Source organism: Neovison vison, chromosome 6, assembly GCF_020171115.1.
Source record: "Neovison vison isolate M4711 chromosome 6, ASM_NN_V1, whole genome shotgun sequence".
Lineage (NCBI taxonomy): Eukaryota > Metazoa > Chordata > Mammalia > Carnivora > Mustelidae > Neogale > Neogale vison.
The window spans coordinates 157,042,100-157,163,971 of NC_058096.1; the positions used below are offsets into that span (position 1 = coordinate 157,042,100).

The following is a 121,872-nucleotide window of genomic DNA, read 5'->3' on the forward strand; positions in this document are numbered from 1 at the left end:
ACCTAACCCTACACCTAAGAAGCTGGAAAAAGAACAGTAAATAAAACCTAAACCCAGCAGGGGAAGAGAAATTAAGATAAGAGCAGGAACCAATGAAATAGAAACCAAAAGAAAAGTAGAACAGATACAACTAGGATCTGGTTCTTTGAAAGGACTAATAAGATTGATAAAGCCCTGGTCAGACTTATCAAAAAGAAAGGAGAAAGGACCCAAATTAAAAAATCATGAATGCAAGAGAAGAGATCACAACCAACACCAATGAAGTATGAACAATTATGAGAACATATTATGAGCAACTATATGCCAACAAATTAGACAATCTGGAAGAAATGGATGCATTCCTACAGACATATTAACTACCCAAACTGAACCAGGAAGAAAAAGAAAATCTGAACAAAACCATAACCAGCCAAGGAAATTGAAGCAGTAATCAAAAACTGCCCAACAAATAAGAGTCCAGGGCCAGATGGTTTCCCTGGGGAATTCTACATAACATTTAAAGAATTAATACCTATTCTTCTGAAGTTGTCTCAAAAAATCGAAATAGAAGGAAAACTTCCAAACTCTATAAGGCCAGCATTATCTTGATCCCAAAACCAGACAAAGACCCCACCAAAAAGGAGAATTACAGACCAATATCCTGATGAACACGATAGAAAAATTCTCACCAAAATACTAGCCAACAGGATCCAACAGTACATTTAAAGGATTATTCATGGGGCATTTAGGTGGCTCAGTCATTAAGCATCTGCCTTCAGCTCAGGTCATGATCCCAGAGTCCTGGATAGAGCCCTACTCAGGCTTCCTACTCAGCGGGAAGCCTGCTTCTCCCCCTCCTACTCCCCTTGCCTGTGTTCCCTCTCTTGCAGTGTCTCTCTCTGTCAAATAAATGGATAAAATTTAAAAAATAAAAATAAAAAGGATTATTCACCATGACCAAGTGGGATTTATTCCTGGGCTGCAAGGTTGGTTCAACATGCTCAAATCAATCAATGTGATACACTACATTAATAAAAGAAACAATGAGAACCATATGATACTCTCAATAGATGCAGAAAAAGCATTTGACAAAGTACAGCATCCTTTCTTGATTAAAAATTCTTTACAGTGTAGGGACAGAGGGTACAGACTTCAAAATCATAAAAGTCATCTATGAAAACCCACAGTGAATATAATTCTCAATGGGGAGAAACTGAGAGCTTTTCCTCTAAAGTCAGGAACACGGCAGGGATGTCCACTATCACCACTGTTGTTCAACATAGTACTAGAAATCCTAGCCTCAGCAACCAGAAAACAAAAAGAAATAAAAGGCATCTGAATTGCCAAAGAAGTCAAATTCACACTCTTTGCAGATGACATGATACTCTATGTGGAAAACTCAAAAGATTCCACCCCAAAATTGCTAGAACTCATACAGGAATTCACCAAAGTGGCAGGATGTAAAATCAATGCACAGATACCAGTTGCATTTCCATACACCAACAGTGAAACAGAAGAAAGAGAAATTAAGGAGCTGATTCCATTTACAATTGCACCTTAAACCGTAAGATACCTAAGAATAAAACCAACTAAAGAGGCAAAGATCTGTACTCAGAAGACTATAGAACACTCATAAAAGAAATTAGGAAGACACAGAGAAATGGAAAAATGTTCCATACTCGTGGGTTGGAAAAATAAGTATTATTAAAATGTTGATGCTATCTAGAGCAATCTACACATTCAATGCAATCCCTATCAAAATACCATCAACTTTTTTCACAGAACTGGAACAAATAATCCTAAAATTTGTATGGAAGCAGAGAAGACCCTGAACAGCCAAAGGAATGTTGAAAAAGAAAACCAAAACTGATGGTATCACAATTCTGGACTTCAAGCTCTATCTACAAAGCTGTAATCATCAAGACGGTATGGTACTGGCACAAAAATAGACACACAGATCAATGGAACAGAATAGAGAACCCACACATGGACCCTCAACTCTATGGTCAACTAATATTTGACAAAGCAAGAAAGAATATCCAATGGAAAAAAGACAGTCTTTTTAACAAATGGTGCTGGGAAAATTGGACAGCCACATGCAAAAGAATGAAACTGGACCACTTCCTTACACCATACACAAAAATAGACTCAACATGGATGAAAGATCTCAATGTGAGACAGGAATCCATCAAAGTCCTTAAGAAGAACACAGGCAGCAACCTCTTTGACCTCAGCCACAGCTAACTTCTTGCTAGACATGTCTCCAAAGGCAGGGGAAACAAAGGCAAAAATGAACTACGGGGACTTCATCAAAATAGAAAGCTTTTGCACAGCAAAGGCAACAGTTGACAAAACAAAAAGACAGCCAACAGAATGGGAGAAGATATTTGCAATTCACATATCAGATAAAGGGCTAGTCTCCAAAATCTATAAAGAACTTATCAAACTCAACACCCAAAGAACAAATAATCCAATCAAGAAAGGGATAGAAGACATGAACAGACATTTCTGCAAAGAAGACATCCAAATGGCCAATAGACACATGAAAAAGTGCTCAACATCACTTGATTCAGGGAAATACAAACCAAAACCACAGTTAGATACCATCTCGTAACAGTCACAATGGCTAAAGTTAAAAAATCAGGAAACAAATACTGTTTTTCTGAAAATAAATAAATTGGAAAAAAAAAAAAAGAACAGAGCTTATGATACAAAGAAAAAAAAAATCAGGAAACAACAGATGTTGGGAAGGATGCAGAGAAAGGGAAAACCTTCTACACTATTGGTCGGAATGCAAGCTGGTGCAGCCACTCTGGAAAACAGTATGGAGTTTCCTCAAAAAGTTGAAAATAGAGCTACCCTATGACCCAGCAATTGCACTACAAGTTATTTACCCCAAAGATACAAATGTAGTGATCCAAAGGGGCACCTGTACTCCAATGTTTCTAACAGCAATGTCCCCAATAGCCAACTATGGAAAGAGTTTATTTGCTCTATTGGACAGATGAATGGATAAAGAAGATGTGGCACATATATATATGTGTGTGTGTACACACACACACACACACACACGGAATATTACGCAGACAAATCTAACCATTTGCAATGACCTGGATGAACTAGAGGGTATTATGCTAAGTGAAGTAAGTCAATCAGAGAGAGACAATTATCATATGATCTCACTGATATGTAGAATTTAAGAAACACATTAGAGGATCATAGGGTAAGAGAGGAAAAAAAATAAAACAAGATGAAACCCAAGAGGGAGATAATCCATGAGAGACTCTTAATCACAAGAAACAAACTGAGGGTTGCTGGAGGTGAAAGGGGTGGAGGGATGGGGTAACTGGGTGATGGACATTGGGGAGGGTATGTGTTGTAATGAGCATGGGGTATTATATAAGACTGATGAATCACAGAGCCATACCCCCCTGAACCAAATAATACATTATGTTAATTGAATTCAAATTTTAAAATGTTATATAAGGGGCACCTGGGTGGCTCAGTGGGTTAATGCCGCTGCCTTCAGCTCAGGTCATGATCCCAGGGTCCTGGGATCGAGTCCCACATGGAGCTTTCTTCTCAGCAGGGAGCCTGCTTCCCTTCCTCTCTCTCTGCCTGCCTCTCTGCCTACTTGTGATCTCTGTCTTATCAAATAAATAAATAAAATCTTTTAAAAAATGTTACATAAAAAAATCTACAAAAATCCTATAGCTAACATCGTACTTAATGAGAAAATAGCTTTTCCACTAAAATCAGGACCAAGAAAAGAATATCCTCTCTTACCACTGCTTTTTAACATGTTGTTATATATCCCAGCTAACACAATACAGGAAAAGAAAATGAGGGGCACCTGGGTGGTTCAGTCAGTTGAATCTAACTCTTGATTTTGCTTAGGTCATGATCTCAGGGTCTTGAGATTGAGCCTTCCATTGGGCTCTATGCTTGAGATCCTCACCCTCTTCCTCTAAAGAATAAACAAATCTTAACAACAACAACAACAAAAGGAAATGAAGGTATATATAGATTTGGAAGAATGAAAATGCTCTTTGTTTACAGATGACATAATAATCCACCAGATACTAGTATCTATTAGAAAACCTAAAAGAATTGAAAAAATACTCCTGGAACTAAATGTTTATAGTAAGTTTGCAGGATATAAGGTTAAGATACAAAAGCTAATCACTTCCTATATACCAACAACAAACAAGTAGAATTTGAAATAAAAAATATACCATTTAGATTAGCACCCCCAAAATGAAATAGAATCTAATAGGTAAAAGATCTACATGAGAAAAACTAGAAAATTCTGATAAAGAAAATCAATGAATTGAAAACAGAGAGATTTCAATGTGTATGGATAGTTATGTCAGTTTTTCCCAACTTTATCTGTTGACTAACAATTTCAATCAAAATTCCAAGTTTTTGTGAAAATTGAGAAACTGATTCTAGAGCTTAGATGGAGAAACAAAAGACCAAGAAGAGCCAACACAATACTGATGGAGAACAAAGTCAAAGGAAAATACTTGACTTCAAGATTTATATAAAGCTATCGTAATCAAGTGAGTATAGTATTGGCAAAAGAATAAACATATCAATGGCACAGAAAACAGAGACAAATCATAGATTCAACTGATCTTGACCAAAGAGCAAAGGCAATACAATGGAGGAAAAACAGTCTTTTCAACAAATGGTGGTGGACACCCGTAGGCAAATGAACACATATAGGCCAAAAAAATAACTCTAGATACAGATTTTATACTCTTCAAGAAAATTAATTCAAAGTGGATCATAGATTTCATACAACTCTTAGAAGACAACACAATCAAGTATCTAGATGACCTTGTGTATGGTAATGATTTTTTAAGCTATAGAGCCAAAAATATGATCCATTTAAGAAATGATAGATAAGCTGGACTTCATTAGGATTAAAACCTCCTGCTCTGCCAAAAAAAAAAAAAAAAAAAAAAAAAGACAAGCCACAGACTGGAGAAAATATTTGCAGATATAAAAAGACAGACCTTGGAGATAATGAGGGTTGGATTCAAGGTCACTGCAGTAAAGCCAACATTGCAATAAAGGAAGTCACAAGACTTTCCTGGTTTCCTACTGCATATAAGTGTTATGTTTACACTGTGTGGTAGTATAATAAGTGTGTGATAGCATAATGTCTAAAATAACAATATACATGCCTTAATTGAAAAAACTTTATTGACAAAGAGATACAAAGTGAGCAAATGCTGTTGGAAAAATGTCACCGGGAGACATGCCCAATGCAGGGTTGCCAGACACCTTCAACTTCTAAAAACCGTAGTTATCTGCAAAGCACAATAAAGCAAAATGCAGAAAAATGAGGTATACTTGCATCTGATTAAGGACTTTTATACAAAATACACAAAGAATTCTTAAAACTCAACAATAAGAAAACAATCTTACTAAAAATGAGCAAAAGACTTTAATGGGCACCTCACTTAAGAATACAGAAAGTAAATAAACATATGAAAAGATGTTCCACATCACCTCACTAAAGAATTCCAAATTAAAACAAGATATCACTACCGACCTATCAGAATTGCCAGTCTTTAACATTGACACCATCAAATGGTGGCAAGGATGTAGAGCAACAGAAGCTCTCTCATTCATTGGTGGGAATGCAAAATGGTATATAGCCATTGTGAAAGACAACTGATTGTTTCTTATGAAACTATTCCTTTACCTTACAATTCACAATTGAGCTCCTGGGTAATCACCAAAAGGAGTTAAAAAATTCATATCCACACAAAACCTCCATACAGATGTTTACAGCAGCTTTGTTCATAATTTGTCAAGGCTTGAAAGCAACCCATAGGTAAATGGATTAATAAACTGTGGTACATCCAGGCATAGAATATTATTCAACACTAAAAAGGAGCTATTAACCCCTCCCCCCACCACACACACAAAATGGACACCTATAAGTGCATATTACTAAGCAAAAGAGGCCATTCTGAAAAGGCTACATATTGTAGGATTCTAAATACATGATACTGTGGAAAAGGCGAAAAACTATGGAGACACTAAAAAGATGAGTGGTTGCCAGGGACTAGAGGGAAGGGAGAGATGGATAGGTGCAATACAAGGAATTTTAAGGTAGTGAATCTATTTTATACAATGATGGATACGTGTCACTATACAGTTGTCTAGATCTATAGTATATTCAACAGCCAAGAGTGAACATGAATGTCAACTACCATCTTTGGGTGATAAGGACGTCAATGTGGGTTCATCAGTTGTAACAAGTGTACCACTCTGGCACAGGTTGTTGACAGCGGGGCAAGCTGTGACTAGATGGGGTCAAGATATGTGACTAGGTATGAGAACTCTGTACTTTCTGTTCAATTTCACTATGAAACTAAAACTACTCTAAGAGATGAAGCCCATTTTTTTTTTTAAAAGGGCAGAAAGTGGGGTGTAGATGAACTGATATGAAGGAGAAATGCATAAACTGTTGCACTGAAAACTGATACTATGAGGAGGTAGAGCTAAGGAAGCAGGCCTCTTGAGAATGCCTGAACTTGTTAGAGAACGGCCAGCAGAAAGGCTCCATTTATTCTTGCCCTGCCACCTCTCCCCATATGCACCACCGTCACTTTTGAGTAACTAGCACCTCCTCTGTCCCAACAATAGTCAGAATCCATTTTCTAAAGAAGATTTTATTTATTTTAGAGTGAGGGAGAGTGAGTGGGGGGGTGGGGCCAAGAGGGAGAGAATCTCAAGCAGACCCTGCCCTGAGGATGGAACATGACGGGGCTCAACAAGGGGGCTCCATCTCATAACCCTGAGACCATGACCTGAGCCAGAATCAAGAGCTGGACACTTAAGCAACTGAGCCATCCAGCCAGTTCAGAGTTCACTTTCACAATCTGCTTTTTTTTTTTTTTTAAAAAGATTTTAGTCTTTCAATTAAGGGACAAAAAGCCTGTAATCCGTACAATATGGAGCTCAGTAAACTATGAGTGGCCCTTAGCATCTGGGAAATTAGAGAATATGTTCAAGTTCTAGGTTTCTGGTCATAAGACATCTTTCTTCTCGCATAATCATCTTTCATATTTAAAGGATAGATGACATTCCTGAGAAACCAAACGAAATGGAATTTCATATTGAGCATAAACTAGGAAACTACCAAGTCAATATTCCCTTTTTTTTTTTTTTAAGATTTTATTTATTTATTTGACAGGCAGAGATCACAAGCTGGCAGAGGCAATCAGAGAGAGAGAAGGGGAAGCAGACTCCCCGCTGAGCAGAGAGCCCAATGTGGGGCTTGATCCCAGGACCCTGAGACCATGACCTGAGCTGAAGGCAGAAGCTTAATCTGCTGAGCTACCCACGCGCCCCCAAGTCAGTATTTCTTTCAAGTTCTATGATGACAATCCTTTCCAGAATTAAGATTTTTTTCACTTTGAACTGCTAAGTATATTTCACACAAAAGGAACATCAGTCAAACTTTTAATTAATCAAACAATTTTATCTAAGCCAACTGAAATTCTGTGCTATTATTTACAATCTGCTCTGAGAAGAAAAAGTGAGTCATAATTTAAACTCACTTTTTTAAGGTGAATGAGATCATTAGCCATCCAGGTGCCTCAGAGTCCACTTTTACAACCTGCTTATCTTTTTTTTTTTTTTTTAAAGATTTTTTTTAACTTTATTTGACAGATCACAAGTAGGCAGAGAGGCAGGCAGAGAGAGAGAGGGGGGAAGTAGGCTTCCTGCTGAGCAGAGAGGCCGGATGCAGGGCTCGATCCCAGGACCCTGAGATCATGACCTGAGCGGAAGGCAGAGGCTTTAACCCACTGAGCCACCCAGGCGCCCCACAACCTGCTTATCTTTTTTTTTTTTTTTAAATTTAATTTATTTATTTGACAGAGAGAGATCACAAGCAGGCAGAGAGGCAGGCAGAGAAAGAGAGAGGGAGGCAGGCTCCCTACCGAGCAGAAAGCCCGATGCGGGACCCGATCCCAGGACCCTGAGATCATGACCTGAGCTGAAGGCAGCGGCCTAACCCACTGAGCCACCCAGGTGCCCCCCACAACCTGCTTGAGAGCAAAATCACTCAGATACAATCCTGTCAATGCCTGAGCTCTGAATTACAAGAATCCACAAGCAGTCCTGTCTCAGAAGGACCCTTCTGTGGAGAAGGTACTATGATCAAGATTACTTACATGGGAGGTGGAAGAATACAGAGGAGCCTAGACTCTCACATGTAATCTCACCATTTCTATAGCAAAGCCAAATAGTGACAAGTTCAGCCCTGCTCTCAGTTTTCCAAAATGGACTCACAAAGCCTTGAATGTGGCCTCTTTCCTCTATCCAACTGCATAAGCAGAATCAAACAAAACAACAGTATGAGGAGTTTTGTGCCCCATGCTATGAAATTTCCCTGGCCATATCTTATCTCTCCCTTTTGAGATTTCAGTTTCCCCATTTGTACAATGATTTTCAGCTGTCCTAGATCATTTGTAGGTCAATACACACATTTTTTTAGCTTATGTGCACTTTTTCCTCCATTTGTGTAGTGACTCCCTGACCCACTCCTTCAGTTTTTCCTCCAGTTAGTAGTGACTCTCTGACCCACTCCTCATGCTCCCCACCAGCAAGCATTGAAGTAAAGAATCCTTACACCGCCACAGACAATTTACTCTTTATTGATTAAAAATGAAGGAAACATGCAGCAAAATACAAAGTCAAAAAAAGGGAGAAGGGAAGGTCAAATATTTTACATCTTCCATAATCTAGCATACGTCATAAGGAGGAACCTCCATTTATTGATACACCATTATTCTATCCTCAGATTATTAAATAGTATCAGCTGGCTCTAGGATTTGGTTCAAAACTTAAGCAAAAAAAAACAAAAAAAAAAATCCATCAGTCATATCGAATAAGACCATACATTTCACAAACAGCATTGGCACATGTTACCTTGTGCTAAATTAGTCCCTACCCCCAGGTACCAAGGGATCCTAGAGACCTAGAGACAGAGGTGTACCCTGGACCACTGCTCCTTGAAAGGAGCAAGGTTACTCACTAGGTTACGTGCTGTCCAACCTGGGAAGTTTCTGTTCACGTATTCTCTCAGCATCGCTGCGAAAGTCAGCAAAGGGAGTCCACCATACATCATGCAGAATAAATAACACTGTCCTGGGTCTTGGTGTCTGACTCCTAATTCCCAGCAGGGCAAAAAATGAACTGAAAAGAAAGAGAAAGCCCTAGGCCACTTCTATTGGCATCCTTGTCCCACTGCAGTTTAAAAGTCATGGCTGGCTGGGGAAACTGAATACGGCAATGGGCTGCTGCTCCCCTCCTGCCTGGGCTCCAGACCACTTCCAAACAGAATGCTAGGACAGAGTGAGGCCACCACCTCCGGATCTATCAATATGTAGATGATGATGGCTTGACTGAGACAAAAATACGTACTCAAAGGTAAGCTACTAGCCTTGTGCCAAAGGGACACTATCTCCTTTTCAAATGTTATTCCCATCCCTCTTAAAAAAAATTAAAAAAAGAAAAAAGAAAAAAAAGAAAAGAAAAAGAAAAGCTAAGTATTTTTCCAGCAAACTAATCAATCTTTGCCCTCTCTAGGCTTGGCAAGCCTCCCACTTTTTACCAATCCTGCTGGGACCCTGGACTTTGGTGTCTGATCCTCTCATCTACTTTCCTCCCAACGGCCACTCCAAACCCATCCCATCCTTCTCCCCAACATCCACTCCTTTCCCAGTATGCCTCTGTACCCAGGGCAGGGAAAGGAAGCCCATGACTAAAACAACAAGCTCAGAACCAAACAAGAGCTGCAACAACTCAGTTGTGGGGAAAGCTTCCAGAGATATTCCAAGAGACAACTAGGTGAAGCAATCTCGTTATTCACAGACCAAGAATACTGGAGGGCTTGCGTGATTCTGTAAGAGGCAGCTCTCCCCTTTCCATGGTGCTAAAGCCCATCTTCATGTGTCATTTTAAGGCCAGACTGAGTGTCCCTTTCTTAGACAAAAATTGTTAGGGCTACTTGCAGTTAGACAGAGGTTGACTGTGAAACAGTAGGAAAGAAAATCGGCCCCACCGATTACTTACATATTGCATTACGAGTGCTCGTTTTTAAACCTAAAGAATAATTTATATTATTTCTATAGAAAATCAAATGAACACTGTCTACTCAAAAATCCTAAAAGTCTCGGCACATGTGGTTTCACTTTCCATCCTGGGTCAGGTTCAGCGCACAGAAGTGTGAAGCCCCTCCAAAGGGTCAGTGCAGGAGAGGGCCGGAAGGCAGGCCTCGCTGGCCTGGTGAGTCTCCTTTATTGCTGTAGAAAGCTCAGCCTTGCATTTCCTTATGACGTGGAGGCCAGGCAAATTTTCATGGGAGGATTGAGGAGCAGTTTTTCTTCAACTGAATATTCTAAGATTTGAAAATAAATACTTCCACAATGATATGAGTTATTATTCTTCCTGTTCAAAACCACTGCTGGGGAAATTCACTTTTAGAAGCCATTACTTGATGTTTTCGCTAAAAACAGTCCAAAGTTCCACTTTTTAGGATCTGATGGCTGAAGTTCGACTACAGTCAGATGTTTTGCACCAGCTGAAGTTAAGGCTAGCAACCCTTTCTGGAGGGAGTGATGAAGAGGGGTGCCTGAGAGCAGCTTCAGCAAAACGCTTAGAAACATGAACAAAACAATAACACAGTTTAGGCTGCCTCTTTCTGAGGCTGTGCTTTTTCCTAACAAAGGTTGCTCGAATTCACATCAGATTTAAAAAAAAAATTACTAAATTAAGTTCTCCGGGCTCCAGATAAACAATCAACTTTTAATTGCTACTTCAGTGGTGAAGATATATCCCAAGATGCCCACATCCTGTCAGGTGTGGGAGAACAGGCAGGATGAGGAAGCCCAATATAGCTGCTACTTTCCACCCAGCGCCATCATTGGAGTAAGGCAAGATGAGCTGCCAGATCTCCCTCCTGAGCCTTGAGGCACAGTCCCCTTCTCAGCTGGAGAAAAACAGGGGACATGCGCAGTAAGTTTACTAACGGAACTCTTTAAAGGGATGCTGGCCACTGGTGATCCAACTTTTCTTTCCCTGTGGGAAAAGGGGGGAATGATGGCAGGAAGAACATAAAGAAAGACCTCTAAAGCTCCTAGCCGGGAGGTTTGTTGCTGGGTTCTTTGGCAGTAGTGGGTTTAGGCCAACAGAAGCAACAGAGATACGCATGTGTGGAATCTCCTTAGGCCGCCTCTTTCAGGGCTGTGGTTTAGCTGATGCTGAGCTGGGCAAATCCTATTAGTTTACCATCATCAGGAATATCCGAGCCTTCGACACCAGATGCCTAAGAACCAAACAAAATGAGAAGCTGTGGTTATTTGTAAACAAAATTGCACGTAGCAATTAAAACTGATATAAGGACTATGGGGAGGAAGACAGCAGGGTACAGGTCCCTGGGATATTAAGATGCAAATGAAGATGTCTCTTCCAGAAAAGGTGGGGTCTGGGTACAAAGCTGGAGTCAGACTGGAAATACTCTCTCTTAAAAGTCAAGGGCCTGGGGTAGGAGGCTTCCTGGAGGGAGAACAGAGGGAAGCCACTCAAAAGGAGACACTGGCCTAAGGCCTTAGGGAGGCTAAATGAACACAATCCACCATATTTCAATATTCTCAGCACTCAGGGAATATACAAGCTGGTCTACAGAAGCTGCTGCTATGTAAGGACAGTTTAATAAAGAGGAAGAAATGAGTACCAGTTTGAAAGTGACAGATCGATTTGACTGAGGTTCTTCCACAATTTTCTGCAAATTCGCTGCCACTGTAATCATACAAACAGAAAGTAATAAGAAGCTAAGTAAATCCATTTCCTACCATATTATAAAAACTTAAATGATAGCTCAGAATCTATGTTCAACCAAAATGGAATTGGAACAATAACTCACTCCCCAAACAAAAATTATCTTTTAAACTCAACTCTAAGTAGCACAAATAAATCTCGAATCATGATCAAAATAACTTTCTTTAAGATGCTATGTTAACTAGGGCAAGACACACAGGTCAAAGAGGAAGGATATGTCTACTCATGGGCCGTAAAGCTCTATCCTGGGAGCTGCTGAACTCTGGCCTGCAGCCTATTTCTAGTCTGGCTATGGGCTAAGAATAGTTTAAAGACCGTGAATGGCCCACAAGCCTAAACTATTTACTAATTGGTCCTTTACAGAGAAAAACTCTGCTGACTGGCCCTAGACAATGGTCTTTTCCTTCAGTAACATGTACACATGGGCCGATTATACCTTTTCTTACTTTCTGCTTATTCTAGAAATAAGCCTCTAACAAGTTTTGCTTACTTCTTTCTTGCTCTGTTAAGGGCAGAGTTTCACCCTCCAAAATGAACGGGATATGGCTAAGTATACTTTAACTTGTGATTACATCATCAATTCTACTAGAGTCTCTCAGCTTTCACCTACTGTCACTGGAAGTCAGAAAGTGAACTCTGAAATGAGATTTTCTTTTTTGTGAGGAACTATTACCAATACCTGTATTTCAGCAATGCCAAGACCCTCCAAGACCCGTGAGATCCGCTCAATGGAATCAAAGCCTGTTTTCTAGGTCCTAAATACAAAGACAGAGACACCAGGGTGCAGGGCAGAACACAAAGTAGTTACCTATTACTAAATCCCTTCCATCGACAAGGCCAGCAGAAATGAGTTCCTGAGATACACCCTCCGCTGTATCTGCGAGGAAAAAAAAGAAGGTGCTCCATTTCTTGTGCATACACGTTACTGTGAACTCCTAGAGCAGATGTTGGCACTGGCAGGCCCAAGCTAGCTGCTAAATTCATAGAACCAAAGAGGCGGGGGTGGGGTCTTCCTTCCACACAAAGGTTTCTCCTATCACTGGGGTTACCTCAAGTGGGAGATTCTCTTAGGTCTAGCTAGAGCACAGAATCTCTAGCAACCAGATGGCCAGTATCAACTCACTGTAAAGATAACTTGCACTAACAGTGATGCTACAGAGGAAAAGTCCCATTCTGAGGGCAGCCCTGGCCCCAAACCCCACCAGCTCTGAGATGTGACGATGTGTGTGCAACATCTTCAAGGCTAGTATAATGGAATGATTTCTTTTCAAGCACATCTTGAAAGAACAAATTGTAATCTCTTCTCTTCAGAGATCACATCCCAAGTTTTTTGCTAACATCATTTTCTTTTTTATTCTGGTAGGCTTTTCTTCATATCTAGTGATTTTACATCATATAATCTGATCAATGGTTGTAACAGAAATGAAAAGACAGGGACACAGCATCCCTAACTGATCTCCTCTCCAAAGGAGTCAGTGCTGCTGCTTCCTGAGGGCTGAACACTGAGCCCGAAAGAACAGGAGGACCTCTGGGGGTGGGTGGACACACATTTGTGCTGATGACCAGCAACTTGAATTAGTTCCTTGAAATGGGACTCTTCCTGGTTTTAAACAGTGAAATGGATACACCTCTGCACACCTGGCTTCTGTCCTCTTTCATACTTGGCTGCTGATGATACCGAGACAGCATGAAGAATGAGCACTGCACACAGGATGAATGTGCTGGCTGCTGGCCACCTCCCCAGTCTGAATGCTTGAGTAACAAAGGCAAGAAAGAAAGAAGTCTCATCCCAGGGAGAAGTTCATGGCCAGAAGCTATGCCTGACAGGACTCCGCTTCAGCCTGGGAAGAGAGGAGGCTAGAAGCCTTGTTTCTTCTTTACTATCATGGAGAAGTACAACCATGTTCAGTACTGAGAGCGAGAACTCTGGACCCTGACAAGTGTGGATATGAATTCCAGAGGCACCTCTTCCAGCTGTGTGAACGACAAGTTACCTCCCCTCACTTGAAGCCTTGTTTCATCATCTACACAAGGGGGACAATAATATTCCTTAGGGGAATTCTGAGAATTTAATGATAGAAAGCTTAGCACAATGCCTGGCCTACTATGGTAGGCAGTAAATTAGAGCTACACTCATTACTGTTTGTATTATACTAGTTTTACAAGTGAGGTTAGTAGTAAATAAATTGAGTTTTTATTTTATTCATATGCTACCCACACCCTTTAAACCAGGAACATTTTCATCATCTTTTAAAAGTAAAATATATCTAAAGGACAAAAACATCACAACACATTTCATTAAATAAATTAGATGTTATTTTGTTTTCAATGTTTTTTTTTTGTTTTTTTGTTTTGTTTTGTTTTTTTATTTGAGAGAGAGAGACAGTGAGAGAGAGAATGAGCGAGGAGAAGGTCAGAGAGCAAAGCAGACTCCACATGGAGCTGGGAGCCTGATGTGGGACTCGATCCCGGGACTCCAGGATCACGCCCTGAGCCGGAGGCAGTCGTTTAACCAACTGCGCCACCCAGGCGTCCCTGTTTTCAATGTTTTTGATGGCTTACCTCTCCCAGGAGTAAACTCGAATCGAATATCATTTAGTTCTTTTTTTGAATTCCTACAAAAGAAAAGGGAATGTGTAAAATAAATTTCTGGACTTATGCATACTGACTCTGCCAACATATAACAGGAAAGCTGCGCCTCAAGAAAAACCATTCTATTTCCATAGATCCTATGACCTATCCTAATGAGCTCACACTGCAGGGCTCAGAGCAAACTACTCAGAGTGACCATCTAACTGTCCTACAACCCTTTTAATTTATGTCCTCCAGTAGTCAATATAAAAACCTCATGCTAACACTACACTTATTGTGAGGAACACTGAGTAATGCATAGAACTGCTAAAATCATTATATTATACACCCGAACTAATATAGCACTATACTTTAAATGGGAAAAAAAAACTACCTAAGCACAAAGTAAGAAAAAAACAAAAACAAAATGCCCTCAGGCTTTTGAGGAGATTCTTTTTATTTTTTTTTAAAGATTTTATTTATTTATTTGACAGAGATTACAAGTAGGCAGAGAGGCAGGCAGAGAGAGAGATGGGGACGCAGGCTCCCCGCTGAGCAGAGAGCCAATGCGGGGCTTGATCTCAGGACCCTGAGATCATGACCTGAGCCAAAGGCAGAGGCTTAACCCACTGAGCCACCCGGGCACCCCTTGAAATTCTTAGATGCCTACTTCCATCCTTAGTCCCATTAAGATATCATATAAACTAAGAGGAAAATGTATGTGCACAGGAAAGTATAATTAAAATGATACAGGATAAAAAGATTAGTATCCAAAATAATACAAAGGACTTACACAACTCAACACCAAAAAACCCCAAATAATCCAATTTAAAAATGGGCAGAAGACATAAACAGACATTTTTCCAAAGAAGACATCCAGATGGCCAACAGACACATGAAAAGATGCTAAATATCACTAATCATCAGGGAAATATAAGTCAAAACCACAATGAGATATCACCTTCCTCTTGTCAGAATGGTTAGAATCAACAACACAAGAAACAACATGTGTTGGCGAGGATGTGGAGAAATAGAACTCTTGTGCACTGTTGGTGGGAATGCAAAATGGTGTAGCCTCCCTGGAAAAACAGCATGGAAAGTCCTCAAAAAGTTAAAAATAGATTTACCATATGATCCAATAATTACACTACTGGTATTTACCCAAAGAACAGAAACACACTGATCGAAAGGAATACATGCACCCCTATGTTTCCTGTTGCATTATTTACAATAGCCAAGATATGGAAGCAACCCAAGTGTCCATCGATTGATGAATGGATAAGATATGTGTATATACAATGGAATATTATTCAGCCATAAAAAAAGAATGAACTCTTGCCATCTACAACAATATGAACAGAGTTACAGAGTATAATGCTAAGGGAACTTAGTCAGAGATGGATAAAAACCATATGATTTCACTCCTATGTGGAATTTAAGAAACAAAACAAATGAACAAAGAAGAAAAGAGACAAACCAAAAAACAGACTCTTAACTATACAAACTGATGGTTCCCTGAGGGGAGGTGGGAAGGGGGACCGAGAAATAGATGGTGATTAAGAGTACACTTATCTTGATAAGCACTGAGTACTATATACAGAATTATTGAATCCCTATATTATATACTTGAAACTAACACCAAATGTTAACCGGAATTAAATTACCTTAATACTGGAATTAAATTTTTTTTTTTAAATATGTGGCAGCATTAAAAAAAAAAAAAAAATAGAGGATACCCTTCTCCTCCTCACTCCCACTCCAGGCTCCCCCAGAAGAATGCCTTGCCCACTACATGTACTCACTCTTGGCAGCCTCACAAAATGAAAAACATGATGCTCCCCCAAATTCCACAGGAGTTCGGACAATGAGGGGGAAGGAAAAGATGAGAAAAGGAGTTGGACCCACACTGGCAGCAGAGTTAATACATGGCTCCAGAGATTTAAATGTGTGCCTGGTGAGGGACAGTTACTGTAATCACTCAGCAAACCATATACTGAGATTAACCAGGCTCCCTGGACGTTCTGGTTAAAGGTGGGCATTTAGAATACTATACGGAAAGGCAGACATGCTTGATCACTAAGGACCCAAATCCACTTTATCTAAACAATGAAGAGGGTTAGGTCTACCTGATGGATACTTGAAAATATTCCTGAAGTTGTGTTTAGAATGTAGTTACCCGTCTCTAACACAATCTATGCCCAAATGATTTTCCCCTTCGACTGCCTTCTCTTTGTACCTGTATACAGATTTATACTTTTGCATGTATACCACCTGAAGTGTCTTTAACCTGTGCTAAGTACATAATGCAAATCAGCTTCCAACCTAGATCTGACTAACAAGTGAGGCGTTTTATTCACTCTTTACTTGGTATCCTGCCACAATAACCAACAGTGTGATATAGAGTCTTCTTGATACATAATTGGTCAATCCATTCTTTCTGAAAGCTGAATAAAAAGACGGAACATTCAGCATCATTTTAGTGATTTAGCTGGCATGCTACGCACAAATCCTTCAGAGACAGCAAGACACTAAACCGGACTAAATATCTTTACCATCTCTTCTAGTGGTTTTACCTCAGAGTCTTCATCAGTGAGAGAGAAAACATAGCTTCTTCTTCCATAAATAAGTCTGGAACACAGCCCACTAAAAAACCACTCTCTCAAAAAGCTAGTTGTATCACTTACAAGTAAGTATCTTCTCTAACTTCCTGAAGCACAGGTCAAATATAATTTTTGTACTAGTAGCTGCTACATGATTTTAAAAAAACGTTTTTAAAAGAGACAAATGGTATTCTTTTTGCACAATCAGAATTGGACAAGATTATCAAGACACTTTAATGAATCCAAAACTATCTGTGATGAGACTAGGTATATTGACTAGGCTTTTGTAAAGGAAAGGTAACCCAATCTGCTTTCTTCACATTGATGGCACAGTTTCATCGCTCTGGGTGGTAGAATCAAAACATTCTCAAAAAAGGTCTCCCTGCTTCTATCTCTGATTATGGTCATATTGAGAAGAATATTAGGAATTTTATGTGGGAAGAGGAATTAGTCCATGGCAATTTAAGGAAACCCTTTTAAAAAATGTTAGTAGTAATGAAGGTCTGAGTTGTCTCAGGTGATACTTTTAATTTCACAAACAGAACAAGACCCAATGAGAACAATACCACAGCCACTGCTAGTCTAACAAGAAAGCTCTGCAATCCTAACCCAACTACCTCCAAGAGGTGAGGGTCAGAACGAACAAACTGCCACTTATGGCACTTCTGTGAGCAATCTGTCAGAGCCTGGCTATAAGCCCCACCAAGAACCACTGATTCAGAACACGTGCTGTAAAACAAAAAGACCAAATATATTCTCAGAGGGTTTTCCTTTCATCTTTTAAGAACAAGGTCTTAATATGATCTATCACAATCAGAAAGCTCTCCACTCTTGGGCAGTTGACTGCAGAGTCCAAGATATATGGTCAAAAGTACAAACCTAATCTTCAGATAAGCCAACCAGTGCTGTTCCCCTAAAAACTATTCCCCAGTTACAGACCATACTCAATTACAGAACCTAAACTAGCTGTACTGAAAAAACGACTAGTGGAAAAACAGCTAAGAGAATGTGTTAACATCCAGGTCCTTGCAATGTTGCTATTACCTTTTTTTTTTTTTTTAAAGATTTTCTTTATTTATTTATTTGGGAGGAGCAGAAGAGAGAATGTTAGGCAGTGAGTGTGGAGCCCGATATAGGGCTTGACCTCACAACCCTGAGATGAAACCAAGAATCGGACGCTCAACTGACTATGCCACCCAGGGGCCCTGTAGCTCTTACTTCTGAGGGAAACAATACCCCTGCGATGCCCAGCACTTGATACTGGGGGGGGGGGGCACACAATCTTATCCAGTTACTCTCAGGCACAGACTATTAGAAAAAAAGAGTCCCTTCCAAAGAGAAAATAGCACATTTAGAGTATGCAGAAAACAAAGAGAAGATTTTACTTACCTTAATCTGAGTACTAGGCTGATTGGGATCTTGGTTTCTTGTGAGCCTGCTCCTGAAGGCAGAGCCTAAAAAACATTGAAAGGTATAAAGTCAGAGTCTGGACTACTAAGCATGAAGGTGACTAATGGTCATCAGCAGAGGAAATGTCCACATGGCAGCAATTTCCTTCACTCTTGGTGAGGCCAGACCCAGACCAGTGGCTGGGACATTCCCTGCTGTGGCAGGACGTGCACTCTGAGGCAGCAGCAAGAACTGAATGCCAACCTGAGGCAAGCACAATTAAAAAGAGAATTCTCAAACCCACATGAAATTCCATACACAGCCACATTTATACTTTGTTTACTCAGAGCCCTCTTTCCATCCACAAGGGTGAAAGACACTAAAATTGGGGTTCTTTCCTTTAAATCTGCCAGTGTGTCAAGTAGCAATATACAAGAAAGGCTCTAAATAGCCTGCCCCTTAGGAATCCACCCAGCCTGAGATTCCAGATCTTTTAACGGGTAAATTAATCCTCTCTGCATTGTAAGCTATCCCCTGTGTGCTATTTAAGTAGTTTATAAAGTAAATCCACTCTTTCCATCAGTTTTCCTAAGACAACTGTATCTTTTCAGATATGAAGGAAAGAAATGGAAAGCTTGGGTCTGATGAAGACTACATGAAGCCAGCACCATGACTAACTGGAAGCTCTCAGAGCGGTGGCCTCCAAAGGCAGATACCACCACAATACAAAAGGAAAAAATCAGAGAACTTCATCTTTACTTCTTTCTTTCTTTTTCCTTTCCCTTCCTTTACTTTCCTTCCTTCCTTTCTCTTTCTTTTCCCCCCCAAGATTTATTGATTTATTTATTTGACAGAAGAGATAGAGAGCACAAGTAGGCAGAGAGGCAGGCAGAGGGAGAAGCAGGCTCCCCACTGGCAGGGAGCCCGATGCGGGGCTCGAGCCCAGGACCCTGGCATCATGACCTGAGCCGAAGGCAGAGGCTTTAACCCACTGAGCCACCCAGGTGCCCCCATCTTTACGTTTTTTAATCTAAAATGTTAGAACAAAAAAAATGAAGTTTCTAATATTTAATAAATAAACAGACTCTGGAAACCTCACATCATGTGTTATGCACAGTATTTGAAGTTTCCTGAGGGAAGACAAGGAGCAATTCACAGACAAGGAGGCCACTGCCCTCCTTCCCTTGACTACTTTCAGTGTATGAGCTAATGATGTCTGTGTGTGATTGATGATGGGCACTCACAGATTATAATACATAACTACAAGAAACCAGCTCCCCAAATTCCTGATATTTGGAATGTTTCCATTGTTAACTTATTTTGCTGCTTAAAAGTCTATATGATCCTTGAAAAGTTCTCTTACCTGCATACACTGAAAATTGTGAAAACAGAATTTCTAACTTGTTTTAAAAAGTACCACATCAACAACCTTGTTACATAAGGCACAGCTCCACACCAATTTCTGCTTTCTTCCTCTACCCAGAAGACCGGCCACTGACGTGCACTCCTGCTTTACCTGAGCTGTTTTTGCTGGCTCTGCTGGGGGTGGGGGAGAGACTTGAGTTGGCTGTGCAGGCATGTGCCCAGCTGGGTGAGGTAGATGAGCAGTAATCTGTTCTGGAACTTGGAGTAAAGTACCCACGGGATCAGTTGTTGGAAACAGCTGTAACAGAAACATACACACAATGCTGCTTAGTTGAGTGGAAAAGGAGGCAGGTCTACTGATGGGCAAGTAGAGCCGCCCAGGGTGACATTTTCAAAGTAGTTTTTGTGTAGTTTACGGCCACATCCCTACCTCTCTTGAATACCTCTATTTCAAATGGAAGTCAAATACTTCTACTAGGCTTTATTGTTTATAACAACTTTTTTGAGGTGTAATTCATATCCCACTAAATTCACCCACTCTAAGTATACAACTGGATGATTTCTAGATGATGTTCTAGCAAACATCACTACAATCTAGTTTTAGAACATTTGCATCAACTCAGAAAGTTCTCTTGTGTGCATTTACATTTAATTCCTGCTCCCACACCCAGCCCTAGGTGACCACTGACCTACTTTCGCTCCCCATCCGTTTGCCTTTTCCGGATCCTTCATATAAATAAAATGTATGCACTCTGTTATGTCTGCCTTATTTCACTTAGCACAATGTTCTGAGGTTTAGCCATATTATAGCCCATAGTTTGCTTTTATTCCTTCAGAATAAAATTTCATTGCATCATATTTATTTTTAACTACATCTATTCTAGTTCCTTTGCCCAATAAAATAGAACCTCTAAGACACAGATTTAAGTAGTAAATCTTCTTCTACAGGAGCTACATTTTTCTAGGTCTGAAAACCTTCCACTACTTAAAAAGAAAGACAAGTAATCAGTGATTCATTAACGAATCTGAAATGCTTTTTAAAACAGATATAAAGCTTTATGACCAACACAGACATTATATATATATATATAATTTTGCATGTTTGAAATATTTTATAAATTTTAATTATGTAATGTGGGGACAAAAAACTGATGTTGAGTTGAAAATAAAATTAAACTATTCAAAATTATAAGTTGGTGAAAAAAAATACTAAAGTTGGCTACAATTTAGAACTGAAAGAGAAAAAACTGAAAGAGGTCTAATAGCTGATATTATATAACAAAAGAGGTCTAATAGCTGATATTATATAAACAAAGTTAAGAGACAAAGTAGTATAATTTTGTGATCCTTTCGCTTCACAGAGAGGAAATTAAAAGTAACTCTGGTTCTGGATTTTGACAGAAAAACAGAACATTAAGATTACTTTTGAAAATGTTAACATTAAGTATTAGCATTATTTCAAAAGGAGCCTCCAAACTGCATACATGTGTTACTATAATAAGAACAGAAATGTTAGACAAAATCAAGAAACGAACTGGTCTGGAGAAACTGGAACCTTGTGCACTGCAGTGGGAGTCGAGAATGGTGCAGCCACTATGGAAAATGATAAGGTGATCCCTCAAAAAAAAAAAATTAAAAATAGAATGATCCCCTTCTGGATACAGACCCCCAAGAATTAAAAGCAGGAACTAAAACAAATATTTATTATGTAGCCATGTTCACAGTGGAATTATTCACAATCGTCCAGAGGTGAAAGCAAGCCAGTGTCCATCCAGTCAAACAGAGAAACAAATGTGGTAGATATATCCAATGGAATATTATTCAGCCTCAAAAAGGGAGGAAAGAAGGAAATTCTGACACATATTACATGGGTGAACCTAGAGGGCATTATGCTGGGTAAGATGAGCTGGTCACAAAGGACAAATCCTCTGTGAGTCCACTTACATGAGGTATACAGAAAGCAGCAGAATTCAGACATAGTAGAGTGGTGGCTGCCAGGGGTATGGGGTGGGAACCATGAGATGATTGTTCTTCTGGAGATGGACAGTGGATAGCTGCGCAACAGGGTGAATGTACTAAACGCTACTGAACTATACCCTTAAACATGGTGAAGATGTTAACTTTTACGTTATGTGTACTTCACCAGGGATTTCAAACCCAACGACAAAATAAGGAGTGCAGGAGTACGAGTATGAGACCTGAGAGTCCACGTGGGGGTGCTACTGAGGCAAAGGGACAAGGATAAGATCATAGACCAACTCCGGATCAACTATAAAATGCCCTCTCCATCAACAGTGGAGAAACTAAGAATTAGTCAAGATAAAGTAAGAGTAAAAAGTAATTTAAATTCTCAGAAGATTACAAGAAGAAATGTTATTTCTTGCACACACTTCATCGCTATCTCTGGCCAGCAGAGGCTAAGTTTGATACCACCCTCATTTGGGGATACAGGCTGTGGTGGCAGGAGCCAGAGAACCCAGGGAACAACAGAAGGGCTCTTCTTCCTGCTGGCATTTCCCTGCCCAAAGCCACTGCTATGAGCATGAGTGACTTCAAGGGGTAGGAAGATGCAATTCCACCATGTAGCAAGAAGAGCCAGAAATCCTAGTGAACTGCAGTTCTGCTATAAGGTGTCAGATACCAGCCTATAAATATGCTACAGTACAGTATTTTATTTTATTTTTTTAAAGATTTTATTTATCAGAGACAGAGAGCGAGCACAGGCAGACAGAATGGCAGGCAGAGGCAGAGGGAGAAGCAGGCTCCTTGCTGAGCAAGGAGCCCGATGTGGGACTCGATCCCAGGACGCTGGGATCATGACCTGAGCCGAAGGCAGCTGCTTAACCAACTGAGCCACCCAGACGTCCCTACAGTACAGTATTTTAGTCTTAATACAATGTGCACAAATCCTGTACTTAACGGTGTGCCAAAATCGTATGCCACCCACACAAATCAAGTAGAAAAATAGGTACTTTTAAGCAACGGGGCAAAATCAAACTGATTTAAGGGGGCAAGACGTGTATCATTAAACCAAATACTGAGCTTGTAATGCAGGCTGCCAGAAGGAAGAATGTATCACAAAATGTATCACCAGAAATAATTGTTATCATCAAGAAATGAGCATAAGGCAGGCCAGCCTAACAGGACTCTGTTTAGTAGGATTCCTATCACCGAAAGGAAGGAACTAAAGACAACAGAATCTACATGACAAACGACAATGGGAGGCGGGGACCCGACAAAAAACGACAAAACGAAAAAGTAGCATATGACAAATCCCTGGACAGATTAATGCAATAAGACGACTTTCCACATCAAGCTACCCAACCCAGAAAAGTAATTCATAAAATCAGGCAAGCAAGGAAGGAGCAGCTTTCTGAGCCTTTAGATTAACTTTTAAATGAGTGCAACAGCACCAACTTACTGGAGAAGTCCTTTTAAACTCAGAATCAATACCTCCGGCGAAATCTGACTGCTATAAATTCCCATTCTCACTTAGGCCCATATAAAAAGATGTGCTTAACATTAAAACCAAACCAAAACAAAATGACTGGTTTTTTAATGATTCAAAAACCACAACTACTTACCTCAGAATTTGATAATGGTTCTTTCACTCGGGGAGACTAAAAGAAATACAAAAAAGGCTTATTAACTCAAAACTTAGGTTACTTGTAGTCAGTTCCAAACTGCACAGAATGTTGAAACGCAAGTAAACTCCATTTCATTCTGATCCATAAGTTAAGTCACTCGTAACTCTAGTGAGTTTTCTGGAAAAAGAAAATACCATGATACTATTTTATTTTTTGTCCAGGTAGCCTTTAATACATCAATGTCTTATGGTATTTCAGAAGTTCACAACTTGAGGTTTATTTGTTTTGTTGTTTTTTAAAATTTATTTGACACACAGAGAGAGATCACAAGCAGGCAGAGGGCCAGGAAGAGAAAGAGAGGGAAGCAGGCTGCCTGCTGAGCAGAGAGCCCGATGTGGGGCTCCATCCCAGGACCCTCAGATCATGACCTGAGCTGAAGGCAGAGGCTTAACCCACTGAGCCACCCAGGCGCCCCACAACTTGAGGTTTATAACCAAACATAATGGGACTGAGTTCTCAGGCAATAGGAGGGCACATTCTTCAAAGTACAATGCCTTCTACTAATCATGAACATACTATTTTTAAAATTTAAATTCAATTAGAAACAAAAAATACATAATTCTTTCAGATGTAGAGTTCAATAATTCATCAGTTGTATTTAACACCCAGTGTTATCATGAACATATTATATATGTAATATCCCAGACCAAATGTAAGCCTTCAAGCTAATTATCCAACACATCTTCAAAGCAGAGTAATTCAGGTTATGGGCTTTAATGAAGAAAACTCTTGAGTCAAAACTGAAAAACCATTTGTAATCTGCTATGTGAACATCTAAGCTAAATTTATTTAGTAAATCATAACATCAGTGATTCTGGATACACGCAACTGGAGAATACAAAAACAAAACAAAACAGAACAAAACAAAACACCCTTACCCTGTATCTAAACAAATACCAATTTATGGTCAATGCTACCAAGCATCAATTTAGACTACCTAAAAGGTCAGATTATTCAGCTTAGGTTTTTGTGAATTTTCATCACCACTTTATTAAGGAGAATCAAGGTTCAGGTGATAACTAACATATCACAGCAACTATACTGGCCAAACCAAACCTTTAAAAAAAAACTTAGTATTTGGAAATAATTTCAAACTTACAGAAAAGTTGTTAGAATGAGAATCATTAACCTTTCTTCCTTATTTGCTTTCCTATTTAAGATGTTCACTTTCTCTCTTTTTAAATAGATATACAATATATATTTAACTGGTCATGTTGTTCCTATACCATTTGAGAGTAAGTTGCTTATGTCCTAGCTGCTTACCACTGAACAGTCACTGTGTATTTCATAAGACAGGGATATCCTCTTATGTAAATTCACACTACTAAAGCTATCAACTTCAGTAAATTTCACAATAATGTCAATTTTAATCACCTTTAGTCAAGGCTTTTCCAAGTTCTCCAGTATGTAGTAATTATATTCCCCTTCCAACTAATGGCAATTTTGAAGAGACACTTCAAGACCCTGTAAATATCCTGCTCATCAAAAATTTCCCCTATATTTAGCAAATGCTGATGATCCTTGTCTGACCTAATCTTTATTGACTGCTTTATCATGGCTATAAAATGACGATATTCCTCTCCAATACTCTTCCACATTTACCAGTCAGCACTGGAAATTTACTATAATGAAGAATTAGCAACCCCCCCCGGCCCCCACTTATTTATCCATCTATTCATTATTGGCATGGATTCATGGATTCCAATTTTTAAAATGATTTACAATTAATTTATTACTACACTTAATGATTTTTGATAGTTAATAGTTAAATTCTAATTTGGTGAGTGGGAGCTCATTCAACCTGGTGCACCTGTTATCAAATTATGACTTTCTTTTTTAATAAAAAAACCTTTCTTTTTCACAAAGAAGATATTCCAGATTCATCTTGTATTTTCCCCAGGTAAGCCTCAGAATCATCCATTTCTCCAAGGAGCCTTCATTCTTTTAGTAGAGAATGACATTAAAGACCAAGATCTGGGCATAAAATGAGCTCAATGTTACTGCTTTCCTGACTCTCTGCATATCTGATAATCTTTCATTAGATGCCAGATGCTGTGAATATTACTTTGTTGCAAGGTGATAATTTTGTATTGCTATAAATCTTCTCAAGCTTTGTTCTGGAATACAGTAAAGTTACTTGGAAATGGCTTAAGCCTTTTGGATCTTGCTTTTATGAGTTGTTAGCTGGATCTGCAGCAGGGCTCAGTATAGGGCCATATGTTCCCCAATACTTAGACCTAAGACCTTTCTGAGAACTCTACCCAATGCCTTGTGAATTACAGGCTTCTCCACTCTGACTGGTGGGAAAAGGCACTGTTCTTGGCTCTCTGTGAGCACTGGGCATTGTCACCCAGTCTCAGGTGGTTTTCTCACATGTATTTCTTAAAGAGTATTCTGCTGTACACTCAAAAAGGAAGCTCTGTAGATTTCTAAACTTCTCTCTCTGTATAGCTCTCTCCTCCCTGGTACTCTACCTTATCGATTTCATCTGCCTTGGTCTCCCTGGACCCTTAGCCTATCTCCTCAACTCAGGAAGCTGAGTTGAGGAAGCTATAATGAAGGGAATAATCAATCAAACAAAACTGCTGCTCCACAACTGACATAAGTGTTAGAATGAGCAGAGAAGGACACTAACATAGCTATTTTAACTATACTATAGTTATTACATCTCACATTATCTTCAAAAAGTAAGACATGAAGGTATAAAAATGAACAGACACAAAATCAAACTTAAAATATTTAATGTCTGTGATATAAATAGACTGAATGGGATTAGCAGCATTAGGCACTGCAGAAGAAAAGATGAATGAACTTGAAAGTCAGCAACAGAAACTGCAAAATGGGACTGAGTAAAAAGAGAATTTTTAAAGAATGAAAAGAAAATCAGTGAGCTGGCAATTTTAAAGCAGCTTAATATACAAGTTACTGGAGTCTCCAAAGTGCATGAAGGGCAGAAGAAAGTATCTGAAAATATAATGGCTATAATGATGATAGTGTGCATTTTCAATGTAATTCAATTCAAACAAGACTTTCCTTTTACAAAAGAATTCATGTCCTCAAAAATAGTTACAGATTATGAGAAATACAGAAAATTACTCATTTTGAGAACAAATTCTATAATTTTCTAAGCTATTTACATACCAGTGTATTAGGTTATAAAAAAGCTACTATAAGTATTTCAGAACTACAAAATTTTATTTTTGTTGATTTTTAAAGATTATTTATTTATTTATTTGAGTGACAGAGAGATGGCAAGAAAAAGCACAAATGGGGAGGAGAGGGAGAAGCAGGCTTCCTGTGAGCTGGGAGCCCAATGCAGGGCTCGATCCCAGGCCCCAGGGATTATGACCTGAGCCGAAGGCAGAAGCTTAATGGACTGAGCCATCTAGGTGCCCCCCAAACTACAAAATTTTAAATAAATTTCTCTTGCAGATGGCTAGGGGATAATAATCAGACATTATAATTTATCTTCCCAAATAAAATCTGTTGGTCAGAGGAAAAATTCCTATGAAAATCTCTTTCAAAGTAAGCTAAAACTTCAAGATTCATGTACCTCTGGCTTCCTTTGATCACTTCAATGTAACATTATAAAACAGTATCGATTTAAGGAGGAATCATATAAAAAGTAAGGAGAAAAGAAACCTGTCTCACATTTTAATAAACTCATAATCCTATATAAACAAATATATGTGTGTGTGTGTGTATATATAACTTTCCAAGGTTAGAATGTAATAAATTTTTGCCAATTCTCATTGGCAAGGACTCTACAAAGAAAAGCTTTACTTCTAGATCTGCAAAAAGACTTCATCTGACAAGATCAACAAATATTCAGTGCTGATCAGCAAAGTCATGAGTGCTATGGCAGAGGAGATCTTACAGGCAGGAAGAGATATACCATCTACCCACCACTAATACCACAGAAAGGTTTTAGGCAGTCAAGGCTGTGATGAACCTCAAACATTAGTATTTCCCATATATATTTCTATTCCTGGGAATGAGTCCTAACAATCAACATGAGGCATTAACTTTAGGAAAGAGTGATGGGAAAAAAACAAAATGAGCTTTGTCTTCACTGCTTCAAGCAAACACATACACAGACACACACAACCATCCAGGATATAGCAACTAAAGAAAGGTATACTATTCAGTGATCGCTTCTTCCGCAATGTTTAATCAATCATCAGTCCTATCCAGTGTACTCTCATCTCAGACACAGTTTACATCTCTAGACCTTGGCCATTTTTATATCCGTAAATATCATATTCAAACAGATGTGTCAGTCCACTCTTCCATGTAGGATTAAATGGGTTTCTACAATTAATAACTTCCTCAAGGAAATTCTGTTATTAACACTTGTATTTTCTATGTTTTAGATGGTTAAGCTGAACAGAACCAGAGAATATCATATCTCAGAGGCTTCAAACAAAAAGATAGAGCTCTATCTTAAGCACAGAGTTTATTTATTTATTTATTTATTTATTTATTTAAAAGATTTTATTTATTTATTTGACAGAGACAGATCACAAGTAGGCAGAGAGGCAGGCAGAGAGAGAGAGGAGGAAACAGGCTCCCTGCTGAGCAGAGAGCCCGATGCGGGACTCAATCCCAGGACCCTGAGATCATGACCTGAGCCGAAGGCAGCGGCTTAACCCACTGAGCCACCCAGGCGCCCTTAAGCACAGAGTTTAATAAGACTTACCCTGAGTTGTGAAATTGCTGCTTTCCCTTCCTCACTTTCTTCATCAAATTCGTCATCACTCCACTCCCAGCCGCCATCTTCTGTCTTATGAAGGCGGCCACTGGAACCTGGTACTCTCCGAACCTGCACATGAGGAAGAGAGATGTGGATTATGGTAGTGTTTGATATTTACTATATATACTGTGTGTGTCTTGCACCCCTCCCTTGCTCTCTGTGCTCCACTACCTACCTGTCTTTACTCCAACCACTGACTTTCCCAAGACTTTCTCTTGGGCCCAAGCACCATCCAAATCCTTCCTATGTGAAGTCACAGACCAAATCTTATTAATGGTTTCAGGTTGGGATTTGAAAAATTTTTCTTCAGCCCCAAAAATAAATAAACCCAAGACAGAGAAGATTCTGGTTTTTTCAAAATTTTAAATTAAAAATCACAATTATACCTGCAGTTCAAAGAGCACTATTATCTGTGCAAGTTTTGTTAAGAAAAACAGCAATCTTCTTTTATCCTCTTACTCACAGGGAACCACTTTCAATTCATTCTAGCATATTCTTTTTAAGTTCATATTCCTCTAAGTAATGTGTTATTATTACCCCTTGATTCTTTGGTTTTAAGAATTACCTACTGGACTTCCCACTATGAAAGATGAGAATTTAACCCTATTATCAACCCCCCATAACTCTTTTCTCAAGATACAGTGAAATTTTGGTTAAATCAAAATTCAGTGTTTCCACCACATGATTTCATTAATGAGACAGTTAAGCCTTATTGTATATTACAATTACTTTTCTCTCTCCTGTAACCTTCTTATTTCCCTTGGAATTAAAAATATTTGCTTATTTTCATGTACTTAATCATATTTAGCCCCAAACTGTCTCCCAGTTGTGTAACTCTCCTCATATACATTAGGTACTTCTCAGGATCACCTACTAGAGGAAGATGCTACCCCTGCCTCCTAATCTGCTCCAGCCTAAACTGGTTTCTCAGCTCTCCCTCTATCACCTGCCACATGACTTCCTCTTTCTCAGTTTAAGTATTTCCTCCATTATTAGCATGGCACACTAATTAAAGCCATGCATTTTTCAACTTTGATTCCATCCCCAGAACATACAGTTTACCTGGTTTAAAAAAAAAAAAGTCTGGGTTAGTAGAAATCATTTTCTTTCATAACGCTATATGTAACTGCTTCGCTATGATCTGGCTTACAGGGGAGCAACTGACATCATTATGATATCCAACACCGTCCATGATCTTTCCCCCTTCTCTGGAAACTAGAGAACCCTCTTTTTGCCTCTAGTATTCCAGCAACGTGTCTTAGTCCTGGTCTATTTCCATTCATTCTGCTACGTACTTGTGCTTTTTTAGTCTGGAAATTTGTGACTATCCATTTGGAAATTTTTCTTGAATTATTTTTTCAGTGATTCTCTTTCTTCTATTTTTCTCCATTCTGCTTTCCTGGAACTTATTTACTCAAAATTGAACCTTCTCAAATGATCCTCTAACGCTCTTGTCTTTTTTCTTCTGTTATTTATCTATCTCTTGGCATTTGGGGCTCTATTTTCTGGGAAATTTTCTTAGCTTTACCATACAACCATAGTAACTATTTTCATTTCTTCTATAATGTTTTCCACTTCTAAGAGCTTTTTGTTCATGGTGGTGTCAGTATCCAGATGCTCCTTTTTAAAGTACCAGCTCTGTTAAGATAAAATTCATATACCATATAATTGACCCATTTAAGGTTCAATTGTTTTTAGTATATTCCAAGTTGTGTAACCATCTCCATAATTAAATCTAGATCACTTTCTTCATTCCTCCACAGGGCAAAAACACCACCACAGACCCATTAGTAGTTACTGCCCATTTCCATATAATCCCAGTCCTGGGTAACCTTGAGTCTACTCTCTGTCTCTATACATCTGCTTATTCTGGACATTTCACATAAACAGAATCATATAATATGTGGTCTTTTGTAAGTATCTCCCATGATTAGCATAATGTTTTAAAGGTTTACCCATGCTATGACATGCATCAGTACTTCATTTCTTTTTATTGCTTAATAATATTCTATATTAGTATTTCATTTTTAAAAGATTTTTATTTATTTATTTGACAGAGAGAGAAAGATCACAAGTAGGCAGAGAGGCAGGCAGAGAGAGAGGAGGAAGTAGGTTCCCTGCTGAGCAGAGAGCCAGATGCGGGGCTCGATACCAGGACCCTGAGATCACGACCTGAGCCGAAGGCAGAGGCTTTAACCCACTAAGCCACACAGGTGTCCCCAGTACTTCATTTTAAATTGCTGAATAATGTTCTATATTATGGAGACATGACATTTTAGATATCCATTCATCTACAGATGGATAATCAGGCTATTTCCACTTTTTAATTATTATGAATAATGCTGCTGGGAATATTCATGTACATAGCTTTGTGTGTACATGTGCTCAATTCTCCCAAGTAGGTCTAGGATGGAATTTCTGGGTCATGTGGCAGCTTTGTTTTGTGTTTTTAGAAACTGCCAGACTACTTTCTGAAGTGGTTGCACCATTTCACATTTTCATCATTAGTGTGTGAAGGTTCCAATTTCCTTAATCTTTATCACAGTTGCTACTGTGTCTTTTTTTTTAATACAGTCATCCTAATGGGTCTTCATTGTTTTCTGTGTAATGTGAGGAAAGGGATGAACTTCACAACTCACTCTCATAGTTACAGACAGTGTTAACAGAGTCTAGAATTAATTAATCAATTGTGTAACATACCTTTTCGTTCTAGTAGACAGCACACCTAGACATACTGCAGGCTAATATTTATTGAATGAATATATAAAAGAATACTAAAGAAAGGGATGGAAAAACTGAGTAACACTTTAAAAAAGCATTTTTAACACATACATAACAAAGCATTTTTTAACATATATTTTCAAAATGCAGAAGTAAATTTAACCAATTTCCTAAGAAACCAGAGTAAAATCTCCATTTACCTTCTTAGCTCTTTCAGAAATAGTTGGTGCTCTCTGCAGTATTTTTTCTTGAAGAAATTCTTTATTCTGGAGAGGAAAAGTAAGTTTTCTTCTTGTAAGTTTTTACTGAACCAAAGAAGCTGACACAAATATTCACTACAATTAAAATGTGATATAGTAACCGTTTTATAAAGAAGTTTGAGGAAAGTTTCCATTCTTTTTTCTTTAATTCTAAAGCTCCTTTAGAAAAGGAGTTTCACAAATCGAGTTTCACAGATTGAAACAAAGCTTTAGTGTACTGTATGAGCCATTATATATGAGACGTTTGCTTTACCATATCTCCTTCAGGATCATGGTCCCACATTTTCAACTACAGTAACATCCCACTTATCTATTCCTCTTTGGGAAATGAGATGTTAACTAACTCAGTAGCAAACTGTGAAATAGAGTCGAGTATTTTTCATAGATTATATTACTACTGGCGAAATTTAGTATCAATTGTTCCTGTTAAAATTTAATCTGATGTTAAAATTAATTTATACAAAAAATACATTTACTAATTCTAAAGCATGTGTCTTAATTACCAAAGGTCATAGAGATAATGCCCCCAGCAATTATCTGATCTACCATCATTTTTCCAAACATCACCTTAAGAAAAAGCAACTTCTTAGCAGTAAATCTAATTAGGTAATGAGAGGACCACATGAACACATAAAATCAAAAGAACTTCTTACCTTTGCTTTTTGGAAAAATTTGTGCCTTAACAGTTCTGCTGCTGTTGGTCTAAAACCAGAAAAGAACGTTTTAATAGTTAATTCAAGTGTAATTGTGGGTTTCCATCTTCAAAAATGAGAAAAGGATTTCTTGAGCAGCGAGATAAAATCTCAGTGTTCTCCACTTTCCTTAACGGGCTAAAAAGCAAAAAGCAGGATAAACTAACTCGGTACGAGACAGGGAGTAAAGAAGAAAACTCAAACAGAAATGATCTGATAACTATTACAGATCCTTTGCAAAATTCATTAGTGAAATGTTTGTTCTGAAATCATTACTTCTTCATGGCTTTCAATATATTTGCTATTATTTTGCCAAGAAATATCATTTCCCAAAAAAAGTGGGCAGTATCTACTTTAACAAGGCATAAAAATACATGTAACCTCACAAAGAGGAAATGGACCAAGTCAAGTCCCGTGCCTCTTGACACATGCTGGCTTGCCGGCCTTCAACTTAGAAAACTACATATTCTTAAAAATAAATCTAACAATTATCTTTAAAAAAAAAAAGAAGATTCTGAAAGTAATGTATATATTCAATATATATATTGAATCTATACTCAGTTTTTTGCTCAACTGTACAGTCTTTCTTTGCTTGAATAAAGGCATCATCATTGTCAATTATACAAACTAGTAAATAGTATGACAGAGAATAAAGAATAAACAATACTACACTTACGACACTGGACCTGATTACACCATACCCCTACCAGGTAGCCCTCAGCAAATCTCTTCTCCAAGGTTCTGTATAACCTGGTCAAGTTCCTGCAGGCAGTGTTCTAAAACATTACTGTACAATATAATAAGCTAGGACTTTCAAAACAAATCCCGAGGCCCATAGCAATTAAAGTAGAATCTGTGGGGGCAAACCCACAGATCATTAGTTTTTAAAACTCCCCGAGTGATTCTAATGTACGCTCACACTTAAGAACCAGGGCCTCAGAGGACTATTGTACAGTTTAAGAGAAGAGATGTAAAAGTGCTATGCAAACTGAAAGCACATTATCCTTCCTATTTTCTCATTCAATCAAGATTTCAGTATGTTCAACAGTTTGCACCACATTGCTTTATATGATTAATACTTTTCTTCTGAGTTCATTTCCTTCTTTCTAGTGTACGATTTCTAGGAGTTCTTTAAGTGATATACATGACTGGAAACTCAATTTTTGTCTTTAAAAAATCTTAATTTCATGCTTATTCTTGAATAATAGTTTGGCTAGACTGGGAATTCTGCATTGTTATTTTCTCTCAGAACTGTTCCAGTATATTCTGGCCTTAACTGTCATTAGGAAAAGTGGCTGTCAGTCTACCTGCTATATTCCTCAGTCGGTAATCTGCCCCCTTAGCAGATTCTCTTTGCCTTTGAATCCAGCAGTTTAGAGACTTGTGTACAAATGGGAAAAGGGAAATACTGCTTGGAATTGGTGGAGGGATGGTTCTTTAATCTGAGACTATAGGTATTTCATCAATTCTAGAAAATTCTCAGCCATTATTGCTTTAAATATTGCTTCTCCTATCTCCCTAATCTCTCCTTAAAGTCTACAGACACATATACATGTATATGTGCACACACACACTGAACCTTCCCATTCTATCCCCCAAATATTCATCTTTCTTTTTATATTTCCATTTTTTTAAAAAAGATTATTTATTTATTTATTTATTTGACAGAGAGAGAGAGAGAGAGAGATGACAAGCAGGCAGAGAGGCAGGCAGAGAGAGAGGAAGAAGCAGGCTTCCTGCTGAGCACAGAGCCCAATGTGGGGCTCGATCCCAGGACCCTGAGACCATGACCGGAGTCAAAGGCAGCTGCTTAACCCACTGAGCCACCCAGGCACCCCTATATTTCCATTTTTAAAAAATTCTTTCTGTGCTTCATTCTGAGCAATTTCCTCAGTACAGTGTGATTAAGTAAGAGCAGAAAGTCCACAGTCAAATTGTATGGGTTGGAATTCTAGCTCCAACATTTATTAACTGTGTGACTTTGGGCAATGTTACTTAACCACTCTGTGATTCAGTTTCTTCATTTGTAAAACAGGAAAAATAATAGCACCCTCCTCACACAAGTACTGTAAAACTTAAATGAGATGATATATGTTGTCAGTTTACAGAAGTGCCTGGTAACTTGATTAGTAGTCAACAATTATCTCTTTTTTGTTTTATTGGCTGCTCTATTTAACCAATCCACTGAAGTTTTGTTTCGTTTTTAACTTCGGAATGTTCTAAACAAGGTGTAATTTTAGTTTACAAGCTGGAAATAAGATGTTCTACAGCTTCTTTTTCTTTTGAAATAATTTTAGGCTTCTAGAAGAGATGCAAAGATAATATCGAGGTCCTACATACCTGTCACCAGCTTCCCCCAATGTTAACATTTTACATAACTGTGATATAATTATCAAGAAATTAACTAAAAATATTAACATTGCTACAGACTTTAAAATATTAATACTGGTACAACATTATAAACTATAAATGAACTTTATTCAGGTTTCCTCAGTTTTTGCACTAACATCCTTTCTCTGCTCCAGGATCCGAACCAGAACATCATTTTGTTTTTAGTCTTTGTGTCTCCTTCTTCTCCTCCAACCTGTGCCACTTTCTCAGTCATCCCTTTCCTCACTCTAGAAGAGTGGTGGTCAGGGAGTTTACAGCATATTCCTCAATTTGGCTTTGTCTATGTTTTCTCATTACAGACTGAAGTCAAAGATCTGGGGAAGGAATACCTCAGGAGTGCTATGTCCTGCACCTGGTATCAATATCTGGGAGTATGGAATAATAAGTATGTCTTACTACTGCTAATGCTAACCTGGATCACTTGTGAAGGAGGTGTCCACTTTCAAATTTTAGTTATTGTATTTTTAATTTCTAGTAGCTCCATTTGTTTTGTCTTCTTGGTCATACTCATATTCTCCTCCTAGAGTTCTGATTTCCTACATTAGGATTTTAATTACTTTAAATATACTTATAGCTTTTCAGGTATCTTTGCATTATCCAAAGTTCTTGGAGCACTAATCCTTCTGCTTGCAGTGTCTGCTGACTCTGATCTGCTGTGTAGCATTTTACTATGTGTTTTATAATTTCAGCTTCTGGTCCCTTCAGTGGGGCATTATTTGCAGGAATCTCATGGATCTGGAACTTAGAACAATTCGAATGGTATAGTTTTCTAATTGCTTCTGCCAGAAATAAAACTGGCTTGGCAAAACTTTTTTTATTCTCTAATCTTGTGGTCTCCTGGATAATATGGGCCATATAAATTCTGATTGTCAACTTATGGAATGTCCAGGTCAGAGGACTGGATTATTCAGGAGAAATTCTGTTGTGTCTTTGTGATGACGGACCATATTTTGTTTTCTGGTCTGTCCTCTTACTCAAAAGGCAGACTTGTAAAGGTCCCAGCCATAAGCAGGAATCTCAGTTCAGAATCCCCATTGGCTGGGCCAGTATCTCATTTTCAGTCCCCACCTGGAAATCCGAAATCTAACTGAGTATGTTATTGGAATGAACAGTGTCCCACTGAGGGTGGCCATAGGATCAGTTCATGATATATCTTCTCTGAATTAGGTCATCCTCATCATTTCTAGCACCTGAGGTGCAAGCTGATCTCTGGGTTTGGTTTTTAAGTTTCATAAATTTATTCAGCACTTCTGGGTATTTGTTACAAAAAAACCCCTGTTATTTTAGTCAGTTAACTAAGCTGAAGCAAAAGTATTCCCTGTTTTTTTAATACTAATTTATTCAGAAAAAGAAAAAAAGTTCTAATAGCACAGGTTTTAACTTTGTTACCTGTTTTTCTTGTCCTTTCCAGTATTTCCAACAGTAAATTCTGAAGCCCCATGAAATATACTAAGGCCGTGACTAAGGGTATCAATTAAAATCTATTACTTTTGTTGACTGTTAGAGAAACCAAAATTTAAAAACTCTTAGTGCTAAAAAACTGAGTAGATTATATGTGTGAAACAGAAAAATGAGATACAGTGGAAACAGTCCTAGGTAAAGAATCAGGAGTTTTGGATTCAAGTCCCACCTCAATGACTAGGTAGCTGACTGACCTTGAAAATAAAAGGTTGTACTCAATGACTTCCAACACCATTTGATTCTGTTTAATTCATAAAGATACAGACATTAGATGATCATGTTTATTCACTTACTTGCCTTCCAATCTGTCTAGTGTTAACAAGTAAGTGCTCTGCATTTTTGGTCCACTCATCAAAATATCTTTCCTTTAAGGAACTACATATGATTGTTTGGTATTACATATAACATTTGCTTTGTGTATCTCCTTTGTTATTAAAATTGTAAACAGCATCAAAATATTTGTTTGCTTATGACTTTTAAATGCATTGAAAACAAGCCTTCCCACTAACATATTTTATTAACACAAAATTCACAAAACACAAATATATGAAAAATGAGCCAGGAACTAGCTGAAGTATTAGAGTACACCTTATACTAAAGTACACTATATACTAAAGAAGGGAGAAAGTAATTCATTCATTTTCAATCTAGTGTAACAGTCCCTGTATATTTTTTCTAAAGTTTATATTTAAATAAATACAAGTGCATTTGAATATGCAAAAATAACTTCCTGCACATGAATGTACGTATCTAATACTTAGACTTCCCACAATGGTTTACAGTATTAGTAAACTTTATCATATTTTACCTTTTTTCTGGATCCTTTTGAAGGCACAATGAAATCATTTTCCTAAATGATTTTCCGTATTTTTTCAGCATTTCTTTGTCTTGAACACCAGTTTCCAAAGAAGGAGGATCATTTTGTAGTGTCAGCATTAAAACCTGAAAAATTTTTCAATACAAAATTTCTGATGCCTCATTAAGTTAAATATTGTGGTCAATGTTCTTCAATATAGACAACCTCCCAATATATAAGCAGTTCACTCTAGACCAGTTATTTGGACACACAGTTATTTAGGTGTTTTCCACACAAGTAATAATCCTACAGATAGTTGGTTTCCCAGGCAAAGTGGCTGCAAGGGTTCCACTGTATCAGCACTGAATGCCCTTTAGTAAGAACCCTTTCTTCATGCCCTCTGTCCCCATTCTTATACTGCCAAACTACCTGCAAAAAAAATTAAAATCAAGGACACCTCAGTGGCACAGTTGGTTAAGGGTCCCACATCAGGCTCCTTGCTCAGCGGGGAGCCTGCTTTTCTCTCTGTCTGTTCTGCGTGCTGCTTCCCCTGCTTGTTCTTTCTCTCTCTCTCTCTGTCACAGATAAACTAAATCTTTAAAAAAAAGTCTTTATCTTTAAAAAAACAAAAACTTTACAAAACAGTTAAAATCACGGCAAATTTAAAAATAAAATACCATCAAGTACTAAATAAATAAAACCATAGCAAAATTAAAAATGTCATCTTTCTGATTCTACCTATTCATGGCTCTGTTGGAACATGACCCCTTGTAATCTGGCCTTCTCTTCCCAGAACTCCTCAGCCACTCCTTACTTTTTTTTCTTAATTAACATATAATGTATTATTTGTTTCATTTCAGGGGTACAGGTCTGTGAATCATCATCTTACACAATTCACAGCACTCACCACAGCACATACCCTCCCCAATGTCCATCACTCAGCCACTCTATCCCTCCCCCACCCTGTCGCCCCCACCCCAGCAGCCCTCAGTTTGTTTCCCGAGATTGAGTGTCTCCTATGGTTTGTCTCCCTCCCTGGTCCCATCCTATTTCATTTGCCCTTCCTTCCCCCATAACCCCCCCGCCCTGCCTCTCAAATTCCTCATATCAGAGAGATCATATGATAACTGTCTTTCTCTGATTGACTTATTTCACTTAGCATAGTATCTTCTAGTTCTATCCACGGTGTTGCAAATGGCAAGATTTTGGTAGTGTTCCATTATATACATATACCACATCTTTTTTTTTTTTAAAGATTTTATTTATTTATTTGTCAGAGAGAGGGAGAGCGAGAAAGCGAGCACAGGCAGGCAGAGGGAGAAGCAGGCTCCCTCCTGAGCAAGAAACCTCATGTGGGACTCAATCTCAGGATGCTGGGATCATGACCTGAGCCACCCAGGCGTCCCATACCACATCTTCTTTATCCATTCACCTGTTGATGGACTTTCCATAGGTTCTTTCCATAGTTTGGCTATAATGGACATTGCTGCTATAAACATTCAGGTGCACATGCCCCTTCGGATCACTACATTTGTTATTTTTAGGGTAGTAGTGTGATTGCTGGGTTGTAGAGTAGCTCTATTTTCAACTTTTTGAAGAACTTCCACACTGTTTTCCAGAGTGGCTGCACCAGTATGCATTCCCACTGACAGTGTGGGAGGGTTTCCCTTTTTCCGCATCCTCACCAACACGTGTCGTTTTCTGACTGGTTAATTTTAGCCATTCTGATTGGTGTGAGGTGGTATCTCACTGTGGTTTTGATTTGTATTTCCCTGATGCCGAGTAATGTTGAGCACTACTTCTTCATGTGTCTGTTGGACATCTGGATGTCTTCTTTGCAGAGATGTCTGTTCATGTCTTCTCCTCAGCCATTCCTGAGAAACCACTGATAATACCTAGTTAATAGAGCTGCAGCCTTTTTCAGTTCTCACTCCTCCTACCTTCTCTGTGGTAACTGACAGCTTTGATTATTCTGTCCATCCTAAATCTCTCCTTCTTTGACTTTCATGGCAACATACTAGTTTGATGCACATAGGTGTTAATAAGGAAGGTCATATTTATATAATGAGATTCGGGGTGATTTCTAAATTGTATGACTTCTTTATAGAAGCATAAGCCACTTTCTTTTTATTTTTTTAATATTTTATTTATTTATTTGACAGAAACAGAGATCACAAGTAGGCACAGCAGCAAGCAGAGAGAGAGAGGGAAGCAGGCTCCCTGCTGAGCAGACAGCCTGATATGGGGCTCAATCCCAGGATCCTGAGATCACAACCCGGGCTGAAGGCAGCAGCTTAACCCACTGAGCCACCCAGGCGCCCCACATAAGCCACTTTCTAAACACAAAGTTAACACTAAAGAATAAAAGGGGGCTGTAGTCAGAACTAATACTTGCTTTTCAGATTCAATTTGTATTTACTGAAATGGAATTATTAAAAGATGGAGGTATTTCTCATTCTGGGCGAATAGGCTAACATGTGTATGTCTGGCTACAATTACAGGACTCACTGCCTTCAGTGTATAAAAAATAAATCTCTTCTCCTCCCCCACCTCCTTTTAAAAAAATAAACCATTCCTCTGGCCTTAAAATAGCTTCCCACTTTATAGTTCTAAAAACTCACCGTTTTCAAATCCATTTGTTTCCTAGGAGTAGGCTCTGAAAAGAAACTGGGACATGGGCTGGGATAGTACTTTGACTATGAACCTCACCTTCATTGGTGGATACTTATGGTAAGGAGCTGCCCCTGTAGCCAGTTCAATTGCTGTGATCCCAAAACTCCAGATGTCAGCTTTGAAATCATAGCCTCGGACCTGTAAAGAATATAAAGATATACATGATTACTTTTAACACCCTAAAAGCACTTTAATTTAAATTTATTTTTTCTTTAGTAATCTCTACACCCAATGTGAAGCTTGAACCCATGACTGAGATCAAGTGTAGCATGCTCTTCTGACTAAGCCAGCCAAGTACCCCTAAAAGCACTTTTAAAAAGTAACTTCTAATACATATCAAGAACCATTAAACTGTTCATTCTCTTTAAGTCAATAAAGTAATCTAGAGTAGGCAAAAGCTAAATATATTTGGTAACAGATGAAAGAAAAAGCAATCAGAATGAATGTTCCTCAATAATGGGGAAATTGTTAAGTATGGAATATTCACTTAAATGTTAGTCAACTAAAAACAATGTAAATGAATTCTAATGAAAATACGGAAAACCACGTGTGATGAAGCATTTATGAAGAAAAAAGAATACAAAATTCCTCACATGTTTTGGTACTCATTACAAAAGTGTATAATCTTTTTTTTTTTTTTTTTTTTAAGGAAAAGGACAGAACTAGAACAAGACTATTAGGCAGTAGTGTTATGTCTTTGGTTTTCCAAATTTTCTATATTATAGTCTTATTTAATCTCCTTAATTTTTATAATGAAAAAAGACACAAGGGTTTGAATATTTTCAGTTGTTGATGTGAACATGTGGCCAAATTTGTCCTTTTATACTATCATGAGCACATTATAAAATTAAGTATTTTCTTTTTTAAAAATCATTTTATTTATTTATTTATTTGAGAGAGAGAGAGAGAGAGAGTGCGCATGAGAAGAGGGAAGGTCAGAAGGAGAAGCAAACTCCCCACCAAGCAGGGAGCCCGATGCGGGACTCAATCCTGAGACTCCAGGACCATGACCCGAGCAGAAGGCAGTCACTTAACCAACTGAGCTACCCAGGCACCCCAAATATTTTCATCTTCTATCTTGAGCAACACAGGAGAAGAAATATATGGGGGGTGTATGTGGTTTGGGACCTGAAATTAAAGCTCCATATAATGTGCTGCCTTGACATGTGGCAAAAGAAGGTGGGCCCCTAATGAACTAAGTTCAAGTTCCCCTTCCCAGTCTGCTCCTAAGGATAAGGTCCCTTAGCCCAACAATCCTGCTCAACTGGACCAGGCCAAGTTCCTGCTCAGCCTTGAGTAGCAGGTTTCAGTTTCCCACCAGCCCTCAGAATTATTCAAATGAGCCGATCACCTTCGCAAGGAAACCAAGGGGCACCTCACTCTCTTGATACTACAAGGTCTGTTTCCCGCAGCAACTGTTTACCCACTCTCTTCCCAAGAGGAGCCCCAAGTGTCATGTTGCGTCCTCCTCCCTGCAGCTGTGTGTGTACGTGACAAATGAACTGCTGTCAGTCTTACCAGTCCAGTGTGAGGTGTCCAGCATCTGCATAACCCTAGAGTAGGAATGCTTCCCTCACCAACAGGGTGAACACAAGCACTGTAAGAGTTATAAGTGAATTCGGTTCTACATACTGACTTTGATATACTTAAAAGATACCCATGTAAAACACCTAGAGGAAGCTTGAAACATCCATCTAGGGGTTTAGGAAATAAGACTAGCATGAATATACTTTGGAAAATATAATAGATGGGGCGCTGGGCTGGCTCAGTTGGTGGAGTGTTATGAATCTTGATGTCAGGGTTGTGGGTTAGAGCCACAACCCAGCAAAGATTACTTAAAATAGATGTAGAAAATACTTAAAAAATCAAATGTAGAGATTACTTAAAAATAAATGTAGATTTATTTTTGTAGAGGTTATTTAAAAATAAAATCTTAAGGGGGTGCCTGGGGGCTCAGTGAGTTAAGCAACCCAGTCTTGATTTCAGCTTAGGTCATGATCTCAGAGTCATGAGATGGAGCCCTGCATTTGGCTCTGTATTCTGTGAAGTGTGCTTCTCCCTCTCCCTCTACCCCCTGCCTTGGCTCACGTTCTATCTCAAATAAATACAATCTTTAAAAAATTTAATTTTGTTTAAGCACTCCTAAAGTTGCTCTTCAGGAGCAATCTGGCTGGCTCAGTCCATATAGCACACAACTCTCAAATCTCAGGGTTGTTGAGTTCAAGCCCCACACTGGGTGTGTAGACTACCTAAGGTAAAATAAATAGATAAACAAATAAAACTTTCAAAAAAACATAAAAAACTTCAAAGAAAATAGAATGGGTGGGAAGCAGAGATGAGGCTAATTAGTGAGAGAACAATTCAAGAACAGGTCCTGGGAAGTAGAAGGCAGGCAAAAAAGAAGTCAGAAACACAGCCTGGCAGGACAGGTAGGGGAAGAATGCTGAAGATGTAAATAAAGGTGGAAATTATCAACTGCTGAGATGTAAACAGAAAAGCTGAAGATGTAAATAAAGATGGAAATGATCAACTGTTTCAAATGACAAGAGAACAAGCAAGGCAAGGAATAAGAAATGAGCCCTGATTTCAGAATTAGCAGAGTTTCCATAAAATGACTACATGAGCAACATCTGACTGTAGTTGTTTGAAAGCAAATGGGAAATGGGGTTGTGGACAAAACTAGCCCTTCAAGAACCACAGCAGTGAATCTACGTGTACTAAGATTAGGTCGTTTAATTTGTAACACAGAAACTTTTACTAAACCAATCTTCATTATATTATTCCTTAGGTTGTATTTGTTACAAATCCTGAGTTTCATATATCATTTGTAAAGATCTAGAGGTCTGTTTCCAAGGGTGGACCCAAATCCTAACTGAGGAACAGAAACATGTATTTCCCGAAGCTAACCTAGCATACATATCCCCACTTTTTCAAAGACCCCATTAAGCCATCTGGCTTATATGAAAGACCTATAGTAGTTCCTGTTTACACTATGGAAAGAAATCGGGAAAGGGTTTTCCCTTTTACGAAAAAAAGTGAAAATGACGTTCAGAGCTTGCCATGACGGAGGCAGCGCTCGGGGCCGAGCAACGAGCCTAGTTTAGCTCGGCTCCTTCCTGGGGAACCACATTTAGGTCAATCCACCAGAGCTCTGAATTATGTGAGTATCTTTTTTTTTTTTTTTTTTTAAAGATTTTATTTATTTATTTGACAGAGAGAGATTACATGTAGGCAGAGAGGCAGGCAGAGAGAGAGAGGAGGAAGCAGGCTCCCTGCTGAGCAGAGAGCCCGACGTGGGACTCGATCCCAGAACTCTGCGACCATGACCCGAGCTGAAGGCAGTGGCTTAACCCACTGAGCCACCCAGGCGCCCCGTGAGTATCTGTTTTAACTCAATTTATTTTGTGTATCCAATAGCAAGATGTGTTCTATGGTATCGGAAAGGCCTAAGAGAGGTTATTCTTTTGTGTCTGGAAATGCTAAAAAATTTTTACAAATAAATTAGTGGTCACTGTTTCTTTCCTTTGTGCCATTTCAGCTTACAAAGGGTTTCACAGAACAAACTACTTTCCATTAGTGGGGGATACCTGCACAACTGTACACCAAACAAAAGCAAATGTTGCTGTTATTTTTTTCATTCTGTACAAAACAATAAACCATTTTAAAAAAATGAAAGACAAAGTACCTGTTCCATAACTTCAGGCGCCATCCAGCAAGGAGTTCCAACAAAGGTCTTTCTCACTTTATTTCGGGTAATATCACCACCAGTTGCTAAAAAAGCACTAACTCCAAAGTCTGAAATAGATAAAAGAGCAAGGTATTAGAAGTATATCAACGCAGGTGGACAGGAAAATAATATAGTCTACATACAAACAACATGACACTTTCTCTTCTTTCCACTGAAATTCTTGACTAAAGACATAGCTTAAGAGGTCCCTCACTCCACTCTCCACCCTCACACATGATCATCTCAACAGATTTTCCTCCTTGCTCCAGTCCATTCAATTAGCATCCCCTGGACTAAAAATCTGTACCTACTACACAATAATTCTTAATTCTCCTTCTCCCCAGCCAGCGGCAACCATCATTCTAACGTTCTGTCTCTATGATTTTGAATACTCTAAGGACTTCATATAGGTAAAATCATATAGTGTTTGTCTTTTGTAGCTGGATTATTTTACTTAGCATAATGCCCTTGATGTTTATCCATTTTGCAGCATATTACAGAATTTCCTTCCTTTATAGGCTGATGTAATACGTATATACCATATTTTGTGTATTCTTTCATGTGTTAGGTGGCACTTGGGTTGCTTCCCCATTTTAGCCATGGAGAATATGCTGTTGTGAAAAGGAGTGTCCCAATAATTGTCTGAGCCCCTCCTCTCAGTTCTTCGGGATTCTATACCCAGAAGTGGAACCGCTGGATTACATAGTAATTTTGCTTTTCATTCTTTGAGGAACTGCCATACTATTTTCCATAGCAGCTGTACCATTTTATGTTGCTACTAATAGTGAACCAAGATTCCAGTTTCTCTATATCCTCCATTTTCTAATTTTGGGGGATTTTTTGAATAGTAGCCATCCTGATAGATCCAAGGTTGGATCTCACTATAGGTCTGATTTGCATTTCCCTAATGATTAGTGATGCTGAACATATTTTTAACATGCTTATTAGCAATCTGTATGTCCTCTCTGGAGAAATGTCTACTTAAGCCCATATTCTAAAAAATTCAATTTATTTAAACTAAAACCCAAACCAGTTCATTCATTTTTCCTGTCCCCCACCCCGACTCTGGTAACCACCAATCTGTTCTCTGTTATCTATGTAAGCTTAGCGTCGAATAGATATATTAGATTTCATATGTGAGAGATTACATAGTATTGTCTTTCTCTTGTCTTATTATACATAGTACAAAGCCCTCAAGGTCTATCCATGTTGTCACAAATGGCAAGATTTCATTATTTTTTATGACTGAATGATATTCCACCGTATGTATACACCACAATTTGTCTATCCATTCTGAGACTTGTATCAATGAGCTTACTATCTACATTTCCTTCTAGGAGCTTTAAGGTTTCAGGTCTTATATTCAAGATTTGAACCTATTTTGAGTTAATTTTTATTTATAGTGTAACAGAGTGATCCAATCCAGCTTCACTCTTTTGCATGTGGCTATCCAATATTCCCAGTACCACTTATTGAAGATACTGTCCTTTCCCCATTGTATATTCTTCATTATTGTAAATAATCATGAAATTAACTCACATATTTCTTTGAGTTAGTGTTTTCATTTTCCTCAGATAAATACCCAGAAATGGAATTACTAGGTCATACAACAGCTCTATTTTTAATTTTCTAAGGAAACTCCATACTGTTTTCCACTAGCTGCACCAATTTATATTCCCACCAACAGTGCGCAAGGGTTCTGGTTTTTCCACATCCTTCCCAATGCTTGTTGCTTCCAGTCTTTTTGATAATAACCATTCTAACAGGTGTGAGACAGTATCTTGTGCATGAGGCTCTGATTTGCATTTCCCTAAGAATTAATGATGTATAGCATCTTTTCAGTTTATCTGTTGGCAATCTGTATGTCTTCTTTGGAAAAATGTCTATTCAGATCTTCTGCCCATTTCTTAATCAGGCAGTTCAGTCTTTGATATTGAGTTGTACAAGTTCTTTATGTATTTTGGATATTAGTTCCCTACCAGATATATGATTTGCAAATATTTTCTCCCATTCAGTAGGATGCCTTTTCATTTTGTTGATATCCTTTGCTGTGCACGTTTTTATTTTGATATTCCCATTTATCCGTTTTTGCCTTAGCTGCTTTTGGTGTCAGATTCAAAAAAACATCACCAAGACCTATATCAAGGAGACTGCTATCCATGTTTTCTAGGTGTTTTATGGCTTCATGTCTTTTTTTTTTTTTAAATTTAAGATATTTATCTATTTATTTATTTAAGAGAGAGAGTGTATGTAACCAAAAGAAAGCATAAGCAGGGGGAGGGGACAGAGGAAAAAGCAGGCCCCTTCCTGAGTAGGGGCCCGATGAGGAACTCAATCCCCGAATCCTGAAATCATGACCTTAGCTAAAGGCAGATGCTGAACTGACTGAACCATCCAGGTGTCCCTATAGTTCCATGTCTTACATTCAAATCCTTAATTTAATTTTTGCACATCATATAAAATGGTGCTCTACCTTCATTCTTTTACATGTGGCTGTTTAATTTTCCCAACACCATTTATGAAGACTGTATACCCACTGTATACTCTTGACTCCTCTAGGATATATTAATTACCCATGTGTGGGTTTATTTCTGGGCTTTCTATTCTGTACCATGGATCTCTGTGTCCACTTTTATGCCAGTATCACACTGTTTAATTATTACAATATACTTAATTACATACTTTGAAATCAGGGAGCATGATGCCTCCTCCAGCTTTGTTCTTACTCACCACTGCTGTGGCTATATGAGGTTTTTTATGGTTCCACACAAATTTTAGGATTATGTTTTATTTCTCTGAAAAAATGATCCATTATAATTTTGTTACAAATTATACTGAATCGGGACACCTGGGTGGCTCCACTGGTTAGGCGGCTGCCTTTGGCTCAGATTCATAATGCCAAGATCTGAGATCGAGTCCCCCATCGGGCTCCTTGCTCTGCGGGAAGCCTGCTTCTCTCTTTCCCTCTGCCTGCCACTCTGCCTGCTCGTACACGCGCGTGCCCTCTCTCTCTCTGTTAAATAAAGTCTTTAAAGAAAAAAAAAAAGGAAATTATACTAAATCTGTGTATTGTTTCAGGTAGTACAGACATTTTAACAATATAAACTCTTCCAATTCATAAGCACAGAATATCTATTAATGTCTCCAACATCTTTCTTTAATGTCTTGTAGTTCTCTATGTACTGGTCTTTTACCTCTTTGGTTAAATTTATTACTAGGTATTTTTATTTTTTTGATGCAACTACAAATAGGATTATTTTCTTAATTTCTGATAGTTATTAATGTACAGAAATGCAACAGATTTCCATGTACTGATTTTGTATCCTGCAACTTGATCATTCTAACAGTTTTCTGATGGGAGTCTTTAGGATTTTCTATATTTAATATCATGTCATCTCCACACAGTGACAGTTTTACTTCTTGTTTTCTAATTTGGATGCCTTTGATCTCTCTTTCTTGCCTAACTGCTCTGCTAGTACTACACCGAATTAAAGTGGCGAAAGTGCGCATCTTTGTTTTGGTTCATCATCTTACAGGAAAGCCTTTCAGCTTTCTACCAGTAAGTATTATTGTTAGCTGTGGGCTTTAACATACATGGCCTTTGCTATAAGGTATGCTCCCTCTATACCGGCTTTACAGAGAATTAGAAATGGATATTGAATGTTGTTAAATGCTTTTACCACATCTGCTGAGATGATATAATCTGTATCCTTCAAATACTTTATGTGGTATATCACCTTGACTAATCTATGTAAATTAAACAATCCTTGCATCCCTGGAATAAGACCACTACTACATCAAGGTGTATGGTCCATTTAATGTACCGCTGAACTGAGTTTACTACAGTTTTGTTGAAGATTTTTGCATCTATGTCCATCAGAATATTAGCCTGTAATTTTCTTTTCTTGTGGCATTCTTGTCTGCTTTTGGTATCACGGTAAGGCTGGCCTCATAAAATATGTTTAGATGAGAACTATCACTATTTTTTGGAAGAGTTTGAGAAGGATTGGTATTTTTCCTTCAATGGTTGGTTCACCAGCGAAGCTGTCTGATATGGACTTTTGTTTGTTGGGAGGTTTTTGATTACTGATTCAATCTCTTTACTAGTAATTGGTTTGTTCAGATTTTTTATTTCATCATTATTCAGTCTTGGTAGGTTGTATGTTTCCAGAAATTTATCCATTTTTTCTAAACTGCCCAATTTGTTAGCATATGATTGCTCACAGTAGTCTCTTAGGATCCTTTCTATACTATCAGTTTAACTTCTATTTTTTCATTTCTCATTTTATTTACTTGAATATTCTTTTTCTTGGTGAATCAAAGCTAAAGGTTTGCTAATTTTGTTTTCCTCTCTAAGAACTAGTTCTAGTTTCAATGACCTCTTCTATTGTCATTATAGTCTCTATTTCATTTACTTCTGTTCTAATCTTTATTTCCTTCCTTCTGCTAACTGGGTTTTATTTGTTCTTTTTCTAGTTCCTTGAGGTATAAAGTTGTTCGGGATTTTATTTCTTGGAGTAGGCATTTATCACTACGAACTTCCCTTTTAGAACTGCTTTTGTTGGGGTCCCTGCGTGGCTCAGTTGGTTAAGTGCCTGCCTTCAGTCCAGGTCATGATTCCAGGGTCCTGAGATCAAGCCCCAGGTCAGGCTCCCTGCTTCTCCCTCTTCCCACTGGCTTATGCTTTCTCACTCTCTCTCTCACAATCAATAGATAAAATCTTTTAAAAAAAGAAAAGAAAGAAAGAAAAAGAACTGCTTTTATTTTCAGAACCAAGTGACTGGTGATTGAGGTGGGGGAGGGAAGAACTGCTTTCGCTGCATCCAACAAATGTGGTATGTTACCCTTCCACTTCATTTGTCATAAGGTATTTTCCAGTTTTTTCAATGACCCATTGGTTGTTCAGAAGCATGTTGTTTAATTCCCACATAATTGTAAATTTTCCCACTTTCTTCACATAAATTTCTAGCTTCTAAAAGGCATGTCTGGAAAAAATGCTTGCTCTGATTCCAGGCCTCTTAAGTTTTTTATTAAGACTTATTCTGTCATCTAACATACGATTTGTTTTGAAACTGTTCCATGTGTACTTGTGAAGAATGTGTATTTGCTGCTTTAGGATGGAATGTTTTGTAAATGTATATTAAGTCTATCACTGGCCTAATGTATCGTTTAAGGCTGATGTTTCCTTCTTGATTTTCTGTTTGGATGACCTATCCACTGATTAAAGTGGAGGTATTAAAGCCCCCTCCCCTACTTTTATTACCGTACTACTGTCTATTTCTCCCTTTAGGTCTATCAATAGTTACTTTATAAAATTAGATGCTTCCAATGTTGGGTGCATAAATATTCACAGGTGTTTTGTTCTTTTTTCAGATTGACTCCATTATCCTTTTGTAATGCCCCACTTTATCTCTTATTCTGATCTTGTTCTGAAGTCCATTTTGATGTATCTACTTCACTTGCAATTTTTGTCACTTGAGTCTTTTCTCCTTCTTTCCTTGTCCATCAAGCTAAAGGTTTGTCAATTTTGGTGATCTTTCCAAAGAATCACTTTTCTACTGCTTTTCTATTCTTTATTTCCTTTATCTCTTCTCTAAATTTTATTATTTTCTTCCTTCTGCTAGAGTTAGGTTTGGTTTCTTCCTTTTCTAATTCCTTAAGGTGTAAAGTAAGATTGTTGGTTTGCTATCTCATTTTTTTTTAAAAGATTTTATTTATTTATTTGATAGAGAGAGATCACAAGTAGGCAGAGAGGCAAGCAGAGAGAGAGAGAGAGGAGGAAGCAGGCTCCCTGCTGAGCAGAGAGCCAGATGCGGGACCCGATCCCAGGACCCTGAGATCATGACCTGAGCCGAAGGCAGCAGCTTAACCCACTGAGCCACCCAGGCGCCCTGCTATCTCATTTTTTAAATAAAGTGTCTTTAGCTATAAACTTGCCCGTTAGCAGTATGTTTGCTATGTCCCATTAGATCTGATATATTGATTTTGCTTTCATTCATCTCTAGGTATTTTTAAATTTTCCTTGTGAAGCTTTCCTTTTTTCATTGGTTGTTTGAGCGTGTGTTTAGTTTCTGTGAATTTGTGAAACTTTTAGTCTTTTGCCATTGATTCCTCACTCTCCACAGTGGTCAGAGAAAGTATTTTGTATAATATTTTTAAAAATCTATTGGGACTCAGGGCACCTGGGTGGCTCAGTGGGTTAAGCAGCCCAGTCTAGATTTCAGCTCAGGTCATGATCTCAGGTGCCTGGAACTGAGGCCCACGTCAGGCTCCATGCTCAGTGGGAAGGAGTCTGCTTAGGGATTCTCTTTTCCTCTCCCTGTGCCCATCCCCCAGCTCATGCATACTCTTTTGCTAAAATAAATCAATCTTAAAATAAAATAAAATATAACCTATTAGGACTTAATATGTGGTCTAACATGGTCTACCCCAGAAAATGCCCTGTGTGCACTTAAGAATGCACATCCTAATCCTGTTGAGCTCTGTACATCTGTTAGCTCTAGGTGGTGTTCTATAATGTATTAAGTTTTTCATTTTCTTATCTCCTGCCTATTGTATCCACTATTGTAAATGGAGTATTGAAATCTCCAGCTACTAATGTGGAGCTATTTCTCCTTTCAGTTCTGTCAGTATTTCCTTCATATATTTTATTGGCATGTTAGTATGTATACAAGTATTTATAATTATTTTATCTTTTTGCTATACTGAAACTTTTGTTTATAGTAAAGCCCTTATTTTTTTTGTTTGTTTTTTAGTTCTTATTTGTTCTGTAACCCTTTCTTGACTTAAAGTTTATTTTCTCTGATATGAGAAACATGGTTACTATTTGCATGGAGTATCTTTTTCCTTTCCTTTCCTTTTCAATGTATTTGTGTCTGGGATCTAATATGAGTCCCTTACAGACAGCATATAGTTGGATTAAATATTTTTACCTTTTCTGCCAATCTCTGTCTTTTGATTGGAGAGTTAATCCACTTACATTTGAAGCAACAACTGATAAAGGACTGACTTCTGTCACTGTCCTATTTGTTTTCCATACGTCTTATGGCTTTTTTGTCCCTCAATTCCTGCATTGCTTTTCTGTTTCTGTTCAGTTGACTTTTTGTTGTGAAATGCTTAATTTTTTTCTCATTTCCTTTTGTTTATATTCTGTAGCTATTTTGTTTTTGGTACCATAGAGATTCCATTTAACTTTCTAAAGTTAAAACACTCTAATCTGAATATATACCAGCTTAGGGGCGCCTGGCTGGCTCAGTCAGTAGAGCACACAACTCTTGATCCTGGGGTTGTGAGTTCAAGCCTCATGTTGGGCATAAAGATTACTTAATTAAAAAAGAAAAAAACTTTTTTTTAAAAGATCTTGAATTTATACCAGCCTAACTTCAATAACACAAAAATCTCTTCTTTACAGCACTATTCCCACCTCTGTTGGTTACTGTCACAAAATTACATCGTAACATACTTTGTGCTCAAAAACATGAACTGATAATTCTTTCTTTTAAAAAGTTTATTTATTTTTAAGATTTTACTTATTATTTGACAGAGAAAGACACAGCAGGAGAGGGAACACAAGCAGGGGGAGTGGAAGAGGGAGAAGCAGGATTCCTGCTGAGCAGGAAGCCCGATGCGGGGCTCCATCTGAGTTCCCTGGAATAATGACCCAAGCCAAATGCAGACACCCAATGACTGAACCACCCAGGCGCCCCAATAATTCTTTTAAACACACTGGTCTCTTAAGCAGAACACATGTTTTGGATTCACAAACCAGTTATCAGTAATATTAACTTTTGGACCACTGGTTTTAGTAATGTATCATGTAGGAAAAAAAGTGAAGTCACAAACCACTGTTATGATAATACTAACTTTTATACTTGCCCATGTATTTACCTTTATGAGATCTTCACTTCTTCACACTGCATCGAGTTACTGTCTAGTGTCCTTTCATTCCACCTTGTGGGATTCCTGAGAGCATTTCTTGTAGACAGATCTATCAGAAACAAATTTCTTCAGCTTTCGTTTATCTGGCAATGTCTTAATTTATCCCTTATTTTGAAGGACAGTTTTACCAGATACAGATCTTGATTGGCAAATTTTTTCTTTTATCACTTTGAATATATTGGCCTCCTGCCTTCTGGCCTCCAAAGTTTCTGGTAAGACATCTGCTGACAGCCATATTGAGGATACCTCGTAGATGGTGAGTCACTTCTACCTTCCTGCTTTCAAGATTCTTTCTCTTTGGCTTTTATAAGTTTGATTATAATGTATCTTTGTGTAGGTTTCTTAAGAGTTCATCTCACTTGGAGATCACTGAGCTTCATGGATGTTTATATTCATGTTTTCCATCAAGTTTACAGCCATTATTTATTCAAATATTTTCTCTGCCCATTTCTCTCTTCTCCTGGAACTTCCAACATGTGTGTTGGTCTGCTTGATGGTGTCAAACAGATCCCTTGAGCTCTGTTCACTTGTCTTCAATCTTTGTCCTTCCTGTTCCTTAGACATGATAATGTCCATTTTCCCATCTTCAAATTCATCAATTCTTTTTTCAGCCAGTTCAAATCTGCATTTGCATTTGAATCCTTCTAGTGGGTTTTTCATTTCATAATACAAGCTACCATACTTTATAGCTCCAGAATTTCTTTTTTGTTTTTTAGTCCTTTCTCCTTATTGGTAGCTCCTATCCACACATTGTTTTCTTGAATTTATTCACATCTTCTTTAGTTTTCTTTGTCTAATAGATTTGCTGTCAGGACCTTTTCAGTGACAGTTTCTATTATTTATTTCCTTTGAATGGGTTATACTTTACTGTTCATTGAATGCCTTTTGATTTCTTTTGTTGAAAACTGGACATTGGAGTCTAATGATGTAGTTATTCTGGAAATCAGATTATCTCCCTTTCTCAGGGTTTGATGCTTAAGTTTTGTTGTTTTATTTTAGTTGTTATAGACTATCTTTGTGTCAAGCATAAACCCGAAGTATAAACAAGCTCTTCTCAGGACTTTTCTGCACCTTTTCCTGGCATGTACAGTCATTTTCCAATTTTCCCCACCAATGTAGTTATTTTTTAATGTCTGGCTCTAAAAGTGGGAAGAAGAGAAAAACGAAGGGGGGAAAAAAAAAAGGTGCTGCTTCTTTAAGTCCCTGAAAGTCATTTGGGGAGGGGGTGTGCCACAACAACGGCTGTCTGCCTCTTTATCTGCACCAATGTGATCAGAAGCAGCAATCAGTGATCAGAGCACAGATCCATGGTATTTCGAAGACAGGGTCCATTTTGTCCACTGAGGGTGCCACAGAGTGTGTGCAAGCTGCTCCAAAAACAGGTGTATAGCTGCTTGCCTGCCAGCAGGCTGATGGCTAGGGGATACACAGCTCTGAAATTGACTGAAATTTACTACAATTTACCTTCCAAATCTTCCCCTAGAACTTACAAACCTTTGAAGGAACTGCAGAATTATAAAAGTTACATCAGACACATTCTGCTGGTCTAGATGTGGAGAGATTCCTGGTGTTTCCTACTTCACCAGAATCCCCTCTTCTTTAGTTTATGTGTTTTGTTTTGTTTTGTTTTTACTGGATTTTACCTTTTTAAACAATAAGCATAATTGTGCTTGGTTCTAAACCTATGTAAATAAAATCATATGCTATATATTCTATTTCAACTGTTTTCTTTCACCTTATCTTTGTATAACTTATTAATGCTTTTGAATGTAGCTGTAGTTCTATCTACATTTATCACTGTATATATTCCAATGCATAGATTAACCATAATTTATTTATATTTGTTCATTCTACTATTGAAGGGTTTTAGGACTATTTCACAATTTCAATGTTTATGAGCACTGTGACACACATAACCACGTATGTATGGCATTCTAGGCCATACACCTAGAAGCCAAAGTTTGAGGATATGCACACTTCAACTTAATATAGTGTTTGTCCTCATTTATTCTCTCACCATTGGAACAGGAGATTTTTTTTCCTTGCTTTACAATGACACTAACAACTGCAGCGTCAGATGTTTAGGCCAGGTCAGCCAGTGTAACTTGGTATCCTAATGTTATTTCACAGGAATTTTTTTCATTATCATTGTATTTGCTATGGTGACCTGTGATTACTGACTTCTGATGTTACTACTGTAATTGTTTTGGGGGCACCACAAACCAGGTCCTTATAAGATAGAGAACTTAATATATGTTGTGTTTTGAATGCTCCACTGACCAGCCATTCCCCCGTCTTTCTCCCTCTCCTCAGGCCTCCCCATTCCCTAAGACACAACGATAGTTAAATTAGGACAATTAAAGACCCTTACAAGAGCCTCTAAGTGTTCATGTGAAAGGGAAAGGCACACAGTCTCTCTCTTTAAATCAAAAGCTGGAAATGATTAAGCTCAGTAAGAAAGGCCCACTGAAAGCCAAAAAAGGTAAAAAGCTACGTCTCTCATACCAGTTAGGAAAGTTGTGAATGCAAAGAAAAAGTTCTCGGAGGAAATTAAAAGTGCTACTACTCCAGTGAACACACAAATAAGAAAAGCGAAACAGCCTTATGGCTGATGTGAAGAAAGTCTTAGTGGTCTTTTTAGAAGATCAAACCAACCCCATCATTTCCTTGCCAAACCCTAATCCAGAGCAAGACCCTAACTTTCTTCAATTTTAAGAAGGCTGAGAGAGGGGAGGAAGCTGCAGAAGAAAAGCTCAAAGCTAGCAGAGGCTGGTTCATGAGGTTTAAGGAAAGAAGCCATCTCTAATATAAAAGTGCATGGTGGAGCAGCAAGTACTAATTATCCAGAAGATCTAGCTAGGTTAATTCATGAAGGCAGCTATACTAAACAACGTTTATTTTCAATGTAGACAAAACAGCCTTCTACTGGAAGAAGATGCCATCTTGGACTTAATTAGCTAGAGAGGTCAATACCTAGCTTCAAAGCTTCAAAGGACAAGCTGACTCCCTTGCTGGGGGGCTAATGCAGCTGGTGACTTTTAAGTTGAAACCAATATTCATTTCATTTACTAGTCCACAAATACTAGGGCCCTTAAGAATGAAGCTCAATCTACTCTTCCTGTGCTCTGTAAATGGAAGAATAAAACCTGGAGACAGCACATCTGTTTACAACAAGGTTTACTAAATGTTTTAAGCCCACTGTTGAGACCTATTGCTCAGAAAAAAGGTTCCTTTCAAAATATTACTGCTCACTGGGGCACCTGGGTGGCTCAGCTGGTTAAGCATTCGACTGACTCTCAGTTTTGATTCAGGTTTTATCTCAGGGTTAATGAGATCAAGACCCATGTTGGGCTCTGCATTCAGCGCAAAGTCTGCTTGAGATTCTCTCCCTCTCCTCTGTTCACACACACATGCTCTCTAATATAAGTAAAATCTTAATACATACACTACTGCTCACTGACAATGCACCTGGTCAGCCAAGAGCTCCAACGGAGTCGTACAATGAGATTAATATTGTTTCATGCCTGCTAACACAACAACCATTCTGCAGCCCATGAATCAAGGAATAATTTTGACTTTCAAGTCTTATTCTTTAACAAACACATTCTACTAAGCTAGTGATTCCTCTCCTGGATCTGGGCAAAGTAAACTGAAAACCTAGAAAGAATTCACTCTTCTAGATGCCATTAAGAATATTCATGATTCATGGGAAAAAGTAAAAATAACAACATTAACAGGAATTTGGTAAGAAGCTGGTTCCAACCCTCATGGACAACTTGGAGGGGTTCAGACTTTCGTGGAGAACACATATGCAGATGTGGTGGAAACAGCAAGAGAACTAGAATTAGAAGTGGAGCCTGCATATGGGACTGCACTGCTGCAATCTCACGATAAAACTTGAATGAATGAGGAGTTGCTTCTTACAGATAAGCAAAGAAAGTGGTTTCTCAAGATAGAATCTATTCCTGGTAAAGATGCTGTGAAGACTGTTGAAATGACAACAAAGATTTTGGATATTACATAAACTCAGTTGATAAGGCAAGGTTTCAGAGGACTGACTCCAATTTTGAAAGGAGTTCTGTGGGTAAAACAGCACTGCATGCTTACACAGAAATCATTCATGAAAAGAAGAGTCAACTGATGTAGCAAATGTCATTGTCTTCTTGTAAGAATCTGCCACAACTACCCCAGCCTTCAGCAGCTCTCACCTTAATCAGTCAGCAGTCATTAACACAGAGAAGACCCTCTGCCAGCAAAAAGATTATGACTCACTGAAAGCTCAAAGGATGGTTAGCATGTTTAGCAATAAAGTATTTTTAATTAAAGTATGCATTTTTTAAAATACTGTATTGCACATTTAGCAGGCTATAGAATAGTGTTAACATAATTTTTATTTTTTTAAAAGATTTTATTTATTTACCTGACAGACATTATAGGCATGTCTGTAATATAGGCATTTAACTGATTACTAGTGATGTTAAACACCTTTTATTACATTTATGTTTTGCTGTCTTCATTTGGGAAGTTTTCTGCCCATTTTTTTTTTTTTTAAGATTTTATTTATTTATTTGAGAGAGGAAAAGAGAGAATACCCAAGACGGGGGTAGGATCAGAGGGAGACGCACACTCCTTACTGAGCAGGGAGCCTGATGCAGGACTTGATCCTCAGACTCCAGGATAATGATCTGAGCCGAAGGCAGTCACTTAACCAACTGAGTCACCCCGGTGCCCATCTTCTGCCCATTTTTACTCTGATTTTTCTTTCTTTCTTTTTAAAAAGATTTTATTTAGGGCGCCTGGGTGGCTCAGTGGGTTAGGCCGCTGCCTTCGGCTCAGGTCATGATCTCAGGGTCCTGGGATCGAGTCCCGCATCGGGCTCTCTGCTCGGCGGGGAGCCTGCTTCCTCATCTCTCTCTCCCTCTCTGCCTACTTGTGATCTCTCTCTGTCAAATAAATAAATAAAATCTTTAAAAAAAAAAAAAAGATTTCATTTATTTACTTGACAGAGAGAGAGCGCACACAAGTAGGGGGAGTGGCAGGCAGAAGGAGAAGCAGGCACCCCAAGCAGGGGAAGCCGGATGCCAGACACTATCCCAGGACCCCAGGACCTGAACCAAAAGCAGTTGCTTGCTCACCCAAGTGAGCCACCCAGGTACCCTTATCTGATTTTTCTTAATGGTTCCTTATGTATTCTAAATTTGAGCCCGATATCAGTTATTTCATGCTGCAAATATCCTCTCTACTACTATGTGGTTTGCCTTTCTGCTTATTAATGGTGATAAACCATTTGTTACTCTTTCAATAAATAGAAGCTATGAATTTTAAAGGAGTCAAATTTGTCAATATTTTCTTTTATGCTGAAGCATTATGTGGCTTTGTTAAAGTATTTCCTTAGGTTGGGACATGAAGATGTGCACCTAAATTATCCTCTAAAGCTAAAGAAACAATTTAGGGTCTGGGTGATTATTTTCCTTCTGCCAAACACCTGACCATCCCAGTGGTGTGGGACCAAGCTGAGGCCTCAGATGAGTGGCTTGCTCAACAATCCTGTGGTACAACCACTCTGGAGTCTCAGCCTGCAGGAGGCGCATTTCACCAGCATGGCCGCCTCTGGTAGGCCCAGAACGCCAACTCTTACCTCTTCAGCTCTGAGTCTGCCAACAGTGCACCCAATTGCCCCAGGACAGAGGCAGCTCAGTATCACTCCTCCACAGAGTATTCCTTCATACACATTGTGGGGATTCCTGACTACCTCTCCTTCAAAGGAAAGCACAGAATGCTATGAGAACCCACAGATGACGACTTCACGGGGGTGAGGAGTGATAACTGGAAGGTAATGATTAATGGACAGAAAAATGTCTGAGATAAAAAATGAAGGATGAATAGTGGAGAGTATCTTGAGAGTCAGCAGGGATGTGCTAATACAGGCTGCTTGACTAGAGACAGTCCAGGGACTAGAAGAGAAAACTAGTCCTGAAAACACAAAACATCGGTAAGGTGGTTCTACTGATCATTAAATAAAAAGAAATACTAATCATTACCTGCAATCTGTACTGAGCCATCTTCTCCAAGAAGAATATTTCCAGCTTTCACATCTCTTGAAGAAAAAGAAAGTTACGTATTAAAGACACTTATTCTCTGGATCACATAATTTAAGCAATTGTTTACTGTATTCATACAACACTGGCAATATCTAAATACTCTATTTTACATTAAAGAGTATTAAGGTCAACAGTAAAAATTTTTAAAATTTTAGTCACTTGTACTAGAATCTAAATATTATAAACAGAAAGCTACAATAAGAGATAGCTTTTTACTGTAAAATCCAGAAAACCCAAGATGATTAAATACCTGACTGGGGTAACAGCGGCCAAAGAATGTGTCCCTCACCTACCATCACCTAATTCTACTTTTTGAAAAATACTGGGTTTTTTTCCACACCCTAACACATGATCAAAATTTTAAATGGTCAGTATGTGGTTAAAAACAGGACTATTCTATGCCTTAGGCATAAAGATAGATAAAAATTATGTAAACATTTTTATATTTTTATTGGTAACTATTTATAATTCGAATAGGACATGCACACATTCTTCTTATAAAAACCTAAGTATCACTGAAAAGGCCAAAGTCCCTTTGACCAGCATTCTCAAATCTAGTTATCTTCTTGAAGGTTTTCAACTATTACCAGTCTAGCCAACAGAATATGTTCCTGTGACATATCTGGGCTTTTCTTCCAACATAAATGATATGACAATATCCATTCAAATCTACAACTTGTGTTTCTCATGTTAACAATGTGTTTTAAGTATCTGGCAAAATTTAAAATCCCTAAATCGTATGAGTAGCAAAATCACTTCTTAATAACCCAGAGAAACCCCCATAATGTACAAAGAGGTCACTACAGCACTGTTCATAATCATAAACCAAAAATGGTAACAATCTAGAAGGCTAACAATAGCAGAAAGTTTGAGCTAATTTTGTTATAGCTATAAAAATGGAATAAGGTCAATCAACATGTTATGCCTTGAAATATTACCTAATACATTTTACTAAGTGAACAAATCAAATAAGAGGATAGCATATTTTGTAGGACAATAATGTAAAACACAAACATACACACACACACATTTTCCATATACACTAAATGATGCAATAAATGGTTCCTTCTGTGGAATGGAATGGAATTGGAGTCAAGGCAAACAGTGTTTGAATATGTTATGGAAATGCAATCATGTATTTATTTTGTAATTAAAAATAAGTATATAATTAAATAAGCTCCCTTTGAAGCTAGACTTCTAGCTCATGGAAGAAAGCCTTGTCATGAAAAGGAACGAGTGAAAAGCGTACACTTCATCCTTTTCCCTGTCCAGGCCTTCTCCTGGATGAACCATTCCTTGGGGGAAAAAAACAACAATGGTTCCACAACTGTGTGTAGTAGCTTCACCAAACCACAGTATCCCATACTTTCCCTGAATGCACACTGAAGCATAAGGAAATCATGCTACTGAGTATTCTTCACTGCTTATGAAGGTAAGCAATCAACAGTACATCTCCCAGAGGCTGCCTCAGGGTGGAGGCAGCTTAAGTCTGCTCTACAAACAAAGTCTCTGACTCCAGGTACCACGAACAGAAGAAAACTGAGGACCTTCCCTTCCTTGAAGACAAAAACCATCCAAATGAGTCAACCATGAACCTTCGACTGCCTTTTGAGCTCATCTGGAATGACATCTAAAACTCAGAATGTCTAGTTTAGTCACTTCCTCGTTTGTGTTTCTGCAGCACAGTGTTAGCAGAGACTACAAAAATATGATTATATTCTTGGGATTATCTCTTTCACCATGAGCTAAGATCTGGACCTGAACCTTAAGAGATTTCTGTATCACCCGCACTTACTCAGCATTATGATTAGTACACAGGAGGCATCTCTGAGATATTCATCAAATAGATTTAAATAACTAAACAATCTCCCTCAAATCCTCTTCCAGAAATAAGTGGAGTATTAAATTAATAAATGAATAAATAAATAAATCCAACTAAATACCAAAATAAAACTTGGCTATTCCCTCCCCACCATCCCAAACCCCAACTCCTACCTGCTTTGTTCCAAATGATAAGGTTATAAACTAATCAACTGCAGTCAAACAAGACAACCTAAGTACCCAACAACAGAAGACCGGTTAAACTGTGGTATAGCTATATAATGAAATACTATGAATAATAATGAACATATGAAATAATATGGAAAAATCACCAAATATACTTAAGTGAAATAATACTATGTATGTATGTTGCCAATTTTTTTTTTTTAGCAGAAGAAAGAGGGATATACATATATTGTGTTTATATTGGCATAAAATCTCTCTCAAAGGAGTCATAAGACCTTAAACCAGGGTATTGGAGGTTCAGGAAAGGAAGACGACTTTCTAAAGAATACATTATTTTTTAGAACAGTTTTAGATTTATACAGAAAATGAGAAGATACTGCAGAGGAGTTCTCTACACCTTATAGTTTCTGCCATTATTAACACCTTACATTTGTATGATACTTTTGCCACATTTAATGAGACCAGTATAAATGCATTATTATTCAAGTCTGCAATTTACTCAGATTTCTAAAAAGTTTTTACCTGATGTCTTTTTTCTGTCCCAGGATTCCATTCAGAATTCAACATTAAATTTAATTATTGTCTCCTTAGGTTCCCCTTGTCTGTGATAATTTGACTTTCCTTGTTTTTGACAACCTTGGTAGTTCTGAGGAGTAATGGTCAAATATTTTATAGGCTGCCCCTCTAATGGAATTTTTCTCATGATTACACCAGTGTTATGAATTTTTGGAAGGAAAACCACAGAAGTAAAGTGCCATTTTCATCACATCATATCAAGAGTACACAGAATCAACATGATTTAGCACAGCTGATACTGACAGGACCTCATATACCATTTTTTAAAAGATTTTATTTATTTGACAAGAGAAAGAGATAGTGAGAAAGGGAACACAAGCAGGGGGAGAGGGAGAGGGCAAAGCAGGCTTCCCACTGAGCAGGGAGCCTGAGTGGGGCTCAATCCCAGGACTCTAGGATCATGACCTGAGCCGAAGGTGGAAGCCTAATGACTGAGCCACCCAGGTGCCGTATCATATACCATTCTGTGCTTTTTCAATTTTTAAGCCACATATATGTATTACCTATCCAAATGTTTTATAAGTTTCTGTCTTTCGTAAATGAAGACATGGTAATCCATTTTCAATAGAGCATGCGCTTTGGGTGACTACTTATCAAATCTTCACATAACCAACTCCTGTTTCCCATTTGAAACCAAAGTGCAGGGACTCCTGGGTGGCTCAGTTAGATAAGCGTCCAACTCTTGATTTTGGCTCAGGTCATGATCTCAGGGTCGTGAGACAGAGTATCACATTGGCATCCATGCTCAGCAGGGAATCTGCTTGAGATTCTTTCCCTCTGATCCTCCCCTGACTCACACTTGCATGCTCTCGATCTCTCTCTCTCTTAAATAAGTAAATCTTAAAGAAAAGAAAGAAACTGAAGTGCAGTATGTAGAACAGCTTCCAGGAATAAAAGCAAAGGAACATCATGAAGGTCAATGGCTCACTGGACGATCAAACACACCAGTCTGTCCTCCAACCCAACAGAATAGCTGACCTTTCAAGGAAAAGATTTGTAACTAAGTATCTGGAAATCAGAAGAGTCCTTAAGAACCTTTTTTCACTCTGCCACAAAGAGTATCAAGCAACCCAGCAGCCCCAATAGTTAAATCTACCATCCACTCTTAAATAAGATTCTTAAATAAGAACAGCCATTTCTCACATGTCTCTACTGCACCGAAGTTACAAATTCCTTGTAATTAAAAGGCCTATCATGGACATGCTTAATTTTTTCATTAGCACACAGCACAAGTTACTGCCCAGGACATTTTTATGACTCATCAATAGGCACAGTTTGTGGAAAACTTGAAAAAGGTCAAGACACAGCAATGAATCAAAATGAAAAGTTGGAAAATACACTGCATTGGGGCATCTTAAACCAACAAGCCATCATTTCTGTTAGAGCTGACCTCTTTAACAGGAAAAATATTGGAGTAGATACAGAGAGAAGAGCAGAAGTCTAATTCAGAGACATCAGCGGGGAACACAGTGAAGATGGAGAAAAAATATCTGACCTGGTCCACCAGGATAACACACAAATGGACCAGAAATAAAGATGGAAGAGTGGAGAAACCTACGAAACAGGTCCAGCTGTTGCCCTAGTAAGACCACCACCTCCCAAGCCTGCCGAAGCCTCTGTGGAACTCACAGCTTGGAGTGGTTGCTGCTGAAGTGTACGCAGGGGTTCTTGGCCTTGGCTACATTAGAATCACTTGGGGAGCCTTTAAAAGCCCCAATGTCAATATGTCATCTCAGACCAACTAAATGAATTTCTTGCAAAGGATCCAGGAATCAGTACTTACTGAAGTTTCCCAGGTGATTCCAATATGCAGCCAAGGATGAGAGTCTTTGATTTAAAATGTGAGTTTGAGAATCCATTCCAGCAACATGGCAAACAGTCATCACTACTGCCCAGAACTTTAGGGGAAAACCCACCATTCCCCTGCTACAAACAAAGAAATTAGGAAGAGAAATTGTCACACAGCCGGACATGAAATAAAAACAAGGAAATCCTCAAGTTTCAGAAATCAAAGGGACACTTAAGAGCCAGAGCAGTAAGCCTTGGGAGAAAGGGGACAAATGGTTAGGAACCTCAGGTTTGTTTTTTTTTTTTTTTTAATATTTATTTATTTATTTGACAGAGAGAGAGATCACAAATAGGCAGAGAGGCAGGCAGAGAGAGAGAGAGGAGGAAGCAGGCTCCCCGCCAAGTAGAGAGCCTGATGCGGGGCTCGATCCCAGGACCCTGAGATCATGACCTGAGCCGAAGGCAGCGGCTTAACCCACTGAGCCACCCAGGCGCCCCGGAACCTAAGGTTTTAAAACCCACCCCTAAACAGAAAACATGGCATTCGACTAGTTTAAGGTTGAAAGTAGACTTGAGACCCCTTCATAAAATTGGGACCCTAGAAGAAAAATGAGCCACAGTGAAAGATATGCTTAGCAAAAGTAAGCTAGTATAGCCATACTGAAGTAAGATATAATTGTCTTTAACACAAAAGCATTTCTAGGGATGAAAAGGGCCATTACATAATTTTAAAAATGGGAATAATTCACCAGAAAGATAAGAATCCTGAAGGGGTTGTTGAACTGTAGGGCTCCTTCTCATAACCTCTGGCTTCCACTGTTCTAATAGGAAGTCAATTCTCAATCATATTGCTATTGTCTTAGCTTGTTCTATTCAGGATGCTATAACAAATATATCACAGACTAGGTGGCTTAAACAACCAACGTTTATTTGTTGCAGTTCTGGGGGTTGGGAAGTCCAAGATCAAGGGAGTGGCAGATTTGGTGTCTGGTGAGGATCCACTTTCCGGTTCATAGGCATAGGAGAGCTGACAACATGGACTCCGTATTTGTTCTCCCAATTCTCTCCATCAGAGCCATGTGTTCCAGGCCCCGCAGAGATTAATGCATGCCCTGATCAGATGTGGAAAGGCTCATTCTGATCTTCCCTAAAGTGACGCACACAGAAGGCATCACTTTAGATAACTACTGTTTGATATCACTCCCATGCCCCTCACACTATAAAAACTGTGGGTTAAGATCTGGACTAGACAGAGAATAGGGCAGAAAATAGTTGCACAGCTGCCTGGACTGTCAGTCCATGCACTGCCCCATCAGTAAGTTACTCCAAATAAACAGTGGAAACAGCTAGAGCGGTCCCTGTTTTTTGGTCTCCAAGTGCCTTCTCCATGTGAAGGATACATTACTGACCCTCCTCCACCTTCTAACAAAAGACAGCCATCTTTTCACTATGTCTTCACGTGGCAGAAGGAGCAAGGGAGATCTCGGGTATCTTTTTTTTTTTTTTTCCTGGGGTCTCTTTTACAAGGACAATCCCATTCATGAGGGCGCACCACCCTTATGACTTAATCACATTCCAAAGGCCCCTACCTCTGAATACCAGCACAATGCTCACTCGAGTTCAACATATGAATTCTGAGGAGACACAAACATTCTGTCTTTGTACTTCTCCTACATGATGCGTTGTTTTCCAAATCTTACTGCTTTCCAGATACTCTGTGTGTTTAGGTTTCAACAGTGTAACTATAGTGTGTCTATTCATAGATTGTCTTTGTATTTGTCCTCATCGTGGTTCATGATTTGGAAGTTTTCCACCATTATTTCTTTCAGTATTTTTTCTGGCTTTTATTCATTCAGCTAAAGAAGGGCTGATATATATTCAAAGTAGATGTTACGGTCATACAAAACTGAGCAGAGACTGACTTTTTGCCTGAACTTGGTATGAATCTATTCTTAGCTTTCTAAAAAAGACAGTGACCTTAATGTATATTTCGGGTTAATTTCCTTTAACTACATAAAGTCTGTATATATAAAGTTTTAGGATAAAGAACGTACTTTTATTTATGTTCTGAAGTGAAGATTTTGACATTTAAAATAGGGATTGGATATAATCAATAAGACAACAATAGGATATTTAAATAAAATAACCCCAGTGACAGATCCAAATTCTACTGAGTAACTAAAAAATGTAATTGATATTAAACTCATGTATACCCAGATTCGTGGATTAGTTTCATCTTTCTTTCCTAGCAGGTTTTAGAAGCACACTGCCTAAATTCAGTTCCCAGCTATGTCATTAGGTGGGTGACTTTTGGCTAATTACTTACCTCTCTCTTTGCCTTGGTTTCCTCATCTGTAAAATGGGGAGGAGAGGGTATATACCTCATAAAATTACTATGAAGATTAAATGAGGTAACAAACAGGATGCACTTAGAATACCATATGGCACACACGTTTCAGTGAATGCTTGTTATCATCTACACCAGAAATCAACAAACATTTTCTTAAAGGGCCAAAGAGTAATTATTGTACGCTTTGTGGCCAGATGCTCTCTGCCACTGTTACTTTAATTTCATAGTGCTAAAGCAGCCATAGACAATCTGTAAATGAATGGGCATGACTGTTTTGCTGTTGCTTTCACAAAACAACAGTCATCAGACTTGATTTAACTGGTGCGTTTGTCGATCCCTGATGATCTATATATGGCTGTAAATTGGTTTTCTCTCATGTAATAGTCTAGGCATAAGTGACATCAGTTCAGTATGGTGACTCCACAGAATCAGGGACTCATGCTCCTTCTATTTGATCGTTCTACCATCTCTAAGTTCTTGTTACATAATCCAAGATGGCTTATTACCACCTCAACATTTCAATGGAAGGAAGCAAAGAGGAAATAGAGGTTATGTCACTTTCTATTAGCAGTGGTTCTCAGGACATTTGGCAATGTCTGGAGACATCTTTGGTTGTCACATTGGGTTGGGGCAGGGGAGGAGCTACTGGCATAATGGGTAGAAGCCAGGGATGTTGCTAAATATACCCTACAATGCACAGGACAGCCCCTGCAACAAAGCACTGTCCAGCTCAAATGTCAGTAGGGCTGGGGTTTGACAAAACCTGTTAAAGGAACAACTCTGAAGTAGTATATACATTTTTGTTTTCACCACAGTGGCTAGAAACTAATTTACATGGTGATATCTGATCCTCACAGGAGGCTATGAAATGTTGCCTTTCTTCTGAATGGTCACATGCATGGTAAAGATGTCATGTTTTTATAGTTGAAAAAGGAGAGGAGACAGGCTAGGGGCGAATTAGCAGCTTCTGGCACTTTTTTTTCTAGAAGATTGCTCGATGAACATGAAATCAGTAACTGAATTACATTAATTGCTAGTATCAAAGTATGTATCCATAGGGTTACCACTATCCAGAGGATGGGAATCCTGTTTTTCAGGGCACCTTTTCCTTATTTTTTTTTTTAAGATTTTATTTATCCATTTGAGAGAGAGAACATGAGAGGGGAGAACGTCAGAGGGAGAAGTAGACTCCCCGTGGAGCTGGGAGACTGGTGTGGGACTTGATCCTGGGACCCGAGGCAGTCACTTTACCAACTGAGCCACCCAGGCACCCCAACGCACCTTTTCCTCTGGACAATGCAGGAAATATGTTCCCAAATATTTGGTCATGTCCTTATCCAGTCATCTGTTAACACATTATTTTAACTAGATAAGATACGAATGGATATAATTTCAGGTGAAAAATCCTACTGTCTGAAGAATATGCCTTCAATGTTTCCAAGATTTCTAGTTTACCAATTATTCCTTGGAGTCAACTGTTCTGTTTCATAACCACAAGAAGAGTTCATTTTTCTGTTAAGATATAAGCTGGTTGGAAAATTCAGACAACTAGAAAGCATTATTTATGTTTTCCTAGAAAAAGATACTTTTATAAATGGGCTAATTTCACTGATGTAATTTCTTTAAAATGGTCCGATTCTCAGAAAAACCTAATTAAAGGTTTTTTTTTGGGGGGGTGATACCTTGCTTTTTTCCCCCCAACATATCCTGATTACTCTTTAAACCTCAGTTTTAGCACCTGATAGTTGTCTGATCCTTTTTTTTTTTTTTTTAAGATTTTACTTATTTATTTGTCAGAGAGAGAGAGAGAGAGCTCAAGCAAAGGGAGCAGGAGAGGCAAGAAGCCGAATGCTAGACTTGATCCCAGAACCCTGGGATCATGACCTTAGCCGAAGGCAGACACCTAACTGAACCATGCAGGGGTCCCAGCTGCCTGATCTTTAATCAGTTATTTTTCTGGGCCTTTGCTTATTTTTGGCGAAGGATTAGGGTTAAGTAGGTGATTTTTTTGAAAACTGACAAAACTGTAAGATATTTAAAGATTTACAGTGTGATAGTCTGACATATGTATACACTGGGAAAATATTCTTATCGAGTTAATTAACACATCCATCACCTCACATATTTACTTTTTGGTGAGAACATTTAAGTTCTACCCTTTAAGCAGAATTTACTCATCTTGTAACTGAAGTTTGTAACCTTTTATCACTGTCTCCCTATTTCCCTGACCATCCAGTAGCTGGCAATCACTTTTCTACTATCTGTTCCTATGAATTTGACTTTATTTTTTAACATTCTTCTTGTAAGTGATACCATGCAGTATTCGTCTTTCTCTGTCTGGCTTAATTCACTTAGCATAACGCATTCCAGGTTCATCTATGTTGTCATAAACTGCAAGCTTCCCTTTTTTTAAAAAAAAAAAAAAACGGCTCAATAATAATCCACATCTTTATCCATTCATCCACTGATGGATACTTAAGTCATTTTCATAGCTTGGCTCTGAGACAGTGAATTCACACTGCTTTTGGGTATAAACCCAGAAGTGGCATTGCTGGATCATATGGTAGTTCTATTTTTAATTTTTCTGCGGAACCTCCCTACTGTTTCCCACAATGGCTATACTAGTTAATGCTGCCACCATCAGTGCACCAAAGTTCTCTTTTCTCCACATCCTCACCCAGGATCTGTTATCTCTTTTTGGAAAACAGATATCCTAACAGATGTGAGATGGTATCTTATTGTCGTTCTGACTATATTTCCCCAAGATTAGTGATGTAGAGTACTTTTTCTTGTATATCGATTTTTGGGAAAATGTCCATTTGGAACCTTTGCTCATATCTCTTTAGGTTATTTATGGCTTTTCTGTCTCTAAGTTGTAGGAGTTCCATGTATATTTTTGGATATTAACCCCTTATCGGATAATGTGGTTTGCAAATATTTTCTCCCATTCCATGGGCTGCCTTTTCATTTTGTTGATGGTGTGCTTTGCTATGAAGCTTTTTAGTTTGGTGTGGTCCCAGTTTAATTTTTCTTTTGTTGCCTTTGCATTAGTGTCACATCTAAAACATCTGTATTTCGTGTATTTCTATTCTGATCTTTTTATTTATTTCTTTCTGCTAACTTTGGGCTTAATTTATTCTTTTCTTTTCTATTTCCTTAAAGGTAGATGATTTTTAAGATAAAAATCTTGCTTTGTCTTCTACCTTTTCTCTGCCTTGATTTTAACTAAGCATTTTACAAGATTCCATTTTCCTCCCCTCTCAGTATATCAATCCTTTTCTTCTTTTTTTTTAGCGGCTGCCCGAGAGTTTGCTATAAACATTTACACTAATCCGAAGTGTACGGCAGCACTATAGGAGCACTATACAACTTCTCTAAGTTTTCTTTTCATCTCACATATCCTGAACTGGGGACTAGCATCAATAGGCATAGATGACAAACAAAGGAAAAAAACCCTCAAAGCCTCCTCTCTGTAGCCAAAGGAGCAGCAAAGAGCCAACCTAGCACAGACTTAGCAAAGGAACCCATAGCTGGAGTTGCAAGCTGGCCCACTATGTCAGAACCAGAGGCTGGGTGGTTGGTTGGTTGGTTGGTTGGTTTTTAAAGATTTTATTTATTTATCTGAGAGACAGAGAGAGAGCTTAAGAGCACAAGTCGGGGAGAAGGAGAAGCAGGCTCCTCGCAGAGCTCGGAGCCCAACACGGAACTCAATCCCAGGATCCTGGAATTACAACCTGAGCAGAAGGCAGATGCTTAACCAACTCAGTCACCCAGGCATCCCTTGAACCAGAGGTTTAAATGAAGAACCAAATGGAAAACCCCATTCTCCACCCTATATCCACTGCAGCAGGTAGGCCCGTATTGTCCACACCAGCAGCACCAATAGTCCCACCAGCAACCCCAGCCTGCTACCCAGCTGCAGAGAACAATCCAGGCCCAACACTTTCTGGCCCTCCACACAGTGGCAAAGGACAACCCAGGCCCAGTGTCTCCCCACTCTCAACCCAGCAACAAAAGGTGGCTCAGGGGGCATCTGGGTGGCTCAGTGGATTGGGCCTCTGCCTTCGGCTCAGGTCATGATCTCAGTGTTCTGGGATCGAGCCCCATATCGGCCTCTCTGCTCGGTGGGGAGCCTGCTTCCCCCCTTCTCTCTGCCTGCCTCTCTGCCCACTTGTGATCTCTCTCTCTGTCAAATAAATAAAAAATTAAAAAAAAAAAAAAAGGTGGCTCAGGCATATGCCTTCGGTTGAAGGTTTAACAGGCAATACCATTAGAGAATGAATGGGAGCCCCACTGGCACAAGCGGCCTGGCCCATAGAGTATGCCCACAAAAGTGCTCACAGACCCACAGGTACAGTGTCTATCTCCTACCTTCCACCTAGCAGCACCAGACCCGGGGACACACACTTTTGGTCTCTATGATTGTATCAGCAGAAATTGAGTAGAACCCCCCCAGCAGCGCCAGGTGAACAAAACAAACCAGAACAGCACTGTAAGAGCTCTAAAACTCAAACTGTCACTGGAACTACAGCCCACCAAAATACACCAAGACTTATATTTACCCAAATAGGGAAAACACCCGCTAAATTATATATTTAAGTAAGATCAAGGGTCTCTGAATACATATCCAAAATATCCAGGATACAATTTTAAAAATCACTTATCATACCAAGAACCAGGAAGAACTTTAATAAAGACAACTGACATCAACACAGAGATCAATCAGATCTTGGAATTATCTGATAAGAATTTTAAAGCAGCCATCATAAAAATGCTTCAACATGCAGTTTGGGATTTTCAAAACATGAAAAACAGAAAATCTCAGCAAAGAAAAGCCATATAAAAGAATAAAATTATCTAAAAAATTACAATAACTGAAAAAACTCAATGGGTTCTAGCACAGAATGCAGAGGTCAGAATCAGAACCTGAGAACAAAGCAAGAAAATTTACTCAATCTGAACAGAGAAAAAAAATAGGATGACAAAAATTGAGCTGGGCCTCAGGGCTTAAGGTTCAATAACAAAACAGGTAACATTTGTATTAACAGAGTCCCAGAAAAAGAGGATTCCCTTCTCTTTTGAGGGGGGTTAATGGGTTAATGGATTGAAAAAACTGGCCAAAGATACAATAGCTGAAAACTCCCCAGACTCGGTGAAAGGCAAAATCCTATTAACTCAAGAAGTTTGGGAACCCAACCCAGAATAAAGCTAAAGAAATCCATAACCAAGACATCACAAACTTCAAAAACCAAAGACAAAAAAATCTTGAAAGACACCAGGGAAAAATAACATTATGTGAGAAGATCAACCCAAACTACAGACTTCTCATCTGAAACCCTGGAGGCCAGAATTAAGTAATACAGCATCTTTCAATTGCTGAGAGAAAAGCACTGTCAGCAGCAAATTCTTACATCCAGTGAGACTATCCTTAAGAATGACAAAAAGACGGGGGAGGAGTCAAGATGGCAGAGAAGTAGCAGGCTGAGACTACCTCAGCTAGCAGGAGATCAGCTAGAGAGCTTATCTAAAGATTGCAAACACCTGCAAATCCATCGGCAGATCGAAGAGAAGAAGAACAGCAATTCTAGAAACAGAAAAACAACCACTTTCTGAAAGGTAGGACTGGCGGAGAAGTGAATCCAAAGCGACGGGAAGATAGACCGCAGGGGGAGGGGCCGGCTCCCGGCAAGCGGCGGAGCAGCGGAGCACAAAATCAGGACTTTTAAAAGTCTGTTCCGCTGAGGGACATCGCTCCGGAGGCTAAACCGGGGCGAAGCCCACACGGGGTCGGCGTGACCTCAGGTCCCGTGGGGTCACAGAAGGATCGGGGGTGTCTGAGTGTCGCAGAGCTTGCGGATATTGGAACGGGAAAGCCGGCTGCAGAGACAGAGCCAACAGTAACTCGCAGCTCGGAGTTGCCTTGAACCCGTCGCAAGCTCGGTGAGCTCGGAGCGCGGCGGGAGGTTAGGCAGACGCGAGTTACTAGGAGCTGTTCGCTGAGGGCGCACAGGGGAGCGGGCCCCGAGGTCTCGGCTCCTCCGGGCCGGAGACCTGGAGGCCGCCATTTGTATTCCCCTCCTCCGGAACTCTACGGAAAGCGCTCAGGGAACAAAAGCTCCTGAAAGCAAAGCCAAGCAGATCACTCAGCCCGGCCCCTGGTAAGGGCGGTGCAATTCCGCCTGGGGCAAAGACACTTGAGAATCACTACAACAGGCCCCTCCCCCAGAAGATCAACAAGAAATCCAGGCAAGATCAAGTTCACCTACCAAGGAGTGCAGTTTCAATACCAAGGAGAGAGCAGCAGAATTCTAGAGGAGGAGAAAACAAACCACAGAACTCATGGCTTTCTGCCTGTGATTTTTTTAGTCTTGCAGTTAATTTAATTTTTTTCTTTTTCATTTTTTTTTTCACTTCTTCTGCTAAAAATTTTTATAACTTTTACCCTTTTCTTTTTTAACGTTTTTTAACTAGATTATCTAATATATAAATATTTTTTTCTTTTTTATACTTTTCTTCATTCATTTTCTTTTTTTTTTTAATTCTTTTTTTTTCTTTTTTTTCTTTCTTTCTTTTTGAACCTCTTTTTATCCCCAAATCAGAAGAGATCCTAATCTCTTCAATCTTTTTTTTTTCTTAATTCTATTTTAAATTCTTGATTGAATTTTTAATTCAATCTCTTTTTTTTAATTCTTTTTTTATTTTTTTTCTTTCTTTCTTTCTTTTTGAACCTCTTTTTATCCCCAAATCAGAAGAGATCCCAATCAGAAGAGATTGGAAGATCCCAATCAAAGGAGATCCCAATCAGAGGAGATCCCTCACCCAATCGTGAGGGAGGAGAAATCCCCCCTCACGATTTGGGATCTCTTCTGATTTGGTTAAAGCATATTTTCCTGGGATTGTTGCCACCCTTTTAGTATTTTACTTGCTCCTTCATATACTCTTAGCTGGACAAAATGACAAGGCGGAAAAATTCACAACAAAAAAAAGAACAAGAGGCAGTACCAAAGGCTAGGGACCTAATCAATACAGACATTGGTAATATGTCAGATCTAGAGTTCAAAATGACAGTTCTCAAGGTTATAGCCGGGCTTGAAAAAGGCATGGAAGATATTAGAGAAACCCTCTCCAGAGATATAAAAGCCCTTTCTGGAGAAATAAAAGAACTAAAATCCAACCAAGTTGAAATCAAAAAAGCTATTAATGAAGTTCAATCAAAAATGGAGGCACTCACTGCTAGGATAAATGAGGCAGAAGAAAGAATTAGCGATATAAAAGACCAAATGACAGAGAATAAAGAAGCTGAGCAAAAGAGGGACAAACAGCTACTGGACCATGAGGAGAGAATTCGAGAGATAAGTGACACCATAAGACGAAACAACATTTGAATAATTGGGATTCCAGAAGAAGAAGAAAGAGAGAGGGGAGCAGAAGGTATACTGGAGAGAATTATTGGGGAGAATTTCCCCAATATGGCAAAGGGAACGAGCATCAAAATTCAGGAGGTTCAGAGAACGCCCCTCAAAATCAATAAGAATGGGCCCACACCCCGTCACCTAATAGTAAAATTTACAAGCCTTAGTGACAAAGAGAAAATCCTGAAAGCAGCCCGGGAAAAGAAGTCTGTAACATACAATGGTAAAAGTATTAGATTGGCAGCTGACTTATCCACAGAGACCTGGCAGGCCAGAAAGAGCTGGCATGACATTTTCAGAGCACTAAACGAGAAAAACATGCAGCCAAGAATACTATATCCAGCTAGGCTATCATTGAAAATAGAAGGAGAGATTAAAAGCTTCCAGGACAAACAAAAACTGAAAGAATTTGCAAACACCAAACCAGCTCTACAGGAAATACTGAAAGGGGTCCTCTAAGCAAAGAGAGAGCCTACAAGTGGTAGATCAGAAAGGAACAGAGACAATATACAGTAACAGTCACCTTACAGGCAATACAATGGCACTAAAATCAAATCTCTCAATAGTTACCCTGAATGTTAATGGGCTAAATGCCCCAATCAAAAGACACAGGGTATCAGAATGGATAAAAAAACAAAACCCATCTATATGTTGCCTCCAAGAAACCCATTTTAAACCCGAAGACACCTCCAGACTTAAAGTGAGGGGGTGGAAAAGAATTTACCATGCTAATGGACATCAGAAAAAAGCAGGAGTGGCAATCCTTATATCAGATCACTTAGATTTTAAGCCAAAGACTATAATAAGAGATAAGGAAGGACACTATATCATACTCAAAGGGTCTGTCCAACAAGAAGATCTAACAATTTTAAATATCTATGCCCCCAATGTGGGAGCAGCCAACTATATAAACCAATTAATAACAAAATCAAAGAAACACATCAACAATAATACAATAATAGTAGGGGACTTTAACACTCCCCTCACTGAAATGGACAGATCATCCAAGCAAAAGATCAACAGGGAAATAAAGGCCTTAAATGATACACTGGATGAGATGGACATCACAGATATATTCAGAACATTTCATCCCAAAGCAACATAATACACATTCTTCTCTAGTGCACATGGAACATTCTCCAGAATAGATCACATCCTCGGTCCTAAATCAGGACTCAACCGGTATCAAAAGATTGGAATCATTCCCTGCATATTTTCAGACCACAATGCTCTGAAGCTAGAACTCAACCACAAGAGGAAGTCTGGAAAGAACACAAATACATGGAGACTAAACAGCATCCTTCTAAAGAATGAATGGGTCAACCGGGAAATTAAAGAAGAATTGAAAAAAATCATGGAAACAAATGATAATGAAAATACAACGGTTCAAAATCTGTGGGACACAACAAAGGCAGTCCTGAGAGGAAAATATATAGCGGTACAAGCTTTTCTCAAGAAACAAGAAAGGTCTCAGGTACACAACCTAACCCTACACCTAAAGGAGCTGGAGAAAGAACAAGAAAGAAACCCTAAGCCCAGCAGGAGAAGAGAAATCATAAAGATCAGAGCAGAAATCAATGAAATAGAAACCAAAAAAACAATAGAACAAATCAACCAAACTAGGAGCTGGTTCTTTGAAAGAATTAATAAAATTGATAAACCCTTGGCCAGACTTATCAAAAAGAAAAGAGAAAGGACCCAAATAAATAAAATCATGAATGAAAGAGGAGAGATCACAACTAACACCAAAGAAATACAAACTATTATAAGAACATACTATGAGCAACTCTACGCCAACAAATTTGACAATCTGGAAGAAATGGATGCATTCCTAGAAACATATAAACTACCAAAATTGAACCAGGAAGAAATAGAAAGCCTGAACAGACCCATAACCAGTAAGGAGATTGAAACAGTCATTAAAAATCTCCAAACAAACAAAAGCCCAGGGCCAGATGGCTTCCCAGGGGAATTCTACCAAACATTTAAAGAAGAACTAATTCCTATTCTCCTGAAACTGTTCCAAAAAATAGAAATGGAAGGAAAACTCCCAAACTCATTTTATGAGGCCAGCATCACCTTGATCCCAAAACCAGACAAGGATCCCATCAAAAAAGAGAGCTATAGACCAATATCCTTGATGAACACAGATGCAAAAATTCTCACCAAAGTACTAGCCAATAGGATTCAACAGTACATTAAAAGGATTATTCACCACGACCAAGTGGGATTTATCCCAGGGCTGCAAGGTTGGTTCAACATCCGCAAATCAGTCAATGTGATACAACACATCAATAAAAGAAAGAACAAGAACCATATGATACTCTCAATAGATGCTGAAAAAGCATTTGACAAAGTACAGCATCCCTTCCTGATCAAAACCCTTCAAAGTGTAGGGATAGAGGGCACATACCTCAATATCATCAAAGCCATCTATGAAAAACCAACTGCAAATATCATTCTCAATGGAGAAAAACTGAAAGCTTTTCCACTAAGGTCAGGAACACGGCAGGGATGTCCATTATCACCACTACTATTCAACATAGTACTAGAAGTCCTAGCCTCAGCAATCAGACAACAAAAGGAAATTAAAGGCATCCAAATCGGCAAAGAAGAAGTCAAATTATCACTCTTCGCAGATGATATGATACTCTATGTGGAAAACCCAAAAGACTCCACTCCAAAACTGCTAGAACTTATACAGGAATTCAGTAAAGTGTCAGGATATAAGATCAATGCACAGAAATCAGTTGCATTTCTCTACACCAACAACAAGACAGAAGAAAGAGAAATTAAGGAGTCAATCCCATTTACAATTGCACCCCAAACCATAAGATACCTAGGAATAAACCTAACCAAAGAGGCTAAGAATCTATACTCAGAAAACTATAAAGTACTCATGAAAGAAATTGAGGAAGACACAAAGAAATGGAAAAATGTTCCATGCTCCTGGATTGGAAGAATAAATATTGTGAAAATGTCTATGCTACCTAAAGCAATCTACACATTTAATGCAATTCCTATCAAAGTACCATCCATCTTTTTCAAAGAAATGGAACAAATAATTTTAAAATTTATATGGAACCAGAAAAGACCTCGAATAGCCAAAGGGATATTGAAAAAGAAAGCCAAAGTTGGTGGCATCACAATTCCAGACTTTAAGCTTTATTACAAAGCTGTCATCATCAAGACAGCATGGTACTGGCACAAAAACAGATACATAGACCAATGGAACAGAATAGAGAGCCCAGAAATAGACCCTCAACTCTATGGTCAACTAATCTTCGACAAAGCAGGAAAGAATGTCCAATGGAAAAAAGACAGCCTCTTCAATAAATGGTGTTGGGAAAATTGGACAGCCACGTGCAGAAAAATGAAATTGGACCATTTCCTTACACCACACACAAAAATAGATTCAAAATGGATTAAGGACCTCAATGTGAGAAAGGAATCCATCAAAATCCTTGAGGAGAACACAGGCAGCAACCTCTTCGACCTCAGCCGCAGCAACATCTTCCTAGGAACATCGCCAAAGGCAAGGGAAGCAAGGGCAAAAATGAACTTTTGGGATTTCATCAAAATCAAAAGCTTTTGCACAGCAAAGGAAACAGTTAACAAAACCAAAAGACAACTGACAGAATGGGAGAAGATATTTGCAAACGACATATCAGATAAAGGACTAGTGTCCAAAATCTATAAAGAACTTAACAAACTCAACACCCAAAGAACAAATAATCCAATCAAGAAATGGGCAGAGGACATGAACAGACATTTCTGCAAAGAAGACATCCAGATGGCCAACAGACACATGAAAAAGTGCTCCATATCACTCGGCATCAGGGAAATACAAATCAAAACCACAATGAGATATCACCTCACACCAGTCAGAATGGCTAAAATCAACGAGTCAGGAAATGACAGATGCTGGCGAGGATGCGGAGAAAGGGGAACCCTCCTACACTGTTGGTGGGAATGCAAGCTGGTGCAACCCCTCTGGAAAACAGCATGGAGGTTCCTCAAAACGTTGAAAATAGAACTGCCCTATGACCCAGCAATTGCACTACTGGGAATTTACCCTAAAGATACAAACGTAGTGATCCAAAGGGGCACGTGCACCCGAATGTTTATAGCAGCAATGTCCACAATAGCCAAACTATGGAAAGAACCTAGATGTCCATCAACAGATGAATGGATCAAGAAGATGTGGTATATATACACAATGGAATACTATGCAGCCATCAAAAGAAACGAAATCTTGCCATTTGCGACAACATGGATGGAACTAGAGCGTATCATGCTTAGCGAAATAAGTCAAGCGGAGAAAGACAACTATCATATGATCTCCCTGATATGAGGGAGTGGTGATGCAACATGGGGGCTTAAGTGGGTAGGAGAAGAATCCATGAAACAAGATGGGATAGGGAGGGAGACAAACCATAAGTGACTCTTAATCTCACGAAACAAACTGTGGGTTGCTGGGGGGAGGGGGGTTGGGAGAAGGGGGGTAGGGTTATGGACATTGGGGAGGGTATGTGCTTTGGGGTAAATTGGAAGAGGAGATGAACCATGAGAGACTATGGACTCTGAAAAACAATCTGAGGGGTTTGAAGTGGTGGGGGGGTGGGAGGTTGGGGTACCAGGTGGTGGGTATTATAGAGGGCACAGCTTGCATGGAGCACTGGGTGTGGTGAAAAAATAATGAATACTGTTTTTCTGAAAATAAATAAATTGGAAAAAAAAAAAAGAATGACAAAAAGACTGCCTGATATGAAGGAAAGCCAAATCCAGGGATTAAACAGATTTGGGTAACACAGATTCCATCATTTGGATTCTTATTATCTCTACGTAGGGGATGAATAGAGAGAGGCAGCCAGGAATACCTGAACGATGCAATTATACATATCTTTTCACATTAAAAAAAGGGGGGGAGGCGCCTGGGTGGCTCAGTGGGTTAAAGCCTCTGCCTTCGGCTCAGGTCATGATCCCAGGGTAGTGGGATCGAGCCCCGCATAGGGCTCTCTGCTCAGTGGGGAGCCTGCTTCCTCCTCTCTCTCTCTGCCTGCCTCTCTGCCTACTTGTGATCTCTGTCTGTCAAATAAATAAATAAAATCTTAAAAAAAAAAAAGTCTTGGGGCCTGGATGGCTCAGTGGGTTAAGCCGCTGCCTTCAGCTCGGGTCATGATCTCAGGGTCCTAGGATCGAGTCCCGCGTCGGGCTCTCTGCTCAGCAGGGAGCCTGCTTCCCTCTCTCTCTCTCTGCCTACCTCTCCGTCTACTTGTGATTTCTCTCTGTCAAATAAATAAATAAAATCTTTAAAAAAAAAAAAAAAAAAAAAGCAACAGACAAAATTACACATAGTTCTGTTTTATATATCTTTTAACCATATAAAGGAAATTGGGAAGAAATACTACAAAATGTCACCAGTGACTGTGATGCTTGCCTCTTGATAGCATGAAATGATGTTTTTGTATTTTCCAGTTTGACTAAAATATTTACTTTTTAAATACTTGCTAGCTGTTTAACTAAAACCCTAACCACAATGTGCTGAAACTAGTGATACAAAAAGCCATGATAAAACTCAGAGATTATGATCAATTCTGCAGAAGAATGGGGAATGGTCTCAACAAAATGATACAGCACAACTACCACTGCATTTTCCCAAAAAAGCAGAGTTGTCTTTTACGTACCTGTGAATCTGTCCATTTTTATGCAGGTATTCCAACCCTTCCAGCACTTCTTTGAGTATTGTAGCAATGGTAGGTTCATCTAGGACTCCACTTTTGTGCTCACCCTTTGCCACAATATACTTAATAATGTCTAGAACAGAACCTGAAAACAGAAGACAAAATTTGTTATGAATTTTTGAATCGTTCAATATAATTCAGAGACATTTTGAAATAAAACCATATGTAAGCCTTTTCATAAACTTAAATGTGTAGGAAAGGAAAAAAGAGCAAATACAAGGAAATATGGAAGTTTAATAAAATTATTAATTTATTCTTGATTGCAATCTAAAACAGAAAGCAGCCTAATATCCAAACAGTAGTGTTACACCAGCATTTCCTTTAGACTATTAAAATAAGAATTTGGAAAAGGTAAGAGAATTTTTAACCACATCTGAAAAATACCAGGTAAACCATACCCATCAGTAACACTTTAGTGTAAGATACCACAAACTAATTTAGGTTTCCAATATTGGATCAGATTATGCAACACTGTACAAATAAATACATAAAAATACAATTACAATGCCAGTCAAATTACAAAAGAAACACTTGGCAAGTGAAGATCACATGTGTATGCAAACCAACTTAAGGGTTAAAATTACTCTTCAGGTTAAAAAATAATAAAATAGGTACAACAAGAAAAAAAATGAAAAGGATAAAAACGGCAGTTCTCTTTCAATAACAGCCCAGATATATTATCATTCCTATTCTTCCCCGGATCTGAAATAACACTCTGACTAAAAACTGGAGGGAGACAGAGAAAAAAACACCTACGCAGTAATTAAAATCAAAGACTGCTGACCACCATAATTAGTTATTATAATCAGAAAAGTTTGCTAGAGACTCTTTTAAGATTTTGGGCAGTATAATGGCCCATAAAGACCACAGAAGCAAAACAAAATCATCTCTGATATCAGAAATCATGCCGAAGAGTAGATATAACACAAATGGCACAAAAAAGTTTGGATTTCCATTTCTTGGCACAAGACCTCAATGATCAAGACTGAAATTAAACCACAAGGTTATGCTGAAAATTTGCCCTAGTGGGGGCTTTTATTTCACACACTTACAAGAAAAAATGTATTTCTAAATAGATGGAAAGAAGGGTCTAGATGGAATCCTTCAAAACACATACATTTACTTTAGTTTCCACCTGAAATCCACTAATTTGATAAACTTGATTTAAAAAAAGGTATAAATCCAGGATGAAAAAGAAAACAAAGAAAATAAAAAGGAGAGACATCAATCATTTTTTGGAGGAAGTAAAACAGAACAAGTTAACTAACTAAGAGTAGAGCCATCTGAAACCCAGATGCCTATGGAAGAGTATGTTAATTAGGAAACAGCATATTCCTACAGAGCACATATACAGACAGCAAAGTCTACCTAAGGGGAAGTGAAAGTGGATTGAAGAATAGGGCTGAAACCAGGAAAACTGTTGAAAGTTCATTTATCCAGGAAGAAAGATGCCCAAATTCCTCCCCTCTCTTTGGAAGCCCCTCCCGATCCCCACGTCCTGCAGGAGACAGTTTACTCTCTGGAGACAATGAACCAGGAAGGCTCCAGATTCCAAGTGGCATTTTCAAATACATTATTACACACTTTCCCCTCTTTACTGCCGGGATTCATGAGACTGTGACTCACAGAGGGAGAGGCCTAAAGGAGACATTTTGTTCTGCTTAGTTTAATCAATCACATATTAGTCCCCAAAGCAAAGTAACTATACCAAAAGGTCATATGTTTCATTCTGAGAAACTCGGGCCACATAGGAACTGCTTAGTAAGAAGACATTTATATAAATAAATGCCAACTGAACTATATGTTTGTAATGTAAAGAACATCTAAAATAAGGAATGCAAAGGGAGAAATTCCTACTAGGAATTAAAAATTAACACAACTTAATCTATTCAAAAATTTGGCAATATTATATGCAAGACCTAGATCTGGGTACCACAAAATATGTCAAGATACTCATGGTATAACTGCTGACTTTCTGGGAACTTCCAATCTGGGGAATCAAAAACATGGAGTAATAGAGACTTAGGGCATAAAGTTTTTGGGTTTTTTGAAGATTTTATTTACTTATTTGTCAGAGAGGGAGAGAGAGAGAGCACAAGCAGGCAGTGTTGGAGGCAGAGGCAGAGAAAAAAGCAGGCTCCCCCGCTAAGCAAGAAGCCTGATGTGGGGCTCAATCCCAGAACCCTGGAATCATGATCTGAGCCGAAGGCAGCAGCTTAACGGACTGAGCCACCCTGGTGTCCCAGGGCATACAGAAAGTTATTAGATCTATATTTTTAATGACTTTGAAGGAGGGACTCCTTCTTAAAATCCTCCAAGATTTTTTTTTTTAAGATTTTATTTATTTATTTGACAGAGAGAGAGAGAGATCACAAGTAGGTAGAGAGAGAGGGGGAAGCAGGCTCCCTGCTGAGCAGGGAACCAGATGCCAGGCTCAATCCCAGGACCCATGAGATCATGACCTGAGCCAAAGACACAGGTTTAACCCACTGAGCCACCCAGGTGCCCCAAAAATCCTCCACGATTTTAATGATTTCATATCATTAATGATCAACAGGGAAATTAAAGCAGTGCACACTCCCAGTCTATACGTCCAGCACAGACATTCTGAATAAGCTATATAAGAAGTTCCCTCTCTCTCTTTTTTTAAGATTTTATTCATTTGAGAGAAAAGAGAGTATGTATGCAAGACAGCACAAGTGGTAGAGAGGGAAAAGCAGGGTGCCAACTGAGCAGGGAGCCTGATGCAGGCAGGGCTCAATCCCAGGACTCTGGGATCATGGCCTTCGCCAAAGGCATACACTTAACTGACTGAGCCACCCAGGTGCCCCAAGAAGTCCCCTCTTCTTATACAGTCTCTTTTCCATTTCAGTCTTCCCTTATAGGTGTAAAGATTTTTATGCCACAAAGACCCTGATCTTTAACTGACAAATATTGGTCCCGGAAGGTGTTCATTTTTTCCTGTATGATTTCTTCAGCATCTTGCAGCATCTAACATGATGACTGTGCTTACATTACAATCCTCCTTCCTCTAATATCAAAATTATATAGATCTCTTCATATCAACTAAGAAATGTGAAGGTAAAATATGTTAAGCAAAAAAAGACGGCAGATTACCACTGGATGATTCAATTAACAGCTCAGGAAAAGTAGGAATAATGAGGGAAAGCTATAACCCCACACACAATCTTACGTCCTTGGGCACAATCTGGAAAAAATACTCCACAGGGATAATCCCTTCTCGAACTTTAACACATGAAGAGGTTAGTTGGTAAACTGGTTAAAAATGCAGATTTCCAGATCTTGCAGACTGCTATACAAGAGATAGAAGGTGGGCCCAAAAGATGTATTTTAACAAACTTGACTACCTGACGAACAGTGTCCACTGAAATCTAAGCATTTCTCAGAGTAAAAGCAGAATAGAAAATAAGAAGCAATGGGTACAAATCAGGTAACAAAGCAAAAAGTAAAAATGTAGATACCTATTCCAAAAAGTCCATCTCATGTCTGCTTTCCTAGCCCATGGCATAGAACATTTAATAAGCAATGCGAAACTTTTAACTGCCCAGAAAATCATTATTAAATATTAAAATAATATTGAAAAAGTGGCAAAACAGCTGGTTTAGACACTTAAGTGCCATAATTACAGCTCATGTTCGTTTCCTCAGGTTACTTTTATAAAAAAACACTCTTTGAATCCAAAATTAGCTCATTTTGGTTACTAGAATTTCTGCCAAGAAGCTTTAACCAGTATTTAGCCACTGGGCTTTGATCTTGTCTTCCTGAGCCATGGAAGGTTTCAAAGGTGACAAAATTTGCTTGGGCTCAGTATTCCATTTCAAACAGACATGCCCCTACACTGTTGCTTGAACAACCAAAGTTGGTGACTATTATTAATACCAGGTATTTTACCTGGGTCCTGATTAGATTACATAAGATCCCATGGAAGACAACAAAGTTGAGAGCATCCCTGAAGAACAAAATCAATTCACTAAGATAGTGATTTTAAATTGGGTTTCTTCAGGGTCACAATTCATACCTCTAAGTCCTACAGATAATTCTCTCTCTTCTCCTTTCATTAGCTTTCATAATTACTTTGATTTCTGAAACTTGCAGTTTGGTGCTAATAAATTGCAGAAATATTTACTTAGATCAGAACTGCTTCTAATTTCTGAAGATTAACTTCTTAGGCTAATAAATTCCAATATTCAATATCAGAGTTTAATTCACAGAGGAGTATCACAGTTACATGGAAGCAATAAGAAGACTATAATAGGGGCGCCTGGGTGGCTCTGTGGGTTAAGCCTCTGTCTTGGCTCAGGTCATGATCTCGGGGTCCTGGGATTGAGCCCTGAGTCGGGCTCTCTGCTCAGTGCAGGGCCTGCTTCCCACTCCCCACCCCCCAACCTGCCTCTCTGCCTAGTTGTGATCTCTCTCTCTCTCTCTCTGTGTCAAATAAATAAATATATATATTTTTTTAAAGGACTATAATATTGACACACTGAATCTAAACTTACTTTAACCATGATGTCCGACTGCTTGGTAGGTGCAATTCAGTGATAGCTGCAATTCAGTTTATGATTTTATTAGCTTATTAAACTTTATATCAATGCAATGTTGCTAAATGAAAAGTATGCTTTTGTTTTAAATATTTTGGCTAAAAAAGTTGATGTGAAAGAAGGTCGCCTAAACATACTTCCATCAACTCTGGTTATTTATATTATTTAATTACTCAAAGGGAGCCTCTGCTTATCAATAGTCTTCTCCTCTCAATCTTTTGGCTCCAGGTGCAGGTCCCCATCAGTTAACACCATACTCCTCCATTCTGCCTCCAGAACCTTCTCCGCACAGTGTTCCCTCTATGTGGATCACTTCCCCCATCTCTCCCTTGATACCACCTCCACCTCCCACTTCACCTGGCTAATTATGACCTATTCTCTAGGTCTCAGCTGAACATCACCTCCTGAGGGAAGTCCTCATTAACCCCTCTGCATCCATTCTCCCTCAGTTGGGTTACATTCTCCTGGTACCTGTTTCCCATGGCACCTGAAACTTCTTCCTGGTCCTCTACATAGTTAATTATTAAATTGTAACTTTTCCTTACTATCTATGAGGCCCATAAGAGCAAGGAACTAAGGGTATGATTCACCAATATATTGGTGATCAGTAAGTATTTGATGAATGGAATGTTAACTGAGCTCTAAATCTTTGCAGTTTCTCTGTATTTTATTTTTTTTAAAGATTTTATTTATTTGACAGAGAGAGATCACAAGTAGGCAGAGAGGCAGGCAGAGAGAGAGAGGAGGAAGCAGGCTCCCCGCTGAGCAGAGAGCCCGATGCGAGACTCGATCCCAGGACCCTGAGATCATGACCTGAGCCAAAGGCAGCGGCTTAACCCACTGAGCCACCCAGGCGCCCCAGTTTCTCTGTATTTTAAAAGCATTTTAAAGTTCTGCTTAGTTGTAGCTTTTGTTTTCTAAAAAGTGTTTAACGTATCTGTTCAATTTAAATGTTTATTCACTTTATAACTAGAAAAGCAAGACTTCATTTTTCTAAGATGTCAATTCTTTAATATCTTAAAAGGTTTAGATATAAGATTATATTGACTCATAGAAACTGAAGTAATTAAAAAGAGAGTTAATGGCTGGAACATGTTTGAAAATTATCCTCCAGGAAATCTGCTGAGTCCCAGGGCTGGAAAAATTGGGCACTGTCCCAGGAAACCTAAGACCGGGAAAGACAGAGAGGTACATTTAAAAGGCATCCCACCCAGCTACATGTCCTGCCCCTTCTAAGATCAGGATATATATTCCCTGACAGAAAAACAGAGATTCTTTAAAAAATATATATTCATTCTGCTTAGGAGTAGCAGAAAGGATGGGTTTGCATACCGGAATGGATGAAGGAATAAAGTAAGACAATGTATTCCTATTCATCAAAGGACTTTTTAGCAAAACAGTAAAAACTTTGTATTATACATTTTTTGTAAATTACAAATAAAGCAAATTATGCTATAGGTGATCAATAATGAAAGATACAGTATTACCTAATATTCCCATATCTGTCCATACTGAAAGAACCATGCTTGACCACCATCTTGAAAGGTGGTTGGTGTTAGCAAGGATTCCAACCATCATATGAACAGGGCCTTTAACAAAGCCATCCAGTTTCTCCAGTGTGTCACTAATGGGATTGAAACAAAAAGGTGATTCTGGCTACACTGAAAAGCATCAAATAACACGGGATTATTACTAATGGCTAAATTTCCTGTGCATCTACATGTCAGCACAATGAAAGATGCCTGACATACGTCACCTCATTTACTACACCCCAACACCCTAAAATACAGAAAGGTATCCCCATTTGACAGCAAAGTTAACAGGTTCAAAGAGTTTAAAAAGTTTGCCCAATGACATAAACCTGCTAAGTAGGAAAGTGGAATTTAATTCTAGAGCCTGAGCTCTTTTACAGCCTCTCTGGGGAGATAAGGTGTTCAATGAAATATAGTATTATCAATTCTAAAATGGAAAATCATGCTCCCATACAAAATACATATGGAAACAAAAATCAAGAAGCATAGTGATGGAAAGGTTGGTAGCTCCATCACTCACAAGTCCTCCCAATCTTGCTTCATGATCCAAATCCATGCCTTGGCAAAATGTCTAATTTACTATATGACTTGGGCCTTCAGTTAACCATAACAAAATGTTCAATCTATACATGACAATGGTCCGCTGTTGGCAATCAGCAATACTTACATTTTATTCTAAAGGCTTGAGCAGAAATAACTGTATACATACTGCAGGATAAAGCACCATAATTAACTATGTTAATATTGGGGATCAAAATTTTCTGTGTAAGAGAAAAGAGATTCAAGTACCATTTTAAGAAGTTTTAAAAGTCTATAATGTTAAACTTGAACTGGAAACACTAATTCCAAATCATTATTTTTAATACACTATATTTCCAAGTTATTACAACTTGAAGTGATGACATCGTAGTAGCAATGAATATCCCCAAAATCCCCGACATCCCAGTTATGCTCTCTAAATAACTTTCTTCTAACAAAGATCAGAACCCCTTAGAGTACTGGCTGATTCTGGGTCTGGGAAAAGCAATATAAATGTGACCCTAAGAAATCTTGAACCAAAAACTAAAGGATTCACGTCAAAAGGGCATAAGAGTAAGCTTAAATGGAGACGCACTGACAAAGTTTCAGACAATCTGGGCATCAAAAAAATAGAGTAAAACTGACTGGAAGTCACTAAATATGTAAAATTCTTTGTGTCTATGTAATGACATTTTAAAAAAATGAAAGCCTTACCCAACAAGGGAAAAAAAAAAAACCCTCTCATTTGCTACCACTGGAGGTGAATACTAAACCAACTTTTTACTCTGAAAATTGGTACTTAAGTAAAAAGATCAAAAATGTATCTTCCGGGGTGCCTGGGTGGCTCAGTGGGTTAAAGCCTCTGCCTTCGGCTCAGGTCATGATCCCAGGGTCCTGGGATCGAGCCCCACATCAGGCTCTCTGCTCGGCAGGGAGCCTGCTTCCTCCTCTCTCTCTGCCTGCCTCTCTGCCTACTTGTGATCTCTGTCTGTCAAATAAATAAATAAAATCTTTAAAAAAAAAATGTATCTTCCATTTTTAGTAGGAACTACAATACAGATTAATCAAAGAGCCCCAGTTAATAAGGTAAAGTTCCTTTACACAGAAGAATGCTAGTTTATACGTGTAAAAGAAAAGATGCAATAAGTCTCCATTCTGCAAACCCTGACAGAATAACTGACTCAAGTAAGGATTGTGAATGGACGCTAGAATTATTAAATGAAACACTTAGGTGGGGGAGTGGGGGAGGGCCACCTGGGTGGCTCTGTCCGTTAAGCATCTGCCTTCTGTTCAGGTCATGTGGGATTGGAGCCTTGTGTCTAGCTCCCTGCTCAACAGGGAGTCTGCTTCTCCCTTTCCCTCTGCCCCTCCCCTCTGCCTGTGTTTTCTCTCTCAAATAAAGAAATGAAATGAAATGGAATGAAATGAAATGAAGAAAGAGAAAGAGAAATAAAGAAAGAGAAAGAAAGACTGACTGACTTAGGTGGGAAACTGGATACTCACAAGTGCCCAAGTATCATCTCACAGATTACCTGCTGCAAAGGGAAAAAAAGTTAACCTTTCCATGCTGAGGTCTGGCTGTCAAAACCTTAAGCAATCAAAAGTAACACTACCATTAAAGATATAACAAGAGAGCAAATACTTCCTGGTGTGATGCACTATGAATACACAGCATTACCCACAAAATATTGCTAAAAAAATTTTTAACTTAAATCTAATCAACCTTTTGGTCCAATTTTCAATTTGCATAAAAAGGGGAATACAAATCAAGTTAAATTCACCAGAAAGATATAAGCAGATAAATCCAAAATGTGGGTCATTCTACAAGACAGTTATTCTCAGACCCTTCAGACTAGTACCTTCAACAAATTTCTGTCATGGAACAGAGGAAGCTGGAGGGAATCACCACAGATTAAGAGCTTGCAACCAAATGCAGTGTGTGAAACCTGTCTCAGCTCATATACCGGCATCTTTAGCAGATACTATATTTTCAGTATGTCCTCAAAAGCAAATATCCATCAACACCAAACCAGGATAAAGAATATTTTTAGTAACCTTCCAACCAACGGAAGTTAGCATTTCATTGGACTCTACTCACCTCCACTTAGCAGCTTCATGACTAGCCACAGTTCATCTTTTACCACAAAAGACGTGTAGTAAGACACAATATTAGGATGATGGCACTGACTCATGGCTTGAATTTCTTTCTACAAATAAGAGAAAACATGGTAATATATTAGATGCAAGCCTAAACAACACTACAAGTTAGTGAATTCAGATTTGAAAAGCCCAAGACTATATAACAACCTTTGCAAGATCTACAGTTAAACCAAAAAACTCCTCAATTTCCCTCAGTCCTTTCTGACAGATCATTCCACTCAATAACCTCTTTAACTAGAAACATGCCTGCTTTATCACAGCCTTACACAGCACCATAGAGGCCTCCACTAGGACACGTTTTTTTCTTTAAGGTGCCCTTGAAAAACTCTCTTGGGAAATCTGGTTTTACAGCCACAGAGGATAATTACTAATAAATAGAGAGTGGTTTTGTTTTTGTTTTATCGTATCTTAAAGTGTTTATTTTCTTTTTAAATTTTATTTATTTGAGAGAGAGAGAAAGGGCATGCATACACATGAGCAGGCAGAGGGGCAGAGGGAGAGGAAGACAAAATCTCCAGCAGACTCCACGCTGAGTGGGGAGCCAGACTCGGAGGTCAATCTCACAACCCTGAGATCATAACCTGAGCCGAAGGAGATGCTTAACGACCAAGCCACCCAGGCACCCCATTACTTTACTTTTATTACTCAAGTACTGAAGTACAATTGACATACAATGTTCTATTAGTCTTAGGAATACAGCATAATGATTTGACAATTCTATATATTACTCACTGCTCACAAGTGTAGTCACATCTATCACCATACATTATTATACTGACTATATTCCCCACAAAGTAAGTCATCTTTGTGACTTACTTATTTTATACTTCTAAGTTTGTATCTCTTAACCCCCTTTATCTGTCTCACCCATCTCTGCAGCCGATGGCAGTGAGATTGTTCTCTGCATTTAAGAGTCTGTTTTTCCTTTGTTCACTTGTTTTGTTTCTTGGATTCCACATGTAAGAGAAATCATATGGTATTTGTCTTTCTCTGTCTTACTTCACCTAGCATAATACTCTCTAGGCCTATCCATGTCACAAATGGCAAGATGCCATTCATTGTATAGCTGAGTAGTATTCCACTGTGTGTATCTGTGTGTGTGTAAAATCACCTCTTTTTTAATGTATTCATCTATAGATGGACACTTGGGTTGCCACCATATCTTGTCTATGGCAATAAACAAAGGGGTGCAAATATCTTTTCCAACTAGTGTTTTCATTTTCTTTGGGTAAATACCCACAAGCAGAATTAATTACTGGATCATATGGTAGTTCTATTGTTAATTTTTGGGGGTGCCTCCATACTATTTTCTACAGTGGTTGTACCAATTTATATTCCCACCACTAGTGCAAGAAGGTTCCCTTTTCTCCACATCCTCACCAACACTTGTTATTTCTTGTCTTTTTGATTTTAGCCATTCTGACAGGTTTGAGTTGATACCTCATTTTGGTTTTGACTTGCATTTCCCTGGTGATAAGTGATGTTGAGCATCTTTTCATGTGTCTATTGGCCATCTGGCTGTCTTCCTTAGAAAAATGTCTATTCAGGTAGAGGGTGCTTTTGGTTTGTGGGTTTTATTTTAAAAATACTATTTCTTCCCATTTTTGTGAAATAATTAACAATTCTCAGTCTAATAAGAAATATCCTGAAACGGCAAGGTCAGAAACCAAGTCCAAAGTAGAAATGTGAGCTCCCTCTAAGCTTACTCTACCTCAGGTTATGAATTTAGATTAGCTTGGGTGTGATAAAGGGACTTATAGAGCCCTGAGTGATCTGGGCCCTGCTTACCTCTCTCATCTCCATCCTCCTATCTCACTGACCCAACCCCAATATACCTCTACGATCCAGCCACAGTAAACTTCAGGGGACCATGCTTCTTCTAACCATGGATATTTAATGGCATTGCTCCCTCTACCTCAAATACACCTCCTTCATTATTTTACCCTGGCTAAAAATGCTAATTCTTCCTTCTAATCTAGCCAAAATATCAATTCCATCAGCTCCCCAAGTTGAGTTAGGTATCTCTTATCTTCCAAACTCCCTGTGTATCTCTTTACATCATGGCACATATGCACTGGCCAGTACCTTGGGTACTTATTTATCTATCCCTCCCTGGTAGACTGAGAACTCCAGAAAGCAAGTACTTAAAAGTGGATCCCTAAATGCAAGCTGGTGCATATTCCATGCATCCGCGCACACACACACAGAGGACTGTTACTCAGCCAAAAAAAGAATAATGTCTTGCCATTTTCAACAACATGGATGGATCTACAGGGTATAACATTAAGTGAGGTAAGTCAGAGGAAGACAAATATACCATATGGTTTCACTCATATGTGGAATTTAAAATACAAAACAAACAAAATAAAAAGACAAAAGCCAGACTCTTAAATACACACAACAAATTGGTGGTTGCCAGAGGGGATGTGGGGGGGGGGTGAAAGAGATAAAGGGGATTAAGAGAAGATTTATCGTGATGAGCACTAGTAATGCACAGAATTGTTGAATCATTACACTGCACACCTGAAACTAATGTAACACTGTATGTTAATTGTACTTGAATTTTAAAAATCCATGAAAAAAGGTGGAGTCCCTAAATACTGCAGAACTTATCATATTATATTGTAATTGCTTATTTTTCTGTATCCTTCACAAAACTTTAAGCTCAGTGAAAGCTGAGCCTCTGTATTCCTGGCACTTATCACCCTGCCTGGCACACAGTACACCTGCAATAAATATTTACTGGATGAATTAAATCCTATAGTGCTTTATAAAACTTTTTACTTATTTAAGTACTGTACTTGCCCTATGACCTTGATATTTGTATAGTAAAAATAAATTGTGTAGAAGTTGCCCAAAACTGGATTCAAAAGCAGTGCTCCATGAACATTAGTTTTTCTTGTCTCATCTCTAACTGAATGTAAATTCCTTTATAGCAAGGTCTTTGTCATATACATTTCTGCAACCTCCAAAGTCACCAGCACAGTCTTCTGAACTAAAAACTAAGTAAAACTAAAGTAAGCACCTCCCTGTTGACATAGTTACAAAAGATTAAAAGAAATAAGAGAAGACATATGAGAGAAACATATGGCAACATATATTCCCAGTGAGTCATAAAGATAGTAAATATTACAAGAATTCATTGGAAAGAAGAGTGAAGGTAGGCAAGAAGTCCTCTCAGGGGAGGTTTGGTTCTACAGGATATAGGGGAATTACAGCACTGAAAGGCACACACAAATACAAAAAAAAAAGAAAGAAAGATGAACTATACAAGACATATTTTAGGATGCAATGAGTAGACCTGTCTAGGGTAAGTGGTTCATGCTTTCAACAAATTATCTACCAAGCGTTTACTACTAGGTGCCAGGCACAGTGCTAGGTGATTGACTACAATGGTGAGCCCTCAAGAAACCCACAGTCTGTGGGCAAATATTAATTTAACAACACACAGTGATAAACAGTTGGATAGGAGAAGTACCAGATACTACATGACTTCACTGGAGAGGCAAATTATCAGAAAACAGGAATGATAATAAAACCTCCTATAAGAAGTTTTACTACACTGACACAGGAAAGGTAACTAGACTTTACAGGTTTGACTGTTTAATCACATGGGACCATATCGTAAAGGACCATGTAACTGTGTTCAAGAATTTAGGCTTCATCCTAACAGCAAAGGGAAGGCATCAAAGGCTTAATTATATATACTGTTTCATAAAAATCACTATGACTGCAATATAGAAAATAAATGAGAGAAAACAAGACCAGAGCCAAAGACACTGTCGAACGCTATTGCTATGACCTGGGTAAGGGACGACGGTGGCCTAAAAAAAATGATAACTAGTCACTCAGTCTGGATAATCATCACACTGTGATCACATTACTATTAGGAGAAGATGGTGAACAGCATCTGGGAACTTTCTGTTACTTCTTCTGCAACTCTTCCAGAAGTTTAAACTACCTCAAAATAGCTTTTAAAAAATACATTGGAGGATGGTTGGGTGGCTCAGTTGGTTAAGCATCTGCCTTTAGCTCAGGTCATGATTCCAGGGTCCTGGGAAGAAGCCCTGCATTGGGCTTCCTGCCTGGTGCTCCCGCTGTTTGTGCTCTTTCGGTCAAATAAGTAAATAAAAATCTTTTAAAAAATAAATTAAAATAAATTAAAAGTACATGGCAAAAAAAAAAAAAAAAAAAAAAAAAGTACATGGCAATATGAATGAGAAGAAAGGAAGGAGTCATGAGATATACTGAAGAGGTACAAACCACAGGACTTGGGGACCAACTGGATAGGGTAGGGGAGACAGAGGGTGACAATTCATGCACATAGAATTGGGGTCAAATGGTCCAATGTCTTAAAAGTGAAGCTAAGGACTTTCATTTTCAGCTCTACCCTGAGAGAGGGAACCACCAAGTGTCCTCTAGGAGACTATTAGAGAACCATCAAATCTGAACTCTTGAAAGGGCCTTAAATATTTTTCTTTCTTCTATTCCTTTAAAGGTAGGGGAGGAGAGGGGTTCCTTTATCTTAACTCCCATTGGAGTTATCCTTTTCCCTTTCCTTTCCAAAGTAAAAATAAGTATGTAAGTGCTATATTCACTCTGACTCAAGTTTCCCAGTAGCTCCCTCCCATACTGAAGTGAATTCCATCTGTCTCACTGAAACGACTTGCTTTAAAGTCCTGTTACCTTCTGCTGCCAGAGCTTTCCTATGGATTTCTCTGTTCTCCACCTGAAGCTTTCTCAAGCATTGCTTAATGATGACTTTTCATTCTTTCCTGGAAGTCACTCATCTTGATTTCTAACATTTACTCCTGGTTTTCTAATTACCCCAACACAAACAGTTTACCTCCACTTCACACCATTCAGTCAGTCCCCAAGCAATGTTAATTTACTCATTCATTCCTATTGACTGAACACAATAAAGTCCCTGCCCTCATGGAATGTTCATTCTAAAACTAACAATTCAGGCACGCCTCTCAGGTCCCCTCCCTCCTTGGGAGCTTTGTGCTATCACTTTGCTATTGCTCAATAAACCCTGCTTTGCTGCCTACTAAAAAAAACAAAAATAATAAATAAATAAAACTAACAATTCTTCCACCTATAAAATGTCTAGGGAATGTGTTTTTCTTTCCCTTATCACTGTCACTGCCTGAGTTTAGAGTCTTAATACCTCTTTGTGTGGCCCTATGTACCTCAAACCATGGGTTGCAACTCACACAAGCCACGACACAAACTAAGTAGATAAAGTTAGAAACAAAAAAGAAATAGAAAATCAGACTGCGTTCTACAGAATATAATTAAGAATTGTTTTATGAAAATATTGTTTCAGTTATATATTAGTATTTATGAATATATATATAACTAATTCTTTTCTAATTCTAAACCTCTGCCTGGTAAGGTTTCTATCTCTGTCTGTTCAAAGTGTCCCCAGCCCTGGTGGGCCAGAACATAAAAATCTCTACAGAGGCCTCCATCTTTGTAACTAGGAGCACACCTCCTCCTCTTACTTCACAGTGGTTGACACCTCTCCTACGCATCTGTCCCACTTGGTCCTGTACAGGAGACAAGAGTGTTAACTCTTCATTCAACTGGATTGTGAGCCTCCCAGTAGAATGAGAGACATTTTATGCCTCTTGTGTTCCCTTCAGCTCTCTGGCCAATGAATCTAGTACTAGCAACTACCAGAGAAGAGAAAAAGCTCAAAACACTGCCTAGTGTGCCCGTGAGTAACAGCTCTGGAAAAGGTAAGTGTAGTAAGATTTTATAGCTGATTTTCCCATCACACTTAGCAAAGGTTGTCAGGTAAGAAAACATTTTGACAAGAGAAAGGAGCAATATACTACACCTCCTCACCAGTAACTGCCACACAGGATACACACCTAAATCATAGTTCGCATCAGCACCCTTTCTACATTATAGCAGAGACCATTTTGAAAACAAACTTAAAATCACAACACCACAAGTTTGGTACGCTGATCTAAAACTAAAGGGCTTCTTATCTCTTGGAAACTGAGCCCTTCTCACTCACATGTCAGGTCCCTGACACTACAAACACCACAAATAAACCAGCCTTCTTTATATTCCCAATGTTTCTTCAGACTTTAGTGGGATCTCACTTGTTTGCCCTCCAAAAAGGCCAATTGTTTTAAATTTGTTTTTACTAAGGGGTGCCTGGGGGGCTCAGTCCCTTAAGTGTCTGCCTTCAGGTCATGATCCCAGGGTCCTTGGATCGAGCCCTGCATGGGGCACTGTGCTCAGCACAGTTTGCTTTTACCTCTCCCTCAGCCCCTCCCCACCACTCATGCTCCCTCTCTCTCTCAAATAAATAAATTTGTTAGATGTTTTACTAAAAGTCACGTCCCTTTACTTATTTGCCAAATATATAAATACTATATTTGTAATATAAAGCTTACTGGACTATGCAGACAAAATGATGAAGGTCTAATTTATTTTTTTCTTTTACTATGCTATACCAAATTTGCACTCCTCTACAAGTAAGGCCTAGTGTAATAACACAAATATTATTTTCAAGATGTCAAATATCTGACAGATGCTCTTTTGACTTTTGGACCAAGATTATAATCAGTTACTATTAGATGAAGTAGTTAACAACAGACTTTACTCAGAAAGACCTGATTTTTAATCCAGACTGTCACTTACTGTATGATTTACTTCCTTCATCTAAAATGGAGCATGGAGGCACTTATGAGGGTAAAGTACACTTAAGGGCCTATCACTAAAAAGATGTTTGCTGTTACTATCATGTGAGCACAGTCAAGTTATTTAAACTTTGAACTTCCATTTCTTTAGTCATGAGGTAATAAATGAGACTTTCATTCACCTTTATGCTATCCTTAAGGGTTATGTAAAATAACTGGCAAATGATACAAATTCATACCGGGCTTCTCAAATTCCAGTTAATATATATTGGCTAAAAATTCTGATTTTCCCTCAAAATAATTAGTTTACAATTTACAGCCTCCTTTTATGATGACTGCAGTTGAAATATCCAAATGATGCTCCAAGGGATTGTAGGCATCTCTAAATGCAAGATCACTACCTACGATTTCCATGGGCATGTCCTTTCAAGTGTATATTCTCTCACAAAAGCGGCTCAGGATCACTATAGCAAGTTTTTTCTTTAGCTTCTACTCACACATTACCAACTCCTGAAGACATGCTTTTGGGTTTTTTTTGTTTTTGTTTTTAAAGATTTTATTTATTTGACAGAGAACACAAGTAGGCAGAGAGGCAGACAGACAAAGAGAAGGAAGCAGACTTCCCACGGAGCAGAGAGCCCGATGCGGGGCTCGATCCCAGGATCCTGGGACCATGACCCAAGCCAAAGGCAGAGGCTTCAAACCACTGAGCCACCCAGGTGCCCCAACATGCTTTTGTTTAATCTCCTAAAAACTCAATGTATAATTCTATTATCTCTTTTCCTTTTATTCCAATATTCCCTAATACTCAGTATAGGCTCCACCAGAAATTAATTCCAACCTGGGAACACAGTGACTTCTGGAATGTCAGAACATCTCAGTGCTAATTCCTGCCTCTCTATCACTAGCTGTATGTGACCTTAGAGAAATACTTAATAACATTAGTTCCTATTTGTATGGCAGCTTATACTTTTCAAGTACTAGATCATTTCATCCTCAAAGAAAAACCTCATGAAGAGGGCACCTGGGTGGCTCACTCAGTTAAGCATCCAACTCTTGATTTTGGCTCAGGTGATGATCTCAGGGTTGTGAGATCAAGCCCTGCATCGGGCTCCATACTCAGTGTGAAGTCTGCTTGAAATTTTCTCTTCCTCTGCCCCTTCCCCACTAAGTAAGTAAATTAATTAATTAATAAAATCTTTTTAAAAAGAAATTAAAACCTCATGAAGTACATGAAGCAGATGTTATTATTTCCATTTTAAGCCAAAAAAACAGGATTTACAAAGTTAAATGATTTGAAAATCTACTTCATATCCTTTACTGGGCACTTACTACATATTTCAAACAATTCTGGGTTCCGCGGCTCATACAAAATCCCTGTGTGTCTAGCTTTTAATGCCACAGAACATCTCTTACAGCTATTAATCCCCAAGACTCCCTTTCTTCTCTTTTTCCATAGCTTTTGGAGAAGGCAACACCACCTTCTACTTCCCATCTTGCATCAATGGTCATAATGCAGATTGGTACCATGTTCCTAGGAGGCCAAAGCATTTTAAAGCATATTCCATCGACCAGGTATCACAATTGCATGAAACTAGTTTAAGGAAAGAGAAAAGTAAAGAAGCATTATTTAAAACAACAAAAGAGAGGAAAAAGGTAATTGTCCGATACAAGAAATAGGTTAAATAAAATGTGATCTGCCTATGCAACAGAATATTACACACATACTGAAAGGCATTTTAATTCATATTTATAGACAGAATTTGATAAATTTCTCTATGAAAAGAACAAGTAAATTATTACATTATCATAAAAATACAAAAATATGTAATGTATGAAATATATTTGTATTTATATTCTGAAAGACTATATAGCAAGTGTAAACCTCAGAATGGGAGGATTACAACTAATTTTTCCTATTTACCTGGATTTTTCTATATTTTACAATAAGAATTATTTACTGAGCCAATCACAATACCTTTTTTTTAGAAAAGTAATTAAAATTTTCAAGTTATTTCCCACTCCAACATGAATACAAATAGGAGTATATTTCTCAATAAAAAATATGAGATGTGCATACCAGGAGTTCATCCATGCTAGTTTGACATTTCTCAAGGTTTATCCGTTTGATTGCCACTTTCTCCTTCTTAGGGGCACAATATGCTGCTTGGACCACAGCAGTTGCTCCACTCCCTAAAGATAAATACATAAATGAGTAAATAAATAGATGAATAGATAAGAACATGACATTTCTAATTCTCACACAATTTAAATAAGAAAATAATTCAGGGCATCTGGGTGGCTCAGTCGGTTAAGCATCCAACTCTTGATTTCAGCTCAGGTCCTAATCTCAGGGTTGGGAGACTGAGCCCCACACTGGGCTCCCCTTAAGACTTTCTCTCTCCCTCTCCCTCTCCCCCTCATCCTCAGCTCATGCACATGCTCTCTCTCTCTCTCTCTCTCTCTCTAAAAAGAAAAATAAATACTAAAATAAACAAGAGAAGAATTCTTACCTTGTTCCTACACTCAACAACAGATAACACTCTAAAAAGTAAGGTGTCGGTCAATAAAAGCCAAAGCCTTGACCATTTCATAGAATTCCTAATAAACACCAGCAGGGAGGAAGAACCAAAATGGCTACAGTTCCAATTCTAGAGTATGACGGCACAGGCTCGCACTTCCCTGTTCCTCTCTTCTCAATACAACTGAATACCCTAGAAATAACTTAACAGACAATCATACAATGACCCTAACAGGTGGAAAGAAAGTAGATGAGTTAAGGGCCTTTCGATGTGAGGAAAAGCACCACTGTGAGTTCACTGGGTTTTCCTCTTATCTCCCACAAATCCATGAAGAGTCTGAAACCAGAACCACCAACACAGATAGACAAAAGAGAAAATCTTGCTTTCTGGACAAAGGGCTGTAAAAGTATTAGCAGAGACCTAGCTTAGCAGAGACCAAAGGTGAGAGAGACCCTCCCCAGGACTCCCCAGCCCCTATCCAGGATAGCAGGGGACCCCAATTCACTACAACATCGGCATCAGCAGGGTCTCCACCCCATCCCCAGACAGCAGTGGGCCAGATCTGCCACACCTGGGGCAATGTCCAGCCAACCTGCCCTTAGCAGTAGCAGAGATGGGGACCCAAACCACCAGTCAGCCCAGGCAACACCTCTGTAAAGATCAAGCAGGAGCTCCTATGATGCCAGAAAAATAAAGAGAATAACACTGCAAGAGCTCTGAAAACTAAATTATCACAGGAAATACACAGCTCCCAAAAGCAGGCCAGAACCTAACACTAACCCTGAATAGAGTTATTGCCTACAAAAATAGAAGACTTAAGCAGGATAAAGACTCTCTTCATATTAATATCTTAGATGTCCAGAATAAAATTTTTTAAAAATCACGCACCAAGAAAAACACACATGAGTAAGAAACAGAATCATACTGATGTCAACACCAAAATGAACCACAATTTGGAATTACTTGACAAGAATCTTAAAGCTATCTTCATAAAAATACTTCAATAGACAATTAAGAATTCTCTTAAATAAAAAAAATAGAATATTTCAGCAAAGAAACAGAAGCTTTTTTTTTTAAAAAAAAACTACCAAATGGAAATTATGTATACAACTGAAATATGCAACTTCCAAAATAAAAATAGTGATGTATATAGGTTCAACAGTGGAGATAAAGGAGGATAAATTCAGTCCTGAGGACAAGATCAACAGTTTACTCATCTATGGTTTCACTCACTTATATGGGAAACATAAGGAATAGCATGGAAGACATTAGAAGGAGGAAGGGAAAAATGAAGGAGGGGAAATCAGAGGCGGGGACAAACCATGAGAGACTGTGGACTCTGGGAAACAAACTGAGGGTTTTAGATGGGAGGGTGTGAGGAGATGGGTGAGCATGTGATGGGTATTGAAATGGGCACATATTACAATAAGCACTGGATGTTATACATAAAAAATGAATCATGGAACACTACATCAAAAACTGATTAAGTACCGTATGGTGACTAACATAACATAATAAATTAATTAAAGCTGTCAGTAAATTCCAACTTACTCCTTTGTTTCTCCAAGCAGCTAGAATTATCTCTTCCTATACTTAAAAAAGTGTATATTGTTAAACATTATCTTGATATAAAATTTGACAACCCCCCCCCGAAAATAAAATAAAAAATAAACAAGAAAGAGAAAATGGACTGGAAAAAAAAAAAGAACAGAGCCTCAAGCAGTGGATAATATAAAAAATCTAAAGTCCATGCAGTAGGTAAAATAATGGCCTCCCACAAAGTACCCATGTCCTACTCCTTGAAACTTGTTAACGTTACCTTATACTGCAAAAAGACTCTGTACCCGTTATTAAGTCAAATTAAGGATGAGAAGATTACCCTGGATAATCTGGGAGGGCCCAAGATAATTATAAGGGTCTTTCTTTTATAAGAGAAAGGCAGGAACTTCAGAGAAGAAGATGAGATAATGGAAGTAGAGGTCAGAGTGATAGGACCAAGAACCAAAGACTGAGCCAAAGATTGAGTACTGATATACACAACAACATGGATAAATACGAAAACATTATTCTGTGTGGAATAAACCAATCACAAACTGTATGGCTCCATTTATATGAAATGTCCCATCAGGCAAATCCATTTAGAAAATGTATTACTAGTTGCCAGGGGCTAGGAAAGAAGATAATGGGAAGTTACTGTTTAATGGGAAAGGAATGTCTTTCTGGGCTGATGAAAACACTCTGGAATTAGCGGTTGCAAAATACCATGAATATACTATAAACCACTAAAATGTACACTTTTAAAATGGTAGGTTATGTTATACAACTTCTACTTCAATTTCTTAAAAAAGATAACAGAATACTACAAACAACTTTAAACTTTAGCTCAGGGTGCCTGGCTGGCTTAGGTGGTAGAGCATAAAACTCTTGACCAGAGTTTTAAGTCTGAGCCCCACACTGGGTGTAAAGATTACTTTAAAATAAAAAATTAACAAACAACAAAAAACTTTAGCTCATAATTCCACAATTTAGAAAAAAAATGGGCCAATTTTCTAAAAACAACTTATCGAAACTCACTCAAGATAAAATAGGTAACCTGAATAATAAAAACACTATTAAAGAAATCAAATTTGTAATTTAAAAGTTCTTGAAAAACTCCCCAGGTGCAGATGGTTTCTCTGGAGAATTTTACCAAACACTGACAGAAGAATTAACTGCCATTTTACACGTTGTCCAGGAATGGAAGAAGCGGGAACACATCCCAACTCATTTTATGAGACCAATTGTTACCAATACCAAAACCAGACAAAGACATCACAAGAATTAAGAAAACTACAGACCAGTATATCTCACGAATTTAGTTGCAAAATCCTTACGAAAATATTAGCAAATTGAATCCAAAATAGTTAGTACACCACAACTAAGTAACATGTATTCCAAGTATGTAAGGTTGGTATAATATATTAAAAAAAAACAATGCAATACATATCAATAAGCTAAAGGAAAAATATCGCATGATCATATCAACTGACAGAAAAATATTTAAAAAAAAAATTCGACACCATTCATAATAAAAACTAGGAAAACTAGGAAATGAGGGGATCTTCAACTTCATGAAGAATACCTACAGGAAAGTTATAGCAAACAACATACTTAATGGTGAAGGACTGAATACCTTCCTTCTAAGACTGAGAAAAAGGTAAGGATGTCCATTCTCATCACTCATAAGCAACACAGTACTAGAAACCCTAGCCTTCGTTACAAGGCAAGAAAAAGAAAGAAGAGGCATTCGCATTGGAAAAGAAAAATAAAACTGTCCTTATTTTAGATGGTGTCATTGTCTATACAGAAAATCCCAAGGAATGCACAAGAAAAGTTCCCAGAACTTGTAAGACAGTTTTGCAACGTTGCAAGATACAAGATCAACATGAAAATCAACTTCATTTCTAAATGCAAACACAAATAAGTGGAAACCAAGGTTTTAAAACACAGCATCATTTATAACTGCTCCCTCAAAAGGAAATACTATAAGTATAAATCCAACAAAATATTAAGAGGATATGTATGCTAAAAAATGTAAAATACTGATGAAAAAAAGCAAAGAAGATCTAAAAATTGGGAGAAACTTATTATGTTCGTGGATTAGAAAACTCAACACACTAAAGATGTCAATACTCCCCAAAATGACTAAATATAGGTTTAATGAACTCCTATCAAAACACCAGCAAGATATTTTGTACACAGACAAGCTCATTCTAAAGTTCATATGAAAAGGGAAGGCCCTAGAATAGCCAACACAATTATGAAGAAGAAAGCTGAAGGACTCATAATATCTAATTTCAAGACATATTATTATAAGTTCAAATTTTCAGTTATAAAATAAATAAGTCATGGGGATATAAAGTACGGCATAGAGAATATAGTCAATGAAACTGTAATAATTTTACATGGCAATAGGTAACGGGACTCATCGTTGCTTCAAAAGGATCAATACCAAATCACTATAATGTACACCTGAAACTAAGAGGATACTCCATGACGATTATACCTCAATAAAAAAACACATATTGGAAGAGATTATGCTGAGTGAAATAAATCAAGCAGAGAGAGTCAATTATCATATGGTTTCACTTATTTGTGGAGCATAACAAATATTATGGAGGACAAGGGGTGTTAGAGAGGAGAAGGGAGTTGGGGTAAATTGGAAGGGGAGGTGAATCATGAGAGACTATGGACTCTGAAAAACAATCTGAGGGGTTTGAAGTGTCGGGGTGGGTGGGAGGTTGGGGTACCAGGTGGTGGGTATTACAGAGGGCAGTGTGGGGGGGGTGGGAGGTTGGGGTACCAGGTGGTGGGTATTACAGAGGGCACGGATTACATGGAGCACTGAGTGTGGTGAAAAAATAATGAATACTGTTTTTCTGAAAATAAATAAATTAATTTTTAAAAAAACACATATTGGGTTCTCAAAGAATAAATGCTGATTGATGAGTTTTTTAAAAAAGACTTATGATATAGAGTAAACAAGACAATGCAGTATTGGCAGAACAGAACCATCCATACAGAGAAATACTATCAGCAAGAAAAATGAACAAACTACTAATACGCACAATTACTTCAAAGAACCTCATGGGCATTATGCTGAGTAAAAAAAGCCAATCTCAAAAAGTTACACTTTTTCACAACTCCATTTGTATATAACATTCTTTTTATTTATTTGTCATAAAGAGAGAAGTGAGAGCAAGCACAGGCAGACAGAGTGGCAGGCAGAGGCAGAGGGAGAAGCAGGCTCCCTGCCATCCAAGCAAGGAGCTCGATGTGGGTCTCGATCCCAGGACGCTGGGACCATGACCTGAGCCGAAGGCAGCCGCCCTACCAACTAAGCCACCCAGGTGTCCCTGTATATAACATTCTTGAAATAACAAAAACGATGGAGAACAGATAAGTGGTTGTCAGGGGATAGGGATATGCAGAGAGGGGTTAAGTATGGCTATCAAGGGGTAGCCTGAGGGAACTCTGTGGTGGGATAAAGTTTAGTATCTTGAGTTTACTGGCAGTTCCACAAAAGCACATGTGTAATAAAACTGCATAGAACTATACAGACCACACATATACAAATAGGTATAGTATACATATAACTACTAAAATTTTAGTTAAGTTCTGTGTTTTGAGGGGGGAAAAAAGCCCAGGCCTCAACCCATTCTGGCCATTAATAACATAATCTTCAAACATGATTTGCATAAGGTCACTCATCAATCAGATCACTCAACTATAGCAGCTACCTGACACTATACCACTGGATAACTGAACAAGTTAACTTGTTTTCCACACTCCAGATGCAACTTATTTATCCCCATCTCCATGCCTCTGTAGAAGCCATTCACTCTGCTTTCTATGTATTAATCCATACTGGCCCCTCCTTTGAAAGCCCAACTGGTAACTAACCCAACTTCAGGAAGCTCCATGGAAAACACACTTAGATTCAAACTTCAGCCCCACTGCCGTTAGCAGAGTTAAGTCTTCATGAACTGCCTGTGTGCCGGGGGCACATAAATGCTCAATAAATGTCACTATTGTTCATTTCTTCACCCTTTATCTTTTTGTTAGATGTTTAAACTGTTAAAAGACATTGCTGTGTCTCAAATATTTGGCATAAGCCAGGTTTATAATGCTTTTAAGGTACTTAAATCTTAACCAAAACACATGAGGAAAAATTAACCTCACCAACTCCCCATCTATACCCATTCCATTAAAATTGGGTTTCTCACTATCGTAATCATTGGTATGACCACAGACTAAACATTCTCTGGTACAAATACTCAGCCTTGAAAAAAACTGAATTGTAAACACTAAAAAAGGAAAAATGAGCAATCATTACATTTTTTCCTCCTTTCTCTCGTCCTCTTCCTACATTTTTGATAAAACGTAGGCAAAAGGGAAAACAGGGAAAGAAAAAGTGCTCTATGTACTGCACAGTATATTAAGAAAAATAACTTTGAGCACAATGCTTCATGTAAAATGCAACACACTTTCAATATTTGGGAGGAAATACTACTTAAACATTCTCAGGAGAGCATTCAGTTTGGAGAATGAGGTATTAACTTTAATAAGATCATGACAGCCTGTAAAAGAGCTAATTAGGGGCACCTGGGTGGCTCAGTGGGTTGAGCCTCTGCCTTCACCTCAGGTCATGATCTCAGGGTCCTGGGAATGAGCCCCGCATCGAGCTCTCTGCTCAGCAGGGAGCCTGCTCCCCCCCCCATCTCTCTCTGCCTCTCTCTCTGCCTACTTGTGATCTCTGTCAAATAAATAAATAAAATCTTAAAAAAAAAAAAAGCTAATTAGGTCATCTAAGATAAGTACATGGCAATTTAACACCTGGGGCTTTAAAACTTAAATATCTAAGTAGAAAAAATTGAAGAGAAAAACACTCTACAAAAGGATATATGTGTGTTAAAGTTTTCTGAAAACTCCACAGGAACAATTAAGAGTAGTTAACAGAGATAGAGTGAGAGGAGGAGCTTATCATCAGCAGAAGACAAAAATACACAGTATTCTGTCCTTAAATATCCATTTTCCCCAATTTACAAGTCATACTATTATGTATATTACTAGAAGAAATAATTTCCATTTCTATCATCTGTAGAGACCGCTTTTAGGCAAACAAGCTTGAGCAATGGAATGTAGAAAGGGCCCACAGTGACCCACAAGCCCCTGGGCGACCCATATCAAAATACCCCTAGGCTCTAACTAACCATGGTCTACTGATATCCCTCTCTCTGTCTCTCACTGTGTCTCTGTATGTGTGTGTGTGTGTGAATCTCTACCCCTCCCTCCTTGCCCGTCTCCCCTGTCCCTCTCTCTATCTTGCTTCTCCTTTGTGGTATATTCAATAAACTTCTGTCTCCTTTATTCTGTCTTGGGTGAATCCTTTCACTGCACTGCTTGCTGGCTTCTACCTGGCTGTCATACCACATTTGGGGGCCCCCTCAGAGTGAGACCAAGAGATACCTCATCATCTTAAAATGAAATATTCAAATCCTCCAGAAGATACCTGGATTTCTAGGAAATTTCAGAAATTTCTTTCTAGGAAAGAAAAAAAGTTTGGTAATGATTTTGAAATCATTTTCAAGTTACAAGTCAACTTACATGAACACCAGAATATGGGAATGAAAAAAGACTAAGAACTGAGAGTTTTTGTTTATATGGTCTAACAGTAGTGAAATATCCAAAAAAGTCAGTCTCAAACATCACAGTCATTTAAATTTACCCTCTGTAATTATCAGTTATTTCAGTGTTAAAAGTTATTTCATTAATTACTACTTACTGTTCTTATATATTCCCTCAAATATTTCAGAATAAAAATTAACACACAAGCTACAGTAACTAACACTTTGTAATACGAAGTTTTCAATTTTAAAACTCTCTTCACAAAACCACAGCAAGATAACACTTCATGGCTATAATCAAAAAGACAATAACAAGTGTTGGTAAGGATGTAGAGAAACCTCCTATACTGCTGGTAGGACTGTACAGTAACGTACTAGCTTCAGAAAAGAGTCTGGCAGGTTCTGAAAATGTTAAGCATAGATTACCACACAATCTAGCACTTCAACTCCTATGTATATACTCAAGAAAACAAAAAACAAATACTTTCACACAGTTGTTTACTGCAGTATTACTCATAAAAGCCAAAAAGTGGAAACAACCCAAATTTCCAACTGAGGAACAGATATGGTATATCCATACAATGATACCATTCGGCAATAAAAAGAACTGAGTACTGATGCATGCTACAACATGGATGACCCAAGAAAACACGCTAAGTAAATATGCCAGACACAAAAGGCAAAAGAAAAAAAAATTAAAGTTCCTTACAACTTACAGCCCTAGTTGAGACAGGCTGACGGACCTTCCTCAAGGATCTTATTCACTGCTTCAATGTTAATACTTTGCTACGGCAAAAGGCAACCTTAGCTTGACATTAGCCAGACCTCTAGGATCCTGTAAAAATCGCTTTAGAAACTACCTTTATCTCTACCCCCAAGATATACGTTAGCAATCATCTTTCAAGCATATGGCCCACTGATACACATCTGAAGAGTCTTATGACTAAAGTTTCACTGGACAGTAGTAAATGACCTTTTCCTAACAAAGCTAGCCCCTCAAGGTCTTGGAAACCTTGGTTCCAAATTCTTTAGAGACTTAGGCTATCCCTAATTCCCTTCCAACTTGAAACTATATAATCAGTCACTCCTCACAATTCCAGTGCATCTCTTTCTGCCCAGAGGTCCCGTCCCCATGCTTTAATAAAACCACACTTTTTTGGCAATGAAGAAGTCTCAAGAATTCTTTCTTGACCATTTACCCCCAGACCCCAACATTTCATATTAGCATGATTCTATTTATGTAGAATATCCAGAATAGGCAAATCCGTATCTGCAGAAAATAGATTAGAGGTTGCCAGAAACTAGAGGAAGGGGGAAATGGGGAGTACAGCTAATGGATATGGAGTTTCAAGAGCTATGAAAATGTTCTGGAATTAGACAGTGGTGATGGTTGCATAACTCTATGAATACACAACTTCACACTTCAAAGGGGCAAATTTCATAGTATATAAACTATATCTCAATAAAGCTGTTACTAAAAAATCTCTTTAAGTATAAAATCAGACTTCTACTGATTTGAGCACAATTTATAATATAAATGTGCTACAGATATTAAAATTTAAACAACTTACATATACAATTGTATAATTCAACAGAATTTGTTATACCAAAATCCATTTGAAAGTCCCTGACCAAAGCTATACACATCCATAGTCAACACTGACACAGATAAACCCAAATTACATCTATAACAAACTAAGCAAAACTATGCACAAAGCTCATGACATGCAAAATCCAAATATAATCCAATATTCAAGAACACATGTGTATTCAATTACATTATCCAATAGTGTACCTGAATTATTTTGACAAAAGCTTAGAACTACTAACATACTCCTTGATAAGAAGGTTCCAATAGGCTTCTATTGAAATAGTTTGCAGTCTGCTTCTTCACTGAACTCCCTTTGTTTTGCACATGAGTATGCGACAGAATTAGGCAGTACAGTAGGGCCTGGCATTAACTATTCTCCCACTCCCATCCTTTCCTTTTCAAGTTCTTTCTGCATGGAATCCCTTTAGAACATTTAACAACTCTCTTGCCTTCACTGAGAGGCTACTGCCTCACTCTGGGAAACCCCAGAGGAAGGACGCTAATCATGCAGGTCACGTATCTGTCAGGCTAAGATGAGAGGCATTCTCAAGTCACAGAAGACACAATGAGGCCTCTACAGGGTACCTTCAGTCCTAGATAACAGATGTCTTCTAATATGTAAATGTATTCCCTGATGCTTTTTCATTTCATTTTAATTTTTGCAAATGTGCTACCTAGTGGTATTCTTTTAAACTGGCATTAACTCCCAAACCAGTTACTCTACCCCAGGATAATCAAGCATTGATTATTTACTGTGTATTTATACAAAATCTGAAATACTAGCTTTAAATATACAAATGTCTTATGATATGTAAACAAAAACCATGTTGGCATTAAAAATACGGACATAGCAATTTGGGGAGTTCACCTGTTATTAATTCCTAGTCATTATTAAACACAGAATTAACTTCATTAATAATGAAACACTAAACCGAGGTATTATCAATCATAATTGTCTACACGCTAAAATACCTTTCTTTTACACAAAGAATCACTCATTTAATAAATCTCCCTGGAGGCAAGATGTGATTTAATAAAAGGCCAAAAGACAAAGTCATAAGCATTTCCCACATTTAATGATAAAAAGAGACTTGCAGGCTCTACTTCCACCATGCTAACAATAAATCACTTTCATTGACCTTCATATTATTTTCCCCAAATACCAAAACATTATTCAGCAATTGAAAAATATTCTGAAGTTCTAACATAAAGTCTTATGGTAATGCAGTAAAAACTCAATACCACTAATTCAGAACAGTTAATGATGTTCTATCTTCATTAGAAAAAAATTTACTCACAGAAAATATCAATAATGTAGATAAGAGGTTAGGGAAGAATACTTTTAAAATGTCTTTATAATCATTTTAACTATTCACCAATTTTTTAAAAGACTTTGAAAACACAGGATTAGAAATACAAATTTTGGGGCCCCTGGCTGGCTCAGTTGGTAGAGCATGGGACTGTTAATCTCAGGGTCGCGAGTTCAAGTTCCAAGTTAGCTGTGGAGTCTACTTAAAATAAGAATAAAATAAATTATTTTTTAAAAAGAGAGAGATACAAAATTTAAAAATACTCATCTCTTTAAAGCATGTTCCTTTATGAGAAAATTTTAAACTACTATTCAAGGGGGCCTTGGCAGCTCAATTGGTTAAGCAGCTGCCTTTGGCTCAGGTCATTATCCTAGAGTTCTGGGATTGAGTCCTACATTGGGCTTCTTGCTCAGTGGGGAGCCTGCTTCTCCCTCTGACTCTGCGTGCCACTCTGTCTGCTTGTGCTCTCTCTGACAAATAAATAATTAAATCTTAAAACATGAAAACAAAACAAAACAAAAAACTACAAGTCAATTTACAGAGTTTCAACCATTTTTCTTAGAGTGAATAGAGTCAAATAGAAAATACCAGCATGCATAGCACAAAGTAAAAGTAAATGGTATTTTGTATTAACTTTTTACTTCAGTATAAATACACATGCAACTGTAAAAGAGATCTCTTAGGAACGTTTTAGTTAAAAGTGTAAAAGCTACTGCTCTAATGCCCTATACTAAGCATGGGACGAATATTAAGAATAATATAATGGAAAATGTAAATCAGTTTCCAATAATACACCCTAATTCAGACTTTCAATACTTTACACAGTTTTGTATCCTCCCTGCCTCGCTCCCTACCTCCCCATTTCTTCTACTCTTCTGTCACCTCCTACTGAGCTCTTTTTTTTTTTTTTTAAAGATTTTATTCATTTGAGGGAGAGTGAGTGAGAGAGAGAGCACGCGCACAAGCAGACTGGGGGTGGGACAGGCAGAGGGAGAAACAGAGTCCCCACTGAGCAGCGAGCTGGATGTGGGACTTGATCCCAGCACCCTGGGACCATGACCTGAGCCAAAGGCAGATGCTTAATCCACTGAGCCACCCAAGCACCCCACCTAGTGAGCTCTTAAACTGTAGTCTTAACATACATTACGTACAGAATGGACTAAGTATACAAAAATATGAATGACCTTTCTCCTAAAACTCTTCAAATTGGGTAACTTCATCCCTCAAGACAGAAAAGGAGATGCCCAAAGGCATGAGGAGGACTAAAAAAATTTTTAGCATCTGGCCACTTTAGAAGACCCAGAAGTTTAAGAAAGAAAGTTAAAAATGGATATTATTCCTAAGCATGAGAAAAAATAAATAAATAAAATCAGTTGAGGACAAATTTCCTCCAAATTTTGGCCAGCCATCATTACAACAGATACATATTCTAAAGATTTTGTGTTCTTTTCTATTTTATTTTTTATTTTAAGTGTTCTTTAGTAAGGTTTTGCATTCAATTAAAAAGCTAGGCCAGGGGCGCCTAGGTGGCTCAGTGGATTAAAGCCTCTGCCTTCAGCTCAGGTCATGGTCCCAGGGTCCTGGGATCGAGGCCCGCATCAGGCTCTCTGCTCAGCGGGGAGCCTCCTTCCTCCTCTCTCTCTGCCTGCCTCTGTGCCTACTTGTGATCTCTGTCAAATAAATAAATAAATCTTAAAAAAAAAAAAAAAAAAAAAAAAGCCAGGCCAGACTCTTCATTCTGAAAGATGATTAAGGCACTGTCACCTGAATCAAGGAAAATACAAGGAAATTACAATTTTGAAAACCCTTTTCTCTTATCAGCATCATGTTGAAAATTAAAGCTCCTAGACCTGGTAAAACAGCTGTAAGAATAGTCATCATGAAAATCATGCTATTCTCTCCATACGAAGATGAAAATAAGACACACTGCCATATGCTTTGAGTAATTATTCACACAGCATGATGGTTTTGTAATGAATCATCTCTCTGTCCCCTGTTCACTCTGGTAATCTCTCATCTCAACTGATGGTAACTCCATCCTTCCGGATGCTCCAGCCAAAACGCTTAGAATCTTTTCACATCTAAACCAATGGCAACTCTCTAACTCCAAAATATATTACATCCAGCATCCGATTACTTCTCACCACCTCCAATACTACCCCTCTCCACTGGATAAATTCTCCTTCCACCCCTGCACCCTTACAAAACTATTCTCTACATAGAAGCCTGAGTTATCCTTCTGAAACACAGTTATATTAATCCCCTGCTCAAAACCCTGTAATGATTTTCATTCTTACTCAAAGCAAAAGCCAGGTACCCATAATGACTTCTACGGCTTCACCCCATCTTATTGTCAGGACCACACAACCATACTGCCTTACTCTTCTGGTCTCTTCCCATCTGCCTCCACACCTCCTTGCACTCTGCTCCAGCCACTCTTGCCTCCTATTCCTTAGTCACATGAGCATGCGTCTATTCCACTTCCAGGCGTTCCACTTCCAGGCATTCACTTCTGCTGCTCCCTCTGCCTGGAGCAGGCCGCCTGCAGATAACCACAATATTCACTTCTCCAACTCCTTCAGGTCTTTTCTCAAACGTCTCATCTGCTCAGTGAGGCTTCCCTGACTTATTTTAAACTCACCTCTAGGGGCAACGGGTGGCTCCATGGGTTGGGTTTCTGACTCTTGATTTGGGTTCAGGGTCCTGCAATGAAGCCCTGGTTGGGCTTTGCACTCAGTGCGGAGTCTGCTTGAGATTCTCTCTCACTTTGCCCCTCCCACCGCTCTATCTCTCCAAAATAAACAAATCTTTAAAACAAAACAAAACAAAAACTCATCTCTACCCCTAGCAGTCTCCAACCCCCTTCCCTGCTTGATTTTTGTCCTTTATTGCCACTAGATTCTAAACTCCATAAAAAAGGGATTTGCGTCTGCTGTATCCCAAAGGGATTTCACTGCTGTATCCCAAGCATCCAGAACAGAACCTGGCACACGACAGAAGTTCAATAAATACTTGCTGTCTAGATGAACTGGCCAAGCAGTGACATATATTTTCAAGGAAAAAATTACTCATTTAAGGCAAAGCAAACACAAAAGTGGCCCAGTCTTCATGGGCATGAGCTCATTATTACCATCATGTGCATTAACACGGATCAAACACTTATTCTGCGTGCCAAGTACTATGCTGAAAACTTTCTTTACTTGCATTTCAATTTTTTCTTCTAATACAATAATAATAATTATTATAAAAATAAGACTTAGGTCATAAACGAGTAAGAGGCAGAGTTGGGTCTAGAAACCAGAAATACATGATGACTCAATACCATGCTCTTAACCGGTAAGCAACTGCCTCCTTAGATTAAAGCTAACATTTATTAACTGTTTACTATGGTTAAATTATTTACTCGTAATGTATTATTTAACGATTTTAATTTAAAGAACCACCAGAGCCAACATTTTTAGTTGCCTATCCAACATACAATTTTCCCTTCTTTAATAAGAGAACCTTAACCTATTCTGTTTGAAGTAATAATGTGACCAGCAAGCTTTATTTCATAGCCTCCCTTGCAAATGGCCAAGTTACATGGTTCTGGCCAATAAACTAGAAATGGAGTCACTGGGTAAGGCTTCCAGTAAAGAAAGTTCTTTGCAAGGGAGCCAACTCAGTCATCACATGCCTTTGTCTTTTTGCCATATTCTTCCAGCCTGGAACACAAGAATGAGGCTAGGAGTACAACTATGCTGCAACTATGAGAATGAGAAGTTACGTGCTAAGTGCAGTGGAGTAGAAACTAGGGGCCTGCGTGCTTAATTAGGGCACAGAGGCTGCCACTGCAGTTACAGAAGGGGAAAAAGGTACTTTATTAAGCCACTATTATATGTTATCCATCACATGCAGCCAATACAAGCCCTACCTGATACAACCCTATGAACTTGTTGGCCCAACACTGGCCTTTACTGATAATATCACCAGAGTGAAGTCTCCCAACACGGGGAGAAAATACACTAAGCATTAAGCATCATTTTATTGATAGAGCATGTCTTTCACATTTATGGAGGCTCGAGGTGAGATCCTGGAATCTGACAACCTGGATTGACAACCATTACTTCCGGACATCAAAATGTGTGGCTAGTGAATAAAGAAAATAAAAAAGGAGAGAGGAAGGCAGAGAATAAAGCTAATGGGGACACTTGGGTGATTCAGTCGGTTAAAGCCTCTGACTTCAGCTCAGGTCATGATCCCAGGGTCCTGGGATTGAGCCCCACACTGGGCTCTCTGCTTGGCAGGGAGCCTGCTTCCCCCTCTCTCAATGCCTGCCTCTCTGCCTACTTGTGATCTCCGTTGAATAAATAAATAAAATCTTAAAAAAAAAAATAAAAATAAAGCTAAAGAGTTGCCCTCACCAAATATCAAAGCTAGGTAAATCATACCTTATTAAAAACAGATCTTAATGAATAATTTTCTAAATCTAATCCAAGGTAAACAGTGAATACTTAAGGGGATTTTTCAAAATGTAGAAAAATAAAAGGCACATGGCACTGCCAGACTGTTTTCTCTATCTGCCATCATACCACATTGTTGACAATATCATAGGTGGCAGGGTCTTATGAAGCTATACTATCATGTCCACTGTAAATCCTGAAATCCATCTAAACTTTAACAAAGATCTAGGGAAAAAAAGATGCAGTAATGTTCCAATAAGCATTATAACAAATCACACAGTATTTCATATTTCACAGTAATATCAAAAATTACAAAACATAAGGAGGAGAAAAAAGAGGTAACAAAAACCATTATGTTAAGGAACGTTCAGTGTGGGGGCGCCTGGGTGGCTCAGTGGGTTAAGCCTCTGCCTTCAGCTCAGGTCATAGTCTCAGGGTCCCGGGATCGAGCGCCCATCAGTTTCTCTGCTTAGCAGGGAGCCTGCTTCCCCCTCCTGCCTGCCTCGCTGCCTACTTGGGATCTATCTCTCTCTCTCTCTGTCAAATAAATAAATAAAATCTTAAAAAAAAAAAAAAGAAGGGCGCCTGGGTGGCTCAGTGGGTTAAAGCCTCTGTCTTCAGCTCAGGTCATGACCCCAGGGTCCTGGGATGGAGCCCCACATCAGGCTCTCTGCTCAGGGAGAAGCCTGCTTCCTCCTCTCTCTGCCTGTCTCTCCACCTGCTTGTGGTATCTCTTTCTGTCAAATAAATAAATAAATTTTTTTAAAAAAGAAGTATTCAATGCAAACATTTTCTGTACAAAATTATGCTTCATCTACATAACAGCCCCAATAATTTAAGTCCATTATCTCGATTTTATAGACAAAAAGCTGACACTAAAATCAGTTATATAAATTGCCCAAGATCACATAGGTAACAAAAAGGTAAAGCCAGGATTTGAATCTAGGTCAGCACAACCTTAAGACCATACTCTTCCAGCTGCTTCAAAATATGTCAAATATAGTACAACACCTGGTCAGAAATTCTAATACGATAATAATGGTTAGGAAGGAGCTCAAAAACACTGAAAAGGTGAGTAAGCGATACTGACAATACTACTAACACCTTTTACAAGCAATCATACTAAAGAACTTCAAATCTTGCCAAAGTATGCTTAAGATGATACAATTCTTTAAAAGGAAATCCTCTGAATTCCCAATTTGTATGCTTTTCTAGGAAGGGAATTTTTCTTTTCACTACAGGATTTTCCCAAAAAGAGAGAACACAAAACAGAATGTGAGAAGCAAGTAACCCTACAAATATATACATATTTTTTAAGATTTAGGGATAGGGATGCCTGGGTGGCTCAGTTGTTAAGCATCTACCTTCAGCTCAGATCATGACCCCAGTGTCCTGGGACTGAGCTCCTTATCAGGCTCCCTGCTCAGCAGAAAACCTGCTTCTCCCTCTCCCACTACCCCTGCTTATGTTCCCTCTCTCGCTGTGTCTCTTTCTTTCAAATAAACAAACAAAATATTAAAAAAAAAATTATTCAGGATGCCTGGGTGGCTCAGTCAGTTAAACATCTGCCTTCAGTTCAGGTCATGATCCCATGATCCATTATCCCAGGGTCCTGGGACAGAGTACCATGTCAGGCTCCCTGCTAAAGGGAGTCTGCTTCTCCCTCTGCCTCTCACCCCAGACTAGTGCTCTCACTCAATCTCTCTCTCTCTCAAATAAATAAATTTAAAAAAAAAAAAAAGACTTATTTATTTGAGAAAGACAGCAAGGGTGGGGGGGTGAGAGGGGCTGTCACCTGAAGGAGACAGAAACCCAAGCAGACTCTGCTCTGAGCATGGAACCTGAAGAGGTACTCAATCCCATGACCCTGATAGCAGACCTGAGCAGAAACCAAAAGTCATACACCCAACCGACCATGCCACCCAGGTGCACCAACCCTACAAATAGTACAGGCTAAATAGGAAGTGTAAAAAAAAAATATATATTATATTTCAAATAAATGCACGTGCTTTGATCAGAAAGGAGGCATCAGGGACGCGTGGGTGGCTCAGTTGGTTAGGCAGCTGCCTTCGGCTCAGGTCATGATCCCAGCGTCCTGGGATCGAGTCCCACATCGGGCTCCTTGCTCGGCAGGGAGCCTGCTTCTCCCTCTGCCTCTGCCTGCCTCTCTGCCTGCCTGTGCTAGCTCTCTCTCCCTCTCTCTCTGACAAATAAATAAATAAAATCTTTAAAAAAAAAAAAAAAAGAAAGAAAGGAGGCATCATTTAACCACTGCCTTAAAATACAATTCTTTGAAAAGAGAACATTCAAATGATCCCCCAAATGTTTTTTTTCTGAATGCCAATCACGTGTTTCCTGAAAAAATTACGTGTAATCTGAAGAAATCACATAGATTCATTTTGAAGATTATAGCTTATTTCAAAATACTATTCCAAACATTTCAGCACAGAAGCAAATACAGAATAAGTACACAACTTTGGGGTGACTGGGCGGCTCAGTCGATTAAGCAGCTGCCTTCAGCTCAGGTCATGATCCCAGGGTCCTGCGATCAAGCCCCACGTCCAGCTCCCTTCTCAGCAGAGAGCCTACTTATCCCTCTCCCTCTGCCTGCTGTTCTGTCAAATAAATTAATTTACTAATTAAAAAAAAAAACACCTGCTTGTTGAGGCTATATTATTATAACATTACATATGTAATATAATATTATTTTATATGGTGTATATATTGTATATAATGATATAATACATTATCTATAATAATATATAATAAGCTACAGTTAAAGGAAAAAAAATTTTTCCCCTCCCTATTGGGAGCAGAATGGAAGGATATTAGGAACTTTCAGGAACTTACAAATGAGGGGGTGACATTTAAAACTAAAATAGGATACACAAAAGAAAAATTCTACTACATCCAAAAGAGTCACCTTCAAAATATCTGCTCCTGTTTGATCTTTCATTGTAAGGATATTTCCCTTAATCCTTCATTATAAGAATATTTCCCTTAATTAATTTTACTTCAATTTATTTTAATTTTTTCAGACTATGACTATTATCTTCCATTTTATATACAAAAAACAATCAAATTTCTACATAGAACAAGGATGCTGAATTAGGCAACAGGAGAGTTGGACACAGGTATTAGCTATGCCAGTAATTAGCTCTATGACTTTAGAAGGTCATTTTACCTTTTTATGCCCCCACTGTCTTCATCTGTGAAACAAGATGGTTCATCTTACCTCACACCATACCTTAAAAAATTAACTCAAAATGTCTTGAAGGTCTAAATGTAAGAGCTAAAACTGTAAGACTTAGGAGATAGCACAGGAAAGAAAATCTTTGTGAAGCTGGATTAGTAAAAATTTCTTAGATATGCCACCAAAAGTACAATCAATAAAGAAAAAGGGATAATTAAAACTTGTCAAAATTCAAAACTCCTTTGCCTTAAAAGACGCTATTAAGAAAATGAAAACACAAGCTACAGACCAGCGGAAGAAATATTTGAAATTATATATCAGGTGAAGGACTGACAACCAAATGAACATACACACACAGCCTATAACTCAATAAGAAAATAACCCAGGGGCAACCCAAGTGGGCAGAACATTTGAATAGACTTTTCACCAAAGCAGATAGATGAAAAGCTAGTAAATAAGCACATGAAGACGCTCACCATCATTAGTCATTAAAGAAATGCAAAACAGAACCACCAGATACCACTTCATACCCACTAGGATGGCTATAATCAAAGACAACAAAGCTGACAAAGATAAGCAGGAACCCTCATACATGCCTGGTGGTAATGAAAAATGACAGTCATTTTGAAAAGGTTTATCAGTTTCTTAAAAGTTAAACATAAATTTACCACTGACCCAGAAATTCCACACAAGGAAAAGGAAACATGTTCACATGAAGATCTGCTGAGTGAATGCTCATAACAACATTATTCCAAATAGCCAAAAAGCAGAAACAAGCCAATGTTCATCACATGGTATCCAATAAAAAGGAATAATGTACTGGTAACAGGCTATAATATCGATGAATTTCGGAAAACATGGCAAGTCAAAGAAACCACCATAAAGGGTCACATATCATATGATTATATTTACATGAAATATCCAGAAAAGGCAAATCTATAGCAGCAGAAAGTAGTTTTGTGGTTGCCTACGGCAGGGGGTGGGAACAGGGAGTGACTGCAAATGGACATGAGGCATCTTTTTGGAATGATGGAAATGTTCTAAAATTGGACTGTAGGGATGACTGAACAACTCTGTAAATTTACTAAAAAATTATACAATTGTATACTTATACAGGTGGACTGTGGTATAGAAATTGTAACCAATTTTACTGGGTTTTTACAAATGAAGAAATATTATGCGAAGTGAAAAAAGCCAAACACAAAAGACAATATGTTATTATGATCTCATTTATAGAAAAATGTCCAAAAAGGCAAACCTATAGAGACAAAAGGATTTGTGGTTGCCTTGGGTTGGGGGGTGGGAACAGAGATTAACTGTAAACAGGCACAAGGATCTTACTGGGTGATGAAAATACTCTAAAACTAGATTATGCTGGCTGGTGCACACCACAGTAAATCTACTAAAAACTACAGAATTTTGTACTTAAAAATAGGTGAATTTTATAGCAGTAAATAATACCTCAGTAAAGTTACTTTTAAAACTAAGATGGTCAGTTGGGGAGGGTATGTGCTATGGTGAGTGCTATGAAGTGTGTAAACTTCATATGGTGATTCACATACCTGTATCCCTAAGGATAAAAGTACATTATATGTTTATAAAAAAATTTAAAAAGTTAAATGAAACAAAAAACCTAAGATGATCAAATCATACTGGAGTAACCTTTTAAGCATGGCCCACTTTAAGAATGAGATGAAAACTAACCCAATCCCAGAGGACTAAGACTCTCTTTTGCCCACTTACAGACACCCTATTGGCTTGAGAAGCCCAAATTAGTAAGTCTTTAAGCATCTAGAACTCAATGCCACCTTAATGGCTAGGCATAAAAAATGACCACAGAAAGATGTATACCTTCCCAGAAAGGAAGCAAAATTCTCTTCTAAAACAATAATGAGGATCCCCTTTCTTTACTTTTCAGACATCATTTTGAAATCTCTCACTTAATTTCTTTCTTCAGTGTGAAACTGACTGAGGGACCCAGAAGCAATCAATCAAGACAGACACCTAGTGAGCTGTCTTTAGAACCAACCAGTGTATGTCAAATATCCAGAAAGGACACCCACGATGTGGCTTAAGGAAAAAGATGTGATTTCTTTCAGATAAAACTTAGCCCAGATTTGTTTTGAAAAAGAGGCAAAAAAAGAAAGAAAGAAAGAAAAAATATATATATATATATACATGAGATAAAGTTTCTCTGAAATACAGCCACGTTGCAATAAACACACCTCTAAGGCAGCTAAAGATCTCTCAGCCAGTCTTTGTTATAAAACTAATTTTAGGACAGGATGCTGATCTAGCAAAGCAGACAATCTCCTTCCTCCAATACAGAGGGGTCTGCTCATGTCAGTGAGATTGAGCTTCTGTGTAGCTAAACCCACCCCCTTTTGATTTCTAAAGTCACTGGATTATTGTTGTCCAACAAATACTCCCCTCATCCCAAGTCCCCACCCTCCCCCCATCACTGTGCCTGAGAATTACAATCCACCTTTGTGCAATTTTTGGTCTCGGCCAACTGGTATTCCTGGACCTCAAATCCACTCCACACAGCAGCCAGATCCCTCAGATGACGTCCTGTCTCTGCCTGAAGCCCTCCAATACACTTAGAATAAAATTCCAAAATCCTTACTAAGCTTGATAAGATCCCCTTTCCATCCGTGCCAGTGTTCCCTCAGGTCCTGAAACACTTCAAGCTCTTTCTCTCCTCAGGACCTTTGCACTTCCTCCTCCCTCAGCAGGGAAAACTCTTCCCTGGAATCCGAAGACGACTCATCCTTCAGCGCTCAACTTAAATGTCAATGCCTCCGAAAAAAGAATTTTCCCTGAAATCACACTAACTAGGTCCTCAGGTCACTCTCTATCAGGACATCTTGTTTATTTCCTTCCTAGCACTTGCCAAACCTTGAAATTCTTTTCATTTGTCTGGTTATTCAATGTCTACCTCTCTGACCAGAAAGTCACTCCCGAAGAGTGGGAAGTTGTGCCTACGTTGTCTCGATGCCCGGTACCTTCAGCTTCATCCGGAGAGAATCCCCAGCTCCACCCCAGGAATGTTTGGCACTTCGTGAGCACTCAAGTGATCTCACACCCGCGCGGGAATGAACTAAAGCCCCCGTCCCACAATCCCCCAAATAGGTGGCTGTGCCCACAATTCCAACAGCCTATTTCTCACACAGCCTGCTAAAGGCCTGTCCTGTGCCTGCACTTTTCTTCCCCTCCCAAACCCATCTATCGCTCAGGTTCAAGCATCTGGCACTACCTAAATCTCTCACGAGCCGCTCCAACCCCATCCCGCCGGCCTCACAGGCTCGCCACAAAATCCCCTCCCGGCTTCGCACGCGCTGCACAAACCCAGAGCCTCACCCACGCGCCCTACAAATCCCGGGCCCCACGAGCGCCCACGAGTATCCGTGAGTCCTGGGCTCCCCGAGCTCCCGCGGGTCCCCACGTTCCCGCGTTGTCACCCGCCGCCCAGCGCGGCGCCTCCCCCCTCAGCGGCGCCAGCGCTCACCGATCACCTCCTGCAGCTCGTAATCGTCCCGGTTGATGGACCAGGGCAGGGCGCTCGAGTCCTCGGACATGACGGCTGCACGGCTCGCGATCCTCCCTCAAACTCGCTGACCTCTCGTCTCCTCGCCGCGCCTCTCCCCACCCCCAACCGCCGCCGCCGCCGCCGCGCCCCCACCAACCGCCTCGGGAACAACCACGGGTCGGACGGCGTCTGGGCGCGGGGTCACCGCGCGGCAGAGCGGCGGGGGCTTGAAGCTCCGGCGGACCTCGCCTCCTGCTCCTCGGCGACCGGCACTCCCAGCCCGGCTCAGGTCCCGGCCTCGGCCTCCGCTGCAGCAGCGACAGGGTATTCGCCTGGGCCCAACCCCTCTGTCCCGCCCTCCACCCTAGCCCCACGCACGGGCCAAACTTTCCCTTCTCCCTCCACCTGCCGACACGCAGCGCGCTGACGTCACCGCGCCGGGCAGGCCCCGCCTTGGCCCCGCCTCCGGCCGCCATCTCAAGTGTGGCTTTAGAGGCACCGAGCTAGCAAGAATCCCGGGAAAGTGGAAGTTGACAGTGAGAGGGAACAAAGACTCAAGAAGGAATTCAGAGAGGGTATGAGATAGCCAGAGAGCCCAAAGTAGCAAGAAAGTGGCAGCCACACTAATCATGGCGACCAAAAGACGACCCAATGGATGGGGCGGAGCCACTCCTGGGGGCTGGGGCACGTTGCCTTCTCCGTCCTCTCAGTTATTGGTTTGTTTGAGAAGGGATCGGAAAGGCAATGTGTGGGTGTGGACGTCAGTCAAAGTTAGTCCCGCCTCCGGACTCTTCGCGCGCTTCCTGGCGCCCGGGCCGCATGAAGATCGCCAGTACCTTGGTCGATTTGCCCTTTTCCTGGAGTGATGTCACGGCGTAACCGTCACACCCTCGAGACGTGCAAACGGCTCGGGAGGGTGTGGAGAAGCTGGAGGGCGCAGCTGGGTGTGGTAGCCTTGGGGTGTGGACAACAGCCCGCGAAGAAAGGCCTTGAGCAGTGGGAAGGAATGGAACTGGAAGCTTGCCCCTTGACGACACCTTTTTCAAGGCGGAAGTGCTCTCTGCAGCGTCTGTCGCCGCCCTCTTTGTCACTTTATTGGGCAGGGAGGGAGTTCTTGTCCAGTCTCAGCTTTGAGTCCAGAGCTCAAAGGAGCACCTGTCTTTTCGAGGCGGGGCTCGAAAAGTTGGGCCTTTTCTCCTGCCGGGGCTTGGGCCATTAAACAAGTGAGATTCGGTCCCTGTGGTTTGGCATCGTTGCAAGGGCCTCGGCTTTTGTGTGACCTCCCCTAACCTGAGTTTTCTCAGGTTGACCACTTGGGTCCATTGGGGAAATAAATGAGGTGAAAACTGAACGCGCTTGGTAAAATGGAAGGAAGAGTATCGGCATGAATTGGGCCAGGTGCGAAACTGTTCCCTCTTGAACATATTTCAGGCCAATAGTAGTCATTGAGAGAAAGAGGCCTTCGCCGAGACCCTGCCAGGCCCGGAAGCCCTGTGCTGAGCTCAGCCATAGAAGGGCCAATGACCACAAAACAAAAGTTCTCAACTAGGAGCAGCAGGAGTGGAACTGTTAGGTTTCCACCTGGCTGGTGGAATTGGAGAACGTTTCTCATGGAAAAGGTGGCATTCATACCAGGCCTGCAAAGGTAACATGATTTCAACAGGTGGAAATTGAGAAGGTGGAATATTCCAGTGACAGCCAAAGAGCCATTGCCCAAGTTTGAAAGCAGAACACAGGCCTTGCTGTAGCAATTGGTTTCAGCCATCACCACTGACACCTTTACTGCCATGTGTTGCCCTTCTTTTTGCAGGGAGAAGAGGGATGAGGATCAAATATATCAGATAGGAGATAAAGCTGATGGTAAAGATTAGAGATCTCGAGGTTTGTACCAGTAAAAAAAAATCCATAGAGATTATTAACCTGGGATTGTTAGCCTGCATGGACCATGGACAGACTTCAGAAGTTTGTGTAAGTTTTTTGTTGTTGTTTTGTTTTACTCCCTTGAAATTATATGCAGAATAGTATATACTTGCATATACAAAATCAGGAGAGATTTTGACCACCTTCCTCCTTCCCCCTTCCCCAATGAAAAGGAGCTACTAACCTAATAGTGAAAATAGTTTATGAATTGACCCACATTTTTGGTGGGTGGGTGGGAGAGTCACTATACATTCATCAGTGAGTTCTCTCCCTCCTCCACACATAGCCTGATAGTGTAGTTGAGCCAGAATCTGCTCTGCAGATCTGGTCACTTAATTTTGGCTATCTCCAGGGTTTTCTCCATGTGGCCTGATAGAGATTAAGATTCCATGTTCTTAATGAGCAAGGAATTGGTGACATTTGAACCCAGGAGCCCAAACCTCAACCTCGTTCTTAGCGTATGGCGTATCTTCCATGTGAGAACACTGTCATAAAGAGGCTTTAACCCACTGAGCCACCCAGGCGCCCCTACAGAGAGTATTTTAAATAGGTAAAGGGGTTTTAGGCACTTTTGAAGCTATTAAAGTGATATTTTCATTCCTGTTAGTATCCTGCTGCTGGTCCTTATATATGGCTCTCTCAGTAATGTTTTGGAAGATGGGGAGTGGGAGGAGGAAGAAAAGTTAGGTGATTCTGGAAGCCTGGCCCTGATATCAAAAGTTCACCAAATCATACCTAGATTTTTTGAAAGTATGACATATTTCTCTGGGGGAAGAGACCATATTTTTCCTCACATTTTCAAAGAAGACTCTGTGTTAGTTTTGGTTTCTTCCAAAATCAGGCACTGAAACCAGGATTTGGATGCAAATAGTTTATTTAGGAAGTGTCCCCAAGAGGCACTCTGACAGAGTGGAGAAGTGAGACAGGAAGGAAAATCACTAAAGGATGAATTCATGAGGGGTTACCATGTAGGCTCAATCATGCTCTGAACTGTCTGAGAAACAGAAACACACCTCAGAATTGTCCCATGCAGAGGCAAGGTAGCTGAGGTACTTACCCACCACCTCCTTTCCCTCTTTAGGGGATTAATGCTCCTGTACTTCTACCCAGCCCAGTGCTGGGGAAAAAACATGCTCCTGAAGTCAGGAGAATGTACTCAGGCAACAGACACAAGCAATCTTCCTCATGTACTAGAATGTTCTGAAAGCAAACTCCAGAGTAAGCCCAAAGGGTTGTAGACAGCATCTAGTCCAGCATGGTGGGAGCATGAGATTACAGGAGACATGCACAAACTAGGAGTGTGGAGCCTGGTGTGAAGCTGATCTCTTGGCTTACCCAGGAAGCGAATGTCCAAGGGGACAGGCACTCAGAGAGTGTAAGAAGTAGGTCGGTGCAAAGGTTACTAAAGGGGAAAAAAGTCAGTCTGTGCTGAAGGGCGAATCTCAGCATCAGCTGGATTCTGAGCCAGGGAGTAGCTTGAGGCTCAGCCAGACTGGCACCATGCTGCCAACTTGATGAGCTCCATCCGAATGAAGCAAGAGATAGGAAATACCTCATCGAGGTGGAGCAGGTTCCTAGGTGCCTGCTCCATTTCACTTAAGAGTTTAATATGTCTAAAAACCTACCTAATTAGGATGTTTATTATAGCATCATTCTACTAGGGAGAAGCTGGAAATAATCTACATGTTCATTGATAGAGGACTGGCAACTGCTTATTACTTCGAACATTTCAGGATACATAAGAAATATGTGTATTGTTATAATTAATGCTAGCTAAAATTACAGCCCCAAAAGTTGACTGGTTTAACCCAAAAGCTTATTTCTTAATGCAGATGTTCCTAGTTCCTCTCCTCCAAGCAGAGAATTGGAGATTTTGGCGTGTAATGTCTTGTGGCAGCATCTTCTAGAGCCTCCTTGGAGTTCTCCACTGGACTCTGCATCAGCTAGCTAACTAAGGGAGAGAAAACCATGAAAGGTAGCAAACACTGGAAATTCTGTCTGTTACTTCCTCTCATGTGGTGTTGGTCAGACTGAGTTGTCTGACCCCAACCCAAGTCAAGGAAACTGGGACATGGCTTCCGGTGTGCTCAGGAAGAAGAAATTGCAGTGGTGAGTATCTGGTCAGTTTCTACTGCATTCGCTAACTTCGGTTGGCTCCAGGCCAATGCTACTGAGTTCCTGAGGAAGAGGAGTAGGAGGAATATGCTCTTGTACACACTGGGTTTTATAAATCCAAATAGTACATGCTCAAAAAAACTAATAAAGAGAAGACTGTGAAATTATGGGCCATCCATACCATGAGCTATTACACAGCAGCTAGAAAGAATGAAGTACGTCCATGCATACTGAAATGGGATGGTCCACAATTAATGTAAACAAGCAAGTTGTAGAAAAATTAGATTTCAGCGTTGCTTAGTTTGGGCTACTACAACAAATTACCATAGACTGCTTGTTTAAACAACAGACATCTTTTTCTCACAGTTCTGGAGTCTAGAAAGTCCAGGATCAAGGTGCTGGCAGATCTGGTGTCTGGTGAGAGCCTGCTTCCTGGCTTGTAGATGGTTGTCTTTTCATTGTTTTCTCATATGGCACAGAGCAGAGAGCAGGAGGAAGCCCTAATCCCATTTTTAAGGGCCCCACCCTTATGACCTAATTGCCTTCCAAAGGTAATCCTAGTAGCACATTCAGGGTTTGGATTTCAGTATATGAATTTGGGGGAGACACAAATGTTTAGTCTATAACATACATGTATGTGAGTGTGTAGAATAAGGTCTGGGAGATGTCTGGGGGGCGCAATACACATTTGCTTTATGTGTATTGTTATAACTGTAAGAACAAAACATTCCAATAATTTATAGCACTAATGATGTAAATTCTTGAAGTAGTTCATTAAGATTGATTCCGCAACAGTATTTTGGAGTCCCAGAAATAGAAACCCCAGCCACAGTAAGAATCAAGGAAAGGCAAATTAAATCTAAAGTGAGGTGCCATTTCACCCTCACCAGCTGCGCAAAATTCAAAAGCCAGAGAACAGCAAGTATTGGCCAAGATGAAGAGCAGCAGAAACTATGACTTTGCTGGTTGGAATGTCACTTGAGACAACTCTTTGGAAAGCAGGTTGGTATTACCTAGAAAAGTAGAACCTATGCTTCTTCCACAGCCCAGCAGTTCCACTCCTTGGTCTATATCCTTAATAAACTCCTGTGCATATATCCCAAGTAATATATATAAAAATAATTTTATCAGTATGCTTTATAATAATTAGCTAAGCAAAGGAAGTCACTCAAATGGGATGTAAAAGCATCTATAGAATGAGTACTATACAGTATAAAGGTACTTATTACAACGATATTAAAAAATTCAGAGGAATCTCCAAAACAGTAGAAACACAGTAACAGAAGAACAAATACCTTATGACTGCACTCACAAAAAGGTCAAAAGTAGGCCCAACTGAATAAGTTTTTCTGTATTCGATACTTATAGAAAGCAAGGAAACCAAAAACATCCAGTTTGGTGATTGGCTGTAGGGAAAGGGGAGGGATGCTACCAGGGGCGGGAACGCAGAAGACTTTCAAGATTTGGGTTACAAGTTTGTATCTGTATAAGTGCTCTTTTAAAGTATATTTCATATGGGGCACCTGGGTGGCTCAGTGGGTTAAAGCTTCTGCCTTTGGCTCAGGTCATGATCCCAGGGTCTGGATCAAGCCCCACATTGGGCTCTCTGCTCAGTGGGGAGCCTGCTTCCCCCTCTCTCTCTGCCTGCCTCTCTGCCTCCTTGTGATCTCTGCCTGTCAGATAAATAAAATCTTTTTAAAAAAATAAAGTATATTTTGTAGTTTGAAGTTTGGTTTCTCATATCAGGAAGTACTGATGTTTCTGGTACCCCACGATCTGCTTTTTTCTTGAAAACTGAGGGGACTTCCAACACGCTCTTCAACCTGGTTTCACTGTGCCTCCCTTG

General features: G+C 39.0%; 1 protein-coding gene across 2 annotated transcripts; it reads right to left on the reverse strand.

Moving 5' to 3' along the window:
• Positions 1–8,647: 8,647 nt before the first annotated feature.
• Positions 8,648–116,347, reverse strand: OXSR1 (oxidative stress responsive kinase 1). Of its 2 annotated transcripts, XM_044252683.1 has the most exons (18): positions 115,971–116,347; positions 94,319–94,431; positions 85,518–85,626; positions 76,753–76,894; positions 56,873–56,928; positions 42,852–42,961; positions 39,203–39,304; positions 36,506–36,639; positions 31,807–31,855; positions 31,094–31,159; positions 28,119–28,241; positions 23,357–23,392; positions 19,924–20,070; positions 18,408–18,472; positions 14,410–14,462; positions 12,656–12,724; positions 11,744–11,808; positions 8,648–11,335 (listed from the first exon to the last, which is right to left on the reverse strand). In XM_044252683.1, the coding sequence occupies exons 1-18, from the start codon at positions 116,038–116,040 to the stop codon at positions 11,261–11,263; spliced, it is 1,584 nt and encodes a 527-aa protein (XP_044108618.1). In that variant the 5' UTR covers positions 116,041–116,347; the 3' UTR covers positions 8,648–11,260. The 2 variants fall into 2 exon arrangements, with proteins under 2 accessions (XP_044108618.1, XP_044108619.1); XM_044252684.1 differs by lacking the exons at positions 85,518–85,626; positions 94,319–94,431; positions 115,971–116,347 and adding exons at positions 82,856–82,992; positions 84,923–84,954.
• Between the last annotated feature and the right edge of the window lie 5,525 nt (positions 116,348–121,872).

Excerpts from the sequence above, each read along its gene's own strand:
- OXSR1 (XM_044252683.1), bottom strand. The coding sequence starts at position 116,040 with ATGTCCGAGGACTCGAGCGCCCTGCCCTGGTCCATCAACCGGGACGAT. Across the intron at positions 56,929-76,752 it reads AAAAATGGACAGATTCACAG|AGATGTGAAAGCTGGAAATA; the intron begins GTACGTAAAAGA and ends TTTTTCTTCAAG. Across the intron at positions 36,640-39,202 it reads ATAAGTATCCACCAATGAAG|GTTTTAATGCTGACACTACA; the intron begins GTGAGGTTCATA and ends AAAATTTTTCAG.